The 142,641-nt window shown below is 50.8% G+C and overlaps 3 protein-coding genes across 3 annotated transcripts; 2 read left to right on the top strand and 1 right to left on the bottom strand.

Annotated features, from left to right (window-relative positions):
- The first annotated feature begins 26,766 nt into the window (after window positions 1–26,766).
- Window positions 26,767–41,805, top strand: LOC135888491 (L-amino-acid oxidase-like). Its single transcript, XM_065416297.1, has 7 exons — window positions 26,767–26,797; window positions 31,548–31,771; window positions 33,952–34,058; window positions 34,907–35,108; window positions 36,799–36,852; window positions 39,881–40,011; window positions 40,918–41,805. The coding sequence occupies exons 1-7, from the start codon at window positions 26,785–26,787 to the stop codon at window positions 41,711–41,713; spliced, it is 1,527 nt and encodes a 508-aa protein (XP_065272369.1). The 5' UTR covers window positions 26,767–26,784; the 3' UTR covers window positions 41,714–41,805.
- A 34,787-nt stretch (window positions 41,806–76,592) lies between these two features.
- Window positions 76,593–93,773, top strand: LOC135888135 (C-type lectin domain family 2 member E-like). Its single transcript, XM_065415944.1, has 7 exons — window positions 76,593–76,732; window positions 82,768–82,842; window positions 83,780–83,845; window positions 86,995–87,087; window positions 90,190–90,374; window positions 91,933–92,042; window positions 93,623–93,773. The coding sequence occupies exons 2-7, from the start codon at window positions 82,806–82,808 to the stop codon at window positions 93,771–93,773; spliced, it is 642 nt and encodes a 213-aa protein (XP_065272016.1). The 5' UTR covers window positions 76,593–76,732; window positions 82,768–82,805.
- A 6,176-nt stretch (window positions 93,774–99,949) lies between these two features.
- Window positions 99,950–119,719, bottom strand: LOC135888376 (killer cell lectin-like receptor subfamily B member 1B allele C). Its single transcript, XM_065416181.1, has 6 exons — window positions 119,635–119,719; window positions 115,166–115,259; window positions 111,800–111,978; window positions 110,796–110,950; window positions 106,443–106,555; window positions 99,950–100,073 (listed from the first exon to the last, which is right to left on the bottom strand). Exons 1-6 carry the CDS (start codon window positions 119,717–119,719, stop codon window positions 99,950–99,952), a joined length of 750 nt encoding a protein of 249 aa, XP_065272253.1.
- Between the last annotated feature and the right edge of the window lie 22,922 nt (window positions 119,720–142,641).

Raw genomic sequence — 142,641 nt, 5'->3', positions numbered from 1 at the left:
TTGCAGATCCTTAGAGGGTCAGTGTGCTGCTGTCTGCACAGAGAATGGCCGACACCCTGTCTCCTGGCAACTGATGGCCTGCTTCCCCCCCCCCCCCCCCCCCGCAAGGTGCCAACTGAAGGTGTTGGAGAACAAAGAGATCAAGTGGCCTCCTGGCCCGGGAAAGAGACAAAGGACAGAGCAGGGGCTGGAGAGTTTCAGTTTGGAGCTGGCTGGGGAAATGGAGGGAGGCCCAGATGGGGCTCTGGCCTCCCTGCCCTCCAAGATGGACCTGACTGAGGGGGTCCTGTTGTCTGTACCTACAAGCTCTGCTTTAGACCGTGTTCCTGTCGTCTAATCAACTTTCTGTTTTACTGGCTGGCTGAGAGTCACGTCTGACTGTGGAGTTGGGGGGCAGGGCCCTCTGGCTGCCCCAGGACCCCGCCCGGGCGGACTCGCTGAGGGAAGCGCACGGTGGGGCAGAGGATGCTGAATGCTCCGAGGTCAGACCCAGGAAGGTCGAAGCTGTGGAAGCGTCTTGCCCTGGAGACAGTCTGCTCAGAGAGAGGAGGCTCCCCCAGAGTCCTGCCTGGCTTCGTAGGGAGCAGTTCCAGAGCATCGCCCGGGGACTCCGTGACAAAATAACAGGCGCTTGTCTCCACCTGGACAGATGCTGCAGACACAGAGTAGCTCCTAACCCTTGGTCTTTGGTAAAGCCGGGCTTGGCCTCTGCTAACCCTGCTCCTGCTGCAGGGAGAGCAGCACTGGCCGGCCTGCAGGTCACTGCCAGCCCCACAGGCTGGGGGATGGCGCAGCAGGAGCTCTGCCTGCCCCCTGCAGCCGGCGCTAGCTCAGCCCCATGGCCGCACGGGGCCCAGGGTGGCTGGTAGCTGGGGGTGGCATTTGCACAGCTCTGTTCTAGCCTGGCTGCATCTCGATGGACCAAGTGGGTTTAAACAGTTCTGTTGCATCCGTCATTCATGCATGAAAATTGTAGGAGCGCAAATGTGTCTCATTATAGACATGGGGTGTTGGTTTCTCTTACAGCGACCAATCGCTTGAGATTAGAATGTGTCTCCCCAACCACATCTCTGCACCGCATCAGTGCTTTTTCCTGTTACTCTTTTTATCTCTTCTGAACTCTTAAACACTGTAGCGGGGTGGTCACCTGCTCCTGCCTTAAAACAGCCTGGGGAGAGGGCTGTGGCAGGGAAGGAAAAGTGGGGCTGATTGGGGAAAGCAGCCTCAGCTGGGGTCCACGCCCCAATCAGGCCGAGGCTGTCTTAACGAGGGCCCAGCTGGCCCTTATAAGAGGGCTGGGGCCAGAAGCCAGACACAGTCTCTCTCTAGTGGTAGAGAGGGCTGGGCCTGGCTGCCTAGAAGCTGAGAAGGTACCTAAAGTGGAGTAGGGCTGGGGGAAGGCCAGAGGAGCTGGGGAGCTCTGGCCTGGAAACCCCCCAGGCTGCAGGCCTTGATAAAGGCCAGGGTAGGTACTGGGACTACAGAGGGTTAGCCTGGGGTAGGCGGAGGCAGCAGGTTCCAAACCTCCTTGCCTATGATGAGTGGCATTCACACTGCAGTCGGCCCCAGGGAATGAGGGCAGGTTGGTGACTGGCAGTGGCCATAGACTGAGGTGAGGTGGGGATTGGGGGTTCCCCGGGGAGGGGAACCCAGATCTGTGAGGGTACTGCCAGGGGACAGCACCCTGGCCTGAAAAGGGCACCAGGGTCTGGGAGGGACATGGGGCCAGCGGCAAGGGGGACACCGGCCTGCAGAGGGCGCTCTGGAGCTGGAAAACACTAATTCCCTGGATGACCAGCAGGAGGCGCTGCAGGGGTGAGTCCCGCCCCGTTACAAACACGTTTCCTCTCTTCGCTCCTCCTCCTTATTTCCCATTTGTTAAAAGCCATGTGACTGAATCAGTCCATAAACTCATTTATTTTCATTGTAACCTGTAACTTTAACCATATCTTCATGTCTCTGCCCCTGTCCTTAGTTTTAAAAGAGACAGACCAGCTTTGAGCTCTGGGGTGACTAGCAGAGAGCAGTGTCAGGAGATTTTAGCTCAGTGAAGAAAGATTCAAAGTGAGAATGAAATGGCTTTAGACTGGAGACAGCTAGGCGGCCTTAATTATCGCTGTTGCTAAAGCTTCTGCTACAGCCCAGCACCAAGGAGGCTATATTTTGAATATTGAAAGCCAGGACACTGTTGTGCTTACATTTTTAAGATAGTGAAATACCCCTGCAAAGATAAACAAACTTAAAAAAATACTTTTTGCTACAGCCAAAGTCTGACCCAGCAGTGCCATGTGGGCATATTTCTCAGAGTGGAGGATTATGTTCTATTGACTCAGTGTCCAAATGAATTGAGCAGAGACACGGCAAATGTGCCATTCAGTTTTCCTCTGAGCAAGACAGCAGCTCGGATCATGTCTGTGTTCATTCCACCCACCCCTTCACTCCAGACATTGCTCATCGCACTGTTGGCTCCTGCTGGACACAGAGCACATTCGACACTCGGCTGCGATAATGTCCCACATCAGTGTTTTGTAGACCCAGCGGTGAATGCAGCCTCTAGTGGGTACAACATGCTACAGCGTGGCTTGTGGTGCAGTAGCTTCCTGTCTGGTCTCACGCAGGCAGCGTGGGGGAGTGTGAGAGCAGAAGGCCAGAGGAACCTGCAGCTCTGTGCACTCAGACACAGCCTACCGGAGGCTGGTCTATTACCAGGGCATTGGGATGGGCAGGGGATAAACACAGAGACAGGAAACTGTGGACCCAGAAGCCAGCCTGGGATAGGATACATTCTGCATATAAGTTCCAGGAGGCTGGAAGGTGTGTGTGTATTTTATTCTCTTAACAGAGAAGAAGTTGGACGTTTAAATAAAAATGAAAGTCTCCACCTTTTTATCCTGTTGAAAAAATTTAAACTCACTGAAAAGTGAGCTTTCTCCATTTTCTGTCACAAAAAAACAGGGGACCCCAAAATACGTAACTGAAAGATGGAAATAATAAATAACAATACAATCAAAATTAAAATCTTCAGTTAAAATTTTCCCATGGAAAAATTGATTAAAAAAAATCAACATTGTACCATGAAAAATCTCAATTTTGATGAAACCCAATTTTTAGGGAGTGAAGAAAAATTTTCAGTTGGCACACTTTGATCATCTCCAGGTAATACCCCGCTCATGGTATTTAAATTGTCAGCTGTTTGGGGGAGGGACTGTCTGTGAACTATGTGTATGTACAGCTCCCAGCACAACGGGGCCAGGATCCTGACTTGGACTCCAATAGAGATAAGACCACAGGAACTGCCAGACTGTCTGAGTCCAGGGGCCCATCTACCCCAGTATCCCGTCTCCAGCAATGGCTAGTACCAGCCCCTCCAAAGCAAGGCATTGTTAACAGTGCATGAGGCAGCTGTGGAACAATCTCCCTGATTGAGAGATTGACGCCCCCCAGGAGTCAGAAGTCGGGGCTCATGCCCCGAAGCAAGAGGGACCGACCCCTGTCCTAACTCCTGAGGGTTTTTGACGTGTACTGTTATAACGCTGCACACTCTATGTGGCTTCCCCAGGCCTTTGAACAGCTTTCTGAGCTGTCTGTTCCTAGGATGCTGAATGGCTCCATCCCATTGTGTTGAGAGGCCTGAGTCGAGGTGCTGTTTGCTGGCTGTGATGTCCCTGCACTGGACAGTAGCAGCGGGGACCGATAGCAATCTGACCTGGCAGGAACTGGGGCTGAGACACTCCAGAGTGATGGGGGATTTGGGGAGCCCTGTTTGCGCCACCTTAAAGGGACCCGATTGTCAGAAAATGTCGTGCACCCGCCCTCTGCAAACCAGCCCCTGTCACAGCACCTTCAGCCGGGCCCAAAAAACTGTGGGCACCAAAATCACCAGTAGGTCCAAAAAACCTGGGCTGTAATTATTGTGCGGGGGCAGCCAGGAGGAGCTGGGCTGGAATAAGGCAGGGAAGGAACTAAGCTAAATATTAGTGGGGGAAAAACCTTCCTGCCCATGACATGGATCCATCCAGGGAGTGCCCAGGGCAGGGCTGGAGAGACCCACCACTCGGGACTTTGAAAACCAGGGCCCCAAAGCAGGGCAGAGCTGCCCGTGTGTCTCTGTATGCACACGATTCATCCCCTTGCAGTCACGGGGCTGCTCACACGTGTGCACGTAGGCCGCTGCTTAAGTGTTTGCTGGCTCATGGCTCAGGCTAGATCCACTCAGAATGAAATACAGGAGGGCGAACCCTGCACGGGTCCCTCAGGGGAACGGCTGCATCATGGACGTGTAGGATTTTTTCCCCTTCTGTGATTTCACTGGAGGAGTTTGCATTTGGTCACATACATGCAATGAACAGATTCACCACCAGGAGGAGAGTTCTCTGTTCATAGCCATGGAGTAGGGTGTGGGCACTTCAAACCTTTGTGTAAGGGGGTAAATCTATTTAGAGTTGGAGAGATGAGATACCTATTGTGGGGTTACCATATTAAAGGTTTTTAAAAAGAGGACACTCCATGGGGCCCTGGCCCCGCCCCTTCCCCACCCCTGCCCCAACTCCGCCCCTTCCCCAAAGTCCCCGCCCCTACTTCACCCCTTCCCCGCCCTGGCCCCGCCCCAACTCCGCCCCCTCCCCTGAGCGCCCCGCATTCCCCCTCCTCCTCCCTCCCAGCCACGTGAAACAGCTGCCCGAGCGCTACCGGCTTCACAGTTTGCCGGGCAGCCCCCAGACCTCCAGACCCTGCGCCACTGGCCGGACGCTTCCCCTCCCGGGCTCCGGCTGCGCTGGGGGGGGGGGGGGCGCAGGGTCTGGAGGTCTGGGGGCTGCCCGGCAAACCATGAAGCCGGAAGCGCTCGGGCAGCTCGGCTCTTCAGCTACACAGAGCTGAGGTGTCTGGGGGGAGCAGCAGCATCCACCCCCGCAGCGAGGAATCCGCCTGCAGCTCGCAGCCTGCCGGAGCCGCTCAGGTAAGCAGGGGACTGGGGCCGGGATGCCGGCATTTTCCCGGACATGTTCGGCTTTTTGGCAATTCCCCCCGGACGGGGATTTGAGCACCAAAAAGCCGGACATGTCCGGGAAAATCCGGATATATGGTAACCCTACCTATTGGTAACTGGTGATTTCACCATAAACACACAAAGTGATGAAAAACCATTTGCATCCATGATAACAGACATGTACAGCTAGAGGCAACGTCAGAAAAAAGGTGCTTGAGAAATGCATTAGAGTTTAATTAAGATTAAAATTGCAACATAGGGATGTTGACAGTTTGTGTTGTAACTTTTGTGTTTTCGTGTTAACTTTTTGAATCTCAACATCCAGAGTCATTCAATAGTTATTGTCTGGCCCCCCCATCTGTGAATTTCCCACAACTATGAAAATTTAAATCAATACAATTAATAAAAAATGTTTAAAACCCCCTCATTTTGCACAACTGTGAAAATGTAAATGGATGAAAATAGAAAAAAATGCTTAAAATGAACATCGATACGATCCCTCAAAATTATTTAAAAAAAAAACAATTTCTGCCAAGGCTAAATATACCTCAGTAGTTTACAGGAAAAGGCTGGACCCAAGAGCACCATCAATGGAATGGAATTGACAAATGAATGAATGCAAGACCTGCTGTGCCATCATCTCCTACTGACCAGCAGCCGAGAGCAAGCGATTTCCTCCAGCTCTGTGCAGGTGAACAGAGTGCCAAGCAGGAGGCTAAAGGGAGGAGGTGTGAAGAGGTGGGGGGGGGGCTTTTTAAGTGTGTTGCTGCAGACACACAGGAAGTCAGAGGTGCAGAGTGAGAGAGCGAGAAGATGGATTCTAGGTCACACGATATCAGCGCAGGGGCTTTGGCCAGTGTTGACTCTGGCTCAGGTTTGGCTGTCCCATGCTGACCGCAGGACTCGCAGACGCTGTATTCCAGGGACTAAGAAGTGCTGCCTTGTTGTGAACAGGCGGCCCCCTGGCACTGAAAACGCTCAGTGGGTCCATGGCTGGCTGCAGGGACCGCAGTCCCCACAGGGATCTGAACTCACCGCAGTCCCTCTGAGAGCACATGGGGAGAAACCGGGGCTGCTGGAGCCGGGAGCCCCAGTGGTGGAGCTGTGGGGCCGTGGGGTCCACCGTGGGGAAAAACTCAGCTCCAGTCCTCGGCGTGCTCCCATAACAGAGCCCTGTGGATCTGCGACGCCGTGTTCGCACTCAGGGCTTGTCTCCACTTCCAGCGCCGCACCGGTGCAGCCGCGCTGCTTAGCGCTCAGTGAAGACGCTCCCTGGGCTCAGGGCCGGCTCTAGGCACCAGCGCTCCAAGCATATGCTTGGGGCAGCACTTGCCAAGGGGCGGCACTCCAGCCCTCCACCCCACACACACACTTTGTTGTTGTTGTTGCTTGGGGCGCAAAGAGCCGGAGCCGGCCCTGAACCAAGCTGTTCCCTGTCAGCTGAGGCTTTCAGGCTGCGCTGGAACTGACGCTGCAGTTCTGGCTGCAGGCGCTAGATGGCGCTCACGGCAGCCGGAGTCGCACAGGCTGGACGGCAGTTCAGGCTGCCCGGCCGCTGGAGAGCCGGAGCGTCATCCCCGGAGCTGGGCCCGGCTGCGGCGGCGAGAGGGGCTCAGCTCCGGGGGATGATGCTCCGGCTCTCCAGCGGCCGGGCACCCTGAGCTGCAGCCCAGCCTGGGTGTGAGGAGCCGGGGAGGGAGGGAGGGAAGTGGGGCCCGGGCTGCAGGGAGGGGGGAGGGGTCCTGCTGCCGCTGCTGCTCTGAGTCTCCCCAGGGCGGCGCGGCGTTTCCCCGCCCGAGGGGGCTGTGCAGGCGCCGCCGGGCTGGGCAGGGGGGTGGATCCCGGCTCGCGCACTGACAGGGCGAGTGGCTGGGCAGCCCGAGCTGCCAGGGAGCTGCCGCCGCCCCCTCCTGCCCCCGGACCCAGCCCGCCGCGCACCTCCCCCGCCTCAGCCCTGCGCTGCCTGCCCTGGGCGGGGAGAGGCAGAGCCCGGCTCCGAGCGGGGCAGCGGGGGATACTGCCCTGCCGGGGGACCCCCGCGGCTCGGGCACCTGGGGGTCAGTGTCTGTCCTCTCGGCTCTGCCTGCACGGGGCTGGGGAAGCAGCTGTCAGCGCCTGCCCCTCTCAGCCCTTGTACCCCCCATCCCGCTCGCAGCCCCTCCACATGTACCTCCCTTCATCGCTCCTTCGCCGCACCCCTTCCCCTTCTACTCTCCCTTCACCCGCACCTCTCCCCTTGTACCCTCCCCCAGCCCTCTCCTCCCGCACCTCCCCCCTTTCCCTGCACCTCTTCTCCCGCAACCCTCCTGATACCCCCTCTCCTCCTCCACCCTCCTCCGCGAGTACATCACACCCCGCTTCTCTGCCAGTGTAGAGCCCCCAAGCGCCCCCACACCCGCTCCTCTGCCTGAACCCACTTTACTAGATCCCCATCCCTTTCAGGGTACAAGGTTGGAGGGTTAGTCCCTATGCCTTCCATGTGCATTTGGAGCACTAAAGGTGGAGTTGCGGGGAACGGGGGGGCGAGATTTATACTAAAGTGAAATAAAAATAGGAGAAACGGTTTGATCCCCACTGCAAGTGTAAACGGGGATTCCTGTGGTGAACAAGGAGGTCATGTTTGCGGGGGGGAGCCCAGGGCTAGGGCGGCAGGGGGTGCAAGTGGGTGGGGGAAGAGAGAGCCCAGGGCTGGGGCGGCAGGGGGTGCGGGTGAGGGATGGCACTGGTGTGGGGGGGGGGGGAGAGCCCAGGGCTGGGGTGGGGCGCAGCCAAAAAAAAATTTTTCTTGGGGCGGCAAAAAACCTAGAGCCGGCCCTGGTCCCTGCCCCAGCTGAGATCAGGGCCCATTGTGCCGGGCGCTGCACAGACACACAGCGAGAGACAGTCCCTGCCCCAGCTGAGATCAGGGCCCATTGTGCCGGGCGCTGCACAGACACACAGCGAGAGACAGTCCCTGCCCCAGCTGAGATCAGGGCCCCGTTGTGCCGGGCACTGCACAGACACACAGCGAGAGACAGTCCCTGCCCCAGCTGAGATCAGGGCCCCGTTGTGCCGGGCGCTGCACAGACACACAGGGAGAGACAGTCCCTGCCCCAGCTGAGATCAGGGCCCGTTGTGCCGGGCGCTGCACAGACACACAGGAAGAGACAGTCCCTGCCCCAGCTGAGATCAGGGCCCCATTGTGCCGGGCGCTGCACAGACACACAGGGAGAGACAGTCCCTGCCCCAGCTGAGATCAGGGCCCCATTGTGCTGGGCGCTGCACAGACGCACAGCGAGAGACAGTCCCTGCCCCAGCTGAGATCAGGGCCCATTGTGCCGGGCGCTGCACAGACACACAGCGAGAGACAGTCCCTGCCCCAGCTGAGATCAGGGCCCCGTTGTGCTGGGCGCTGCACAGACACACAGGGAGAGACAGTCCCTGCCCCAGCTGAGATCAGGGCCCCGTTGTGCCGGGCGCTGCACAGACACACAGCGAGAGACAGTCCCTGCCCCAGCTGAGATCAGGGCCCCGTTGTGCCGGGCACTGCACAGACACACAGGGAGAGACAGTCCCTGCCCCAGCTGAGATCAGGGCCCATTGTGCTGGGCGCTGCACAGACACACAGCGAGAGACAGTCCCTGCCCCAGCTGAGATCAGGGCCCCGTTGTGCCGGGCACTGCACAGACACACAGGGAGAGACAGTCCCTGCCCCAGCTGAGATCAGGGCCCGTTGTGCCGGGCGCTGCACAGACACACAGGAAGAGACAGTCCCTGCCCCAGCTGAGATCAGGGCCCCATTGTGCCGGGCGGTGCACAGACGCACAGCGAGAGACAGTCCCTGCCCCAGCTGAGATCAGGGCCCATTGTGCCGGGCGCTGCACAGACGCACAGCGAGAGACAGTCCCTGCCCCAGCTGAGATCAGGGCCCCATTGTGCTGGGCGCTGCACAGAAGCACAGCGAGAGACAGTCCCTGCCCCAGCTGAGATCAGGGCCCATTGTGCCGGGCGCTGCACAGACACACAGCGAGAGACAGTCCCTGCCCCAGCTGAGATCAGGGCCCCGTTGTGCCGGGCACTGCACAGACACACAGGGAGAGACAGTCCCTGCCCCAGCTGAGATCAGGGCCCATTGTGCCGGGCGCTGCACAGACACACAGCGAGAGACAGTCCCTGCCCCAGCTGAGATCAGGGCCCCGTTATGCCGGGCGCTGCACAGACACACAGCGAGAGACAGTCCCTGCCCCAGCTGAGATCAGGGCCCCGTTGTGCCGGGCGCTGCACAGACACACAGGGAGAGACAGTCCCTGCCCCAGCTGAGATCAGGGCCCCGTTGTGCCGGGCGCTGCACAGACACACAGCGAGAGACAGTCCCTGCCCCAGCTGAGATCAGGGCCCCGTTGTGCTGGGCGCTGCACAGACACACAGGGAGAGACAGTCCCTGCCCCAGCTGAGATCAGGGCCCCGTTGTGCCGGGCGCTGCACAGACACACAGCGAGAGACAGTCCCTGCCCCAGCTGAGATCAGGGCCCCGTTGTGCCGGGCACTGCACAGACACACAGGGAGAGACAGTCCCTGCCCCAGCTGAGATCAGGGCCCATTGTGCTGGGCGCTGCACAGACACACAGCGAGAGACAGTCCCTGCCCCAGCTGAGATCAGGGCCCCGTTGTGCCGGGCACTGCACAGACACACAGGGAGAGACAGTCCCTGCCCCAGCTGAGATCAGGGCCCGTTGTGCCGGGCGCTGCACAGACACACAGGAAGAGACAGTCCCTGCCCCAGCTGAGATCAGGGCCCCATTGTGCCGGGCGGTGCACAGACGCACAGCGAGAGACAGTCCCTGCCCCAGCTGAGATCAGGGCCCATTGTGCCGGGCGCTGCACAGACACACAGGGAGAGACAGTCCCTGCCCCAGCTGAGATCAGGGCCCCATTGTGCTGGGCGCTGCACAGAAGCACAGCGAGAGACAGTCCCTGCCCCAGCTGAGATCAGGGCCCATTGTGCCGGGCGCTGCACAGACACACAGCGAGAGACAGTCCCTGCCCCAGCTGAGATCAGGGCCCCGTTGTGCCGGGCACTGCACAGACACACAGGGAGAGACAGTCCCTGCCCCAGCTGAGATCAGGGCCCATTGTGCCGGGCGCTGCACAGACACACAGCGAGAGACAGTCCCTGCCCCAGCTGAGATCAGGGCCCCGTTATGCCGGGCGCTGCACAGACACACAGCGAGAGACAGTCCCTGCCCCAGCTGAGATCAGGGCCCCGTTGTGCCGGGCGCTGCACAGACACACAGGGAGAGACAGTCCCTGCCCCAGCTGAGATCAGGGCCCCGTTGTGCCGGGCGCTGCACAGACACACAGGGAGAGACAGGCCCTGCCCCAGCTGAGATCAGGGCCCCGTTGTGCCGGGCGCTGCACAGACACACAGGGAGAGACAGTCCCTGCCCCAGCTGAGATCAGGGCCCCTTTGTTTGTGAGGCTCTGACTTAGGATACGTCCACACAGCAACATCTCCGTCCCCTCCAGTGTCAAGAGACTCAGGCTCACACGGCAGGGCTAATAATAACGATGTAGCCATGTGGGTTCTGGCTCATGTCCGGGCTCTGAAACCCAGTGATGGGGGTGGGTCTTGGACCCCAGACTCCAGCCCAGTCCCAGACATCCACACTGCTATTTGTACCCCACAGCCGCAGCTTGACCCCGGTGAGCTGCTGAGGTTTTTTTGCTGTGTAGATGACCTCATAGTGTCTCAAAAGCTTTTCCTGCTCTGGGAAATGTAGAGTTTCTGGATAACAGGTGTGAGCAACGGACACATGATCAGGTGCAGCCATTAGCAGCAGCGGATACATGTCCCGAAACGAACAAGGTCTCTGTTGAGAGGCTTTTAACTGCATAGACAGGGAACAGCTGCAGCTGTTTTGCAGGTAGGGTGACCAGATGTCCTGATTTTATAGGGACAGTCCTGATATTTGGGGCTTTTTCTTATATAGGCTCCTATTACCCCCCACCCTCTGTCCCGATTTTTCACACTTGCTGTCTGGTCACCCTATTTGCAGGGATAATGTGTAACCAAACCCCCAAACTAAACAACCCTTTCCTTCCTCCAGCAAGACAAATAACTGCTGAATAGCTCCTGCCCTGCCTGTGATTGTACCAGAAACACCTGGGGCCTGGTTCTCACACACACGCCCTGCTCTTGAAGCGGGAAGGGATGGACTTTGTGCACCCTGTGTTTGCTTTGGCTCTGGCCCTAAACCCCCGACACTGGGTGCTGGGAGCAGGGCTGGTTCGGAACCAAGAGACTCCGGCGCTGCAGCCATGGGGCGAGCTGGGGCTAGTTGCTGCGGGGGCAGGCAGAGCTCCTGAGACGTTATCACCCCGCCTGTGCCGCCAATGGTGAAGTGTGAGCCGGCCAGTGCTGCTCTCCCTCCAATGGGAGCCGAGTCACCCGAGACCAAGTTTGACATTTCCAAAGGCCTCGTCCCTCAGCTGCTGTTTGTCCGTCTGCAGGAGCTGGGCAGGGGCTGGAATTTCCGTTCGCAGGAAGTGTCGGGTTTTGAAGTTGACATTCCTTCGAAACGGGAACAAAACGGCCGAATTCGGACTCTCCCGCCAAAGAAGTGTCTAAAATTTGGCTTTCAGTCGATCGTTTCGATTTCAACTTTTAAATTTTCTATTGAGATGCATAACGTAACGTAAACTCAAATTCAACATGAAGAGTTTCACCCTTCTCAAAGCCAATCGCTTTGAGTTTTTCTAAATGAACTTGCATCAGAATTGGCCCGTTCCCGCAGAACATTTTGATTTTGTCCGACCAGCATTTTCCAGTGAAAAACCGCTCCATGGGGAAATTTTCAACCAGCTCTGCTTAATAGCTCTTGTGCATGTGCAAAGTGCGTTGTGCTGCGAATGGGAACAGACTCCCATGGGCACAAAACAGCATCTCCTTTGTTGTGTTTTAGTTTTGCACTTCTTCAATGTTTCTTGTAGATCCTGTTCCCAGAACTCACAATCCATTCATCTATATGTAGAAATATCTTCAGCCACCCCTACTTCGTGCAAGGCCAGGCTGGTTAGCAAACATCTGAAACCACCAGTAGGATGACCAGGTTTTGTTGTTTTTTTTGTGACACCTCCAGCTCAGTCTCCAGATAACAACCTACTTCTGCAAACTGCTTTCCCTGACCACGCTAGGAGGTCACCTCATGGTTTTCAAGCACCAGGCCAGTGTCTTAACTCCAAATCCTGCTCTCCTGAGTGCAGAGCAATGGGTGTATTTCATCTCAGCGCTATAATGGGACTGTCTGGCCTTGGTTCTCTTCCGTGCCATTGGCCGTGGCTGTCGCTTCACACACGCTCAGAGCAGGGGGGTGTCACTGCAGTGATGACGTCAGACTGTGACTGGGAGATGTAAGATCCAGCCTTGGCCACAGTTACTCTACTGCCGGCTGGGAGACAGAACCCGGCTCTTCCTCGGTGCTCCTGAGGTATCAGCCTTTGCTCCAGAGACAGCCCTGCCCTGGTGGTGCTGGGGGATGTGATCAGCTCCTCCTCAAAGCTGGTTTTGTTGCTGTGTTTGCATATGAACAGGACCGGGGATTTTGCACACAGGGGAGGCCTGGCGTCCCTAGGGCAGGGTAATGTTGCAATAACTGTGCAGATGTTTCTCCATTGTGAAGCTGGACTCTCCGGCCCAGCTGCAGGGTTCGTTCTAGGTCTCAGGTCATTTGAAATGTTCTAGGTCTCAAGTCATTTGAAATTTTTTGTTAGTTAAGTTTGCAATGGCCCTTGACAAACTAGCAAACAATGGGCCAGGTCATCAGCAGGTGTAAATTGGCCTACTGTCCATTGACACCAATGGAGCTACGGCCGATCGACACGAAGTGGGGATCTGGCCTGGGGCTGGCTTGAGATCTGGACCAAGGGAGGGTAGAAAAGAACATTCGCTGTCCCTGCGGCTTTGCCCACACTAGGAAATGTGCACAGGCCAGATAACGTGTCTGAGCAAGGCAGGCAGTTGCATCTGTCACCATCAACGGGTGAATTTTCCAGAACAAGCAAAGCATCTAGTGAGAGGATCTTAGCTGAACAGACGGAAAACAAGGGCAGCTGGTTGCACAGATACAATGATTAACTCCCCATGATTAACATCGCTTGTCACAGTCTCCCCTCCATCAGAGGAAGCACATGGGGCCTGGCTCTCAGTCACACAGTCCCTGTGGTTGGGAATCAACATGGTGCATTCAATCAATAAGGCAGGTTCAACAAATGAAGAGGCTGCCCCTGTGCTCCCCGTGTTCTGGGTCTCTGCAGGGCCCTGTCCAGCCCTCGGCAGAATTTAGAGCAGCCTCAGGGCTGTTCTAATTTACATTCTGCTCCCCATGGGCCCTGGGCAGCATGGGCTAGCCATAGGGCAGTGTGCTCTGGACACCTCCCCAATCCACCCCCTATGCGGGGGGCTGGGAGCAGGGTGTTTGCAAGTTCTTTACAACAGCTCCACACCAGCCACGGAGATCCCTTGCATAGGGGCTTTCCAGGGGGCTGTTTGTATCCATTTTAAGGTGCGTTTACACTTCCAGAGAAGCACAAAGTGACCTGATTGTGATGGAGAATCAGGCCTGAGAGACACCTGTGCACAGAGAGCGAGGGGAGATTCTGCTTTGGGAACGTCTGAGTCTCACTTTGCACAAGTGTAAGTGACTTCGACAAGGTGCAGGGCAGACAGACCCCATGTGTCAGCACGAACGATCCAGCTACCCTGGCAGGGGCTGGTGGGCTGAGAAAGGCTCTGCAGTAACCAAAGCCTCAGGTTTCCACAGGTTCTTAGAATGCGTTCAAACCCCCTGGGCTAGCGAAAATTCTCGCTGCCCTAACATGGGGGATGTGGTTCTGCACAGATCCAGGGTGAAGGACACACGGGGGAAGGTTGGTCTTGTGATTGAGCCAACGGGCTGGGGATCAGGAGATCGCATTTCAATTCATGGCTCTGCCACTGAGTCCTTGGATGACCGGGGGCAAGACTGTGTGCCTCAGTTTCCCCAGCTGTAAAATGGGAACAAGGCTCCTTCCTTTGTCTGTCTTTTCTGCGTCAGCGAAGCTCTTCAGGGCAGTGTCTGTTCCTGTCTACGCATAACAATACTCTAGCTTATGCCAGGAGACCCAGCGAATGGGGGGGGCTCAATGGAGTGTGTTCCATACCCCGACATTCCCCCTGCATCAGCGGCGGAAGGAGCAGGCTGTTGTCATAGTAACCCAGCGCCTCCAGCCTTATACCACCAGGGCAATTATCCACAGGCCGTTTCCAGCCAGAATCTGGATCCTTTGTGCCACCCGAGTGGAGCGACAGGGATGACGGATCCTAACCGAGAATCCAGCGCAGCATCTCCACACCCATGGACGTCCCACATGCTCTGAGAGCTCAGCTGGGGAGGGAACAGCCCTCAGGTTCCAGGTGGTGGTTCGCTGCCCACAGTGAGTGGTCACTCCGCTTCTGTCCTGAGCAATGAGAGAGCTGGGGGGCAGCGCCCCCAAACAGGGACCCCCGAATTGTTACGTGTAGCTGAGAACAGGGATAGCTGCTCTACAAGCTCCTAGACCTGCTCTCTAGAGGTTTCCACAACCACATGTGTACCAGTGAGTAGAAAGGTTTTGAAATTGATGGATTAAAAGGGACAAATTTGGGGGCACATTTTTCAACCTGCTCCGATGTAAACCTTACAACGGAAGGTAGATTTCTAACATAAACCTTATAAAGCACAGGAGGCAGAACAAGGTTCAGGACATTGACACTGAGCTAGTGTAAAACATTCCAGGGCTTTCACGCCTCCCTTGCTAATAATGGACGTCTGTTTTGTATCTGACGTTGATCTAACTGAGAATGGAAAGCACTTGACATCCTTGCTCCCAGCAGCGCTCTGACATAAGACAGAAACCACAGCAGGTAACTGCACCGATATATTCAGTTTCACGCTGTGAATATCGGGCAAGGTGTCAAATTTGAATCCACTCAAGAGGAATGACCTTCGGTACCACGGGACATCCCCTGACTCAGAACTGTGTCTGGGATCATTTAGGAGTCTAAGGGCAGGTCTACACCAGAAGCCAGGGCCGGCTCCAGGCACCAGCAAAACAGGCAGGTGCTTGGGACGGCACATTTCTAGGGGCGGCACTCTGGCACTGGCCATCATAGGCGCTGACTCCGGGGCATGGGGGAAAAGTGCCCCCACCGCCCCAGCTCGCCGCCCCAGCTCGCCTCCGCTCCACCTGCTCCCCTGAGCGCGCCGCCGCCACTCCGCTTCTCCCCCCTCCCTCCCAGGCTTGCCGCTCTCAGGGGAGGCGGCGGTGGTGGAGCGGAGGTGAGCTGGAGCGGGGAGCGGTTCCTCTACCCCCCATTACTTCCTGTGCCCCCCCAGCTCACCTCCGTTCCGCCTGCTCCCCTGAACGCGCTGCTGCTCCGCTTCTCCGCTCTCCCTCGCCTGAGAGGGAAGGGGGAGAAGCGGAGCGGCGGCACGCCCGGGGGAGCAGGCGGAGCGGAGGTGATCTAGGGCGGGAGGTCACGGGGGGTCCACAGGAAGGAATGGCGGGGGGGGAATGCAGCACGCCCGGGGGAGGAGGCGGGGCTGGGGATTTGGGGAAGGGGTTTGGAAGGGGTGGAGTTGGGGCGGGGCCGGGGGCAGGGGAGCACGAAAAAAAGGGGGGGGCGCCCCAAATTTTTTTACTTGGGGCAGCAAAATTCCTAGAGCCAGCCCTGCCAGAAGCTCTCCCACCGACATAGCACTGTCCACACCAGTGGCGTAACTTATGTCATTCAAGGGGACCCAGTTGGTCCCACCCCAGAGCAATGTACATTATACCGAAGTCAGTGGTAGTTAGACAAGGTCTCTGTGACAGAGTTGACGATGGGACAGTTCTAAAAAATCTTCATTGAGTTATTTGACCTACACTGGTACATTTCACACCCAGGTCTTTATTACGTGCCATTAACCTACTCCCGTGCTCGGAACTTTTCCGTGTTTGAAGAGATGGGATACCATAGCAATAGTATATTTATTACTATTGTTGCCCCTTTGGCCTGAGCCGTTTGCCCGTATTCAGGGCCTTGCAGGGTTGTTTCCATTAGAATGAGAAATTGGTGACATGAGTCAGGTCTATTCTTGGTGTAATCCCATGGATTTCAGAAGAACACAACAGAAACAAACAACCAGAGGCCTCGTACTTGCTCAGAAATCCCTAAGTCTGCGCCTCCATTGAGCTCTGTGCCCAAAAAGCTCAGTCTCTCTGCTCCCTCTCAGGGCCATGCTCACAATTGCTTCCCCTGGCTTCCTGCCTCTCACGCACACAGACTGCAAACCAGTCTCCTAGCCCCTGCATTTGCAATCAGGGAAACTCCTTGGCTCACGTGACTTAGTTGTGCCCTGCCATGTGCCTTGGATGGTCCCTCCATTGTTCCCAGCTGCCTTTACTACAGAACAGGGGTTTTCTGGCTTCTTCCATTGAGTCTGACGGATTGTGCTTAGCCACCCATGGACTCTGACGAGGTCTGCGACTGTCTTAGGAGCAAAGACTCACTTGATGGCATCCATCAGCATCTCCCACCCAGCATAGCAGTATATTTCTGCAGTGTCTAGCACAATGGGTCCAACCTTGAGGCTTTTAGATGCTTTCTTTAGTATTAATTATAATGATTTCCCTGTGGAAGGCTTTAAAGAAGAGTTGGGAATGTCCCATCTGGCTCTCCGAGGGTTTTTTCATTCATTAGGGTCATGGGGTAGTCAAATGCATTTTTCTTTGTGTAAACTGAGACCGGGCCGGGCTAGGGTGACCAGACAGCAAATGTGAAAAATCGGGACGGGGATGGGGGGTAATAGGCACCTATATAAGACAAAGCCCCAAATATCAGGACTGTCCCTATAAAATCGGGACATCTGGTCACCCTAGGCCGGGTTGAACTGAAGTCCCAGGGGTCTGGAGGCCTCAGCAGTTACCACAGAGAGGAATTACTCCATGGTTTATTGCCAAATCACATTGGCAGGGGAAGCTCCTCAACTGAAGAGGTGGTTGCGTTAGTTCTAAATCCAGACATTTCATAACTCAGGAGTCATGGCAGAGCAGAGCTGGTCAACATTTTTCATTGCAAGACAGATGTTTCTGTGAGAAAATTTCACCTTTGACAAGATTTTGGGGGAATTTCATCAGAAACCAAAAATGTTTCCATTTTCAGCAACCAAACTCCTTTTTTTCCCCCAAAGTTATAAAGCAACTGAAAATTTTCAACCAATCCGGTGAAAATTCTCAGTAACACCAAAAAATTTTGGCCAAAAATTTCATCTGGGTGCACCAGCCAATCCTCACAGGGGTGTTTATGAGTATAAATAGATTCATGATTGTGAGGTGCTCAGATACTATGGTGACGAGGCCATATAATGAGACTGGGGACATCTTTGTTAATGTGGATCAGGAGGGATTCATTTATTAACAAGCTGCTCTGGGATCTGCATAAACAACAGAGGCTCCATTCCAGAAAATGAACTCACAGAGTTCTTAGTCCTTCCATTGCTAGAAATGACCAGAATGTGTTGTCACAGAAATGTGTCCTCTCCACCCAGTCGAAGGTTATCAGCCTATTTTCCCAGGGCCCTGCCCCTTGTGCAGTCATTGACACTAGTGCAAGGCGAGTATCCAGCGTTGGGATTTGGAAGCATTTTGCACTAGTGCAAATGACCACACACTGGTGTAAATCAGGCCCCACCCACTCCTGCAGAGATCAGACTGCAGCCCGGCTGGCTCTGGCTTTCTCATCACTGAATGGGGAACATTGCCAATCTCTGGCAACTCTTAATCAGTACCACTAGATATGGTTCATTTCTGGGCAGGATGCTGAGGACAATCAGTGCATTAATGGGCAGCTGTGACATTTATTTTCCATGCATCAGTAGCGTGACAGCGTGACAGTATTACAGTGCCAATAACTAGCTATTACATAAAGGGGTGTAAACACAGCTCACAATGAAATGCATTCATGGAGAAGAACAACAGGAATGACCTGAGGCTGGGAAAACCTGACTTACAGTGAGAGACTAAATAACAGACCTGGGGGCAATTATCTGACTGCATTGTGTATTCCAAACAAAACACAGTTTCGGGACTGCCAAAACTCTTCATGAATTCACCAAATCGTTTAGGCCAAACAATAAAATTGGGAGCTAGATTCTCCAGGGGACTTAGGTGTCAGTTACTGGGTCACTGGAGGAGGCGGGGGTGTCAGGGCCCCCACTGATACACAGTGGTTGGGGCACTCACCCGGCACGTGGGAGGTGTGGGTCTATAAGTCTCTACAGAAGAAGAAGGATTCTGAGAGCAGACAGCTCTTTACTCTCAGAGTCGCAGACAAAGGGCAAACGAGATTCAGCGGCGGGACATTGCAGCGAAACAAATTCAAACAGGAATTAAAGCCCACAATTTTATCAGGGTGGGTGATTAACCATTGGAGCAGCTTCCCCCAGGACGAGGTGGATTCTCCATCACTTGGAGTCCTTGCACCAAGGCCGGATTGGTCTTTCTAGAAAACACAGTCTGGTTCAAGCATGTCACGGGCCTGATGGCTGAGTCACTTGGTGAGATGCTTTGGTCTGTGTGATGCAGGTCAGGCTAGATGAGCAATACTGGTCCCTTCGACCTTTAAAATCTATGAATCTATAAAATCTATGAACTTATGAAAGTACAACCCTGTATAGTCAGTTAGTCAGTCTTCATCTTTCATATGGCTTCTTTATATAATTAGTCAGTTTCCCAGTTTTGTGTGGGTCTTTCACACAGTGGCAGGGAGCCTGGGCTGTGTGTCTGTCCCAGGCTATCGAGGGAACAGCTGGATTTGCACGTGGGTGGGAGGGGCGAGGGCTCCGCCCACTCACCTGGTTGCTGTCTGTGAACAGGAGCCTGGGTGGCTCTCAGCACTGCAGGGCGTGAACAGCTGCCGAGCAGTGACGTACAAATGGTGCCGAGAGAAACTCTCTGGACTGGCTACTCTGGTGTGCCAGCGTCTGCTCCATGCAGCTGAGAAGGGAAAACGAGGCCACGGCAGCTTTGCTCTTGGGACCAGACTGGGGGCAGGGGGCTGTGTCGACCTCCAGCGTAATTCCAGCAGCCTCAGGGCTGTTGTAACGGCACCGCTCTGCAATGGACCCCCGAGGGGCCCATCCTGTGGCTGGGGATGGCTGAAGTGTAGGATACTCCAGCTCTGCCCCTCCCACCTCTCTGTGATCCCCCCGAGTCTCAGCCTGCCCCAGCCTGGGTTCCTCTGAGGCCGAGCAGGCGGAAGCAGGCTCAGAGGTTCTGCTCCCACACCCCACCCGGAGATGCAGCCAGCTGCGTGGGTGTCTCCAGCCGGAAGATATTCCAGCATTGCACCGTTCACACCAGGAGACCCTGAACAAATTTCCCCCCAGCAGCTCTGTCACACAGCGCCACAATCAGCAGCTGTTCTGGTTGTGTGGCCCATCGGTCAGTGTGTTGTGTCCCCCGCAGTGCCCAATCCACTGAGACTGTAAGCCATCACCGCCCCTGCTTCTAAAACCAGGCTCTAGCTCAAGCTGTAACTCGTTATGCTGTCAGCTGGGAAAGTCCCTGGTTCAAATCTGGGTATCTCCTAACACCTGTCTTGAGGCCTGTTTCACTGTGTGGGGAGGTCCCTCCCTGTGGAGTGATACTGGTGGGGGAGTGAGAGGAGAAGCCAAGCCTGACATGCTGGTGCTCTCCTCTGGCTGAGGGGCCACACAAAAGACATACCAGGAAGATGGGTTGAGTACGGGGAGGGGGGTGTCAGTGGAACAGCCAATTACATGGAAAAGTGGCAGATTTAAACCCGGTAGAAGGCACTGCTTTAATCACACAATTAGCCAGCCGAACTCACTGCCACCAGAGACTATTGAGGGCAAGAGCTTGGCAGGATTCAAAATAGGAGGAGGCATTTCTGTGGATAATGGAGCACCCAGAGGTGTAATAGTAAAGATTCTGAAAGACACCCAAGGGTTTTCAAAGAGCTATAAGCCCTCCTGCTTTCAGGGCATACGAACATAATGGCCATACTGGCTCAGACCAAAGGTCCATCTACCCAGTGTCCTGTCTTCTGACAGTGGCCAATGCCAGGTGCCGCAGAGGGAATGAACAGAACAGGGAATCATCAAGTGATCAATCAATCCATCCAGGGCAGAAGACAACCTCTAACTATTGGGGGTCAGGAGGGAACTTGCACCTCAGTGCAGGGGATTACGTGTTCTCTAGTCCATCCCTGACAGGTGTGGGTCTAACCTGCTCTTAAAACCCACCAGTGATGGAGATCCCACAGCCTGCCTCGGTAATTTGTTCTGGTGCTTCCCCACCTTGATAGTTAGGAAGTTTTTCCTAACGTCCAACATAAACCTCCTTTGCTGCAATTGAAGCCCTTTGCTTCTTGTCCTGTCCTCAGTGGTTAAAGAGAACCTCCTCCTCCTCCTCTTTATACCAACCTTTAAATGCTTGAAGAATGTGGGGACATGTGAAAAGGTTGTTACAAGGAGGAGGGAGAAAAATTGTTCTCCTTAACCTCTGAGGACAGGACAAGAAGCAATGGACTTAAATTGCAGCAAGGGAGGTTTAGGTTGGACATTAGGAAAAACTTCCTAACTGTCAGGGTGGTTACGCACTGGAATAAATTGGCTAGGGAGGTTGTGGAATCTCCATCATTGGAGATTTTTAACGGCACGTTAGACAAACACCTGTCAGGGAGTTATAGATGGTGCTAGTCCTGCCATGAGTGCAGGGGACTGGACTTGATGATCCCTTCCAGTTCTATGAGTCTATAATTCTATGTGTCAGGTTTTCTAGACCTTTCATCATTTTTATGGTTCTCCTCTGGACTTTCTCCAATTTGTCCACATCTTTCCCGAAGTGTGGTGCTAAGAACTAGGCACCACACTCCAGCTGTGGCCTCATCAGTGCTGAGTAGTGTGGAAGAATTATTTCTTGTGTGTTGACTATAACACACCTGCTACTAAATCCCAAAGATGTAGACGTACCCCAGATCTGATCCAGTCCGACAACTGCTAGCATCCTTTAAAAAACAGGCTTGTACTGGACAGCTCATTACTGTCTTAAATTAGAACAAACCCCCCATGTTTCCACCTTCCAGGTCGAATGAGAGTTTCTTCTTCATTGCTTCCCTTGCTGCTTTTGGAGCTCTCTGAGTGCACAGCAATATCATACTATGGTTTATTTCAGGCAGCGTCTTTTATATAAACCAGGCACCCTCTCATCAGGGGGTTGAAATGCCCTGTCTGCTGGAGGTACTCATGTGGCTCTACAGGGCATATTTACATGCTGTAGCATCTCATCTTTCGTTTAAAAATAAAAAGTAAGTGTCTAGCCATCACAGCTGCAAAGGAACTCTTCTAAATGTGACCCACATGTAACCGATATAGTAACATATGCCTGAGTCTGCAGAGAGCCTGAGCCAATCTCTCCAAGGAGGGGGGGGGGACTTCCTTGCATGTCACTGAGGTGTACAGAGAATCCAGAACAATGAATCAGAGAGGTGTGAACGCTCCACCCCTGTTAATTTCAAGAAGTGTTAACTCTTAAGTGTAATGGTGACACATTGAATGCCAGCATTAACCATTTCTTTGCTGATCCTTTTAGCAGACTGGAAAAGGATGAGAGAAAGGAAGACGCAAGCGTGAGGAAACATGTTTTTGAAGAGATGAACATGCAGAGATGGAGCGATAACAACACATCTTAGAAAAATCTACCATCTATTTATCTGTCTTAGTGTTCACCATGGCAGCTATCACTATCTCAAATAAAGCTGGTTGGAAAAATGTATTATTTTCCCCCGCGAAAATGTTGACATTTTATCAAAAGACTGAAAATCTTTCAGCATCTGTCGATAAAAACTCAACAGACACTGTCTGTGAAAAATTTCAGTTAATCAAATACCCAATTTTCCATCAATTAGCAGTTTGGATGGGAATTTTTTGACTCATTCTACTCTTGATTTCGAGATCTTAGATACTGTATTATCGAATGAGCATGCTCACTGCTTCTCCAGTGCGGACATCCTGTTCCCTTTATCGATGGATCAACTCCGTGTTTTATCAGTACCAGGAAGAGAAGATGTTAATATCAGCCATTATCAGAATCAGTAGCAAACAGTAGCTTCTTTTTTAAAGTGAAGTTAAAGTTCTTTAAAGCCAGGCCGCACAGAAACCATGTGGGAGGGGCACCCCAATTCTTTGTGTGCTCCCCGAATTCCACACCATGTCCCCAGGAGTGGAGAACCTCACTGGCTCAGACCAAATCCCTGGGCTTCTCTCCACAGCTTTCGAGGGGGGAGAGATTAGCCTCAGAAATACGCGCTGGGCTCAGACATGGCACCATTGACTAGATCTGGGCAGAGACAAACCCTCGATGGATACAAGGAACCATTCAGGGGCCCCCATGTGGAGTCCCCCAGCCCTCCCCCCCAGCCGCAGCACAATGTACTGAGTCCCCAACACTGCTATATGCACAGTACCAACTAATCTAACCTGATTACGAGTCCAAACAGCCTCCCCACCTCCTCACCAGCTCCCGGCTTTTAGGGCTAGATCCGCAAAGGCACTGAAGTACTGTAATGCTCAGGTTATAACCTTTAGCCCAGTGGCTCGGTGTGACGTTGCACTCTGTATGATTTTATGAAAATATGCTGATGAGTGTGAATATAATGTAACTAAAATATGCTTCATGCAAAAGGTCTCTTGTAAGGTATCATTACAAAGCTTATAATCTACTGAGCGTGGTCATCCTATTTGTATGAATGTACCACTCTTGTATCAGAAACTAGAAATATGAAATATAACTCTGAGGGCCTATTGTAATTATGCAAAGTGTGGGCCATTAATGGTGGTTTGGAATCTTGATGGCTCCCATTAACCAGGACAATTGACTGTGGATGGCTCCGTTTGCTTGCAGGCCTCCCTGTGAGTCAGGCTGGGAGGAATGAAGGCTTGGGGTCTTACAGTGACATGTGATCATGTCACCTGAACTGGAATCCATCTTTAACCTGGTGCTTTTCCATTGAGGAGGGTGGGAACCCAGAGGGACAAAGGATTCCCGCCTTATGCAAAAGATATATAAGTGGGTGGAACAGAACAAAGGGGGCGGCCATCATGAGGAATCCCCTAGCTACCACCTGAGCTGGAACAAGAGCTGTACCAGGGGAAAGGATTGTGCCCAGACTAGGAAGGCGTCCAATCTGAGAAAATAAACTTATTGAAACATCTCTAAGGGTGAGATTTTATCTGTATTCAGTTGTATTACTGTATTAGGTTTAGATTTGCGTGTTTTATTTTATTTTACTTGGTAATTCACTTTGTTCTGTCTGTCACGACTTGGAACCACTTAAATCCTACTTTCTGTATTTAATAAAATCACTTTTTACTTATTAATTAACTCAGAGTATGTATTAATACCTGGGGGGAGGCAAACAGCTGTGCATATCTCTCTATCAGTGTTATAGAGGGCGAACAATCTATGAGTTTACTCTGTATAAGCTTTATACAGGGTAAAATGGATTTATTTGGGTTTAGACCACATTGGGAGTTGAGCATCTGAGTGTCAAAGACAGGAACATTTCTGTTAGCTGCTTTCAGTCAAGCCTACAGCTGTTAGGGGATGTGGTTCAGTCCTGGGTCTGGGTTTGCAGCAAGCCAGCGGGTTTGGCTCAAACCAGGCAGGGCACTGAAGTCCGAAGTTGCCAGGGCAGGAAAGCAGGGGCAGAAGTAGTCTTGGCACATGAGGTGGCAGCTCCCAAGGGGGTTTCTGTGATTCAACCTGTCACACTCGGGCACTCAGTTAAGATGTGGGAGACCTGGAGTTCAATGCCCCCCGCCTGATGGGGAAGCGGGATTTGAACTTCCGACGTGAGTGCCCAGCCATGGGGCTGGGGGGATCCTGGGGCAGGGCTCTCTCTCTCTCTCCTATTGAAGCGGGTCCCCTTTGTATGAATACTGAAATAGGCATTAACGCGGGGGGGAGGGGAGTGGAACCTGGATCTCCCACCGTGTCCTGACCACCAGGCCATTGAGTCATTTTCACTCTCTCTTTCTGGCCCAATTTCCTACCAGCTCTAATGAGAACTGGAATGGAGGTATTGCTGGTAGCTGCATTGCCAAAGTTATGGGGCAATTTCTAGTTGTGCTGGGTGTTGAAATCCATTTTCTAGGCATGAGAAATCCAGCACATTGTCATCCAACTTAGGTCACCTCCTTTAAGGGCCTGGACTGAATTTTCTTAAGAGTTGCCTACAAATCTGTTCACAAGTTTGAACGTTAGAGACAGTGAAAATGAACTTGCAAAACTTGTTCACTCGTGTGTGTAAGGGTTTGACCCTCCACTCGATGGCACCAGTGTTACGTCAGCGTAATTCTTTTGGCTTCACAACCATGCCATGTTCCCTGGCTGCCCAAGAATTCTACAGCCTCTCTGACACCAGCGAAGGGTGATGGTTCTTTGCCAGGGGTGTACAACTGTTCTCCAAGGTCACAATCTTTTTTCTTTCAGTTCAACCATCAGTGTTCACTTCCTACCCAGGAAATCTCCTCTGTCTTCAGGTAGGAAAGGAAACATGATCACAATCACTGGCCCATTGCTCATGTAGAATTGTGCCAAGACATAAAGCACAGACTCTATTCACTCAGAAACAACCCTGTTCGCTGCTGAGGAGTTTGCCTTGCAGCGGTTTGTATGCCCAGTCTGGCCGGTCAGTAACACCCCTTGCTAACAGGGAGGGAGCAAAGCATCCCAGACATTTCAGCACTTTAAGATGCAGGGAAATCATACGCCATTCAGTGAAGCAACACAGAATCCCCCCAGCTCGGGACCTGGCCCCATTGACTCCAACAGAGCTCTGCTTGTCTGCCTCAGCTAGAGGGCTGGCCCAGTGACTCCAGTGGGGCTAAAACTGATCCACACCAGCTGGGGAATCTGGCCCTGTAGTGTGCAACCTTCAGTACACTGACCATGGGATGGGCTGTGCGCTCCAGCTGGGTCTCAAGGAAACCAGAGCCACAGTAATGGGGCTGCTCAAATCACACAAAAAGTAGGATTCTAGGTCACCACAGACCCATATCGTGGTACACGAACATGATACAGGTCTGTGGTGACCTAGACGCCTCCTTTCGACGTCTCCGACTCAAGGAATATTTCCAGCACACCTCTGAACAGCGCACTCACCCACAGAAACCTTCCTACCAGCACTACAAAAAGAAGGATTCTGCGCGGACTCCTCCCGAAGGTCGAAACAACAGACTGGACGTCTACACAGAGTGTGTCTGCTGACGTGCATGGGCTGAAATTGTGGAAAAGCAGCAACACTTGCCCCATAGCCTCAGCTGTGCAGAACACAACGCCATCCACAGCCGCAGAAACAACTCTGAGATTCTAATCAAAAAGGCTGACAAAGGAGGTGCTGTCGTCATCATGAATAGGTCGGAGTATGAAGGAGAGGCTGCTTGGCTGCTCTCCAACACCACATTCTACAAGCCACTACCCTCGGATCCCACAGCAGGTTACCAAAGGAAACTACAACATCTGCTCAAGAAACTCCCTGAAAAAGCACAAGAACAAATCTGCACAGACACACCCCTTAGAGCCCCGACCAGGGGTATTCTATCTGCTACCCACGATCCATAAACCTGGAAATCCTGGACGCCCCATCATCTCAGTCATTGGCACCCTGACAGCAGGGTTGTCTGGCTATGTAGACTCTCTCCTCAGGCCCTACGCTACCAGCACGCCTAGCTAAAAGTCGCAATTATTCAACAAAAAAACGTCAAAAACAGACTCCAACGAGAAACAGCAGAACTAGAATTAATCTGCAAACTGGACACTATTGAATTAGGCTTGAATAAAGACTGGGAGTGGATGAGTCATTACACTAACTAAAAGCTGTTTCCCCATGCAAATTTCCCCCCTACTGTCACACCTTCTTGTCAACTGTTTGAAATGGGCCGTCCTGATTATCACTACAAAAAATTTTTTTTTCTCCTGTTGATAATAGCCCATCTTAATCGATTGGTATGGCAACCCCCATTTTTTCATGTTCTCTGTATATATATATCTTCCTACTGTATTTTCCACAACATGCATCTGATGAAGTGAGCTTTAGCCCACAAAAGCTTATGCTCAAATACATTTATTAGTCTCCAAGGTGCCACAAGTAATCCTCGTTCTTTCTACAAATGAAATAAAATTTCAAATGTTTTGAAACCCAGGAAATACAGATTTCAACTTGTGCCTCCGAAACAAAGCACCCACTCATTGGGCCAGAGAAAGAAAACAAGCCTGAGAATGACTTCGTTGCCTAGTGGTTGAAGCATTGACGTGGGAGACCCAGCATCCAGTCCCTCTGTGCCAATGACTTCTTAATTTTTTTTCCCCACAGGGGAACAGCTTCAACAGGAGAGAGGATATGGGCTCATGAGGATATGGAGGGAATTTTGGGGTGGTTTCCAGGAAAGAAGAGGAGGCTGCCAGATTCAGCAGGGTGTGGAAGAAGACAGATGGGCCAGAGTCTACTAAGACCACAGTTCCTTTGTTCCCAGGTCCTATGTGCCTGGATGGAGCTGACTCAACTCAGAGTAACCTGCAGGCTATGAGCACATAACAGGAGGAGGTCCGATAAGACCATGTGACAGTTTCTCTAGGCACAGAGTCAGCAGTGCCTGCTAAGATATTTATCAGTAGGTCTATATAAAAGGTGGGTGTAAAATAAGAGGGTAACTGGATGACTCCACCCACCATCTGAAATGGACAGGTTCTGTGAGTGAAACTTCTCTTTGAGCTTTTTCAGGGCAATGGAATAGACTGTTCCTTTGGGCACATCTTACTGTAGCAATGAGCTTTCGTGTTTCACATCTTTCTCTCTCTCTTATAGTCTTTCTCTGTTTGTCTTTTTCTTCCTCATTTTCAATTGAGCTTCTCCCGGAATCGTCTACTCCTCTTTCAGTGTGAATGTAGGAGGAAACAACCACCAGGGTGGTATTTTCGGTTGCGCTTGGCTGCAGTGACACAGTAAATCAATTGTACTGTGGGATGCAGGTGTAGCCGCTCTGAACTTTCCGCGGCTGTGGGTGAGTGATTAGATTCAGTTAAAATGTGAAGAGAACAAATGATCTGTTCCCCAAGTGAAGGGACACCAGTGCTGTAAGTCAGTGCTGGGCATAGTTATTTCAATTCACCAGAAAAGCCTTTGAGATTTTAAATACATTTACTCAAAAATCAAAGTACTGATGCTGCTGAAGTTCTTGCAGAGGTTCTTAGGTAACCCTTGAGTTACCATGACAAGGGTGTCCCAACTGCAGGCTGTTTTTCCTCACAGTATATGTTAGATGCTCTGTTTATTTCTTGTCCAATGTCCATTTGGAAATGTGGGTGGAAGAGAAATGAAGATTTTATTATGATTATTATTTATTTATTTATTTATTATACCTTGGCTGACTGTTTTCACCTGCAACTGTTACAGTTAAATTGTACGGTGTATTTCACAGTCCTGAATTAACCTGCATTTAAAGGTCATGACCTATGAAGGAAGATTGAAAACATTGGGTTTGTTTAGTCTGGAGAAGAGAAGACTGAGAGGGGACATGACATAACAGTTTTAAAGTACATAAAAGGCTGTTACAAGGAGGAGGGAGAAAAATTGTTGTTCTTAACTGACAAGAAGCAATGGGCTTAAATTGCAGCAAGGGAGGTTTAGGTTGGACATTAGGAAAAACTTCCTAACTATCAGGGTGGTGAAGCACTGGAATAAATTGCCCAGGGAGGTTGTGGAATCTCCATCATTGGGAATTTTTAAGAGCAGGTTAGACAAACACCTGTCAGGGATGGTCTAGATGGTGCTTGTTCCTGCCATGAGTGCAGGGGACTGGACTAGACGACCTCTCGAGGTCCCTTCCAGTCCCACAAGTCTTTGATTCTATGATTGCTGTCATGTCCTTTTATTGTTGGAAGGGCTCCATGAATAGGACATGGTCTGTCCTTTCTTTGACGATAGCTGATTCAAAGCATGTTTCTGAAAAACTAAGTTAACTTTAACGCTGGTCAAAATATGTCATTTGAAGAATTTTTTTTTAGGAAAATTGACCTTAGTTCTAAACAAAAACGTTGATGGGAAATTTTTAATTTTCTTTTAAAAATACATTTTAATTAAAAACGGAGGATTGGATACATTCTGGTTTTCAGCAGCTGAAGCTGATTTGTAACAGCTAAAACAAGTCAAGAAAAATGAATGTCTAGTGACCATTTCCAACTCACATGGGCGTCCTTACGCCTCTCCCACCAGGAGATCCCTGTGGTTCCATGACCGAGGTCAGCTGGGGAAGGAGACCGAGGAGGGAGGATGTAGTGAGTTCCCTCTCTCTGCATCTGATAGAAGGTTTAAGGGGCTAAGAAGCAAACAGGATGCCCCCAAGGTGAGCCTGATGCCTGAGTGGCTGTCAGGAGCCATTGAGGGACGACAGCCTTCCAGCAAAACCCTGGCAAGGTGGGGAGAATTGAGCCAGGTCGAGACTGTGGGGTGGAGTGAAGCACCGGAGACTGAGGATAGATGTGCATGGTAGCTGGGTCCCGCCTGCAAAGGAGAGGGGTGGCCAGCTGAGGCCGAAGATGTCGTTATTTTTATAGTTCTGTTGGACTTGTTAAATCAGCAGTTCTCCGATGGGGGTCCGCAGCCCCGTTTGGGGCCACGAGCAGGTTTCAGGGCTCTGCCAAGCAGGACTGGTATTAGATTCACTGGGGCCCAGGACAGAAAGCTGAAGCCAAGTCCTGCCGCTCGGGCCCAAAACCCAAGCCCAGCTGCTTGGGGCTGAAGCCGAAGCCCAGGTAACTTAGCTGTTTGTGGCAGGGGGCCCTAGACAATTTCCCTGGGAGAGATAGCTCAGGGGTTTGAGTATCAGTGTGCTAAACCCAGGGTTGTTAGTTCAATCCTTGAGGGGGCCATTTAGGGATCTAGGGCAAAAATCTGTCTGGGGAGTGGTCCTTCTTTGAGCTTGGGGTTGGACTAGATGAGTTCCTTTCTAACCCTGATAGTCTATGATTAATTCTGGCCCTGCCTTTTATATGCAGGAAAACAGTTGTTGTGGCGTAGGTGGACTGGTGAGTTTTTATAGCATGTCAGGTGGGCCTCAGAAAGAAAAAGGGTTGAAAAGCCTTGTGCTAAAGGATTCTGTGGTCCTGGATGGGGTCAGGCATTTGACGGTGTCATGGATGGATGGTCAGGCCACTCCTACGGACAAAATAGGCCAATAAAAGACATGAGGAAAACTGAAGCACAGTTACCTCAATGTCACACACGGCCACAATTGGGTGTGGTGCACTGGTGCCAGAAACAGGAGGGACAGGAGTCCATGCCCCCCCCCCACACACACACACACTCATTTTAACAAAAGAAACATATGTGCTGTGGGAATAACATGATCATGCTACTAAATCTATTTCAGTGTCATTGCAAAAAAAATAATAAGCGTGGTGGCAATCCTCCAGTCCATGCTTCCCGGTGGCAATATCAGCCTAGCACATCTGAAGAGTAAGGAGAATGTAATAATTGTCAAGCGTATCGATGGCTTTAACCCAGTCCTTCCTGGTTTTGATTTTTGCTAACCGTTCCAACACTGTCATTAAAAATACATTCCATGGGTGTTTAGGGCTGTGGTGACCCTGTACCATTTTTGGTTTCATGGGATAGTTATTTAGAACATAAGAACAGCCATACTGAGTCAGACCAAAGGTCCATCTAGCCCAGTATCCTGTCTTCTGACAGTGGCCAATGCCAGGTGCCCCAGAGGGAATGAACATAACAGGTAATGATCAAGTGATCCATCCCTGTCGCTCATTCCCAGCTTCTGGCAAACAGACCCTAAGGACACCATCCCTGCCCATCCTGGCTAATAGCCATTAATGGACCTATCCTCCATGAATTTATCTAGTTCTTTTTTAAACCCTATTATAGTTTTGGCCTTCACAACATCCTCTGGCAAAGAGGACCACAGGTTGACTGTGTGTTGTATGACAAAATACTTCCTTTTGTTTGTTTTAAACCTGCTGCCTATTAATTTCATTTGGTGACCCCTAGTTCTTGTGTTATTAAAAGGAGTATCAGGATTTGTGACAGGATGTAGCCCTGTGTCCACACCCTCCACACTATGGTAATCATTTTTGTACCAAGTATGTTTTGTAAGGTATCAATCGAAAACTCATAATCTGATGATTAATATTGTTCTGATAACATATGTGTGGCAACATTGTCATGCAGTTATAAGATTCCACTGTATGGTGTTATTAACTCATGTCCCAAACTGAGGTTGGCAAACAGCTCTGTCTCAAACAGAGGATTGTGTGCGCTGCTTAATTTGCATTGAAGCAGTCAAGAGAGTCATCAGGCAGGAAAGGGAGATAAAGGAAACTCAAAAGGGTGAGAAAAAAGCAGCAGGGAACATCCTTCCATGTAGACCTTTCGTCTCCTGGTGGGGCTGGACACCATTAGAAACTCAATATAGGGGTTTGGTTAGGTCCAAGAGTGCTGGTGGATGCTCAGGATGGAGTTATAGCCCAGATTAATATCTCCTTTCATCTGCTTTTGCTGAGCAGAGTCACCATTGCTGTGAAATGTGGGACCTCCACGCCTTTGTCACCTTCAGTTTAGACCAGTCAGAAACTGATACTAGTGGAAAATGTGGGTGCTCACTTGGAAGGAGCTTTCCATAATAATCTTGCTTTGAAAGCTGCACTGGCCACCTGTGAACTTCCAGACAGAGTTTCAAGTGTTGATTTGAATTTTAAAGCTGTAAGGGGTTAGGGGACTGGTGGCCTCACGTACCACGTATTTCTTTGTGTGATCCTTCCGTAACTACACTCCACAGGACACAGAGCTCCTTCGTGGTCATCGAGAGAGGGAATCACAGCTTTCCATTTTGAAAAACAAAAAGCTTATCTCGAATTGTGGAAAGCAAAAGCAGAACTGAGGTTTTTTTAATGGCATAAAGCAGAGACTCTGGTTAGGTTCCTCAATTCACCTCATGACGTTAAATCTTGAAGACCTTGTTCAGTCATATTGTCCACGGTAGATGAATTTCTCCTGCACCATTCCCTCAGGTGATGGCTGGCCCCCAAAATCATCACATCCCTGTGGTATGCACAGCTCTAAGTCAATCTGTGGGGCCCAGGACCCTCAGTGGTAGACTGGGTGGTGGCCACGTGTGGTACCAGCCACTGACAGAAGGCAGGATACTGGGCTAGAGGGACCATTGGTCTGACCCAGTATGGCTTTACAGTTTATAAGAATGCATGAACTGTGAGAGGATTTGAGAACTGACTTCCCTTCTCTGGGTTATACGCTGATTGTATTGGATCGTAATAACATTCCTGGTTTGTTGATATAACCGAGCTCTGCATTTGCGGTTGTTAGCCTCTTCCTAGAGATTAGGAGTAGCATGTCAGTGATGATACTGAGCTGCATGGTCTCAGAGAGTGAGTTTGCTTCAACGTGGGTGTTTTCTTTGCATCTCTGTTCTAGTATTTCTTCAGCTCTTCCTCCTTGTAGCAGCCCTGAGCTCGGAGGGTCTCTCGCGCAAACCGAAGGAGTGGGAAAAATGCTTTATTGACTCTGACTACGAAGAACTGGTGGACATTGCCAAAAATGGGTTGGGAAAACCGTGTCGTTCAAAGAAGGTGGTGATTGTCGGGGCAGGAATCAGTGGACTCACTGCTGCCAAACTGCTGAAAGAAGCTGGTTGCCAGGTAACGATAATGCCCGAGAGGAGCCCGAGACAGGCCAGGGAGGCAGGGCTCCTCTGAAATAGTCTCACCATTCCTTTTGGATAGAGCCGGGGTGGGCAAACTTTTTGGGCCGAGGGCCACATCTGGGTGGGGAAATTGTATGCAGGGCCGGGGCAGGGGGTTGGGGTGCGGGAGGGAGTGCGGGGTGTGGGAGGGGGTGCCGTGTGCGGTGTGCAGGAAGGGGCTCAGGGCAAGGGATTGGGGCAGAGGAGGGGTGCGGAGTGTATGAGGGGGCTCAGGGAAGAGGGTTGGGGTGCAGGAGGGGTTCGGAGTGCAGGAGGGGGCTCAGGGCAGGGGTGCAAGAGGGGTGCGCACTGCAGGAGGGGGCTCAGGGCAGGGGTTTGGGGTGCAGGAGGGGTGCGGGGTGCATCAGGGGGCTCAGGGCAGGGAGTTGGGGGCGGGTGTACTAGGGGGCTCAGGGTAGGGAGTTGGGGTGCAGGAAGGGTGCGAGGTGCAGGCAGGGGGCTTAGGGCAGGGAGTTGGGGTGCAGGAGGGGTGCGAGGTGCAGGCAGGGGGCTCAAGGCGGGGGGTTGGGATGCAGGAGGAGTGCGGGGTGTACAAGTGGGCTCAGGGCATGGAGTTGGGGTGCAGAAGGGGTGTGAGGTGCAGGCAGGGGGTGGGGGGCGGGGTTCAGGAGGGGTTTGGTCTCCGGCCCGGCACTGCTTACCTAAAGCGGCTCCAGGGGGGCAGCGGCATGCACCAGAGCCAGGGCAGGCTGCCTGCCTGCCCTGGCCTCACGCTGGACCGCTCCAGGAAGCACTGTGGCCCCTGGGGAAGGGGAGGGGCGGAGGGCTCCGCATGCGCTGCCCTTGCCATGCCTCCAGGTACCTCCCCCGAAGCTCCCATTGGCCGTGGTTCCCCGTTCCCGGCCAATGGAAGCTACGGGGGGTGGTGCTTGGAGGCAAGGGCAACGCACGGAGCCCTCTGCCCCCCTTCCCGGGGGCCACTTCTGAGAGCAGTGCGGGGCCCGTGGCGCCACGGGGGGCAATCCCACAGGCCGGATCCAAAGCCCTGAGGGGCCGGATCTGGCCCGCGGGCCATAGTTTGCCCCCCGCCCCGTGATAGAGTAAACAATGCTGAAGAACAAAACGGTGTGAACTTAAGTAAACTGGGTGAATCACGAAAGAAAGAAATCTATTATTTCCAGACAACATGTTCATTGCCTTGAAGTTAAGGTTGTTAGTAAAATAGCAAAGCTGTATGAAAAATAATGCTGCAGCTAAAAAAATTCTAATCACTACCGTTTATGGAAATGGTGATTAGTTAAATCAATGTTCCAAAAGACCAGTTTGCACATTTCTGACAAAATTCTCTACCTGTGAAAACTGATATTAACGATCCCATAACAACTTTAACTTTCACTCTCACTCGTTTGTTTGTGTTTTGTTTTGTTTTTCTATAGAAAGAGCGACTGTCTTGGGCCATGGGAAAGACCAAAACCCATTATCCCTATAGATTGCCTAAACATCCTCTACTCCCCCTCCTCAGAGCCACCCAAGAACTACAGCCCCTGAGTCTGGAAAAGTCAACAGACATAGCTTGTGTATTTATAGTTGAAGTGCTTAGTTGATGTTGTTGGTCTAAAACCTCCCTCACTGAAAATCTGGCATTAATAATGAATGGAAAAATTGCTATTACTATGAAAACTTCCATACTGGAATGTGTTCCTTGAGTACCCAATGCAGGAACACAGCCCGATTCTGGACGCATGCTTGAGAATGTGCTTAACTTTAAGCCTATGCTTAAGTCTTATGAAGTTGAAATTCAAGTTGAGCAAGCTCAGTGGTTTGAGCATTGGCCTGCTAAACCCAGGGTTGTGAGTTCAATCCTTAAGGGGGCCATTTGGGGAACTGGGGTAAAAATCTGTCTGGGGATTGGTCCTGCTTTGAGCAGGGGGTTGGACTAGATGACCTCCTAAGGTCCCTTCCAACCCTGATATTCTACGATTCTATATGTGTACTTGCTTTCCTGAATCAAGGCCTGTTTGCTTACATAGCATCTGAAATTACCTTAATAAAACATTAATGTTCTTCCTTTGATGGCCATTTACAAAAGAAAGGATGCGGGAGAAATCAAGCCCTACCTACAGCTACTAGGTACCAGCCAGGGATTGAAAATCATGACCTGCGCTTTGCCCCTAGGTCGTGATTCTGGAAGCCAGTAACCGCGTGGGAGGACGTATCTTGACCTATCGAAAAGAAGATTGGTACGCGGAGCTGGGCGCCATGCGTTTGCCAAGAAACCATAGGTAATACACAGTTCGCCCTCCTTACCCTCCAACCTTGTTCAGAACCGTGGAAGCCCTGTTTCAAAGACTTTTATGATAATTCCAAGAGAAAAAAAAATCATTGAAGGCTTAAATTTGAGTAGGTTAAGATCTCTCCTTGCTTCCTTATGTGGACAAATTGCATTGCATCAAATAGTCAGTCTCTGTGCATGGACTGAGATCTCTATGGAGCTGTAACTCTTCCTGCATAGATGGGATGGGACTGGGTGGGCGGAAGTGCAGAGTGGGAGAATGACAATCTACTCCACCAGCCAAAATGCCAAATGGCATTTTTTCAAAAGTAAATTGTTTAGTGTATTTTTTTGTTTCAGTTTTAGCAAGATGTTTCATGACACATTTAACTAAAATGCTTATTATGAACATATTTATAATTGTTATTGAAATAGTTATCCACATTTTTCATCTACTGCAAAACAGGGTTGAATGTGGATTTGGTAAAATATGGATTTGGGGTCATATGACACACAAATAATGTCAACAGAGGGTCCTGTGGCACCTTTAAGACCAACAGATGTATTGGAGCATAACCTTTCGTGGGTGAATGCCCACTTCGTCAGACGTTATTTGCGTCTGACGAAGTGGACATTCACCCACGAAAGCTTATGCTCCAATACATCTGTTAGTATTAAAGGTGCCACAGGACTCTCTGTTGCTTTTTACAGATCCAGACTAACACGGCTACCCCTCTGACAAATAATGTCATTTACCTAGGTAGGATTGGGCCATTCACGCTCGGGACCATATATGAGCATATAACATTCTTTCTCATTTTGGAATTTTTCTCTTTTTACTCCTTCTCTTTTCTTTAGGATTGTGCGTGAATTTATTACCAAATTCAGACTTAAACTGAACCCATTCTATAATACTAATGACAATGCCTGGTATTTGACTAACAACGTCAGGGCAAGATCTGGAGATGTTGACCGAAACCCTGATATCTTGCAATACCCTCTGCTTCCCGCAGAGAGGGGGAAATCTGCCAGTGAACTTTATAACCAGACACTGGATAAGGTATGTGTGTTGTGGAATGGACTCATGTACTATAGGTAGGTCTTCACTTCAAAGTTAGATTTTGGTCCTAAACCCCGTCTCATCCACACACAAAACCATCTCGCTCAACTTAAGTGGTCCTTTCAACGCAGGCTAGCTGGCATGGCTTGAGGGCACAGGCGCCGGCTTCCTCCTTTCCCTAGGCGTGCTCAAACCCAGCTCAACCCCTTCCCCCAAGGTGCCACCCCTGCTCCACCACAGGCTCCACCCCCAGCCCACCTCTTCCTGCCCCCACTCCGCCCCCGCCCTCTTCTGCACCTCTTCCCACCCAGTTCCGGCCCCTCTCCCAAGCAAGCCCTGTCCCCACTTGTCCCCCTCTCCCAGCGCCTCCTGCACGCTGTGGAACAGCTGACCACAGCAGGCCGGAGGCACTGGGAGGGAGGGGGAGGAGTTGATCAGCTGGACCCGCTAGCGGGCCGGAGGTGCTGGGGTGTAGGGGGTGGCAGCTGACTGCTGATGGGTGCTAAGCACCCGCTAATATTTTCTGTGGGTGCTCCAGGTCTGGAGCACCCACGGAGTCGGTCCCTGTGGCTGAAGGTATGAGTTAGAGCTAAGGATTTGTGTTCACTTGAGCTAGTTGGCAACTCAGTGTGTGCAGGGAAGATGCAAGATAAACCCCTTGAGTTCTGATAGTCCTCCAAGGCCTTCCCACAATCCCCACCCCACCTTTCTGGGAAAGAATCATCGAGGGGCTCAGTTTACTATGGCACAGAGAACCGTGGAAAATGGCCCCCGAAGCCCTAGCAATATACACATGGGGGAATGCGTCACCGGAGAGGGCGCGGTATCTCAGCTGAGAGGAACAGACCCCTGTTCAAATCCCCACTGCTATCAGACAGAGGGAAGACTTGCACCAGAGGTTTCCCACATGCTCGGTGAGTACCCAACCCCCTGGGGAACGCTCTGAGGCTGGCGCTGTTGATTTCAAGTCACGCCTTAAACTCCTGACTCCAGGAGAGGCTTCACAGCTGAGATCCCCAAGCAGAGATAGGCCTCCAACTCTCTGGGAGGGGGGAGGGATTAGGACACACCTAGGGTGACCAGATGAGAGGAAGAAAATATGGGGACACACGGGGGCAGGGAGGAGGGGTTGCCGGCGGAGCAAAAAAAAAAAAAAAGCCAAGTGCTGCTGGCGGAGCGAAATATCGGGACAAATTGCGTCCCGACCAAAGATCAGTCGGGATGCGGGACAAACACCTAAATATTGGAACGGTCCCGATTTTATCGGGACGTCTTGTCACCCTAGACACACCCCTCGCTTTGTTCTGCGGCATGCAGGAGGCTCCTGGAGGGAGGGGGAGGAGTGGCGACGGGGCACACTCAGGGGAGGGGGCAGAAAGAGGTGGGGCAGGGGTGGGAAGAGGCGGGGCAGTGGCAGGGGCTTGGTGGAAGGGGTGGAGTGGGGGCGAGGCCTGGGGTGGGGGGGGGCGAGTACCCCCCAGCTAAAGGAGAAGTCCGTGCCTATGTCCCCATTAAAAAGATCTTGTTAACAGCTCTTTCACCTGAGCGGTCATTTCATGTCCTGCCTCCTTGGGCACATGCACTAGGATACCAGCCGTAAGTACATGATCGCAAACAGGGAGAATAACCAATCGGCAAAGGTAGAGCTGTGATTGTGACACTAGCGACTGTTTTCTTCGTTGCTCCCCAGGTGACAACAGACTGCAGAGCTTTGAAAGAGAAATACGACTCATTTTCCATCAAGGTAATTGAAGATGCCATGCCAGTATCTTGTGCCTGATTTCCTACAGCTTTCCTCCCACCAGCGAATGCAACTCCTTGTGGGACAGATTGTGCCATGTTCACACAGTCCATGGCAGGCGGTATTACATCTGAATCCTCCTACGCCTCCTGGCTATGTGGAGGAAACACGCTTGCCTCATGGGGCCGTGCATACTTTCCCCTGTGGTCCTCCGGGTTCTGCTTTGTGGAAGGGGGAGGGCAGGGCCATGGATCCACATCTTCTTTGCCTCTCCCTACCCAAGACATCGGGCTGTAGAAAGCCAACGGTCTCTGTCCTCCCATCTGCCCTGTGTTTGTGTAGTGAAGACAGGACCCTCCTCCATTCCTATGTAACCCACTTGGGATCTCTTCTTCTCACCCTGGGTCTCTGAGTGGCATCCAGCTATGTGTCCTCATCCATGGTTATTCCAATGCGATACCCTTCCTCGGTGTACCTGCCCACCACCATTATTTTTACTCCGTACGACAGTTGCTCTCAACCTTTCAGGAGTCTGATTTTCTTGCATACCCCAAGCTTCACCCCACTAAAAACCACTTGCTTACAAAATCAGACCTAAAAATCCAAAAGTGTCACAGCACATTATTACTGGGAAATTGCTGCCTCTCTCATTTTTACCCTATGCTTATAAAATGAATCGATTGGCATATAAATATTGTCCTTACAATGCAGTGTATAGTACATAGAGCAGTACACACAAGTCATTGTCTGTAGGAAATTTTAGTTTGCACTGACTTCACTGGTGCTCTTTCTGTAGCCTGCTGTAAAACTAGGCAAATATCTACATGAGTTGATGTACCCCCTTGGAGACCTCTGCGTTCCCCTGGGGATACGTGTACCCCTGGTTGAGAACCACTGCTGTAGGAGGTGTGACCTGGACCATGGCTGTTTAATCAAAGGCAATACAATCTTGCTATGGACACTCTGAATGAAATCCTGCCCCACTGAAATCAATGACAAAGTTGATTTCACTGGGCTCAGGATTTCACACGGTGACTCAAAAGGGATGAGGGATTGTGTCCTGAATGGGGTCATCAGCCTTCCTCCAGTGATTGGTTACGAGGAAGCTGACAAATCACATAGGAGGGTGGTTGATGTTTGGGATGGTGTTCCAGTCAGTCGGGACTGTAAGGCCATGTCTACACTAACACTGGGAGTTGATCTAAGTTACGCTAGTTAAGTTCCATAACTTAAGTCGACGTCAATGACATCGACTTCTATTGGGTCCATGCCACGCTATGTTGACGAGAGACACTCTCCCATCAACGTAGCTTCTGCCTCTCATTGAGGTGGAGTACTGAGCTCTCCCATTGACTTATCGCGTCTTCACCAGGCCCGCTAAATCGACGCCGGCTGCATCAATGGCAGCAATACCGATTGAGCTTGGTAGTGCAGACAAGGCCTAAGTCACTTTGTTTCTCCCGGCCTCCAGCTCGACGAAGTCTTTGTTGTGGTAGCTGGGGGGCCGCTCCCTGACACCACCAGCCTTTCAGTCACTCAAGCTCCCTCCTCTGGGCTATGCCAGTCGTAGCTTTGCCTTGCAGGCGGTTAACAGTACGTGAACCCCAGTCCCCGAGACTCATTCCCCTGTGATATCCAGTCCCTGCCGCTGGCTACTCAGAAATCCCAGCTCCTCTGCAGTGTACCTCAGTTTACCAGTTTACTTTAAACCACCACTCCTGTAAACCACATAGCCCTTGTGAGCACTTAGAACAGAACGAAAGGCTTGTTTGAGAAAGAAGAAGTATTTAACTAGAATTGAGGGAAAGTGATAGAAGCAAATGGCTAGAACATAATAGCATAAAACACAAAGCTGGGTGTCCTTTCCAATATACTAAAGTCAGCTTCCCCTGCAGAACTCAGGCTGTTGCAAAGTTGGCTGGATTCACCAGAACCAGCATCAAAATGTTCATGAAAGGCCCCTGCTCCTTAAGGCAGTGGTCCCCAAACTTTTGATGTCATGCTCCCCCTTACCCATAATGTAATCTGTCTGCACCCCCGTGGGAGCCAGGGCCGGGAGCGGGGCCAGGGGCTGAGAACTGGGGATCAGGGTGAGAGCTGTGACTGGGGCCAGGGCCAGGGGCGGAGCCACCACCAGAGCTGGGACCATGGTTGGGAGCTGAGCTGCAGCCGGGAGCTGGGCTGCGGTCAGTGGCTGAGGCCAGGGCCAGGCCATGGTTGGGGGCCGGAAGCCGAAGCCAGGGCCTCAGCTGGGGTTGGAGCTGGGCTGGAGCAGAGATGGGGCAGAGTGGGCCTGGGTGGTGCTCCTTCCCTGCCCCCAATGGGGGCTGGGCTGGGCCCCATCAAGCCCCCTGAATGTTCCTCCATGCCCTGCTAGGGGGGGCCTGCCCCACAGTTTGGGGACCACTGCCTTACGGGGTTTTCTCAGCGAATGAATCCAGAATGCCTTCCCTGACACTCTATTTATACCGAAACAGGCTTTTGCCTTGATTCATAGCCAGGGCGATCGCCTGCCTGTTATAATGGTCTTTTTTGCTAATTTGTTCTGGGATGTGGCCAGGGTAGGGAAAAGAACCTTGCATTACGTCCTGGCCGACTGGGGGAGGGGAACAGTCTGGTTTGAATGAGTTGTCACCTAGACACAGTACCCCGCTGACTAATTTTTACCCCAAGTCCACCAACCATACGTTCAGTATAAATACTTTACTCCTTAAATATTACCCATACATACATCTCGCCACGATTATGAATCTTGACAAGTTGTGAGCTGTCTGCAGATACCTCACATGTTACTCTTCATAGATAAATAGCTTGTAAGCTGTGTTTGGTGTAGTCAGTTTGTCAGGTCTGAGCTGAGAGACGTTTGCAAAGAACAGGGGACTGTTTGCCAAAGGGTCTCTGTGTCTCTATGGGCGTGACCTTTGGCTAACCCTTACGGGTACCGAATAATTCCTATGTTCATCTCTTCAGCTGCCATGTTTCAGTGTGGATGTGATATGCACTTTCTGCCCTTTCTTTCTTCCCCAACCAGGAATATTTGATTAAAGAAGGAAAATTAAGTAGAGGAGCCATTGACATGATTGGTGACGTGCTGAATATGGATGGTAGTTTCCATCTGTCTTTTCTGTACTCTCTCATGGCCGATACTGCATTCAAAGAAGGGTAAGAAGAAGAGTATCTTTAATTACTTGCTTTATATGGAGAAGAACATGTATCTATGGTAGGATCTGTCTATCTATCCAATGAGGTTGATAAGCAGATAGACGGATCTTGTCCATCTATCAGTGCGACCAGTTGCCTTCTTTCAAGTAGGCACCGATGGTCTGAAGTGTCACAGAGGGCAGGTGTTCATTACTATATTTCTCTAGCCATACAAGGCAGGGGGCACCTCCACAAGGGATGAGACGAACATTACGGAAAGTGTCTATCTCTGGCTTCTATTGGGGAGAGTTCCTGTGGAATTCAATAATTAAGCTCTGACAGAGTTGAGCGGGAGGGATAGCTCAGTGGTTTGAGCATTGACCTGCTAAACCCAGGATTGTGAGTTCAATCCTTGAGGGGGCCATTTAGGAACTGAGGTAAAAATCTGTCTGGGGATTAGTCCTGCTCAGAGCAGGATGTTGGACTAGATGATCTCTTGAGGTCTCTTCCAACCCTGATATTCTAAGAGTACCTGGAATAGTGATATTAGAGCATCACTCTGTTATACGAAGGGAACCCTTTGGTCAAATGACCCCCAATGAGGATTACTAATCCTACCCTGTCCCCAGGAGACACACCTAATTCTAAGGCAATCTTAGTAATTGTGCAAAATTCAGATCACGTAGAAGAGTGAAATTTTAACCAGAAAGCTGGTCTTACCTTTAACTACCGCAGACCTGGCACTTGCCTGTAATAAAAGGAGCCGGAATTGAAGTAGTCACTGGAGGAGGAGGGATTATATCTTCAGCTAAGCAGCTCCTTACAGAGTCGCTTTATTATTTTTGTGACATTCACTCAGAGAACTATTGACAGAAGCTGTCATTCTTCTACCGTCATCTCCTCCCCACCCCGCTGCCTTTCTTTCAGATTTGATGAGATCACGGGGGGATTCGATCAGCTCCCAGAGGCCTTCTACAAGTCTATGCATAGGGATATTCTATTTCAGTCCACAGTGGTGAAGATACTACACGACAATGAAAAAGTGAGAGTGTTTTATCACAGGCCACTCACACGGCTCCTCTCCTCAGTGACGGCCGACTACGTCCTTGTCGCAACCACAGCAAAAGCCGTACGGCTCATTAAATTTTCTCCACCTCTTTCCTCCAACAAGACCCATGCCCTGCGCTCCCTCCGCTACTCACAGGCTGTGAAGATTTTTTTGGCCTGCAGGGAAAAGTTTTGGGAGAAGGATGGAATCTATAATGGGAGATCAATCACTGATCGCCCATCCAGATTCATCTACTACCCCGGCCACAACTTCTCCAGTGGAGTGGGGGTGATCCTGGCTTCCTACACTTGGGATAACGATGCTGAATTCTTCATTCCCCTTAGTGATGAAAAGTGCGTCAATCTGGTACAGGAGGACCTGGCAGAAATCCACCAACTGCCCAAGACTTATATCCGGAACGTCTGTGATAAACATGTGATCAAGAAATGGGGCCTGGACAAATATGCGATGGGAGCATATGTTTCATTAACCCCGTATCAGTTAGTCGACTACTCCAAAGCTTTGTTTCAGAACGAAGGGAGGGTCTATTTCGCAGGAGAATACACCGCTCACCCTCACGCCTGGATCGAGACGGCTATGAAAGCTGCCATGAGAGCAACCAGGAGCATCCATGGTGCTGTCAATGCATCACCCAGTGGCAACAGAAAGAGCTGAAGGAAAATGAAATGTAATGGATTTATGAGTGTTTGGTGGAGGTACAAACCCACGGGGATTCTGACGGGGGAATTAAAAATTGCACCGCTGATCATCGAGCGTCCTTCTTGTTGTGGTTGTGCTGGTGGTAGCGCCTCGCATAGGCGCTGACTCTGTGGGTGGTCCGGGGCTGGAGAACCCACAGGGAAAAATTGGTGGGTGCTCGGCAGCTTCCCGTGGCCCTGCCCCGCCCCAGCTCACCTCCACCTCCACCTCCTCCCCTGAGTGTGCAGCCGCATCCTGCTTCTTTCCCCTCCCTCCCAGAGCTTGTGCCGCCAAACAGCTGATTGGTGCAATCCTGGGAGGGAGGGGGGAGGAGGAGGAACGCGCGCGCTTGGGGAAGAGGTGGGGCCAGGGCGGGGATTTGGGGAGGGATCCAAGGGGGCAGGGAAGGGGCAGAGTCAGGGTGGGGCTGGGGGGTGGGGCCAGGGCAGGGATTTGGGGAGGGATCCAATGGGGCAGGGAGGGGGTGGAGTCGGAGCAGGGCTGGGGCAGAATTGGGGTGGGGGGGGTGTTGTTAGGGGGCTTATTCCTTCACCCTCTCACTTCCCTGGTCCTTCACGCATGAACAGAGAGCAACAATACCCGAAGTCCAAAGGCGCAAACAATTTGATATTTTTTGGGGTGAACTTCCAGCAAGCATGATTCCAGTTTCCTTCCTTAGTGTCCCCCTTCCCAACTCTGACACCACAGAGCCTTGCCTGTGTCCCTGTTCCCATTCCCCCCCTTAACAAAACATAATCCCAATTCCCCCAGTCCCTGTTCCCATTCTCCCCCTCCACTTCCTGATTGACTGCAGACTATATAGTAAAACTTGAGTTCTGCTTAGCTGTACCTTAACCAATCATTTTACTGAAATTTAACTAACCAATCCTAACACGGTTATTTAACCAATTATATCCCACCACCTTAATTGGTTTACACCCAACAAAATTAATTATACAGCAGACAGAAACAATCACAGAACCAGACAGAGATTATACAGACAAACAATAGGGAAGTGGAGACTACAGTGATAGAACAATACAGAAATGGGGATTTTACATCCCAGCTATTGATAAGTGAGTTCTTGCCAGACAGGATGCTATCAAACTAAGTTTCCTTTTACATCTTCTAGGCTCTTCCCTTTCTCTGGAGGTGATAGGAATATCAGGACAGGATTGTATTCCTAACAGCCCAATAGCACCTTATTTCAATGTGACTAGTTTGGAATGTGAGGATGTGACTGTTCACTTCTCAGTTTATGGCTGCCTCTGCTGCTTAGCCCAAGGCCTTACTTAGCCTAAGAACCAGGCCTCAGACTGTCACAGTACGACAAGGCCCTTTCACAGACAGACAGTGATTTTGATTCTTTCTTTTATACCTCTATAACTAGCTAAGTGATAAGAATACACCTAAATTCTTAAAGTATAGGCCTTTACAGACAGGCCTGAATATCTATATCCTAACAGGGGTGCGAGCACCCACCGTCGCCCTCCACCCAGGGCCGTAGCAACAAAGAACGTGGCCCCCTCCGAACGGTGGCCCCCTCCGAACATATGTCCGGGCGGGGCCCCTTACAATGCAGAAACTGGAATGCGGTATTTATTTTGCCACTTTTAGGGGGCCCCTTCCTTGCGGGGCCCCCTCCGGTCGGAGGGTACGGAGGGCGCTCGCTACGCCTCTGCCTCCACCCCATCCAACCGCTCCCTGTCCCCTGACTGCCCCCCGGGACCCCACCCCCTATCCAACCCCCCCGCTCCCTGCCCCCTTACCATGCCTCTCAGAGCGGCAGGACTGAGTTATTGGAAAGCCTGGGAGGTGGGCGGGCGCAAGCCGCACAGCCCGGCAGGAGCAGCGGTTCAGAGCACTCCCCGCGTGGCTGTGGGGGATTGGGAACAGCAGGGGAGGGGCCAGGAGCTCGCCTCCCTGGCCGGGAGCTCAGGGGCCAGGCAGGACAGGGGCCATTCTTATGTTCCAGGTTGGTTGCGAAATCCCCACATGAATCAAAACTTTTTTCAGATGGAAAAAACTGAAAAGAGTTGAGAGGAAAAAAGTGCTACTTTCTACCACATTTTAAACTTTTTTTTTTTTTTAAATCATACATTGCCGGTTGGCATGAAACCAGACGTTTTGCTCTTGGGGCAAATCTTTCCGAATGCAGCTCTGTGCACAACACACACAACACACATTCTCAGAAAGCTGCCAGGGAGAGGACTCAAACTTGCAGTGTTTGTCTGCCACTTGTTAGACACGACATGTCAGCCACACACTTACTCTGGTGACAAGTGGCCTGCAAGCCCTATTGTGCTAGGTGCTGTACAAATTCAGAACAAAAAGACAGTCCCTGCCCCCAAACATCTACTCTTCTATCTCTAACAATGCCGGCTGCATTTCAAAGCTCTATTCATTTACATATCTTCCTAACCAGTCTCTAAAGTTCGGCCATGGGTCAGGTCGGTCTGTGAGTTAATTAACTCTTTCTGGCCCTGTCACCTGTCACCCAGATATTATATTAAACTCATAACGTCACACTGGGACAGGCACCGGAGGGGTCGGCCGCCTTCCTGGCACTTTGGCACCGGAGGGTGTCGTGCCAAGTCTCATTGAATTGCTAGGGCTGTAACCAGCCACTAGCTGGCACTGCTGGTGCATAAACTAACCCAGCCCCGCCCCAGGGGCAGTCCTGGGAGGAGCATTTTGGGAGCCTTTTCCCACTGCAGCAACCCAGAGCTCAGAAGGTGAGACAGTCTCACCAGCAGGCAGTTCCCTGCGGAGTAGATTCACCCCCGTGTCTCCGGAGCACAGAGATGGGCAGGGGACAATCTCCCACCGCTGGGGGCTCTGTGGATTTCGCTGGGTGGATTCCCCCGACCTGAGCGCTGGCTCTGAGCGCACCGGGAAATGATGCTGAAGAGGGGAAGGGAGCTGGGGCTGCAGCCGGAGCCCCTGCCCCGCACATGGGGCGTGAGTGGGCTGGACAGGAGGGAGCGCAGGTAAGGGGCAGTGCGGATTCATTGCGATAGACCAGGCGCGGCGTGAGAAACAGGGATGGGACGGTGCCGGGGCTAAGCCCCAGGGAGTCCCCGGAAACACCACATTGCTGCTGGAGAGAGTTAAATATTGTGGTGTTTAGAGCAGAGAAGACTGGGAACCAGGACTCCTGGGTTCTATCCCAACTCTGGGGTGGGGGCGGGGTCTAGTGGTTAGGACCAGCTGGGGATTGGTTCTCAGCGGGACTGAAGGATGAGAAAGAATCACACCTGACATGGGAGGAGACAGCAGAGATCATCCTGCTGCAGAGTCACCCGCCATCGCAGCAGGAACAGACACTAATGGTGACCCAGACCCAGGAGATCAAACTCCAGACGGAACACGTGACCCCCACCCTGGCTGGTACCCCCCGACAGAGCCCTTAGGGGGTTGGATTCCTTGTGCCCCTGCCGATCTCATCCTGTCAGCGCGGCCTCTTTGCAGTGAAGTGGGGTCTGGCTGGACTCATTCATTCTCCTCTTCCTCACGGGTGTGAGGCTCATGACGCGCTTTGAGATCCTCCAGTGGGAGGCGCTAGCGAAAGGCGCTGGATTATTGCAGCTGTGTTTGGATCACTCCCATAGTGCTGGGACACGGTCTGCAGACTTTGCTGGGGAGCTTTACCCAGCATGGAAAATCGCTGCCAGGGCGTAACACAGAGGGAGCGTTGGGACCTTTTGGACTGCTCCGAAGAGACAGCCTGGATCGCGTCCCCCTGGGATCCCACTGATCCGCACGTGGAGGGTCACCCCAGCCTGGATTCTCCCCTGGGCCATGCAGGAGCCGGGCTGCACAGCTGGAGCTGGGTGAGACAGTGATTGGTCGGGTCACTGGCTGGTCCAGAGAAATGAGGGGGAAATAGTTTTGGGTTGAAGGAAACGTTTCATTTCAGTTCTGGGCTTGGGGGGTTTTTTTTACTTTTTTTTTTACTGAAATAAAGCAGAAGGAAATTTCTAAAGGATTAGCTCTCGTGAGTTGAAAACGGAAGCGTTTCAGATTGAATTTTCCCGACTGGCAACTGCAGTTTTTGGCTGGTGAAAAGTTTTGCCCATCTCTAGCACAGCCTCGTCCCCACTCCAGGCCATGTAGAATTGTCTCTGTGCAAGCCGGAGTACGTGTGTATACACACACACACACTCTCTCTCTCTCTCCCAGCTTCCTGGAACTTACATGCAGAATGAATCCTATCCCAGGCTGGCTTCTGGGTCCATAGTTTCCTGTCTCCGTGTTTATCCCCTGCCCATCCCCACGGCATCCCAATGCCCTGGTAATAGATCAGCCTCCGGTAGGCTGTGTCTGAGTGCACAGAGCTGCAGGTTCCTCTGGCCTCCTGCTCTCACACTCACTCCCCTGCTCTGCCTGCCTGAGACCAGACAGGAAGCAACTTCACCACAAGCCGCACTATAGCCTGTTTTACCCGCTAGAGGCTGCAGTCACCACTGGGTCACCCAGCAGAGAACTCATAGAATCACAGAACTGGAAGGGACCTCAAGAGGTCGTCTAATCCAGCCCCCTGCACTCATGGCAGGACTAAGTATTATCTAGACCATCCCTGACAGGTGTTTGTCCAACCTGCTCCTAAAAACCTCCAATCACCGTAAATCTAGAGCAGGGAATCGGGACTCCGGGGTGGGACCTGCTCACCCGAGAGGTGCAAGTGTTACAGGCTGTGTCTCACATTAGTTTTGCACATCTGCTGAAGGCTAATATTGGTGCACATTGTTCAGTGATGGGAGAGCAGGAGAAGTAGCTGGAAAGAATTTGCCAGTATCTGGGATTGAGTGACGGGGGATGGATCACTTGATGGTTGACTGTTCTGTTCATTGCCTCTGGGGCACCTGGCATTGGCCACTGTTGGTAGACAGGATACTGGGCTAGAGGGACCTTTGGTCTGACCCAGTATGGCCGTCCTTATGTTCTTAAAGACAATTAACCAAGTGGGCCTGTTAAAGTGTTAGGGGGGGATTCTGATCTCAGTCACGCTGGGATCAATCCAGACTGAGCTCACTACAGTTAATGGAGTCAGGGCTGGATTCGGATCTCAGACCCCACTGTAAATCCAGAGCCGCCCCACAGCAGCCAGTACAGCTACATCAGTGTAAACGCAATGTGAGGTCAGACCCCTTCTCAAATACTTTAAGGTACACTGTCCACTTAGCTATGTTCTGCTACATCCCCCTGCTACATTACACTGCTTAGAAAACTCCTTGACAGGGCTATAATTGGCCAGCTACTGTTTAACATAACGTCATTCACTGCCTGTTTACAGAGACATGGCTGTCCTCACACAGCAGCAGGGACAGAAGTGCCAGGGGCAGAAAGTAGGGGCTGAAATGTAGCCCTTTGTCATTCACTTGGAGCATAAACAGAGTTTGTACAGCACCTAGCGCAACGGGACCCTGGTCTGCGTTTGGTGCTGCTCTGGGCTAGGCCCATAGCAATAATACAGACTAGTTAGGTTTGATTCCAGGGGAGATAGGGAGGTATTAATGCCACTGTACACGGCACTGGTCAGACCCCTCTGCCATCCTGCGAAGAGTTCCAGTCACTCGGTTTCAGAGAGATGAATTCAGAGGAGCCCTGGGGCAGAGAAGGGGATGGGGGCCCAGGGGAGACTCAAAGAGCTGGGTGGGGCTTAGCCTAGCACCACAAGGCCGAGGGGATGTAATTGTTCTGTAACTACCCCAGGGAGGGAGAAGAGCTACTGATGCTAAAGGACAACGTTGGTTGGCACCAGAACAAATGAGGAGACACTGCCCCTGAACACATCTCAGCTGGGCGTTAGCAGAAGGTTTCTACCCATCAGAGGGGTGAGACTCAAACAACCTCCTACTAGGGGCAAACGCTCTAACTAGTCTGAAGACGGCGCTTGGTCAGTTTATGGATGGGATGATACAACGGGGTTGCCCGCGATCCTGAGCTCCCTGCCAGTCCATGTCCTACTCTGTGGTGGCACAGAAGGGTGAGCGTGGGGGGTGACTGGGAAGAGTGGAAGTGGGGCAGGCCAAGAGAGGACAGGACCAGTGATACCTGGCTCTTAGGAATCACAGTGAAAGTTGTCTTAGAAATACCTGAGAGAGAGAAGGTTGGAAGGATACGAGGATGGATGGAGAGAAGGTTGATGGCTACATGGATGGATGGATAACTAGTCAGACTCTGTATATACAGATGAGTTAGGGATGGAGCAGGACGTATATAAATCACTGTCCAGGAGCTGTGGCGGAGTTCCTCCTCCTCCCCGTGCTGGGTGCTGTGCTTCTAGCTAGCGGTCGGCTGAGAATTTTACCTTCTTCTGGGGAAAAACCGGCAACTTCCAGTTTTCACTGCTCGCCTCAGGGGCTCACTACAGTTCTCGGTCCTGTCCCTTTACTTCAGGGGCTCACCACAGTCTGATTTAGCCACGCTCAGCATTGGCCAGCAGGGGAAAAGGGACCCCTAGTCTCTGTTGCCCCTCCAGATGTGGTGGGAACAAATCAGACCCTTTCCCTAATTAGTCTCCTCCCTCAAGGGGTGGTTCACTGTTCAGGTCACTCCACCCCAATGACTAATGGGGGGAAGGGAGGAGCCCAGGCCCACCCTCTACTCTGGGCTCTAGCCCAGGGACCCTGTGGATAGCAGCTGTTGGTAATTGTCTCTTCGGATACCGGCAGAGCTGCCAGGATTCCCTGGGCCACTTCCCCTTGGCCCCGACACCTCCCTCTCGCTAATGGTTGGACTCTTCCCCCGATGCCTGACGGCGTTTGTACCTCCCAGTCCTTTGGCTGCTGCAGCTTCCTCGCACAGCTCCTCCGGCAGCACAACCCCACCACACTCCTTGTGTGCTACTGAACTGACTGGGGGGGAGGCTTTGACCCACTTCCAGCCAGACCTTGCTTGGCTCCAGGTGTCCCAATCAATCCAGCTGCTTCTACTACTGTCTAGAGGGGTCTTAATTGGCTCCAGGTGTTCTAATTAGCCTGGAGCAACTGCCAGTTTGGTTTCCATGGCAACAGGGCTTTGTTTAGCCTGGGGTGAATAGACCTGTTCCTTATACTTTCCTCCAGCCCTCCGGTCCTGCCCCGTCACAGAACGTAGGGATTGCCAGGATCAGATCCAAGGTCCCCGTCGTCCGGTGTCCCGTCTCTGACAGTGGCCAGTGCCAGCTGCGCCAGAGAGATCCCGGCAGTCAGGGCCGGCTCTAACTTTTTTGCCGCCCCAAACAGCAAAAAAAAGCACCGCCCCCCCAGCGCTGCCCTGCCCTGCCGAAACACCTCCCCCACCGAGCGCCGCGACGCCGAACAGCCCCCACCCCCGCCGCGCTGCTGAAAACCCCCCACCGAGTGCCACGCTGCTGAACCCCCCGCGCGGAGTGCCGCCGAAACACCCTCCCTGAGCGCCGTGCTGCTGAACATCCCCGAGCGCTGCGCTGCCGAAACCCCCCCCCCCCCGCATGGAGGACCGCCAAACACCTGCAGCCGAGCGCCGCACTGCCGAACCCCTCCCCGCGGAGCGCTGCGCTGCCGAACACCTCCCACCGAGCGCTGCGCCACCAGAACCCCCCCCACCGAGCGCCGCGCTGCGCTGCCCCCCGCCACCCCAAGATTGGCCACCCGTTACCAGGTGCCGCCCCAAGCACGTGCTTGGTTGGCTGGTGCATGGAGCCAGCTCTGCCGGCAGTGTCAGAAGTGGGTTAATCTCTCTGGGGCAGGGATTGGCTGTTTCCTCTATGTTCATACAGCGCCTAGCGCGGTGGGATCCCGGTCCGTGACTAGGGCTCTCCCACACTGCTGCCATGCAAATGATTCCTTATTATCATTGTTCTATTAATCAGTATCTGTCCTCGTTAGGTGTCAGCCTGGTCTCGAACAGGAAGCTCCAGAATTCATTCCCCTCTGTGCTGCCTGGGAAACTCAGGCAGGAGCAGCTGGGGGTGTAGGGAGCTGCCAGGTTCCCCAGAGGATGGGAAGAGGCTGGGGAAGTGGCTGGAGGATCTGCTGAGAGCCCAGGATGGAGGGTTACACTGAACTCTGTGCACAGGGATATGCTGTGCACCCAAGGGACAGAGCACAGGCAACGGAAGCCAGGGCTGAGACACACAGAGCGCAGGGAGGGGGAGCCGTGCCCGGGGGAGACTCGGACGGAAGAGACTCGAGTTTGGGATTCTTTTATGGTTAACAAACCAGCCCCCAAGAAGAGGGGTTGTTATTGGACACCAGCCTCCATGGATGACTCCTGGGAACCAGGGATAGGGAAACTGAGGCAGGGCATTGCGAACTACCCCAGTCACAAGATGGCACTCCGGAGGCAGCCAACCTGCTTACAGGGGTTAAGGGGAAAACAACACATCCTCTGGGAAATTTCAAAATGAACATTTTTGCTTAATTTCAACTGTAATTTCCACTTGTTGCTTTTTGGTTCTTTCCCCCCTTTTGCTTCCATTTTTACTATGTAAAAAATATGGCAGAAGCTGGGCGGAACCCCACCTTAGCTCATGTTTCTACGATTCCTCCCAATGGAAACAGGATTTTTTTTTTTTAAGAAATGTAGAGGAGTTTTCCTCCAAACTTAAGAACAAAATCAACTGTCAACGTGTGAATTTTTTAAAAAAAAGTTTACAAAGTGAGAGAAGTAGCACTTTCTCGTTTTTAATTCCTCTCCTTTTCTATTTGAAAAAAAGTTTCATCTTTTGTAGCAGTCTCACAACTGTTTGGAAATATATTTTATTATCTGAAGGGGAAAGAATGTGGATGTTGAAATAAAAATCAAACGTTCCACTTTTGTAGCCAGTTGAAAAAGTTCAGCTCACCGAGAAGTGAGTTTTTCTCCACTTTCTGGCTTAAAAAGCAGCAGGACAACCTACAATATATAATTTAAAGATGGAAATAATAAAAAAGAATACAATCAAAATGAAAACATTCCTTTTAAATTCTCCCATGGAAAAGCTGGCAAAAAAATCATCAAAATCAACATTTTACCATGAAAAATCTCAATTGTGATGAAATCCCATTTTGGGGGAGGGAGGAGAAAGAATTTTTGATTGACACATTTTCATCATCTCTAGTTAATACCCCCTTCATGGTATTTATATTGTCAGCTGTTTGGGGGAGGGACCGTCTGTGAACTGTGTGTATGTAGAGCTCCCAGCACAATGGGACCAGGATCCTGACTGAGACTCCAGCACAGATAAGACCCCAGGAACTGCCAGACTGGATCAGACCAAGGGCCCATCTACCCCCGTATCCCGTCTCCAGCAATGACTTGCACCAGCCCCTCCAAAGCAAGGGGTCATTAACATTGCATGAGGCAGCTGTGGAACAATCTGCCCCCTGGAGACGACTCTCCCTGCCCCCTGGGAGTCAGAGGTTGGGGCTCATGCCGGCGCCGGAGCAGAGCTGGGGGCAGAGAGGGGCTGGGTGGTGCTCTCTCCCTGCCCCTGGTGGGGGCTTGCCCAGACCCTGAAATTACCCCCGCTCCGAATGTTTCTTCATGCACACTGTTGGGGATGCATCCCACAGTTTGGGGACCACCACCTTAAAGGGGCTTGAAATGTCAGAAAGCACCGAGCACCCACCCTCTGCAAACCAGCCCCTTTCAAAGTGCCTTCAGCTGGGCCCCCAAAAACTGGGGGGGCCAAAATCACCCGTAGCTGCAAAAAAAAAAACCTGGGCTGTAATTATTGTGTGTGGGGCAGCCAGGAGGGGCTGGGCTGGAATAAGGCAGGCAAGAAGCTAAGCTAAATATTAGTGGGGGGAAACCTTCCTGCCCATGAGCAGGGGGTTGGACTAGATGACCTCCTGAGGTCTCCTCCAACCCTGATATTCTATGATTCTATTAAATGGAGCCAGCCAGGGAGCACCCAGGGCAAGGCTGGAGAGACCCAGCACTTGGGACGTTGAAAACCATGGCCCCAAACCAGGGCAGAGATGCCTGTGTGTATCTGTATGCACACAGTTAGAATCATAGAATCATAGAATATTAGGGTTGGAAGAGACCTCAGGAGGTCATCTAGTCCAACCCCCTGCTCAAAGCAGGACCAACACCAACTAAATCATCCCAGCCAGGGCTTTGTCAAGCTGGGCCTTAAAACCTCTAAGGATGGAGATTCCACCACTTCTCTAGATAACCCATTCCAGTGCTTCACCACCCTCCTAGGGAAACAGTGTTTCCTAATATCCAACCTAGACCTCCCCCACTGCAACGTGAGACCATTGCTCCTTGTTCTGGCATCTGCCACCACTAAGAACAGCCGAGCTCCGTCCTCTTTGGAACCCCCCTTCAGGTAGTTGAAGGCTGCTGTCAAATCCCCCCTCACTCTTCTCTTCTGAAGACTAAATAAGCCCAGTTCCCTCAGCCTCTCCTCGTAAGTCCTGTGCCCCAGCCTCCTAATCATTTTTGCTGCCCTCCGCTGGACTCTCTCCAATTTGTCAACATCCCTTCTGTAGCGGGGGGACCAAAACTGGACACAGTACTCCAGATGAGGCCTCACCAATGCTGAATAGAGGGGAATAATCAGTTCTCTCGATCTGCTGGCAATGCTCCTACTAATGCAGCCCAATATGCTGTTGGCCTTCTTGCCAACAAGGGCACGCTGCTGACTCATATCCAGCTTTTTGTCCACTGTAATCCCCAGGTCCTTTTCTGCAGAACTGCTGCTTAGCCAGTCGGTTCCTAGCCTGGAGCAGTGCATGGGAGTCTTCCATCCTAAGTGCAGGACTCTGCACTTGTCCTTGTTGAACCTCATCAGATTTCTTTTGGCCCAATCTTCCAATTTGTCTAAGTCACTCTGGACCCTATCCCTACCCTCCAGCATATCTACCTCTCCCCCCAGCTTAGTGTCATCTGCAAACTTGCTGAGAGTGCAATCCATACCATCCTCCAGATCATTAATAAAGATATTGAACACAACGGGCCCCAGGACCGACCCCTGGGGCACTCCACTTGATATCGGCTGCCAACTAGACATCGAGCTGTTGATCACTACCCGTTGAGCCCGACGATCTAGCCAGCTTTCTATCCACCTTACAGTCCATTCATCCAATCCATACTTCTTTAACTTGCTGGCAAGAATACTGTGGGAGACCGAATCAAAAGCTTTGCTAAAGTCACGATATATCACATCCCCTTGCCGTCACGGGATCTGCGCACACGTGTGCACATAGGCCGCTGCTTAAGTGTTTGCTGGCTCAACGCGCAGGCTAGATCCACTCAGAATGAGATACAGGAGCGGGAACCCTGCACGGGTCCCTCAGGGGAACGGCTGCATCATGGACGTGTAGGATTTTTCCCCCCTTCTGTGATTTCACTGGAGGAGTTTGCATTTGGCCACATATGTGCAATGAACAGATTCACCACCAGGAGGCGCCCTCTCTGTTCATATCCATGGAGTAGGGTGTGGGCACTTCAAACCTTTGTGTAAGGGGGTAAATCTATTTAGAGTTGGAGAGATGAGATACCTATGTGTTGGCCGCTCGAGGGGCTCGAGGGGACATCAAAGGTCCGTCGCCCGGTGTGCTTGGCACCAATAAAGACACAGAGGGGAGAAAGCAAGCCAAGTTTATTTCAGAGCTCTGAAATGGCACTAGGAGACCAGCATGTCTCAAATCCAGTGCAACAAATACAAATAACTTTTACCTTTTATACTTCAAGCAGTCTCTGTGTAAGCCTTTGTCCTGTTACTCCCTCTTACTCCTCCCACCCCTCCCTTCTCTAGCAGTTACAGTTAGAAAAGTTCCCATACGCCTGCTTATCTTTTGGCCTTGCAAGGCCTGTTTACAGCAGTCTGCCTGCTAGAAAAGCTGACCAATACATTTCTGCTTTAGCCTGTAAGCAGTGAGCACAGAAGTAGGTGAGAGTTCACAAGATGGAGTTTGGGGGTTCAGATAGGCCCAGAGCAAGAGAGTTTCATCGACACTTTGGTCTTCCGCTCTCCCGAGTTACCTGGTAGCTATGCCTAGTGGACCCCAACAATCCCTCCTTTGAGAACACTCAGCAAACCTTTGTCAGAGTTTTCTCATACTCTAAAGACAAAATGCGATTAAGCTCCATACAATCAGGATTATCAATAAGAGGATATAAAGGAACCTCTGGGGAGGGGGAGGTACAAATCCTACCTATGAGCACTTTACAGCAAATGAGCAAAAGAACAAGAACAAAACATATCACCACACCTGTGAGCAAGATGCGAACAATGCTTCCCCCTATATCCCCTAGTTCCCCTAAACCAGGTATCCAACCCCAAAGGGAATCCAAAATAGTGGGTTCCCCTTCCTGGGCCTTCCACTGGTTAAAGGCCCGTTCTGCTGACAAGATGTGCTTGTTAATGTCCTGTGAAAACTCTGGGACATAGGTACAACACTCTTCTCCAATAAGGGCACAGACCCCGCCTCGTGAGGCTAACACATAATCTAGGGCCTGTCGGTTCTGCAAAGCCAGCAGTCGAAGCTGGTACAGATCAGAACTTATGCTTTTCTCTATGGCCAGGGTATCATTGGCAAACTGGGTGAGAAATTTAGACAGTCTTCTGTAAAGTTGGGCTAGTCGTCCCACCCCATAGGAAGGGAGGGCTATCATCCCAAACCTGTCTCCTTCACTGATGGGTTCTAAGGTAGCTCTCAAGGACCGATAGTACCTGGGACGACCTGAGGGAGCCTTGGGTAGAATGCGGAGGGGAGGAGCAAGATAGCCTTTGTAACAGCTACCATGCCAACCATTAGGAAGCCATTTGTAGGCACTAGTACCACAAACCCAAAAGGCTTCACCATAACTAGCCTTTCCATTGTTACCTTGTGAGTCCTGTAGGGCGGCTTGTGGGGAAAGGGTTACCACAAACCCAAATACCCAAAAGACAAGAAGAATTATTGACACTAAACAAGTCAAAAAATAACAAGACCAAATACATAGGCCAGGTCAGCCTTCTGTGAGAAAATAAAACCAATGCTCAGGGTTTTCGCGGGGAGTATGCTGTGACTGTTCAGAAAGATCACAACGCATTCCCAGTGACCCTCACTGTCTTTTGAATAGCAGCTTAAGTCCCAAATCGTCGTTAGCAGTCTTCTCCGCAGGCTGGACAGTCCACTGTTTAGGAGCGGGCACTGCTTTCAGTCGGGAGTGATGAATCCAGTTCTTGTGTCCTTCGACCTTTGCCGCTGTATGGGTGACAAGCAGGACAGTGTGGGGTCCCTTCCACTTCTCTTGGAGGGGCTCGTCCTTCCAGGTCCGCACGAGAACGGAGTCACCAGGCTGCAGGGAGTGGACCGGAGTATCCAGCAGAAGAGGCTGTGAATCTTTGGTGTATCTGTGAAGAGAAGAAAGAACAGCAGACAGAGAGCACATATACTGAGACAAGAAACCACACCCCACTTCCCATTCCCCTGCCAGAACTGGGGTACCATTCATAGGCCATGCCCTTCCAAACATAATCTCGAAGGGACTAAGCCCTATCCTACCCTTAGGGAGAGCACGAATGCGAAGTAACACAAGGGGTAAGGCATCAGGCCACTTAAGAGAGGCCTCCTGACAGACCTTTGAGAGGTGTCTCTTGAGCGTCTGATTTGTGCGTTCCACTACTCCACTGGCTTGTGGTCGCCAGGGTGTGTGGAGTTTCCAGGGGATTTGCAGAGCACTTGATATCTTTTGAACAATTTGAGATGTGAAGTGTGTTCCCTTATCAGATTCCATCCATTGGGGGAGGCCGAAGCGAGGAATGATTTCCTTGACAAACTTAAGAGCCACTGTTTTGGCAGTGTTGTTGCAACATGGGAAGGCTTCAGGCCATCCGCTGAATCGATCCACTAAAACAAGAAGGTACCTGTACCCTTGAGTCCTGGGAAACTCAGTAAAGTCTATTTGCCACACCAATCCTGGGCCTGGGGTAGGTTCCAGGGTGGCTGGTGGCACTGCTACTCCTGGTCGTGGGTTATTCTTTTGGCAGATTAAACATTCAGCCTGTACCTGTGATGCTAGGGGTTTAAGTCCAGAAGTTAGAAAATATTTATTCATGAGCTGGGTAAGAGCCTCTCTGCCTGCGTGTGTGGTTTGATGCAGTTTCTGCAACACCGGTCGAATCAAGCCCTTGGGCAGGAGGATTTTTCCCTCTGTGGAATAAAGCCATCCCTCCTTTTCCTGGAGACTGAGACTGTCAGCCAGGTTTCTGTCCTCTTGGGAGTACTGAGGGGCTGCAAGTTCACCCACTGATGGGATGAGGGCATGCATTTGGGCATTTTCCTCTGTTGGTGATTTCAGGGTAGCAGCTCACTTAGCTTCCCTGTCTGCTCTGGCATTGCCCCTGGTTACATCTTGATCTTCCCTTTGATGGGCTTTGCAATGCACCACTGCTACTGCTGAGGGGAGTTGTACTGCTTCTAAAAGCCGGAGAATTTGAGACCCATGCTTGACCGGAGAGCCTTGAGCTGTTAGCATTCCCCTTTGCTTCCACAAACCAGCGTGAGCATGCAATACCCCAAAAGCATACTTTGAATCAGTAAAGATATTAACCCGTTTGTCTTTTGCCAGCTCGAGGACACGGGTCAGGGCCACTAGTTCAGCAAGCTGGGCAGACGTTCCTGCCGGTAAACTCTCAGCTTCCACGGTATCATGAAGAGACACAATAGCATAACCAGCCCTCCTTTGCCCATCCACAACAGTACTACTTCCATCTGTATACCATTCCAAGTCAGCATTTGGGAGTGGCTGATCTTTTAGATCTGGGCGGCTAGAATACTGAACATCTATGATTTCTAAACAGTCATGTTCCTGCTTTTCTGTGTCTGGTAGCAGTGTAGCTGGATTAAGGGAGGGACAGATCTGTAGGGTGACTTCAGGATTCTCTAACAGCTTCACCTGGTACCGAGCAACCCGAGCCTGTGTGAGCCAAAGACCACCCTTAGTGTCCAGCAAGGCTCGGACCATATGGGGAACATACACTTGCACACTTCCTCCCAGTGTCAGTTTCTCAGCTTCCCCAAGCACTAGAGCAGTAGCTGCGACCGCCCTCAAACAGGCTGGCCATCCCTTTGAAACTTGATCCAGTTGTTTAGAAAAGTATGCCACAGGACGCTTCCAGGCACCTAATAGCTGGGTAAGCATTCCCAAAGCTACCCCTTTTCGTTCATGCACATACAGTTGGAACGGCTTAGATATATCGGGCAAGCCGAGGGCTGGAGCTTCCATTAGCTTCCTTTTCAAGCTCTTAAATGCCCTGTCCGCTTCTGGGGACCAGTGAAAGGGGTCTTGATCCGCTCCCTTAACACATTCATACAGAGGTTTAGCCCACAGTCCAAACTCTGGAATCCATATTCTGCAAAAGCCTGCCATGCCCAGGAATGCTCTAAGCCGTTTACGGTTGCTGGGGATGGGAACTTGGCAGATAGCCTCCTTTCTTTCGTTTGAGAGCTGTCTCTCTCCCTGCCTGATGTGAAATCCCAGATATTGAACCTCTGTAAGAGCAATTTGGGCTTTGCTTTGAGATACCCTGTATCCTCGCAATCCAATAAAGTTTAGGAGACTCACAGTAGCTCTGAGACAAGGGATTAAACCCACAGCAGCAATTAACAAGTCATCTACATATTGCAGCAGGAGGGCTCTGTCTGAATTATCCCACTCCTCCAAGTCTCTGGCCAAAGCCTGTCCGAAGAGAGTGGGGGAATTTTTAAATCCTTGAGCCAATACTGTCCAACAAAGCTGCTTCTTAACCCTTCTGTTGTCTTCATTATGCCTTGCAGTATTTTGCTGATCTCACAGCCGCTTGGGCACATTCAGGCCCCCCTTTCTCTTGGTTGTCAGCCAAGTCTTAGCTGTGAACACTGTCCTTGGATGAGCCTGCTAGCTGTATTTTCCTCTCAGTTAACTCATTCTGTGCTTTTTCCTCTTCTCCCTTTCTCAGCTTCTTCTAACTTCCAAAGGAACCTTCCACTCTTCACTTATACACCTTTCCTCCAACCATTAACACATACTCATTGCCATCATACACCTTTCCAGTAACATAACTTCTATACAGAGCTTTGAAGCAACAAACCAGGATGAGCACACTCACTTCTGAGGATTCCCTCTGTACAACCTCTGGAGTCCAATAGCTTTCCCTTTTAAACCTTAAATGCCTTCTCCTTAGCCTTAGCTGTAACCTGAATCCGCTCCACTTCAGACAACAGGGTTCTCATAAGTATATTACAGTCATCCCAGTCAGGCTTATGGCTAGCTAGACAACCTTCAAAGATTTCTTGTGTTCCTGGACGGGCTACCACACTCTCAGTAATCAACGGATACAATCCCACGGGGGGGGGGGTACTCTCTAAAGCCTGTGGGGGTGGAGGAGCCGAAGGGGACACCGATTCTGGCATTACAACAGTGGGAGGGTTCTGGGGTTTAGCAGCACATACTACCGAGCCTGTCGGAGTCAAATGGCACTTGAGCAAAATATCAGTCCTATTTCTTAACACCATAAACGTATACGCATAGAGATGTTCATTCCATTTACCTGTTCTCTGACAAAACAAAAGCAACTGAAGGATCGTGTTGTAATTAAGTGATCCTTCTGGTGGCCACCTTTCTTGGCACTCCAGCTGGTACTGAGGCCAATCAACTGTACAGAACCTTTTCAATTTACTTTTAATCAACTGATCAGATCCAAACACCTTCCAGTTCACCAGAATGCATTCTAAAGGTGTACACTGTACCCTGCCGGCTGTACTCTGTCCCTGCCCCATACTGAGGGAGACTCTGGGCGTCCCCAAGTCACAACAGGCAGACCTCTGGGCGTCCCCAGGTCAAGACAGATAAAGTCCCCACTGGACTGTTCCTACCTTATCCAAGGGTCCGGTTCTGCACCGTCGCCCTGTCCACGGGACCGGTTCCTCACCGTCGCCCGCAGCTGCTTCTCCACTGTCTGTGTGCGTTGCACCGTTGTGCCCTCCGGGGTCGAGCAAACCACGTCTCTGCCGAGGCCCCCGATGAAGTCACCGGTGCGCGCTGGGCGTCGGTCGTCGTCGTAATCCGTCGGCCACCAGGAGGGATCCGGGCAAGGCTAAATTTCAGCCTCGAGCCCACCCAGGGACGCCAAAACTGTTGGCCGCTCGAGGGGCTCGAGGGGACATCAAAGGTCCGTCGCCCGGTGTGCTTGGCACCAATAAAGACACCGAGGGGAGAAAGCAAGCCAAGTTTATTTCAGGGCTCTGAAATGGCACTAGGAGACCAGCATGTCTCAAATCCAGTGCAACAAATACAAATAACTTTTACCTTTTATACTTCAAGCAGTCTCTGTGTAAGCCTTTGTCCTGTTACTCCCTCTTACTCCTCCCACCCCTCCCTTCTCTAGCAGTTACAGTTAGAAAAGTTTCCATACGCCTGCTTATCTTTTGGCCTTGCAAGGCCTGTTTACAGCAGTCTGCCTGCTAGAAAAGCTGACCAATACATTTCTGCTTTAGCCTGTTAGCAGTGAGCACAGAAGTAGGTGAGAGTTCACAAGATGGAGTTTGGGGGTTCAGATAGGCCCAGAGCAAGAGAGTTTCATCGACACTTTGGTCTTCCGCTCCCCCGAGTTACCTGGTAGCTATGCCTAGTGGACCCCAACATATGGGTAACTGGTGATTTCACCATAAACACACAAAGTGATGAAAAACCATTTGCATCCCTGTTAACAGACATGCACAGCTAGGCAAAGTCATCCGAAGAAGTGGGCTGTAGCCCACGAAAGCTTATGCTCTAATAAATTTGTTAGTCTCTAAGGTGCCATAAGTACTCCTGTTCTTTTTTCAGAAAAACGGTGCTTGAGAAATGCATTAGAGTTTAATTAAGACTAAAATTGCAACATAGGGATGTTGACAGTTTGTGTTGTAACTTCTGTGTTTTCGTGTTAACTTTTTGAATCTCAACATCCAGAGTCATTCAATAGTTATTGTCTGACCCTCCCCATCTGTGAATTTCCCACAACTGTGAAAATTTAAATCAATTAATAAAAAATGTTTAAAACCCCTCATTTTGCACAACTGTGAAAATTGAAATAGATGAAAATAGAAAAAAAATGCTTAAAATGAACATTGATACGATCCCTCAAAATTATTAAAAAAAAATAAAAATCAGTTTCTGCCAAGGCTAAATATATTTCAGTAATTTACAGGAAAAGGACATGTTGAGTTTCTATGGCATTTCTTTGTTTTGCACCTTGAAAATCTTTGTTAGTATTTCAGCAACATGAAACTACAATAAGGTAAATAACTGTCACAAATATTTGCACAAGCAAATGCCACATTAGATGATACACTGGCGATTTCTATATTTGTGCTCCGTTGGTTTGTTACACAAGTCAGGGGACAGATCACATATGATCTTTATGTTTCTTTTGGAATTCTCAGTCATGGTCACACAATATATTTGAGGGTAAGAGTTTAGCAGGATTGAAGAAAGGACTGGAAATGTATATGGTGAATGAAACTATCCAGAGTTGGAGTAGTAAAGGCTGGGGGAAAAAAACCAAGAGTTTTGGAAGAGATCTAACCTCTCCTGATTCAGAGCGTACATCTCTTATATCTGCACTGCAATCGGGGGGTGTCTGCAGTATATATAGACATACTGCAGCTGGCTTTGATCCAGCTAGCTGGAAAAACCAGTAGCAGTGAAGCCCCGGCACCAGGACCTAGCCACTTGTGCACATACCCTGCATCCTGGATGTGTTTGTGCAGCTGGTATGTTTCCCTGGGGATGGTTATCCCATCACTGGCTCCTGCAGGATTTCCTGTCCCTTGCACTGAAGCAGCTGTTGGTGGCCCCTGTGGGAGACAGGTCACTGGGATAGATGGGTGTCGGGTCTGAGCCACTCTGGCAATGCCTATTTCACTCCATTTTATTTTGCTGTGGCTGGTTTTGCCGGCATAGCCTGTGTCTTCTCTGCACAAACAGGGTGGTTTACACTGAGACAGCTAAATGCAGACAGCGCTCTTGCTGTAAAACCTGAGCAGAGACGAGACACAGCTGGTTTTTACCTTGGAGTAGCCAGTTAGGTCAATCCTATCCCTTGACTAGCTGCAGTGAGGTAAAAACTACAGCTGGGAGAACGTGGGAATATTTTGTAATATTTTTATGAATGGCATATGTGCCTCAGTTTCCCAACCCCCTTTGTCTTGCTATCCACTGGGACGGGTAAAAGGGATGAGTGGCTGTCACATGTGCCAGTCTGGGCTGGACCCAAGTGCGCCATGAAGAACTGAATGGAATCGACAGAGATGAATGAATGCAAGACCCGCTGTGCCATTATCTCCTGCCAACTAGCAGCCGAGAGCAAGCGAGTTCCTCCAGCTCTGTGCAGGTGAACAGAGGGGAAAGTCCCAAGCAGGAGGCCGAAGGAATGAGGTGTGAAGACAAAGGGGTTTCTTAAGTGTGCTGCTGCAGACACACAGGAAGTCAGAGGCGCAGAGCGAGAGAGCGAGAAGATGGATTCTAGGTCACACGATATCAGCGCAGGGGCTTTGGCCAGTGTTGACTCTGGCTCAGGCTTGGCTGTCCCATGCTGACCGCAGGACTCGCAGACGCTGTATTCCAGGGGACTAAGAAGTGCTGCCTTGTTGTGAACAGGCATCGCCCCCTGGCACTGAAAACGCCCAGTGGGTCCATGGCTGGCTGAAGGGACCGCAGTCCCCACAGGGATCTGAACTCACTGCAGTCCCTCTGAGAGCACATGGGGAGAACCCAGGGCTGCTGGAGCTGGGAGCCGCAGTGGCGGAGCTGTGGGGCCGCGGGGCCCACCCTGGGGAAAAGCTCAGCTCCAGTCCTTGGCGTTCTCCCAAAGGGGCTGGAGGAAGGTCAGGGCACAACAGAGCCCTGTGGATCTGTGACGCCGTGTTCGCACTCAGGGCATGTCTACACTTCCAGCGCCGCACCGGTGCAGCTGTGCCACTTAGTGTGGATACACCACCTCCCCAAGACTGTATGTCAACAGGAGAAGCCCTCCCACTGACACACATAGTGCTGCCGACACTGGGGGCCAGGTCGGTGTCAGTACGTCGCTCAGGGGGGTGGATTTTCACATCCCTGAGTGAAGTTGTGACACCGATGTAAGTCTGTAATGTAGCCCTGGCCTTAGATTGTACAGACAGAATCAAACACAACAGCTCAGTGTGGATGTTGTCACATGAGGGTGTTTCAGCAAGAGCAGTTCAGCGAGAGCGTCATCACCTAGTAAACCCACACCGGTTTCTGCGGTTGAAAACCGAGCCCTTGTTATGAGTCATCTCTGCATGGGTGAGCTTGTGAAAACAGACAGGAATGTCGGAACAACCCCACCCTCCCCGCCCCCTCCATTGCAATGACTGGCTGAGCTCCACATCAGATCAACAGAGAAACTCACCTTGGGATTTCCACTCCGGGTCACTTTGGAGTTAAAGGGCTCCTAACACACCCTCATTTTACCAGCTGTCTCATCTTATAAAAACACCCCGTTTGGTTGGCCTGGTACTGAAGTATAAAGCTCTCCCCCCTGGGGGACGACACACGCAGAGGGGAGCTAAAGGCAGTATTACGTTTCATGAAGATAAGATCAGCTTAATTCAAGTCAGATGTAGTGAAAACCAATGTGTTTACCCTTTATATATTTTCCTGTAGAATAAAAGTCTAAAGGAAAATAATAATCACCAAAACCCCCACAAAACTCACATCGTTTTTAGAAGAAAAGTCAAGACTTTCTGTGGCGAGCCAATTCTTTCGATGAACTTTTTTGTTTAATCAAAACCCCAATTTTCTGGCAAAGCAGCTTTGGTGGAAAATGTTCAATCAGCCCAACCCTGAGCCCGGTCAAACCGCTGGTCTGTGACTGTCCCCTTCTTCAAGGACCTCATCTTTGACCCTCTTTGTGTCTGCAGGTTCCTTCCCCTCCCCATGCTCCCTTCCCCTCTGCACTCACGGAGCAACTTTCCTGCACCCGCTGCATCGACTCACCCGCCTCACACCCACCCCGGCCCCCCTCCTGTGCAGCACCCACCCTCTGCACCCCACAAACCGCCCTCCCAGGGCCAGAGTCCCAGCTGGGCACGGCAGGGGGTGGGTGCTGTGCTGGGCCCCTGGCTCTCTGCCCCAGCTTTGGGGTAGCCCAGAGTAACCGGGGAAGGGACAGTTGCTCTAACCTGCCCCAGCTGGTGACGAGGGCTCTCCCCACACCATCCTCTGCCAGGGCTGCGAGGCAGGGGGCCAAGGACAGGCTCTGAACCGCAGGGGACTCCCCTGAGTCAGGGACAGCTCCTGCAGGGGAGCTCCAGGGATGGTCGCTGCGCACTGCATGGATGGCAGGATGGTGCGGATCAGGGCCAAGAACCAGCCCCAGGGTCCTTGAAGACACTTACCGGGCTGACTCCTCCTTCCTCCAGCCTCACCCTCCCTGCTGCCCTTAGTGCTGCTGATGGTTCCCTCCATCTGCTCCCTCAGCATCTCATGGGATGGCTCCTCCTCCCACACGCTGCTGGGACCCCCCTCCACAAATCTCTCAACTCCTCACAGGGGGTGGGAGGGGAAACTGAGGCACACAGCGTGGAAGTAACTTGCCCAAGTCCACCCCGCAGGTCAGTGGCAGGGGTGTGACTAGAACCCGGCCTCTCAAGCCCCAGAGCAATGCACTAGTGCTCACCCCCTCACACAGGACAAACCCATCACCACTGATGGCTCTCGACTTTACCCCCCACTCCAGGAGGGGGCCCATGTCACCAGACTGGGAGGAGAAGCCCGGCCCTGGGGGACTCCAGGAGGTGCCTGGCCCGGATGGAGGCGCTAGCGGCTGTGGGGCGCTGGGCTGCTGGGAGGTGTGGCCGAGAGCTGTGATGGCTGCGTGGGAAAGCCAGGAGAGAAGTGATGGTTTCTGGGAGGAGCTGGGCAGAGAGGGATGGACGAGTGGACGGATGGATGGACGGGCTCTTGGGTGGGACGAGGGGAGGGGGGGCTGGGCAGGAATGGGGGCCCCTGCCTGGGTAGAGAGGAGGGGGAAAGGACGCAGGGTCTCTGGGGGGGCAGAGGGGAACGGGACAGGCTCTCTTGTCTTCTCCCAGCTCTGGAGGCCCCTCAGTCAGACCCAGACTCGGAGGCGCACAGAGCTGAGGAACTGGCTGCATTGCCCATGCACAAGGCTATGCTGGTTGCCAAGGCCTTTGCGTTAAGGCCTGTCCAAGCCTCTCCCCGCCCCGGCCCTGGGGAGCGGCCCTGTCACGTTCCCTCTCATCCAGTCCTGCCCGAGTGGGTTTGTTTCCCTCTGGCCGGGGCTGCAGAGACCTGGGGATGGGGGTGAGTTTCCTCCTGGGCTCTGGCGGTCCAGGAGTGGCTGGGATTCTGCCAAAGCACAGGTGGGGTGGGGTGTGTGTGTAACAGGTGTGTTATGAATACCCTCCCCCGCTGCTCATGTTCACATGGTCCCCCACAACTCAGCCTTCAGCCGCTGTCATCTTCCCTCCAAAACCCTCCTGCTGGCACCATCCTCCCCGCACCACACCTGCAACGCCGCCGGCTTCCTGCCGCTTCTCTGTCTGTAACACGGGAACTTTCCAGTGCTGCGGCCGATTGATGCCCGAATGTCTGCGGATGGTCTCAGCGTCAGTGGCCAGAGCCTGCTGAATATGGGGGGAACCCCAGAGTTGGAAGGGGGGAAATGTGGACACATGGGGTCTCTGCCAGCTTTTGAACACAGCCACGGCTTCCCGCAACCCTGCAACTGTCCACAGATCAAAGAGCTGGTTGAAGGCACCATTGACCCCTTCCTGCTTCTCACCCCCCTGCTCCTCCCTGCTGAGCCCCCCAGTAGAGTGTAACAGGCTGGCGCCCTCAGTGACGTGTCTCAGTGACAGCAAGAAGAAGAATGGGGAAGGAGGGAGGGTGGGGGAGGGGAAACGGGGGTGTTCACAGAGCCCCTGGCATGGGGGGGAGAGGGAATGGGGGGCACAGAGAGGCCCAGCCATTGGGGGGTGCAGAATGGAGGACCCTGGAATGGAGGAAGGGGGCGACAAAGAGCTGCTGGCGTGGGGGGCAGATGGAGCCCCTGGTATTGGAGGAGAGAGGGGCAGTGTGTGTGTGTGTGTGTGTGCGCGGGGGGGGGATACTTGGAACAGGGTTACAGGGTAGAAATGGCAAACAAGGAAATGACCCAGCAACATGGTTCCAGCCCTTGCTGTGTCTACGCTCCCTGCACCACTCAGTGAGTTCCCCTTCTTCATTCCGTGCCTCCCGCCCCCACTTCCTTTTATAACCGTTGCTGGTCGAGTCCTTCTTATGTTTCAGGAGTGGCCAGTCTCACTGACCCTCCGAGCCACATACAATAATCTTCAGTAGGTCAAGAGCCACAGGGCACTCACAACCTCCCCTGTAGGGTGGCGCTTGCTGGAGTGCAGTGGTTCTGCCCAACACCCCCTCCCCCGCCCCGGGCTAAAGCTATAAACTCCCACAGGACAGACACCCCCAGTCCCACCACCCCGCTGCAGGCCAGAGCCCTGACCCCCCCCCCCTCAACCTCCCTAGTCTGGTAGGTGGAGAATGGTGGGGTGATGGGGGCTCGGCGAGCCGCACTTTGTGTTATTTATCATAAGCCACAGTTGGGGAACTCCTGATTTCACATCAATCAGGGCCAGAAACACACGTTGCTGTGGCTAGCAGAGCGGCTCGTCACATTTCTACACACTGCAAAAATAAATATCATAAATATCTTATTTCCCCTGTGGACACCCCACAGCACGACTCCATAGCACGTATATTTGAAATCTGTTCTGAAATATAACCCCCATTATTTATCCACACGCTCCCAGCCCCACTGGTGTGAAACTGGACAGGGGAGCTATTCTGAAGTTCCACTCTGAGGCCCCGATCCTGCCAGGCCGGGCGCCCGTGCTGAGCTTTGAGCCGTGTGATGGGACGACAGACAACACACAAAGTGAAGCATACGGGGGAAGCCTTTGCAGGATCAGGGCCGTAAGTGTGAGCAGACTGAGGCCCAGAGTGAGTCAGGGACCCCCAGGGCCCAGGGCTCATTCACTGGGCACTGACCAGCCTGCACACTCAGGGCCGGATCGTGGCACCCAGCCCCAGCACTGAGTCAGGAGCGGCACACACAGCCTGGCTCCAGCAGGGAGCCTACAGACAGCGCCGTGCCTCAGAGATCCCCCAGAGCCCCCCACTGCCCCAGGGGAGGATGGCTAATCACTCACTGCACCCTTAGGTGTAGCCAACCGCCCCTCCATGCACCCAGCCAGCGCTGCTGCACGGCGCATTGGGGGGCTGACTCAAAGCCACTGAAGCCAGTGGTCAGTGTGGTGCGGATTAGGCCCTGGGGGAGTTAAGGCTCCACCCACTTCTTGTCCCTCCTTGCCCACTTACTCATAAGAACACATAAGAGCGGCCATACTGGGTCAGACCAAGGGTCCACCTAGTCCAGTGTCCTCTCTTCTGACAGTGGCCAGTGCCAGGTGCCCCAGAGGGAATGAAGAGAACAGGGAATTATCAAGTGATCCATCCCCTGTCACCAATTCCCAGCTTTTGGCAAACAGAGGCTAGGGACACCATCCCTGCCCATCCTGGCTAATAGCCATTGATGGACCTATCCTCCATGAACTTATCTAATTCTTTTTTGAACCCTGTTATAGTCTTGGCCTTCACATCCTCTGGCAAGGAGTTCCACAGGTTGACTGCGCGTTGTGTGAAAAAATACTTCCTTTTGCTTGTTTTAAACCTGCTGCCTATTAATTTAATTTGGTGACCCCTAGTTCTTGTGTTAGGACAAGGAGTAAATAACACTTCCTTATTTACTTTCTCCACATCAGTCATGATTTTATAGACCTCCATCATATCCCCACTTAGTCGTCTCTTTTTCAAGCTGAAAAGTCCCAGTCTTTTTAATCTCTCCTCATATGGAAGCTGTTCTATGCCCCTAATCATTTTTGTTTCCCTTTTCTGAACCTTTTCCAATTCCAATAGATCTTTTTAAAGATGGAGTAACCAGACCTGCATGCAGTATTTAAGATTTGGGCATACAATGGATTTATATACAGGCATTATAATATTTTCCATCTTAGGAAAGGCAGAGAAGTGTGAAGCATGAAACCCCTATTCTCCCCACCCCCCACCCCCACGCCTGGAGCCGCAACTCCTTCGTGTGGCCATATTAGGGCTAGTGACTCCCTTGCTCTGAGCGATCCTGGCAGAAAGACCAGCGTGTGCTCATGGAGTTAAAGTCTGCATCGTAACGCAGGTGCCCAAAGGGGCAGAGTTAAGGGTGCCTGGGTGAGCCTGGGGGGGAGGGAGTGGGGCAGGAATACCAGCCAGGAGGCCACAATAAAAAAAAAATTTAGTCTGCAGAAGAGCAGAATGAGGGGGATTTGATAGCTGCTTTCAACTACCTGAAAGGGGGTTCCAAAGAGGATGGATCTAGACTGTTCTCAGTGGTGGCAGATGACAGAACAAGTAGTAATGGTCTCAAGTTGCAGTGGGGGAGGTCTAGGTTGGATATTAGGAAACACTATTTCACTAGGAGGGTGGTGAAGCACTGGAATGGGTTACCTAGGGAGGTGGTGGAATATCCTTCCTTAGAGGTTTTTAAGGTCAGGCTTGACAAAGCCCTGGCTGGGATGATTTAGTTGGGAATTGGTCCTGCTTTGAGCAGGGGGTTGGACTAGATGACCTCCTGAGGTCCCTTCCAACCCTGATATTCTATGATTCTATGAACGTTAGCATTTCCTGACTTCTGGTGCCTCACTCTGCCATCTTAATGTTCACTCTGCAGAGTTTTTGTATGGAGTTGCCTAGATTTTTTTAAAGAACAATAATCATCTCCCGAAAGGCCTTGTGTTCTTTGTCCAAACAATTTGGCTAGACAACCCCACAAGGGCAAACATAGAACCAGGTTTGCGTGTACCTGCTCTGAAAGAATTATGGGGCAAATCCCATCTGGTGTAAATTGGCCACGACTCTATTGGAATCAATGGCACCAGGTGCCCAGCAGGTGTGAATGAGCCGTAGCTCCATTAATCAATGGGACCAGATCCCGGCTGGTGTGAATTCACTGTAGTTTCCTTGAAGCTGAAACATCCTGCTTTTTCATGTCGTCCGTCTAACCATTCCCGTGTTGAATAACTAGAGCTGGGCTCTCAAAGGTGGGTTCAGAGCACAATCCCCATTAGCTTTCAGTGGGAATTGGGCGTTTCACTCCCACTGGCCCCTTTGACAAACCCAGGCTACAAAATGCTGACTTGGGACATTATCGCAGCTGAGTGTCCAATGTGTTCTGTGTCCAGGAGGAGCTGACAGCCCAATGGAAGGAGAGTTCAGTGCAATGAGCAATGTCTGGAGTGAAGGGGTGGGTGGAATGAGCATAGGCATGATCTGAGCTGCTATCTTGCTCAGATGGAAAGTGAATGACACATTTGCCGTGTCTCTGCTCAATTCATTCAGACCCTGAGTCAATAGAACATAATGCTCCTCTCTGAGAAATATGCCCACGTGGCACTGCTCGGTCAGACGTTGGCTGTAGCAACAAATAATGCCCCTCTGCCATGTACATTGGCCAAACTGGACAGTCTCTACACAAAAGAATAAATGGACACAAATCGGACATCAGGAATGGTGACATACAAAAGCCAGTCGGAGAACACTTCAATCTCCCTGAACACTCAATAACAGATTTAAAAGTAGCCATCCTTCAACCAAAAAAAACAACAACAGACTTCAAAGAGAAACTGCTGAGCTACAATTCATTTGCTAATTTAACACCATTAATTTGGGCTTGAATAGGGACTGGGAGTGGCTGGCTCACTACAAAAGCAATTTTCCCTCTCCTGGTATTGACATCCTGATTGAATTGGCCTTCATCACTGGTTCTCCACTTGTTAGGGAACTCCCTTCTCTTCATGTGTCATTATATAATGCCTGCAGCTGTAATTTTCATTCCATGCATCTGAAGAAGTGGGTTTTTTACCCACGAAAGCTTCTGCCCAAATAAATCTGTTGGTCTTTAAGGTGTCACCGGACTCCTCGTTGTTGTTGTTGTTTTTTAAAGTTTGTTTATCTTTGTATGGGTATTTCACTATCTTAAAAATGTTACCACAAGAGTATCCTGGTTTTTAATATTCAAAACACAGTCTCCTTCATGCTGGGCTGTAGCAGAAGTTTTAGCAACAGTGATAATTGAGGCCACCTAGATGTCTCCAGTCTAAAGCCATTTAATTCTCACTTTGAATCTTTCTTCACTGAGCTAAAATCTCCTGACACTGACTGCTCTCTGCTAGTCACGTCCGAGCTCAAAGCTGTTCTGTCTTTTTTAGACTAAGGGGAGGGGGAGAGGGCACAGATATGGTTAAAATTACAAGTGCCATTGAAAATAAATGAGTTTATGGAGTGATTCAGTCACATGGCTTGTAACAAATGGGAAATAATAAGGAGGAAGAGAGAAGAAAGGAAACTGTACTTAAGAGTTCACAAGATATCAAAAGAGTAACAGGAAAGAACACAAGTATCAGGGGGTAGCCGTGTTAGTCTGTATCTACAAAAACAACAAGGAGTCTGGTGGCACCTTAAAGACTAACAGATTTATCTGTTAGTCTTTAAGGTGCCACCGGACTCCTTGTTGTTTTTTTAGGAAAGAACACAAGCGGTGCAGAGATATGATTAGGGTGACACATTCTAATCTCAATAAATCAGTTGCTACAGAGAAACCACAGTCCTGTATCTATAGTGAGACACATTCGGGGACTCACTATTTTCCTGATTCAGTAATGGATGTGACGTAAACACATAAACAGGCTCAGTGCATCGAGGTGCAGTCAGGCTAGAACAGAGCTGTGCAAACGCCCACCCCCAGCTACCAGCCACCCTGGGCCCCGTACGGCCATGGGGCTGAGCTAGCGCCGGCTGCAGGGGGCAGGCAGAGCTCCTGCTGCGCCATCCCCCAGCCTGTGGGGCTGGCAGTGACCTGCAGGCCGGCCAGTGCTGCTCTCCCTGCAGCAGGAGCAGAGTTAGCAGAGCCCAAGCCTGGCTTTACCAAAGACCAAGGGTTAGGAGCTGCTCTGTGTCTGCAACATCCGTCCAGGTGGGGACAGGCTCCCAGCTGCTGGCAGGAAATCCTGCCTTGTCATGCACGGAAACCTGCCCTCCTCAGGGAAAAACCAATTCCACTGTTGTTATCTGTATTTGCTTCTTTTTGTTTTGTGCACCTCACCCCTGCTGTTGCTTCAGAGGGCCACTGTCTTTATTCTTTTATTACAGCTTTCATCTGCTATTTTGTTACAAAAACAAACAAACAGAATCCAGAATCTCTCCCTATTCTTCTGATTTTGACTGCCCTGCTGCAGTCATGACTTGGTCTTTATTTGAAAACATTTAAATTTTGTAAAGAATCAAGTTACCCCTTCAGGGTTTCAGAGTAGCAGCCGTAAGGGTTAACTACCAAATCCCAAAGTCAACCAACACTGATTACCTGTGTCTGGCAAAAAGGTCTGTCAGTTTTGCAACTTTGAATTAGAGTCAAATGGATTTTTAGTGGCATTATAAACAAAACAAAACCAATTTATCTTAAACTTACAAAACAGGAGTTTTACAAACCTCACATATTCCCACAGACAGACAGATACATACACATTTTCTCTTCCTTAACATCCCTCTTACACTACTTTGTTTTTACATAGCGCTACATAGATTACATTACCTTTATACATTTGGGGCAGTTAAGTTCCAATAGAACCCCCCACCCCCTTATGTTCTTTTAATTAGATAGTCTCTTTACCTGAATTATTTACAGACATTCCTCTGGAAAAGGGCCCATTTTTCCTTTAGAATGGCTGCAAGGAAACCAAGAATTCTTTTAACAAGATCCTTTTTAACATTTTCACAAAGTTTAACTGTTTAATTCTCTCCAGCCTCTGTAGAGTTAACTTTTCACTCTCTTTCCTTAAATCACTTGTTTATTTCCCAAAATGACACCTTTATCAACTCAGATTTCACCATTTTAAGTATTGTTCCAGGGGTTCATACTTGCACTTACTCCTGACACTATGCCCTTAGGGCTTCCAACCTGTCTTTTTTTTTTTTTAGTTTCTTTATCTGTTGCTTGCCTGCTTGTCTGGGCCCGATCCTGCTTTTTCCAATGGACCGTTTTTGTGAGTGATATTGTGGCCATTTCACAATTTTGAAAGAAATGCTTAAGGAAAGGGACCAGGAAAGGTGGGGGCTAGTTGAGGAGCCCACCCTCCTTGCTGAATTGTAGAACACTACATTAGTAGAACACTAAAGAATCAGTTTCTGAGTCAGACAACGAAGGGGAACAGAACAAGGGGCATTTTATCCTTTTTACAATGAGAGGGGAATATGAAGGGAGTTGGGATCGATCCGGGGTTGTTGTTGTTGTTTTTTTTTTTTCCGGAGAACGGGGTAAAGAAGAGCGCTCGGTCTGGTGGTGGGAGAGGAGGCTTTTAATAAAGCTTTTAACTTATTATTAGAATATTTGAGAGAGGCGAGTTTTGATTTTGTCCACCTACGATTTGCCTCTTCCCACCACTGCATGAAACAATTAACCTCTCCTTTAGCCAATTTAGTTTTAGATTGGCCGAGTTTGTTTTTTTAAGACGTCCACTCGGTCTTTGTTCCAAGATGTGAACAGTGGCCACTGAGTTTTGGGATTCCCCTGAGTTAGCCTAGACCATTTTTCCAGAAATTTACAGGAGTCCGGACCCTTCCTAAAACTGAGCCGGCGTTCCTTTAGGGAACTGTCCTGACTTAGACGTCTGGTTACCCATACAGGAGGACTTTACACACACCAATCACACAAGAAGGAAATTGGGGTTTGTCAGAGCGATGCCCGGTACAACACACAAAAGGAGCCCACAGGCTACTGACTCAATCACCCTTGCTTTTACACCAAGGGTTTTACCCAAGGTGCCGTGCGGCTGCGATTGTGCAGGTTTCACTCACTCAGACCGTGGGGACAGGAACCCCTTGGTTGGCCGATCCCCGGACAGAGACGGCGCCCAGACTCAAACACTCCACAGGGAGGACGGATAGACACAGAGACAGGACAGTCCTCAGTCTGGACAAAACACAGAAATAATTACCTGACCAGATTCCTGATGTCAGATCCCGGGATCCCTACCAGAACAGAGTGGGAACCAACAGGTTCGATGACGTAGACCTCACTGTGGTCGTGCGCCCTTCCATTCAGTAGGAGGACCGCTCGGGCCAAATGCCCAGGTGCCGGCTGCCATGGTCATCCTACAATAATGGTCAGGAATCACACGGCCCCAGTGAAGACGGTTGCCATCTCGGTGGAACCTCCAAATTGTCAAAGTTAGACTCAGGACTCCTAGTTTGTCAGACCACTCTGTTTTATTAGCACAGCGCTCTGCTAATACATTCAGATAATGTGAGCCCCCATGCAAGATTCAAATGTCTTATTTATACAGATAAAAGGGTGCGAACTAAACAAAGGGACAGAGAGAGCAAAATTGTAAAATTTGCATGGGGCACAATATGCATATCCTGCTTCCTTATTAACTTTTATCGATCTAAGGCTAATGCTTCATCAATTGCCCTTAAGTGGGGCAATTCATTAAGCAGTTAATGTCTGCTTTCCTGCCACATGGATTGCAGCATTTCTCATTTCTACTTAAAGGTACATACAGCATTCTTTAATTCATTCTATTTCTTTAATATAATTCATTTCACTTTCACAGCCCCTTGGATGGTATCACAGACGGAGATAACTGTCCTTTTGGAGAAGAGAGAAGTTAGTCGAGATGGGCTGTAGCTGCTGTTGTTGCTGTTAAAGTCCGATCCCGTTTCATCCCAGGGTGGTGCTGACATTATCCGGGTCCCTCTCTCTGGCCTGGTCTGGTCAGGGCAGGATATCGCTCAGAAGTAGGACACAGAAGGTCGGGGGTCCAAGGAGACAATGGGGCAGTCAGGGCAGTCGCCATGGTGAAGGTCACTCCACTAGCCAATTTTTCTCCTCAAAGTCTCTTCCTTTAAGGCCCTCACAGGACAGTGGTGGGTGGAACAGTTGGCCCCTTGTTATTTTGTTTACCAGTTAGGCCTAGTTTCCAACACACCGACTAGGTCAGTCATTTCTGGTTCCACACTTTGTGTGGCCCAGGCATGATTTTAACCCAGTCCTTGAATTATGTCAGCAGATCTTTTTGTTTGGACTAATTCAGACTGTCTCCCTTGTTGTAGTGTTATAAACTGCTCCCCAGCACAATTTACTACGCTGGGATTGGGGATGGGGAAAGGGGTAGGGTAGAAAACTGTGCAATAATAACTAGATGTCAGTATTTGCTACTGGTGGCAAATTGTGGTGGGGAGAAGTTTGTGCCACCCTCCGAGCCCCACCTCTGCATAATCTATAGTTTTCCGTTTGCTAAGATAGACAAGAAAAAAGCCGAAACAATAAATTGCTGAAGCTTGTACAGTTTTATACGGTTGAAGATAAGATTTCCTTTCTCTGCTAAACAGACTTGAGAACTGTGTTCCCCTGTCCCCACACACACAACTAGAACGGGTTGTAAATACAACAGTCACCCAGAGAAGGACCTTGAATTGATTGAAGGTGTCTTTGAAATGCTGTTAGGCTCCACTGAAACCCCCACCCACGGGTGATAGGAAACATAAATACCTAGGGCAGGGGTAGGCAACCTATGGCACGCGTGCCGAAGGCGGCATGCGAGCTGATTTTCAGTGGCACTCACACTGCTCAGGTCCTGGCCACCGGTCCGGGGGGCTCTGCATTTTAATTTAATTTTAAATGAATCTTCTTTAACATTTTAAAAACCTTATTTATTTTACATACAACAATAGTTTAGTTCTATATTATAGACTTATAGAAAGAGACCTTCTAAAAACATTAAAATGTATGACTGGCACGCGCAATCTTAAAGTAGAGTGAATAAATGAAGACTCGGCACTCCACGTCTGAAAGGTTGCCGACCCCTGGCCTAGGGTTACCATATTTAAACATTCAAAAAAGAGGACACTCCACGGGGGGGAGGGGGACCTTCACTGTTTTAAAAATTCCTCCCAGATGGTGATTTAAGAACCAAAATGCCTAACATGTCCAGGAAAATACGGACATATGGTAACCCTACCTAAAGTTGTTTTTTAAAAAGATGGGTCTGAACTAGAAATGAGCTCCGTTTCACATGTGTGGGGCCCCGCTGCTCCCTGCCCCCCTCATTGAAGCAGGTATGCAGTGTTACTGCCCTGGGAACTGCAGTGGACGTGGGGCCGGCTGCAGACAGGGGCATGGGGCAGGGCTAGCTGGAGGCAGGAGGTGCGGGGCTGGCTGTGGGCAGGGGGTGCAGAGTTGGCTGGAGACGGGGTGCGGGGTTGGCTGGAGGTGGGGGGTGTGGGGCTGGCTGCAGGCAGGGCAGGGGCTGACAATCAGTGGCTGGTTTTATTTTCTAGCTGTTTTCTAGGGCAGGGGCTGACTGGAGGTAGGGGCTGGCTGCAGGCAGGACTGGGGGTGTGGAGCTGGCTGGAGATGAGGCGGGGGGTGCGGCAGGGGCTGGAGACAGGAGCTGGCTGCGGGCAGGGCAGGGTGTGTGGGGCTGGTGAGGGCAGGGCAGGGAGTGTGGGGCTGGTGAGGGCAGGGCAGGGGGTGCGGCAGGGGCTGGAGACAGGGGCTGGCTGCGGGCAGGGTGGCGGGTACTCATGGGGAGAGCGGCTCGGGGTTAGGATTAAAAAGCCTCCTAAAAATCCAAACTGTTTTCTACGTTAATAATCCTACTTAGCATTTACATAGCACTCTGCATGTTGAAGGCACCTGCCAAACACAAGATAGGTGTGTAAATATTACCCCACTTACAGATGGGGAAACTGAGGCAGGGAGGTGCAGTAACTTGGTCATGGTCACACAACGCATCAGTCACACAACACTGATTCCTCCAGACCCCACTGCTTCTACTCGAACCCTCCTCTCTTGAGGCCAGTCCTGACCAGGGCATGGATGTGGTCTTGCAGATCTTTTCCCATCTAACTCTATCAGGATCTGTCTCTTTACAGATGACCAGATGCCCAATCCCATTTTCTCCTGGAAGGTGGCTCCAGGGTTACAGGGATCTCAGTTTTGCTTCAGCCCAAGAACAATAAGTTGCAAAGCACTGAACAGAGAAATTGGCTGTAGCTAATACTCAGCCTAAGGCAAAGGGGGCAAACTAACATTCGTCCATGTCTGGGGTATCTGTGGCCATGGGCGCCGACTTCCCCTCTTCCCAGTGGGTGCTTGATCCTCCCCCCCCAGCCCTGCCCCGCCCTCACCCTGCACCCATTCCACCCCCTTCCCCCAAGTCCCAGCCCCTGCTCCGCCTCTTCTCCACCTCCTCCCCTGACAGTGCCGCATCCCTGCTCCTCCTCCTCCCTCTCAGAAACTCTTAAGTGCCGTCAAACAGCTGTTAGGCGGCAGGCCGGCGGGAAACGCTAGGAGGGAGGGTGAGGAGCGGGGACGTGGCACGCTGGGAGGTGGGGAGAAGGAGGTGAGGAGCTTGGCTGCCAGTGGGTGCGGAGCACCTACTAATATTTCTTCATGGGTGCTCCAGCCCCGGAGCACCCACGGAGTCGGCGCCTAGGTCTGTGGCCATGGGTGGTGGGTGAAGCATCCCCTGTGGGAGGCTAGCTCCCTGCCCCATCTCTTCTGCCCATGGCCCTGCCCACATTCCACCCCTGCTCTGCCCCAGGCTCCGCCTTTGCTCCCGCTTGGCCCCCTCCCCCCCGGCTCCCGCCACTTACCACATCCCTCCTCGCCTCCACCCCACTCCCCCGCACGCCCCTCACTGCCGGCCGCGTCCCTTCTCGCCACCCCTCCCCCACAAAGCCCCCACCGCCCCCGGGAGAGATGGGATGGGGCGAGTGGAAGGGACCTCTGGGGGGTGGAGGAGAGGGGGGACTCAGTCAGGCAGCGGCGGGTGGGGGGAGGCCTTGTGGAAGGGGCAAAGCCCAGGCAGGGCCACCACAGCCCAGGCGTCCAGCAGCGGGGCGGCCTCAGCTGCGCCAGGGGAACCTCCCCTGGCCTATTATACCCGCCACCTATGTCTGTGGCTGTCTGCCCCAAAGGCCTGTGGTTTCTGAGTCATTCTCAGGGATCAGAACGAAATTCAGCTTCACAAAGTTTCATTGCATCAGATATGAAAATGACTCTGCTCATTGGTTTCCTGGTAAGTTATTTCTCTTAAACCCAACTCAGTTTCCTCAGCCCCCACATTGCCATCGTCTGTGGTGTCTGGACTGTTTGAACTGATGGCACAGAACTGCATCTAGAAACTGCTGGGGGTGGGGGGAAATGGAGGGTTTGGCTGGTGGGAAGGGGGCAGCTGAGATTTGGGGCGGCAGGGGAGGCAGTTTGTGGATGTGGGAGAAGCGCAGGACCTGGGGGGTCGCTGCTAAAGCTCCCAGCTGTCAAAGAGCTAAGGAGGAAACATTTTTATAAATCAACATTATTAACGCCCGACATGAGATAAGTTTAAGGTGACCAGACGTCCCGATAAAATCAGGACTGTCCCGATTTCGAGCCATTTGTCCCGATATTTTGTTTCAGGCTTTTTTTTTTTTTTTTTTTTAAACACTCACCCATCTGGGTCTTCGGCGGCAATTTGGCAAACCTGGACCCGGCCCTGCGTGGCAGGCAAGGGTTTGGTTTGGCTCGGATCCTCCTCATTCTTGTTTCTGTTGCAACACCCCAGGGTGGAGCTGCGGGGCCAGTATAACCCTGCCTGGTCTATAAACAGGACTTTATCTTTAAAATGGAAACCGCTTTACCAAGCTGCTGCTGCTGCACCCTCTGTAACTCTCTCCCAGCCTCCTCAACTCCTCCCCCCCCTTCCTGTTTCCTGTGCTTTCAGACTCCGACAGCCAGCGCTCCCCGTTAATCACAAGCAGCATCTCAACACCCCAGGAGGCCAGAGCAGGCCGGGGCTGTAGCTGTACGTGCGTGGCCCAGCCCCGCAAACCCGCTGGGGCCGGATTTAACCCTTTCCTCGCTGTGTCCTGCCGGGAGCGGGGGCTGCTGCCCAGGTGAGCGGAGAGCTGCGGGCGGGGGGTTTATCCGCAGGGCACCGGTCTGGCTCCGTCCTGTCTCCCCGGCTTGGTCCCCGCGGAGCCAGTTCAGCGCCCAGCTCATTTGCCCCGCGGGTCTGTGAGGGGCTGGTTGCGGGCGGCTCCTATGGGGCGGGGGGCGCTGGGGACAGGGGCAGTGATGCCCTGGGCAGGAGGCAAAGGACAGGCTCTGAGCCACAGGGGACTCCCCTGAGCCAGGGACAGCCCCCGCAGGGGAGCTCCAGGGACGGTCGCTGCGCACTGCTTGGGTGGCAGGAGGGTGCGGATCAGGGCCAAGAACCAGCCCCAGGGTCCTTGAAGACACTTCCCGGGCTGACTCCTCCTTCCTCCAGCCTCACCCTCCGTGCTGCTGATGTCTCCCTCCGCTTCCTCCTCCTCCTCCGGCTCCATCCTCTCCTGGGTCTCCCCTGCTGGCCTTTGACCTGGGGAAAGAAGCCTGATTTTCAGCGTCCCTGGTACTCGGCTGTTTCTGCGAATTTGGCCGTTTTCAATGACTGACTGTCGTCCGCGCTGCAGGGTGCGGCTGATGCTGCAGCGTTGTTCCCGCTCACAGCGCAGCGTGTTCGTTCTGTGTGTTATTCGTAAGGCCCTGGGCTCGGTTCAGTGGCGAAGGCGCTCGGCCAGGTTCACTGTCGACACACCACAGTGCTAGCATCCCGTAGGAGTCACAAGGACACTAACACACGTATACCCGTGACAATGGTACCGGCTCAGTCAGCGCACCAGGGTCCTGTCCCCTAGATCAGTGTGTAAAGTCACCCCTCCTCTGGAGTCTCCTCTTTAGGCATCAATACAAACAAGTGACATATGACGCTCCAGACGTTTAGTTACTGCCCTTGGCCTTGTACCTTCTAGTTCCACCAAAACATCCTTATCTGTTATTCTGTCATCCCCTCCTTGTCGTACGAGGGGTCGGTGTGTTCCTGCACCATCTCTCGGGAATGTGCTGACGTGTTCTCTTGAGGGATCTGCGTGTTTTTGTACCATCCTCTCCGCTCAGGATATGCTCACTTGGTGTTAGTTAAAACATATTTTGCCAAGGTCAGGCCTACTTTGGTTCACCCTGTTAGTTATGCCAAGGGCTCCAGCCAGGCCCATGCTAATCAGAACAAAAACCATGGCCATGCTGTAGTCTAGTGCCCAGAGCACCAGAGTGGGTGACAGAAGACCTGGGTTCTAATCCTGGTTCTGCCACTAAACTGTGATGTGACTCTGAGCAAGTCCCCTCTCTGCACTGTTTCCCCTCCCGTCCTTTGTCTGGTTAGATTGTGAGCTCTTTGGGTCAGAGACTGTCTGCACAATGGGGCCCTGATCTCAGCTGGGGCAGGGACTGTCTCTCGCTGTGTGGCTGGGCAGCGCCCGGCACAACGGGGTCCTGATCTCAGCTGGGGCAGGGACTGTCTCTCCCTGTGTGTCTGTGCAGCGCCCGGAACAACGGCCCCTGATCTCAGCTGGGGCAGGGACTGTCTCTCGCTGTGTGTCTGTGCAGCGCCCGACACAACGGGGCCTGATCTCAGCTGGGGCAGGGACTGTCTCTCGCTGTGTGTCTGTGCAGCGCCCGGCACAACGGGGCCTGATCTCAGCTGGGGCAGGGACTGTCTCTCGCTGTGTGTCTGTGCAGCGCCCGGCACAACGGGGCCCTGATCTCAGCTGGGGCAGGGACTGTCTCTCCCTGTGTGTCCGTGCAGCGCCCGGCACAACGGGGCCCTGATCTCAGCTGGGGCAGGAACTGTCTCTCCCTGTGTATCTGTGCAGCGCCCGGCACAACGGGGCCCTGATCTCAGCTGGGGCAGGAACTGTCTCTCCCTGTGTGTCTGGGCAGCACCCGGCACAACGGGGTCCTGATCTCAGCTGGGGCAGGGCCTGTCTCTCGCTGTGTGTCTGTGCAGCGCCCGGCACAACGGGGCCCTGATCTCAGCTGGGGCGGGGACTGTCTCTCACTGTGTGTCTGTGCAGCGCCTGGCACAACGGGGCCCTGATCTCAGCTGGGGCGGGGACTGTCTCTCGCTGTGTGTCTGTGCAGCGCCTGGCACAACGGGGCCCTGATCTCAGCTGGGGCAGGGACTGTCTCTCGCTGTGTGTCTGTGCAGCGCCTGGCACAACGGGGCCCTGATCTCAGCTGGGGCAGGGCCTGTCTCTCGCTGTGTGTCTGTGCAGCGCCCGGCACAACGGGGCCCTGATCTCAGCTGGGGCAGGGACTGTCTCTCGCTGTGTGTCTGTGCAGCGCCCGGCACAACGGGGCCCTGATCTCAGCTGGGGCAGGAACTGTCTCTCCCTGTGTGTCTGTGCAGCGCCCGGCACAACGGGGCCCTGATCTCAGCTGGGGCAGGAACTGTCTCTCCCTGTGTGTCTGTGCAGCGCCCGGCACAACGGGGCCCTGATCTCAGCTGGGGCAGGAACTGTCTCTCGCTGTGTGTCTGTGCAGTGCCCGGCACAACGGGGTCCTGATCTCAGCTGGGGCAGGGCCTGTCTCTCGCTGTGTGTCTGTGCAGCGCCCGGCACAACGGGGTCCTGATCTCAGCTGGGGCAGGGACTGTCTCTCCCTGTGTGTCTGTGCAGCGCCCGGCACAACGGGGTCCTGATCTCAGCTGGGGCAGGGACTGTCTCTCCCTGTGTGTCTGTGCAGCGCCCAGCACAACGTGGCCCTGATCTCAGCTGGGGCAGGGACTGTCTCTCCCTGTGTGTCTGTGCAGCGCCCGGCACAACGGGGCCTGATCTCAGCTGGGGCAGGAACTGTCTCTCCCTGTGTGTCTGTGCAGCGCCCGGCACAACGGGGCCCTGATCTCAGCTGGGGTAGGGCCTGTCTCTCGCTGTGTGTCTGGGCAGCGCCCGGCACAATGGAGCTCCACTCTTGGTTGGCGCCCTGTGCCACGTCTGCAAGAGAAGTAGCTAATAATATTAACCGTAGGTGCGTTGGCACCAAGTACATGGGAGATTCTCAGAAGCTACGGTGATGAGATAGAACTTGCAGCACTAAGGGCTGGAATGAGGGAGACAGACAAGAGCCATCTGCATTCCCAGGTGTCTGTGCAAAGTCTCGCTCGCCCTGCCCAGCAGCCCGCACCACTGAAGCCGAGGTGGAAAGGAAATGCCCCGTGTCCCCTGAGTTAAAGGCCTGGTGCCAGAGGAGATCACATTCTTTAATGCCTTAAAAGTAGCCGTGTGGTTTGTGTAAGTGAAGGTTGGGAATTTGGTGGCCCAGAGACCAGTGGCTGGAGGAGGAGAATGTGCAGCGCTAGGGATGGGGACTGAAAACTCAGCAGCGCTGGCCCATTGCTCTTACTTACTAAACCCTTGTGTGGGGAACCCTGTGCACCCCGTTACATTAAGGGCCCCTTTATCAGCCAGGAGATCTCTCTATCAGTGGGGTGTGTCCCACTAAACTATTTGTTAACATAAAGACTTTCCTCGTTGTCTATGAGCTGGGTTTGAAGTGGGGACAGTTAGCACCGCAACATAGAACTTGAGGTGGCAGCAGTAGTAGGCTGTTATCCACTGTGTTAATGGACCAATAGAGGGTACAAGACCCTCCTTTTTGCAATTAATTACACTGAATGTATTGAAAAGGCAGGTTATTATCTCAGCCTGGGGGATCAGGGGTGATAATGAACAAGCAACTCAACATGAGCTCCCAGTGTGATGCCGGGGCAAAAATGGCAAACGCGATCCGTGAACGTGTAAACGGGAGCTGTGAGCAGGGGAAGGCAGGTGATTTAACCTCTGTGTACGGCACTGGTGAGGCGGATACTGGACTAGTGATTCCACTTCTTGTGTCCATGTTTTAAAAAGGATGTTGAAAAATCAGAGAGGGGCGGAGAAGATCCATGAAAATGATTGGCAGCTGGAGAAAAGGCCTCACAGTGAGAGATTGAACGAGCTCCGTCTGTTTAGTTTCTTAAACAGAAGATGGAGAGGTGTCTTGGACCTGCCCTGGGAGGAAATACCGGGTGCTAAATGGCTCTTTAAACTAACAGAGAAAGGCAGGACAAGGACCAATGGCTGCAAGCTGAAGCCAGACAAATTCAAATGAGAAATAACGCACAGGTTTTCTAACCGTGAGAGTAATTAATCCTGGGACCAAATTCCCTAGGGAAGCGCTGGATTCTCCACTACTCAATGTCTTCGGGCTAGGGCTGTTAAGCGATTAAAAAAATTAATCGCGATTAATCACACTGTTAAACAGTAATATAATACCATTTATTTAAATATTTGTGGATGATTTCTACATTTTCAAATATATTGATTTCAATTGCAACACCGAATACAAAGTGTACAGTGCTCACTTTATATTTATTTTTGATTACAAATATTTGCACTGTAAAAAACAAAAGAAATAGTATTTTTCAGTTCACCTAATACAAGTAGTCTAGTGCCATCTCTTTATCATGAAAGTTGTATTTACAAATGTAGAATTATGTACAAAAAGATAACTGCATTCAAAACTAAAACAATGTAAAACTTTAGAGCCTATAAGTCCACTCAGTCCTACTTCAGCCAATCGCTCAGACAAACAACTTTGATTGCAATTTGCAGGAGATAATGCTGCCCGCTTCTTGTTTACAATGTCACCTGAAAGTGAGAACAGGCGTTCGCATGGCACGGTTGTAGCTGGCGTCGCAAGATATTTACATGCCAGATGTGCTAAAGATTCATATGTCCCTTCATGCTTCAACCACCCTGAGGATGGATTCTGCTTGATAACGATCCGAAGCAGAGCAGACTGATGCATGTTCATTTTCATCATCGGAGTCAGATGCCACCCACAGAAGGTTGATTTTCTTTTTTGATAGTTCGGGTTCTGTAGTTTCCGCATCTGAGTGTTGCTCTTTTAAGACTTCTGAAAGCATGCTCCACACCTCGTCCCTCTGAGATTTTGGAGGCACTTCAGATTCTTAAGCCTTGGGTCAAGTGCTGTAGCTCTCTTTAGAAATCTCACATTGGTATGTCTTTTGCGTTTTGTCAAATCTGCTGTGAAAGTGTTCTTAAAACTAATGTGCTGGGTCATCATCTGCTATAACATGAAATATATGGCAGAATGAAGGTAAAACAGAACAGGAGACATACAATTCTCCCCCAAGGAGTTCAGTCACAAATTTAATTAACACATTATTTTTTTAACGAGCATCATCAGCATGGAAGCATGTCCTCTGGAATGGTGGCCGAAGCATGAAGGGGCATATGAATGTTTAGCACATCTGGCACATAAATACCTTGCCATGCAGATGCCTGTTCTCACTTTCAGGTGACATTGTAAATAAGAAACAGGCAGCATTATCTCCTGTAATTGTTAACAAACTTGTTTGAGCGATTGGCTGAACAAAAGTAGGACTGAGTGGACTTGTAGGCTCTAAAGTTTTACTTGTTTTGTTTTTGTGCGGTTATGTAAGAAAAAAAATCTACATTTGTAATTTACACTTTCATGAGAAAGAGATTGCACTACAGTACTTGTATGAGGTGAACTGAAAAATACCATTTCTTTTGTTTATCATTTTTACTGTGCAAATATCTGTAATAAAAAATAATAATATAAAGTGAGCACTGTACACTTTGTATTCTGTGTTGTAATAATAATAAATATAGTTGAAAATGTAGAAAAACATCCAAAATATGTAATACATTTCAATTGGTATTCCATTGTTTAACGGTGCGATTAATTGTGATTAATTTTTTAAAATCTTGATTATTTTTTTTAGTTAATCGCGTGAGTTAACTGCGATTAATCAACAGCCCTATTTTGGGCGTTAAAATCTATGAATCTGTGAAGGAGGGGTCGGGACTGTTGGGTATTTGAGGATATTAAGGCCGGGGGAAGCCACGACCGTGGGTCTCACATGGTGACGGATGCACTGAAAACACCTAGATGGACACAGTGAGAGGTTAGACTGGGCATTGTCTGCGGCATTTGGCACATGGTACGTTCTGATGGTTTTAAAGGAGAAGTGCATAATTAAAATAACCCACCCTGAGTGACCGTCTCTGTTCCTTCCTGGTAGGTGGAGACACAGCAGTCTCGGTGCTGATTGTCCATAAAATGGCAGAAGAGAGCGCCGAAGCGACAAGCGATACCAGTAAATAATAAATACTTTGGTCTTAATTAAAAGGGAGCCTGCAGTGTGATTGGAAGAGGGACAAAAATATGGTGGGTGGGTTTCCCCCTCTTTTTTATGAGGGATAAAGACAGGATACAAGGAGTTTTTGTTGCTCTTTGGTTCATGCTTGTTTTTTATGTTAGCAATTTGGGTCTTTTCCACCCTGAAGGACTCTATGACCAACAGGAGAACTGGTGGAGTGAAAGGCTGAAAATCTGGAATACTGTGTGTGCCCCATCTTGGAAAGGATATTGTAGAACTAGAGGGGTTCAGAGAGAGGTGACGAGAAGGATCAAGGGCCTGGGAAAACTCTCCTGTGAAGAGAGCTTGAAAAGACGGAGATTGTTACCTTGGAGAGGAGACAGGTACAAGGGACAGGATAATGGACAGGATAGAGAAGGTAGATCTGTGTCTAGCACCAGCACAAAGGGTACAGTCAATGGAGTGGAAAGGGGGGAACTTCAAAACTGATCAGAGGAAACAATTTTTCACACACTGGGTAATTAGATGGTGGAACTCGCTGCTAAGTGACATAAACCGATGATGTTAAGGCCAAGAACTTAGCAAAATTCCAAGAGGGACTGGAGATTTCTGTGGCGAACAGGAAGAGCCAGGGTTGTTATAATACTAACAAAAATGTTGGCAGAGATATTATCCTCTTACCAACCACTAGAGGGGGACATGGCACACAATTTGTCAAATGCATTACCGTGCTACCTAATCCATTTGGAGCCCCTCAGCCAGGCCAAGGGTGTGCTGTGTGGAGTGGGGATAGCAAGATTTGGGGACTGACAGTCACTTTGGGATGCGCAGGGGGAGGCATTCAAAAGACCTGGGCTTCCGACACAGAACTGGGCCCTGCACGAGGGGACTGTATGATCTGACCTTAAATGGCAGTTTCTTTTCCTTCTGGTAGGTAGAGGGGTGAATGTCTCAATGCTGATGGGTCACAGACCAGTGGAAGAAAGGACAAGAGATGTGGGTAAATAATTATATTATTTATTAGGTGTAATACCGTAGCACCTAGAGACAGCAGCTGAGCCCCATTGTGTGCTGCACAGACACACATGGAGAGACAGTCCCTGCCCCAGCTGAGATCAGACCCCCGTTGTGCCGGGCGCTGCACAGACACACAGCGAGAGACAGTCCCTGCCCCAGCTGAGATCAGGGCCCCGTTGTGCCGGGCACTGCACGGACACACAGCGAGAGACAGTCCCTGTCCCAGCTGAGATCAGGGCCCCGTTGTGCCGGGCGCTGCCCAGACACACAGGGAGAGACAGTCCCTGTCCCAGCTGAGATCAGGGCCCCGTTGTGCCGGGCGCTGCACAGACACACAGGGAGAGACAGTCCCTGCCCCAGCTGAGATCAGGGCCCCGTTGTGCCGGGCGCTGCACAGACACAAAGCGAGAGACAGGCCCTGCCCAGCTGAGATCAGGGCCCCGTATTGCCGGGCGCTGCACAGACACACAGAGAGAGACAGTTCCTGCCCCAGCTGAGATCAGGACCCCGTTGTGCTGGGCGCTGCACAGACACAAAGCGAGAGACAGGCCCTGCCCAGCTGAGATCAGGGCCCCGTTGTTCCGGGCGCTGCACAGACACACAGGGAGAGACAGGCCCTGCCCCAGCTGAGATCAGGGTCCCGTTGTGCCGGGCGCTGCACAGACACACAGGGAGACCGACAGTCTCTGCCCCAGCTGAGATCAGGGCCCCGTTGTGCCAGGCGCTGCACAGACACACGGGGAGAGACAGTCCCTGCCCCAGCTGAGATCAGGGCCCCGTTGTGCCAGGCGCTGCACAGACAGAAAGCAAGAGACGGTCCCTGCCCCAGCTGAGATCAGGGCCCCGTTGTGCCGGGCGCTGCACAGACACACAGCGAGAGACGGGCCCTGCCCCAGTTGAGATCAGGGCCCCGTTGTGCCGGGCGCTGCACAGACACACAGCGAGAGACAGTCCCTGCCCCAGCTGAGATCAGGGCCCCGTTGTGCCGGGCGCTGCACAGTCACACAGGGAGAGACAGTCCCTGCCCCAGCTGAGATCAGGGCCCCGTTGTGCCGGGCGCTGCACAGTCACACAGGGAGAGACAGGCCCTGCCCCAGCTGAGATCAGGGCCCCGTATTGCCGGGCGCTGCACAGACACACACAGAGAGACAGTTCCTGCCCCAGCTGAGATCAGGGTCCCATTGTGCCGGGCGCTGTACAGACACACAGCGAGAGACAGTCCCTGTCCCAGCTGAGATCAGGACCCCGTTGTGCCGGGCGCTGCACAGACACACAGCGAGAGACAGTCCCTGCCCCAGCTGAGATCAGGGCCCCGTTGTTCCGGGCGCTGCACAGACACACAGGGAGAGACAGGCCCTGCCCCAGCTGAGATCAGGGCCCCGTTGTGCCGGGCGCTGCACAGACACACAGGGAGAGACAGTCCCTCTCCCAGCTGAGATCAGGGCCCCGTATTGCCGGGCGCTTCACAGACACATAGGGAGAGACAGTCCCTGCCCCAGCTGAGATCAGGACCCCGTTGTGCCGGGCGCTGCACAGACACACAGCGAGAGACAGTCCGTGCCCCAGCTGAGATCAGGGCCCCGTATTGCCCTGCGCTGCACAGACACACAGGGAGAGACAGTCCCTGCCCCAGCTGAGATCTGGGCCCCGTTGTGCCAGGCGCTGCACAGACACAGAGCGAGAGAGAGTCCCTGCCCCAGCTGAGATCAGGGCCCCGTTGGGCCAGGTGCTGCACAGACACAACGAGAGACAATTCCTTAAGGTGTTTTTCCTTTAGCTCAAGTGGTAATGGCTTGTGCCTTTAAATCCAGAAATCAGGAGTTCAATTTCTACTGATGATGATTTATTCCCTTTCTAATGGCAAGTCCTGGGATATCCTGGTAGCCCCCAAATTAGGCCCAGTAACTCTGGGCAACCATGATAATCTCTCTCCCAATCAACCAGCTCATGGCGGCACGGTCCCTGATCCAGCAATCTGGAAAGTAAGAAGGTCCTTCAAAGCCAGTGACCAGAGGTCAGTGATATTTTTGAACCTGTTTGTTCTTTTAATTGAAAAACAATTTTTTTTCACCCAGAATTGTCAGAGTTGTTTGGCTTTTTCATTTTTGGTGAAAAGAAGGTGTATCTTGCTTTTTCTTTTTTATTGATCTTTTGGTGACATTTTTATTGAAAATATAATTTAAGTTGTTTGGGAAACTTGTGAACTTAAGAGCTGCCACACTGGGTCAGAGCACGGTCAGTCTAGCCCAGTCTCCTGTCTGCTACAGTGGCCACTATCAGAGCTTCGGGGGAGGGTAAAATAACTAGGTTCCAGAAAAGAACTAGATAAGGCCTTGGAGGACAGGTCCATCAATTACTATTAGCCAAGATGGTCAGGGATGCAACCCCATGCTCCTCCGGCTGCCGTGAGCGATCCATCCCTGCCTTTCGCTCCTGGCAGTCAGAGGAGCATGGGGTTGCATCCCTGACCATCTTGGCTAATGGCCATTGATGGACCTGTCCTCCAGGAACTTAGCTCATTCTATTTTGGAACCTAGTTATTTTTGGCCATCACCACATCCCATGGCAGGTGGACTATGCGCTGTATGAAAAAGTATCTTCTCTTGTTTGTATTAAACCTGCTTCCTGTTAATTTCATCAGGTGACACCTGGTGTTTGTGTTGTGGAAAGGATAAATAACACTTCTCTGTTCACTTGTTCCACACCGTTCATGGTTTTATAGACCTCTAGCCTATCCCCCCTTAGTCGTCTCTTTTCTAAGCAGAACGGCACTGATCTTTGTAGTCTCTCCTCGTATGGAAGCTGTTCCATGTCCTTGATCATCATCAACTAGATTTATCCACTCATGGAAGTGTAACTCCTTGTTGGTTGGTTGGATTGAACCTGGGACCTCTGGAGCTTAATGCATGAGCCTCTACAGCATGAGCTAAAAGCCAACTCGCTGTTAGATAAGGCTGTAGAGCAGCCTTATTAATCTCTCTCTCAGTGGTCTCGGTGCCACTAGGCGGGACAGAACACCACACCCAGAAGGTGTGTGGGTTACACTTAGCAAAACATGACCATTTTCACGTGCCAGCAGCATTTGCTATTGAAACGCCTTCGTCTCCTTTCATGTCTTTTTTTATTTTGCAGATTTCAGCCTAAAATTCATTAAAGATAAATGGATCCCAATTACCGTTACTGTCGTCATCACAGCGTTGATCATCACCGTGATTGCACTGGCGGGTGAGTGAAGGGTCATTACTAACCCAGCTGATTCTCATTCCTTGTCACTGATTCTTCATTGACTGCTGTCCTAGCCCCAAGGTCACGGTGCCCAGTTGCGTTTCCCATGGCCTCTTCTCACCCCGTCTTTGCCCTGGTCTGACTCCTCCATTGAAGCACATTCCCCTTTTCAGAGGGGAAATCTCTCTCCACACCCTTTCCCCAAAGAGGAAGGGCCCAGATTCCCAGTCCCCACAACCCACCCAGAGCCAACAGGAATGGCACTTGCTGAGCACCTCTGGGAAAATCAAGCTCTAGACAACACTCAGCTCTATAGAACCCACCCACTGACGATGTGAATAGCACTGTTATGGACAGCAGCGTTACCTAATGGGTAGAGCAGTTGCCTGGCATGCAGGAGACCTGGGTTCTCTTCCCAGCTCTGGCCTTGCTGTGTGAATGTGAGCCACTCACTTCCCCACTCCGTGCCTCAGTTTCCTCATAGGTAAAAATGGGGATAATGATACTGACCTCCCTTGTGATCTGCTGGTGAGGTCTATGGGAGACAGAGCCAGGGGCAAAAGTAAAAATAGCGACTTACTGGAACGGGGCTGGGTTGGGGCCGGCCCTGGCCCCCAGAAGGGGCGGGGCCTCGGGCAGAAGGGGCGGGGATGGGGGGGTCAGACCCAGCCCCGGCCCACCCTGTACCGGTAAGTGCCCTCCCCTGCTGGGGTAGCAGCAGCAGCTGGGGGCTCCGGCAGCAGTTTAAAGGGCCCAGGGCTCGGCCGCCGCTACCACCCCGGGCCCTTTAAACCGCTGCCGGAGCCCCCGGCTGCTGCTGCTACCCCTGGGCTCTGGCAGCAATTTAAAGGGCCTGGGGCTCCAGCCACTGCTGGGAACCCCTGGCCCTTTAAATTGCCGCCTGGGGAAGCCGGGCCTCCCCAGTATGGCGCACCGGCTCTTGCCGGTACACTGTACCGGCTTACTTTTGCCTCTGGATGGAGCCAACTCAGTGACTCCTCTCTGTCTGGGGGGCAGTGACCTAGTGATTAGATCCTTCCGCTCCCCCACGCACGTACTCTGACATCTGCCCGAGAAGCACTAGCTCTGCCGAGAATCAGGCTCTGTGTTTGCTGCCGGAACGGCCACAAGCTCTCAACCTTCCCTCGATTCAGGATCTCCAGCGCTGCCATTAAAATGCACTTGGGGCACTCACTGTCCCACAGAGACGTTACACGCATCTCAGTTGCAGTGGTCGTGCAGGCAGGATTTGCACGTTCTCTGTTGTGCGTGCACGCTCTCTGGCAAGCTCCCTTGCACGCCGTCTGTCTGTCTCTCGCACAGGAAGATCTTGGGGGCCCAGCAAACACAGCCCAGCCCCAGCTGCTTGGAGTTGTTCTGACCACAGATCCAAGCCAGCGCAGTCACTGATTGGCCACCAAGAATAGCGCAGGATCCCGATTGGCTGAGGGGGTTATTCCCAATGCTGTGTGGCTGGTGGGGTAACATCACATCGGTGCCGCCACATCCCCACCGGGCGGCTGCTATGGGGACATCCTGGGGGAGGCTGCGATGATCCCGGGGGAGTCTGGTCCCTCCCTGGGCTGGCCAAGTGTCTCTGGGGGTCATGAATAGCAGGAGACAAAGCCAAGAACACCCCGTTCCCTGCCCCCTGGGAAGCAGCCCCACTAGATCCCAGGCCTGGGTAGCGGTGTAGGGATGCAGTGGGTGGGTCTCCCTGCCTCCCACTCCCTGTGTCATCCAACACCCAGTCTCACCTTAAATTGTCGTAGGTTTGGGTGCCACCGTGTGGTCATCGCTCACAGCACGTCTCGAAAATTGTTTCCAATCCATTTATCATTGTTCCTCCTCCCTCATCCGCAGTACTGTGTGTAAATGCAACTGGGAGTCTCAGGCAGAGGATTCCATTCCCTGATCCCGGCCAGTCTCTTGTGGCTTTGGGAGCAATTTCTGAATTTCTTTTCTGTGCCAAAGCTCCTCTGTAAAAATCACAAAAAGAACAGGAGTACTTGTGGCACCTTAGAGACTAACAAATTTATTAGAGCATAAGCTTTCGTGGGCTACAACCCACTTCTTCGGATGCATATAGAATGGAACATATGCATATGCATCCGAAGAAGTGGGTTGTAGCCCACGAAAGCTTATGCTCTAATAAATTTGTTAGTCTCTAAGGTGCCACAAGTACTCCTGTTCTTTTTGCGGATACAGACTAACACGGCTACTACTCTGAAACCTGTAAAAATCACGTGACACAGAGAATCTATAGCGCTGAACGGATTCTTCCCGTTCCTGGCTGGGTGTTGCTGGCGCAGCGGAAAGGGGTATGTTGGGTTGCGTGCGCCCTGCCCCCAGGAACCGAAGAGTTCCCAGGATTCCTTAGAGAAGACACATGCTGTAGGGAGTGTGCGGTGACATCTGTCCATGCTGGAGCGAGGGGCTGGCTGCTTGGCCTCACTGGGCAAACAGACTTCACAAGGAAATGGTTACAGGGAGGAACGCGCTGGTGTTCACTCTGCTACATACCTACATACAAATAGGATGACCACACTCAGTAGATTATAAGCTTTGTAATGATACAAGAGACCTTTTGCATAAAGCATATTCCAGTTACATTATATTTACACTCATAAATGTACTTCCATATTCATAAATGTATTTCCATAAATATATGGAGTGCAACGTCACACCCAGTCTATAACTACTTACCTGGGGAACAAATATTTAACAATGGTCTCTTCAGTCTACCACGATCCAATGGCTGGAAGTTGAAGCTGGACAAACTCAGACTGGTAACAAGGCATCAGTTGTTAACAGTGAGCGTTATTCACCCTCGGAACCATTTACAAAGGGATGTGGTGGATTCTCCATCACTGACTGTTTTAAAATCACAATGGGATGATGATGTAAAAGTTCTGCTCGAGGGATTATTTTGGGGCAGTTCTAAGACCTGTGTGATGCAGGAGGTCAGACGATGATCACAAGACGACAACCCAGGCCCGAGACGTGTGGGTCTTAGTGCCCTCTCTGGCCGGGATTCCCACGCAGAGACAGACACCAGGGACAGGTCCATCTCTCACCACTGTGCTACTTGCTTATTTTCAGCCAGGAAGACTCCCTCCTGCCCACGCTGCCCGCCCCACGTCACTGCTACGTGCCCGGGCGGCTGGGTGGGATACCAAGGGAACTGCTACTACTTCTCAGAGACTGAAGGGAACTGGAGCGCCAGCCAGAGCAACTGCTCTTCCCTCAATGCCTCCCTGGCTTCCATTGATTCCCTGCCGGAGCTGGTAAGAAAGAGACACGAACCTTCATAACCACAGCTAGGGACATGGCAGAGCCTGGTGCCCCCTGAAGGCCTAAGGCAGCTCCTAGATTCAAGAAACTGAACCCCCTGCGCAGCTGGTTGTAAAATGGAAATTCAGGGGCAGGATTTGACATTTTTTAATAGAAGAAAGTTGATTTTCCCTCTAAAATTTTTCATTTCATTTTTAACTTCAAATGTCTTTTCAGTTTGGGGTTTTTTAAACTCCAACATCTCATTTTTCAAGATTTTGGGTTCCCTCCACCTTTTTTTTTTTTTTTTTGTCTTTTCCCACATCATTTTATACTGTAAAAATGGAGGAAAAGTAAAAAGCGTGGGAAAGAGGTGTGGAAACCCGCCTTTAATATATATATATATATTTCCCAAACTTTTGCCAGCAGGAAAACAGTGCAAATGTTGCTCTGAAAAAGAAAGGAACATTTTCATCTCAACAGTATATGCCTCATTTTTATATATCTATAGCTATCTAATTTAATTAACAATAAAGACAAGTGCAAAATACTTCACGTAGGAAGGAAAAATCAAATGCATGAAGGCAAAATAGGGAATACCTGGCTAGGCGGTCGTGCTGCTGAAAAGGTCTGGGGGTTACAGTGGACCACAAATTAAATACGAGTCGACAATGTGATGCAGCTGAGAAAAAGGCGAATCTCATCCTGGGGTGTATGAACAGGAGTGTTGTATGTAAGACATGGGAGGTGATTGTCCCACTCTATTTGGCACTGGTGAGGTCTTAGCTGGATAGTGTCCAGTTCTGGGTGCCTCACTTTAGGAGACGTGGACAATTTGGAGAGAGTCCAGAGGAGAGCAACAAAAGTGATCAAAGGTTGAGAGAACCTGAGCTATGAGCAAAGGTTTAAAAAACTGGGTGTGTTTAGTCTTGAGAAAAGAAGCTTGTTATCGGGTCCTCGCTCAATCTTGCAATTTGTTAAGGGCTTTTATAAAGAGAACACTGATCAGTTGTTCTCCGTGTCCACTGATGGCAGGACAAGAAGTAAAGGGCTTAATTTGCAGCAAGGGAGATGTAGGTTCGATATTAGGAAAAACTTTCTAACTCTCAGAGTAGTTAAGCTCTGGAACAGGCTTCCAAGGGGGTGTTATGGAATCCCCGTCACTGGAGGTTTTAAAGACCAGGTTGGACAAACACCTGTCAGGGATGGTTTAGGTTTATTTTGTCCTGCCTGAGCACAGGGGGCTGGATGATGATCTCTTGAGGTCCCTTCCAGCCCCATGTTCTATGATTACCCAACGTTGGGAAACAGTAAGAAAATGGGAGGAAACTCCCCAGTTATGAAATGGGGGGTGGGGTGGGGGGGAGTATCTGCGGGTTTTTTTAATATAAATTTTCCTGTGGAAAGAAATCATTTTGGATGAACCCCTTTGCCCTGTGTAGTTTGACTGGCAGGTCTTTGGGTGAGGGATCAGCTTTCTGTGTGTGCAGCACCTAGCGCATGGGGGCCCTGATCCCCGTGACGGCGGCTGTAACACAGCTAAGGATATAATGTGTGTGTTCTTACCCACAGGATTTCATGCTGCGCTATAAAGGGATCCCTTACCACTGGATTGGCCTCCATAGGGAACAAGGCGAGGGCCAGCCCTGGAAGTGGACCAACGGTACCATATTCAACAACCTGTGCGTCCTTTTTCCTCATTCGCTTTCTCCGTATTAGGGCGCAGAGAAATGCAACAAAACCCTGGGCTGGGTGGAGAACAGGGATTGGAAGCGAGACCTCAGGATCTTAAAAGCCTGATCCTCTACTGCCTGAGCGACAGAGCTAATTCTGTGGAGGTTGCACCTGTAGGAGACTTATAGACTTGGTTAATGTGGATGACACAAGTGGGACTGGTTGGAAAAATTCCAACTAAAAGTTTTCACTTATGGAAAATCTGGTTGTGTCGAAAGCAAAATTTCCTGCAGGGAAAAGGTCACTTTGGATAAGATTTTTTCATTGGGAAAATCGACTCAAATGTTTATTTTCAGTCAACCCAGACTGAAACATTTTCATTTTGGTTTGCCTGTGGGGTCCCTGCAGCACATCATGGGAATTGTAGTTCTGGGTCCTTCCGGTCCCATTTGTCCCTGGTCTTTGACCAGACAACATCTCCCATGATGCACTGTGGTGTCTCACTCATGCGTGTTCTTATGTGATATTTGGTGGAAGGAAGACACTGCAGTGCATCATGGGAGATGTAGTCCAGTTGGGAATCAGGACCTATAGGAGAGAACAGGGGTGGAAGAACCAAGAACTACAATTCCCATGATGCCTGGCATGATGATGGAATGGCCAACAGGTGATGGGTCACTTGATAATTGTCCTGTTCTATTCATTTCCTCTGAAGCACCTGACATTGGCCACTGTCGGAAGACAGGATACTGGGCTAGATGGACCATTGGTCTGACCCAGCCCGGCCGTTCTTATGAGGTTTGCTTACCCTGAGGTATTGCCTGATTTCCAGTCTAGCTGCACTAATGCGTCCAGTTCTGGTCACCTGTAGTCAAGAAAGACGCACTCAGACTGGAACAGGTGCAGCGAAGCGCAGCTAGGATGCTCACGGGAATGGAGAGTCTCTCTTATCAGAGGAGACTGAAAGAGCTTGGCTGGTTGAGCCTAGCAAGATGAGAGGGTCTCTCATTGCTCTCTGTAAATACCTCGGGGGTAGACACTGGGGCGGGAGAAGAGTTACTGAAGCTACAGGACAATGTTGGCACAAGAGCACACAGGGATAAACTGGCCAGGAATTAATTTGGGGCTGGAAATTAGCAGGTCCCTTCCTATCAGAGGAGGGAGGTTCTGAAGCAGTCACCCCGTAGGAGCAGTGGAGGCGAACCACCTAACTAGATAGAATACAGAGCCTGAGAAGTCTACGAACAGGAAGATATGCCGGGGATGCCTGCCATAGCAGGGGGCTGGACTCAGTGATCCAAGAACTCCCTTCCAGGCCTATGTTCCCTCATACACTGGAAAGACCTGCAAGAAACTTCACAACCTGTTTCCTGTTCTCTGTGACCCTGATTTTCAGGTGCTCAGTGTCCACTGTGACATTTACAGCTAGAAGTGACTAGCTCCGGGTCTAAGGGTTGATTAGTAGCAAAGCCTGGTTGAGAACCCAGTTCCCCTGCGTCGTACAGCACTGGACCACATCGCTTCTCTGTACGTGAGCAGGAACGGGAGCCGGCTGCATCTGATAACCCCACGCTCCTTCTCATTGCAGGTTTCAGGTCAGAGGGGACGGGTACTGCTCCTACCTGGATAATCGTGGGGTTAGCAGCTCCAGGTGCTACTTGGAGAGACATTTTATCTGCAACCGGCCGGACGAGTGCTCTAGAAGGAAGCCAAGCGCCGGAGGGGACACAATCACTTAAAGGGCCAATGCAGCCTCTTCAGTGGATGCAGAACTTACACATTCATCATTTCTTGCAGAGCTCCTACCTCTCCAGCCATTGCTCCCTCCAGATCCCTGCTGAAAAACCATCTTTACAACACTCACAACACTAGGGGCACGTCTTCACTACCTGCCCAGATCGGCAGGTAGAAATCAATCTATCAGGGATCGATTTATCGCGTCTAGATGAGATGTGATAAATCGATCCCCGAATCGACGCGTGTACTCCACCTTGTCAGGAGGAGTAAGCGGTGTCGACGGGGGAGCTGTGGCGGTTGATTTGCCGCTGTCCTCATGGCCAGGTAAGTCGTGTATCTTACATCGATCCCCCCCCGTAGTGTAGACCAGCCCTAACTCTAGTACACAATAACTCCATTGCCATGGTACTACTGAACAGGTGTTTTAGAGGTTTAAATCTAATATTCCCTTAATACCTGGAGTGAATAAATTATTTAGATTATGAAGAATCCCTGCTTTTATTTAAAAAAGAGCAAGTTTCTCAATCCGGAGGTGTAGCAGCTCTATTCAGAGGCTCTTCTGCATAGCCGAGCCACTCACTCTGTCTCAGAGAGTAAACCCAGCCACCCTGCAGAGAAACCTCATTTCCGCCACTTGTACCGCTCCAGTTGGGGGAGAGGGGCCGGGTGTTTCGCCGCTGAATGCTGCCAAAGACCCGGAGCGAGTGAAGGACCCGTCACCGAGTGAGTAAAAATTAAAAAGGCGCCTAAGTTAGGCGCTCTTCTAGGCGCGGGTGCGCGGCCCTTTAGGCGTGGGGCTGGAATCGGCCTAAAGCCGGCCCTGCTTTCAGTCATTACCCTGAGTTCATGGCCATAGGTGAGGATGGAGACATAGATTAAACTGTAAACCGAGAGCTTGATCCGAGAACTCAGCTCCCGCTTCACCACCACGGATCGGCACAGCAGCTGCATTACTGCCGTTGCCACCCCACTCTGTTGGTAGATCTCCCGCTCCCATTTACCATCACCAAGAAGTGTTTGGTTGACAGCTCTGCCCGTCTCTGCACCCGGGTGTCCAGAACTAATGACCTTCCTCCGAGGATCGTTACCTTGACGTGGTGGAGGGGCTTGCGTGTTCCGATGAACCCCAGGTCTATGTCGTCTGGACCCTAGTGCTCCTGGGAGGGTCACCCTAGACGAATAGGTCTGGGGGGAGGTTCCAGACTAAAAACGATCCAGCACAAGATGCTCATGAAAGCCCAAAAAATGAGCACGCGAACCTCACCTGGATTAGGAATATCGGACCCACCCCTGAAGCCAGGCCTGGGGGTGGTGTTAGGTGAGTGTCTGATGGCCAGGCAACCCATGTAACCCAGCCGGGCCTAGCCCAAAAAGGCGCCGTGGGCTCAGTACCCTCGAGGCAAAGGGTGAGGGTTGGGTGCGATGCCCGAATGGCAGCAGACGGGCTGGCCTGACACTAAAATGACAACATTAATTCGTAAATTAATTTTAGCTCATTTTAGTGGATGAGAATGTGACGGTGCACCCCATAAGACTGTATGGAAATATGCTTATGAGTGTATATATGATATAACTAGAATATGTTTTATGCTACATAAGCCATGTAACATATCTCTGTAAAGGTCATGATCTACTGAATCTATTAATCCTATTTGTATGCATGTATCTTTTGTACTTGAAGTTAGGGATATTGGCTGTATACTTGCTTGATTTCTAAGTAGCCTTAGTAAAGCATTTGGTCAGCTTCTTGAGAAAGAAATGTGCACATTAAGTGCCCAATCAAGAACCACTTAAGCCAACAATAAACTCGAAGACACCAGTCCACATCAGAACTTTCCCAGGAATGTGGCTTAGCTGGTAAGAAGCTCAGTCATGCATGGATATGTGATTTGTCCATGTGACTCCAAAACTCCATCTTGGATCTGGACTTTGCATAGAAGTGAGGAGTGGGGGTCTCCACCCACAAGAGAAAGTCTACTTAAACTCCTGGGAGACCCCTCCATTTTGTCCTCAGCTGGCTCAAGAGATAGCCTGTCCACCCCCAAGGATACCTGAAAGAAACTTGAACAAAGGACAATAACTACCGGGGGTGTGAGTGATTCCTGGACCCAGAGTAGAAGGAGGCTAGTCTGTAAAAAGAAGCTTACTGGAATTTCTCTAAGGGTGAGGTTTTTATCTGTACTCAGTTTTATTACTGTATTAGGCTTAGATTTGCGTGTTTTATTTTATTTTACTTGGTAATTCTCTTTGTTCTGTCTGTCACTACTTGGAGCCACTTAAATCCTACTTTCTGTATTGAATAAAATCACTTTTTACTTATTAATTAACCCAGAGTATGTATTAATAAGCTTTATACAGGGTAAAACGGATTTATTTGGGGGTTGGACCCCATTGGGAGTTGGACATATGAGTGTCAAAGACAGGAACACTTCTCAATTTGCTTTCAGTGAAGTCTGCAGCTTTGGGGCACATGGTTCAGACCCTAGGTCTGTGTTGGAGCAGACGGCGTGTCTGGCTCAACAAGACGGTGCTGGAGTCTCAAGCTGGCAGGGAAAGCAGGGGCAGAAGTAGTCTTGGCACATCAGTTGGCAGTTCCCAAGGGGGTTCCTGTGATCCAACCCGTCACAGAGAGCTTGGAGCTTCTACCGGGAAGGAAATGCAGAGGGGAGTGACAAAGACGGGGAAAGAGCAGAGAGGGTAGGATGGAGAAAGAAGAGAAGGAAAGGACAGGTTGCCCTAAAGGGGAGCATCCCCCAGACTGATATTGAATGGGGGACAGAAGAGCTAAGAATTCAGGCCTGGAACCTCAAAGGTTTCCTTGGAGCCTAAATACCTTTGAGGTGTTGGATCTCAATTACTAGTTTAAAGCCAGATTCCACTACTGGAATGTGATTTTATTTGGAGGGTTTTCTTAAATCTCTAGCCCCAGGAGTCATGTGATTACATGAGAAAGTTTCTAGCCTTCCTGGTTGTGGAGAAAAAAAATCGGTTTTTGTTCAATCTGAAACTGAATTTTTGTTTGATTAGTTGGAATTTCCAGCAAAGTGAAAAAAGCCATTATTTGCCCAGCGCTAGCTGGGACCTCCCCTGCCCTTTCCCTGCTGCTCAATGAGGGAGTGGGATCAAGGTTAGATGGGAAGTGGACACTAGCGTGCAAAGAACTGAGACCCTGGTCTGGCTACCCCTAAAACTTAAGTTGACCTAGATGCGGTGCTCGGGTGTGAAAAATTCACACCCCTGAGAGACGTAGTTAAGCTGACCTAAGCCCCCTTGTAGACACCGCTTGGTCAAGGAAAGAATTCGACAGTCTCGCCAGGAGCTGGATTTACAGTAGTGACAGGAAGAAAACCTTCTGTCTCGCTAGCAAGTCTCTACATCGCAGCAGGGAATCTGCAACCCTAAGTTAACCCAGTGTATCTGCTGTGCTGTGAAGCTGGGATCTCTGCCTCTGCAGGCACAGGCGGCTACTCTTTGGGCTAAAGAACCAGACATGTGAACAGCCGCTACTACAGGGGGACAGAGACCCTGAGTGTGGGATACAGACCCTTGGGATACACTTGAGAAAAGGCTGAAGAGACTGAACCAAAGTCGGGGTAAGAAGTAGCCAGTAGATCTTGGAAACCTCATTTGAAGCTGGGACTGGATGACAGGGGATGGATGACTTGATAATTGCCTTGTTCTGGTCATTCCCTCTGAAGCAATTGACACCAGCGACTGTGGGAAGACAGGACACTGGGCTACATGGATCACTGGCCTGACCCCGTATGGCTGTTCTTATGAACTTTATTTTTTGTTATATGTTTTTGAGTAGATCTGATCAAAATTGCTTTGTCAGGAACATAAGTTATCCTGCTACTGCAGTCATTGAGTGCATAGAAATTGAGCCTGGCATCTGGGCAAATGCACTGAGTTATGACATTTGGGGTCTGTAATAATGTGTATGAATTCTGTTTATAATATGGAGATATACCTATCTCATAGAACTGGAAGGAATCTTGAAAGGTCAATGAGTCCAGCCCCCTGCCTTCACAGCAGGATCAAATAGTGTCCCTGACAGATTTTTGCCCAAGCTCGCTAAATGCTCCCCCTCAAGGATTGAACTCACAACGTGGGGTTTAGCAGAGCAATGCACAAACCACTGAGCTATCTGTCCTCCCCGTAGTAACTGATTCTTGTTTTTTTTTTTTTTAAGTAGCATAGGGGAAACTCTCTCGTGGGATTTGTGGGATCTAAGGTTTTCTTAATCTACCTCACCCTCACCCAATAAAGGTGCTGTTTTGTCAGATGCTACTTGGTAGTTTGTGGACTCGTAGGGATGTGCCTGTCCTGCAGCAGTCCTTGCATTCAGAGGGGTGTGTTTATTGCCGCTGGGTGTCCCAGTGGAGGTGTGACAGCCGCTGTCGTGGCTGACACACCAGGAGTTGAGCCAGGAAATGTACAGAAGAAGACACATGAGCTGCCCTGGGCTGGAGCTGCAGGGCCAGGCTTTGTAGCGACGGGTGTAACAGACATCGATCCTCTGTGGAGCAGGCACAGGCAGCGATCTGTGACCTGCACTGACCAGTGTGTTACAGAGTCACTAATGGATCTGGGCAGAAATTTTTTGACAGGCCATTTGTCCTGTTGGGAAAATGGTGATTCCTCAAAAATCAAGACATTCTGCAGGGACGCGTCGATTTTTACAAAAGTTTGGATGGAAACTTACCTGGTGGCCTGCCCGCCTGGCTCCTCAGCAGCCCACCTGGTGGCCTTCTCAGGAGCCTGAGATGTCAGACTCCCAGGTCCTCAGCATTGTGTCAGGTGGGGAGCTGGGTCTCCCAGGGCTTCCAACCTGTTTGGAAGTTTGCCCCCAGTGGGATGCCAGGGAGCTGGAGAGGTGGGACTGGACATTTTTGCCAAATTCTTCCAAAATTGAATTTTTGTAAAACAATCCCTTCTGTGGAAAGTATCGCATAGCTGGCCATTAATTCCTATTTGGAACACACACACCCCTCTCTCTCTGTGCTGGAAATGTGGACTTTTCCATGGGAGGGAATTTCCAGTTTCCCTCCCAACTCCAATCTCTAGGGATGGGATGACTTTCAACGGGATTTTGGCACCAAACTACCTTAAACTCCTTGGAAAATTCCAGCCTAGATGCTTATTTAGTGAGATGTATGGGTGGGGGGGGGGGGGAGAGATTTGAAGAGATTTGTGGGCCCAGTTCCCATTGACTTTCTCTCCCAATTTCCTTAGAAAACCCCTCCTGAACGTTGCTAGAAGAGGGGCGCCTATTCCTAAGACTCCTAACAGCTGTCCTAGCTCCATCAACATCAATGAGTTCTCCCTCCAGTTCTTGGCTCTGGCTGGTTTACACTTAAAATGTAAGTTGAGTAGTGAGGCCTCTCAGAGGTGTGATAAATCCAACCTCCTGAGCACGGGAGCAAAGCCAGCCTAACCCCCAGTGTAGACACCACTGGGTCAATGGAAGAGTGCGTCCGTCAACCTGCACAGGGAGCTGGAGTTCCTGCACCCAGGAAAAACCCCTCCCGTTGCTGGGCTGCGTCTACACTACAGGGTTACACCAGCATCGTTATTGCAATCTCTCTGTTACTATAGGCCCTGTAGTGTCGACACACCCTCTGTTTTACACTCCTGTTGTAATCACTTAATCACTGGGCCTCAATTCCCCCATTTATTAAATGTAGATAGTAATGTTTGCTCTGTCCATTTAGGCTTTGATTTTCAGAGGCGCCATAGGGCTGGTCTACACTAACCCCCCCACTTCGGACTAAGGTACGCAAATTCAGCTACGTTAATAACGTAGCTGAATTCGAAGTACCTTAGTCCGAAGTTACCGCACTCCAGACGCGGCAGGAAGGCTCCCCCGTCGATGCTGCGTACTCCGCTCGCCGAGCTGGAGTACCAGCGTCGAAGGCGAGCACTTCCGGGATCGATCCGGGGCACTTCCGGGATCGATCCGGGATCGATTTATCGCGTCTTAACCAGACGCGATAAATCGAACTCAGAAAATCGATTGCTTACATCCGGACCCGGATGTAAGTGAAGACGTACCCTAAAAGAGTTGAATTTCACTGGGATTTGAACACGTGACCCCTTAAGGGCCTTGGAATCTAAGACTCTGATTGTAAATGTTTTGCATTCCACCTATTCAAACAGAGGTCACCAATCCAGCCGGTTAAATGAGCACAGCTTCCTTCTGGCAAATCCATATATAGTCAGTGGTGCAGATGTCAGACTGGATCTGATTCTTCTGTATTGCAGCACAGCTGTTCTCTTCAGCAGGACCGGATACCGTGAATCTAAGGAGTGAAGGAGAGTCACTGTCAGTGGGTTCAGAGGTGGAGAAGAGCAGCTTTTCTCCTTCCTTCCTGGATGATGGGGTTCCAGCCATCATCTCTCGTCTTTCCCTAGATAGGCTAATATGTAAAGCAAGTTGGTATGTTTTGGAGAGATGTACATGGTACAGAGACTTGCAGCGAAGCATTTAATGAGGGTGCTCCTTCAGAGAGGCCAACCTTTAGAACCCTGCAAAGCTTCCGCTTTTCAAACTTACATGAAAAGTTGAGTCAATTTCAAATTTCAGTTAAAAAATGGGGAAGTTTTGATGAAATTTGTGTGACATTTTTCTAGGATTGGTTTTTTGACCAACTATTGAGGTAGTTGGAACTTTCTCAGTTTTGAAACTCATCAGATTTTGAATTTTGAAATCTCAAATGTTGATAAAAAACAAGAAAAGACTTTAAAAATGGTTTTCCCTGTTTTGTAACCAGTTCCATAGGCACCGACTCCGTGGGTGCTCCAGGACTGGAGCACCTAAGGAAAAAAATAGTGGGTGCTCAGCACCCACCAGTCACCCACCAATCAGCTGTTCAGCGCCAGGTGGGAGACGCTGAGGGGAGGGGGTGGAGCACGGGCGGGAAGAGGTGGCAAGAGGGTGGAGCCATAGAGTGGGGGCAGGGCCTCGGGGCATAGGCGCTGACTCCGTGGGTGCTCCGGGGCTGGAGCACCCACAGAAGAAAATTGGTGGGTGCTCAGCACCCACCGGCGGCTCCCTGTGGCCCCTCCCCCCCACTCCAGCTCACCTCCGCCTCCTCCGCAAGCACGCCGCCACGTCCTGCTTCTCCCCTCTCCCTCCCAGTGCTTGCGCCGCGAAACAGCTGATTCATGGGGCAGGGAGGGAGGGGGGAGGAGAGGGAACGGGGCGCGCTGGGGGAAGAGGCGGGGTCGGGGCGGGGATTTGGGGAAGGGATCCAATAGGGTCAGGGAGGGGGCAGAGTTAAGTTGGGGACTTTGAGGATGGGGTTGGAATGGGGCGGGGATGGGGTGGAGTCTGGGCGGGGCCAGGGGGCGCAAAAAGGGGCGGGGGGCACGAGCGTCCACCGGCGCCGGAGAAAGTTGGCGCTTGTGGAGCAAGGGTGGAACACCCACCCAGAAAGAAGAAAGTCGGCACCTGTGACCAAGTCTGCCAAGGACTGATGAGCCTACGGCTGCCAACCCGCCAGGTGCAGCAGCACTGGAGCCAGCAAACAGAGCTGTAAACAGGGGAGTTTCTGGGGGAGTTTGCAAGGGGAGTTTCTGGGGGAGACTAAGAGAGGCAGGAAGAGGAATAGACAGGCTAGTGAAGGGAGGGGGTGGTGGTGTGCCAGTGTTCTGGTGTGTGTGTGTGTGTGTGTGTTTTCTCTTTCTCTGTGGGTGGTGGTGGTTTGGTTTGTCTTTCCCAGACTAACAGGTTTTAGGTGGGAAGGCTATGACCGATACAGAGGCAGCAGTGGAAGACACAATGAGGATGACTGGATGTGGAAGCTGCGGCATGTACATGATCCTGGAGGGGGTATCTGAAAAGAGTTTCGTCTGCATGAAGTGCCGCCTGATAGAGCTGATGGAAGAAAAGATCTGAGGATTGGAAATGCAGGTGGAAACTCTGGTTGAGTTTAGAAGGGGGTTCGAGCAGATGATGGAGCAAAGACATGAGGAGGCTGAAGGAAAAAGCAGATGGAGACAGGCCCACAGAATTCTGAGGGGAGACTGCTGGGTGAGGAAAGGACAGTGGAAGCATGTGACTAAGAGAACCAGGCAGAGGAAGAGACGGGCTAGTGAAGGAGAAATAGAGCTCAGGAACAAGTTTGCGGAGTTGGAAAATGAAGAAGGGGCACAGCAGGTGGTCGCTGAAGGTGAGACGGCAAGGAAGAAGAGAAGAGCAGTTAGTCCTATAGGAAGAGGGGAAGAGTCAATGGAGATAACAACACCAAATATGAGCCCCAGGAGGATACGGGATGGGTTGCGGAGGATTACAAGGGACAATAGAAATCGAGAGGACTTGCACCCAGAGGGAGCAGGGGATAGACCGGAGAATCGCACCGTCACCAGGAAAAGGCAGGTCTACGTGATTAGGGACTCCTTACTGAGAAGAATAGACAGGCCTGTAACTAGAGCTGATCCGGAGAACAGAAGGGTGTGCTGTCTGCCGGGTGCTAAGATACAGGATGTGGACCTGAGGCTGAAAAGGATCCTAACGGGAGCGGGAAAGAATCCGCTGATTGTCCTTCATGTGGGAACAAATGATACAGCTAGATGCTCGCTGGAACATATCAAGGGAGACTATGCCAGGCTGGGGAAGACGCTTAAGGAAATCGAGGCTCAGGTGATCTTCAGTGGGATTCTGCCTGTTCCTAGAGAAAGGCAACAAAGGTGTGACAAGATTATGGCGATCAACAGATGGCTCAGGCAGTGGTGCTATAAGGAGGGCTTTGGGATGTATGGCCACTGGGAAGCATTCATGGACAGAGGACTGTTCTCTCGGGATGGACTTCACCTGAGTAAGGAGGGAAATAGACTTCTAGGATGGAGGCTGGTGCAACTGATGAAGAGAGCTCTAAACTAGAAATTTGGGGGAGATGGTTGGGAGATGTCCAGGTAATCTCCACGCCGGAATTTAACATTGAGAAGGAAGAAAACAAAGTAAGAAAGGATACAGCCATGGGTATGAGAATGGACGTAAGGAGGAAGGGTTGTGTAGATACCAGTCTAATAGGTGACACTGGCGGTAGAATGTCTGTGCCTAATCGGGTAAAGAATGTCAGTGAAGCCAAACAGCAAAAATTAAGATGTTTGTACACCAATGCGAGGAGCCTAGGTAACAAAATGGAGGACCTAGAGCTACTGGTGCAGGAAGTGAAACCAGATACTATAGGGATAACAGAAACATGGTGGAATAGTGGTCATGACTGGAGTACAGGTATTGAAGGCTATGTGCTGTTTAGGAAAGACAGAAATAAAGGCAAAGGTGGTGGAGTAGCATTGTATATCAATGATGAGGTAGACTGTAAAGAAATAAGAAGGGATGGAATGGATAAGACAGAGTCTGTCTGGGCAAAAATCACATTGGGGAAGAAAGCTACTAGAGCCTCCCCTGGGATAGTGCTTGGGGTGTGCTACAGACCGCCGGGATCCGATTTGGATATGGATAGAGACCTCTTTGATCTTTTTAATGAAGTAAACACTAATGGGAATTGTGTGATCATGGGAGACTTTAACTTCCCAGATATAGACAGGATGACAAGTGCTAGTAATAATAATAGGGCTCAGATTTTCCTGGATGCGATAGCTGATGGATTCCTTCACTAAGCAGTTGCTGAACCAACAAGAGGGGATGCCATTTTAGATTTGGTTTTGGTGAGTAGTGAGGACCTCATAGAAGAAATGGTTGTAGGGAACAACCTTGGTTCAAGCGATCATGAGCTAATTCAGTTCAAACTAGATGGAAGGATAAACAAAATTAGATCTGGGACTAGGGTTTTTTATTTTAAAAGGGCTAACTTTAAAGAATTAAGGAAATTAGTTAGGGAAGTGGATTGGACTGAAGAACTTGTGGATCTAAAGGCGGAGGAGGCCTGGAATTACTTCAAGTCAAAGTTGCAGAAACTATCAGAAGCCTGCATCCCAAGAAAGGGGAAAAAATTCATAGGCAGGAGTTGTAGACCAAGCTGGATGAGCAACCATCTCAGAGAGGTGATTAAGAAAAAGCAGAAAGCCTACAAGGAGTCGAAGATGGGAGGGATTAGCAAGGAAAGCTACCGTATTGAGGTCAGAACATGCAGGGATAAAGTGAGAAAGGCCAAAAGCCATGTAGAGTTGGACCTTGCAAAGGGAATTAAAACCAATACTAAAAGGTTCTATAGCCATATAAATAAGAAGAAAACAAAGAGAGAAGAAGTGGGACCACTAAACACTAAGGATGGAGTGGACGTTAAGGATAATCTAGGCATGGCCCAATATCTAAACAAATACTTTGCCTCAGTCTTTAATGAGGCTAATGAGGAGCTTATGGATAATGGTAGGATGACAAATGGGAATGAGGATATGGAGGTAGATATTACCGCATCCGAGGTAGAAGCCAAACTCGAACAGCTTAATGGGACTAAATCGGGGGGCCCAGATAATCTTCATCCAAGAATATTAAAGGAACTGGCACATGAAATTGCAAGCCCATTAGCAAGAATTTTTAATGAATCAGTAAACTCAGGGGTTGTGCCGTACGACTGGAGAATTGCTAACATAGTTCCTATTTTTAAGAAAGGGGAAAAAAGTGATCCGAGTAACTACAGGCCTGTTAGTTTGACATCTGTAGTATGCAAGGCCTTGGAAAAAAATTTGAAGGAGAAAGTAGTTAAGGACATTGAGGTCAACGGTAATTGGGACAAAATACAATATGGTTTTACAAAAGATAGATTGTGCCAAACCAACCTGATCTCCTTCTTTGAGAAGGTAACAGATTTTTTAGACAAAGGAAATGCAGTGGATCTAATTTACCTCGATTTCAGTAAGGCATTTGATACGGTTCCACATGGGGGATTATTAGCTAAATTGGAAAAGACGGGGATCAATATGAAAATTGCAAGGTGGATAAGGAACTGGTTAAAGGGGAAACTACAACGGGTCATACTAAAAGGTGAACTGTCAGGCTGGAAGGAGGTTACTAATGGAGTTCCTCAGGGATCGGTTTTGGGACCAATCTTATTTAATCTTTTTATTACTAACCTTGGCACAAAAAGTGGGAATGTGCTAATAAAGTTTGCGGATGACACAAAGCTGGGAGGTATTGCTAATACAGAGAAGGACCGGGATATCATACAGGAAGATCTGGATGACCTTGTAAACTGGAGTAATAGTAATAGTATGAAATTTAATAGTGAAAAGTGCAAGGTCATGCATTTAGGGATTAATAACAAGAATTTTGGTTATAAATTGGGAACACATCAGTTGGAAGTAACAGAGGAGGAGAAGGACCTTGGAGTATTGGTTGATCACAGGATGACTATGAGCCGCCAATGTGATATGGCCGTTAAAAAAAGCTAATGCGGTCTTGGGATTCATCAGGCGGGGTATTTCCAGTAAAGATAAGCAGGTGTTAGTTCTGTTATACAAGGCACTGGTGAGACCTCATCTGGAATACTGTGTGCGGTTCTGGTCTCCCATGTTTAAGAAAGATGAATTCAAACTGGAACAGGTTCAGAGAAGGGCTCCTAGGATGATCCGAGGAATGGAAAACCTGTCTTATGAAAGGAGACTGAAAGAGCTTGGCTTGTTCAGCCGAACCAAAAGAAGGCTGAGGGGAGATATGATTGTTCTTTATAAATATATCAGAGGGATAAATATCAGGGAGGGAGAGGAATTATTCAAGCTTAGTACCAATGTGGACACAAGAACAAATGGATATAAACTGGACACTAGGAAGTTTAGACTTGAAATTAGACGAAGGTTTCTAACCATCAGAGGAGTGAAGTTCTGGAACAGCCTTCCAAGGGGAGCAGTGGGGTCAAAAGCCATATCTGGCTTCAAGACTAAGCTTGATAAGTTTATGGAGGGGATGGTATGATGGGATAGCCTAATTTTGGCAATTAATTTGATCTTTGATTATTAGCAGGTAAATATGCCCAATGGTCTGTGATGGGATGTTAGATGGGGTGGGATCTGAGTTACTACAGAGAATTCTTTCCTGGGTGCTGGCTGGTGAGTCTTGCCCACATGCTCAGGGTTTAACTGATCACCATATTTGGGATCGGGAAGGAATTTTCCTCCAGGGCAGATTGGCAGAGGCCCTAGAGGTTTTTCGCTTTCCTCTGCAATGTGGAGCACGGGTCACTTGCTGGAGGATTCTCTGCACCTGAGGTCTTTAAACCAGTTTTTGAGGACTTCAATAACTCAGGCATAGGTTAGGGATTTGTTACAGGAGTGGGTGGGTGAGATTCTGTGGCCTGCGTTGTGCAGGAGGTCAGACTAGATGATCATAATGGTCCCTTCTGACCTTAAAGTCTATGAATCTATGAATTGCCCTGGAGTCTCCAGGAATTAAAGATCAATCTTTAATTAAAGATGATGTCATGTGATGAGACCTCCAGGAATTCAGCCAACCAAAGTTGGCAACCCTAGATGAGCCCATGCAAACAGTGATTCGTTTATGTATTTGCTTAGCTTTCCTCCCTCGGGTACTGCCATTCACTCCAATGAGACTTAAAGTCAAACCCACGTGTGTTTGCAAGATTGACCTTTATACTGTAAAATTAATGGATGAAATCCTTCAAGCGTAGTTTTGCCATTGACTTTAATGGGGATTTCACCCTATATACTTATTGCAGACTGATGTCAAATACTAATCAGGAAACACTCACAGCGTTTGATTTAATGGGGAACCATCCACCCAGGTCCACTTCCTCCCTGGGGATGTGATGTTGAGTCCAATCCACACCGGAATTTGATTTCCTGTAAGATTCTGTGTGAACTCCTGTGACATGGACACGGTGTCAGAGAGAACAGAACATGGTAGAATTCTCTGGCTCCTTTGCTCACAATGCAAATGAGACCTGATCTCTAGTTTGGCTTTTGATCATTAATATCGGTGATAAATCAGGACTAGCTGAAACACCAATTGAAAGTACTGTAAACATAACTAATTTACACTACTAATTAATAACTGAGTCAGTCCTGTTCCCCTCCACCAAGATTTTGATTAATTTTGTTGAAAATTTTCAGTGAACTTCAGTGAATATTCTCAATTTTTTGGAAGGAAATTTTTTTACCATTTTTTTTTGTGCTGGCTTTTTTTTTAACACAGCTCTAATGAATAGTTAGTAACATTTCAGCTCTGGGCAAACTCTCAGCTGTTATCCAGCTACTGCACCTCTTTCCATATAGGGCATGATTCTGTACTTTGTGAACAAACCCTGTGCAACGTTGCTATACAGCTGTTACCCAGCTGCCCCACCCCAGAAGTAGCTGCATCCCAGTGATAGCTGAACAATCCCTGTCTCTAGTTTGTACTTCATCATTTTAAGACCGTAAAATGCTTTGGGATCTACTATTAATGTATTTATTTCAATATATTTAGGCTTGGAAAGCTTAGATTTTATTGGTAAATGTCGACTTCACTGTAGACACACAAACTGATGAAAAAATATTTCCATTGATGATGATAAAAATTTACAGAGAGGCAAAGTAAGAAAAATACTGGTTGAGACGTTAGAATTTGATTTAAGGATTCTTACTTTGTATATTTTGATGGTTACAAAACTTTACCTTTTTGAATCTCAACATCTACTGTCATTAAATAATTATGGTCTGACCTCCCAGCCCAGTGTCTGTCCCCGCCCCATGATTTCCCACAACTGTGGAAATGTAAAGCAATAAGAATGGATAAAAAATACTTATAACCCATAATTTTGCACCACTGAAAATTTAAATTGATAAAAAAAAATTAAAAAGTATTAAAAATAAATGGAGAATATCTGTCAAAATTCTGAAAAAAGATGAACATCTCATTTCACTGCAAAATTTTCCAGTGAAAAATAGAAAAATTGTGAATTAAAATTTTACTTTCAAAAGTTTGTTGACAGAAGCTTCTTGACCTGCTCTCATTAACAAGGACACAACTATGGTGAAATTTAGCACGTTCTTTACCAGCTCCTCCCGGTTCTGGATCACTAGCAGGTGAGATCCCCTCCGTGAGCAGTCATCACGGCCCCTGCTCCAGTACTGATTCTCTTCAGACAGCCAGTAGCACTTGTCCCTGTGCGGCACCCAGTGCCTGGGGCAGAGTTTGCACCCGGAGCCCTCTGGAGGGGGGAAATGGAACCGTTATCAATAACGGGTCTGATCATTCTACCAGCTCTGACCAGCTTCCCCCGCAGAGCCGCACGGAGCTTCCCACTCAGTGTTTTAGTGAGACAACGTGCAGCGCCTTGGCAGAGCTGTGGGGAGCGTGGCAACATCATAACATCATTGGGTGCTCTGTGTCAGTGCTGACCCCAATACCTCCATGTGATGCCAGGGGCGCTGTACTGCAGGTTAGTGGAGCGGGGGGCTCAGGACGGGGCACTCTCTCTTCACAGCCATTACTGGCTCAATAGGGGGCGCTCTCACCTTGCAGCGCCCAGCACAACGGGGCCCTGATCTCAGCTGGGGCACGGACTGTCTCTCAGTGTGTGTCTGTGCAGTGCCCGGCACAACGGGGCCCTAATCTCAGCTGGGGCACGGACTGTCTCTCAGTGTGTGTCTGTGCAGCGCCCGGCACAATGGGGCCCTGATCTCAGCTGGGGCAGGGACTGTCTCTCGCTGTGTGTCTGTGCAGCGCCCGGCACAACAGGGCCCTGATCTCAGCTGGGGCAGGGACTGTCTCTCGCTGTGTGTCTGGGCAGCGCCCGGCACAACGGGGCCTGATCTCAGCTGGGGCAGGGACTGTCTCTCACTGTGTGTCTGTGCAGCGCCCGGCACAACGGGGCCCTGATCTCAGCTGGGGCAGCGACTGTCTCTCACTGTGTGTCTGTGTGTCTGCCCGCCCCAACTCACCTCCACCTCCACTTTCTCCCTGAGCGTGCTGTCCTCGCTTCTCCTCCCAGCGCTTGCTGCTGCGAAACAGCTGTTTTGCGGCGTAACAAGCTGTGGGAGGGAGGGAGGAGGAGCAGGATAGAGGTGCACTCAGGGGAAGAGGCAGGGCCTGGGCAGGGATTTGGGGAAGGAGTCCAATAGGGGCAGGGAGGGGGCGGAGTTAGGGCGGGGACTTTGCGGAAGGGGTTGGAATGGGGGTGGAGTTGGGGTGGGGCCGGGGGCAGGGGGCACAAGCATCCACCAGCGCCAGGAGAAGTTGGCGCCTATGACCCCAGTGATGGATTTAGAGTTAGTGGGGCCCTGTGCTCACTGGCTGTGCCCGGGGCAGAGGGTGGCTCAGAGACACACGAGCTGGGGTTACCTGCTGGGCCGGGCTGGGCCGGGTGGCACAGCTGGGATCGGAAACTGTCCAGGCAGGCGCTGCATTCTCTGCTCCCAGATCCATCGCTCCCAGGGGGTGTCGGGGTCTGTCCCTTCTTGGACACCAAGTGGGAAACTGCAAAGCATTGTTGGAGGGAGTGAGAGCGACCGGTCAAAGTTACGGGGGGTTCCTGTCGGGATCCAGGAACAACGCCCACTGCTAAAGACCTCCCCCGGCCTAAGGGGAGGATCCACAAGGTCCAGGATCTCAATTGATTACGGGGGACAACCAAAGATATAACAGGGACAGGAGTGAGGTCACAGGGCTAAACGAAGGGAACCTGATGGGGACACAGAGCAGAGGACCCTGGACAGCGCCCACTGCTCCTCGCAGGTGTCAAGGGAGCCAGCAGATGCCGCCCAGAGGAACTCTGCCCGGATGCATGAGTGGAAGGAGGATCGGAAATAGGCTCCACAATCACAGGAAACCCCTCAGCCAACCTCCACTCTCTGGTCATGTAGGTGGCCATTTTAGCCAGGGCTAAGAGGAGGTTGAGGAGGAGGTCCCACGACTTTGTGGGGCCACGGATAGGGAGTGCGTAGATACGGAGGTGAGGGGAAAAGCGAAGCCAAAAATGCAACAGGATATCTAAGAGGAGCCGGAATAGGGGCTGCAACCTGGCGCGTTCCAGATACACGTGCGCCAGAGTCTCCCTCACCTCGCAAAAGGGGCAGGTGTCCGGGACGGGGGTGAACCGCACAAAGAACACACCTGTGCTCACGGCTCCATGAAGGAGCCACCAACTGACATCCCTGGCGGGCCTTGGGACAAGGGTGATGTATAGGCTGGCCCACCGGGGCTCCTCACCCTCCAGAGGTGGACGCCGTCGCAGGCGGGGAGACCCCCTGGGAGGCTGGACACCAGGGAAGCAGCAGGACCCTTCTTAGGTCAGGTGGATTTGCTGGGGTGGGGACGGCGATGACAGGCCTCAGTCTCGCTAGGGGATGGGCGGTGTCTTGTCACTGGCTCTGGAGCAGTGGGGAGACGCGGCCGGGCAGGCGCTGCCGCTGGAACGGCCCCGCACCGGCGCCGAGCAAGAGCTCACAGAGTCTCCATGGTGGGGCAGTCCTGAGGGGACGGAATGTCGGGGGCTGGCTCCGGCGGGAAAAGCCGGTTCTGGCCGGTTTGAGCCAGGGGAATCCAGTGTCTCAACTGTAAACAAGTCAGCTTACAAAGATGGAGTCCGAGGGTCACAGTTCATATACTCCATGTTGGATTAAAACCAGTGATTCACATAACATTACCTCATAAATACATAATTAAAACAGCTAATTGAACACATTAAACAGTACCAACATTTCTTACTTATTTATACCTAACACACCTATCCCCCATATACACCCCTCGATCCAGCCATCAATCCCCATCCATCCCCCGTCTCTCTGTAGCCACCCATCCTCACACAGCCATCCTCACACACACCCAGCCCCTCTCTCCAGCTGAGCTGCGTTGGGCACACCCCAGAAGGGGGAGGGTACCGGTGGCTTTAAGCTGCCTTTGTGTCCCCCTGATCCTGGGGCTAGTGATTTAGGCTGGGATTCTCAAAGCCACCTAGGGGGGTTGGACACCCCATTATTAACAATGGGAACGGGGTGTCCAAATCCCCTAAGCAGTTTGAAAATCCCAGCCCTACCATGTAGCCTATGCACGCCCTTGGACTCTGTACCCAGGGTCCAGCCCTGCAGGGGCAGCTCCAGCAGGAAGGTATCATCCCCTTTACCAGCTTCTTGGGGTCCCGGATCACCAGCAGCTGGGAGCCCCTCGCTGAGCAGTCTGCGGGGCTCTCGCTCCACATTTCACCTCCTCTGGAGACCCAGTAGCACTTGTCCCCACGTAGCCACCAGTCGGTGGGGCAGAGTTTGCACCCAGAGCCCTCTACAGAAAGGCAGGCGTCATTAATGCTCTGAGCAATCTGGGCCTCATTCCCGGCTACTCCCATCCTGTGACTGGGACAGGAACGGGGTTAAAAGTCCCCTTTGTGCTCCCTAAAATCTGGGGCTGGGCTGGCCCAGCCTGTCTCCTGGTGTCAGTTACAGCAGCCTCGGGGCTGCTCTGCCTTATCCATTGCTCCTATATAGGCCTTGAGAAGCAGAGAACACCCATAGCGCACTGCACTCTAGCCACACTACCAATCTGACCCCCATTTTGGGGGTTGAGAACAGGGTGGGTGAGGGCCCTTACCCCAGCTCCACACCAGCCGGAGAGGGCCCCTCAGGACAGGGGAGATTCTCAGGGGCCTTTACACTGCCAGAATGGCCTAGAAAGGTCTTGGAGTAACTGGGAGGAAGGGGTGGTGTTAAGCTGGGAACAGGAGGGGAGTCTGGGACCCAGGGATCATGGGGAATGGGAGGGGACATGGGACCCAGATGCCAGGGAACGGGAGGGGGTGGGAACAAAAGACAATCTCACTAATAAGATGTGAACCCCACACACACACACACTGAAAAACAATTGGACAGCTTTGTATTACATTGTTATTAAAATCATCATGGCTGGATATTACCCTGAACAGCCACTAGATGGCACTGCCCTGTGGACAGTCCAAGTTGAGGCAGGTACATTCATAGCCTGGCACCGAGCGGGGTTGGTGGCTAGATCGGTGCAGCCAGCAGGGGGCAGCGTGTCCCTGCCCTGCAGGATCCCCATGGCCGGGGATGGCAGCTGGGTTCCCACTGGCAGTGCCCGGGGCGGAGGGCGGCTCAGAGACACACGAGCTGGGGTTACCTGCTGGGCCGGGCGGGGCCGGGTGGCACAACTGGGATCGGAAACGCTCCAGGCGGGCGCTGCATTCTGCCGTGCAGGTGTCTGCGCTCCCAGGGGGTGTCGCTGTAGCTCTGCTCCCGGCTCCTTCGCTCCCAGGGGCTGCCAGGGTCTGTCCCTTCTCAGACACCAAGTGGGATACCACAAAGCGGTGTCGGTGGGAGTGAGGGTGCCCGGTCAATGTTGTGGGAGTTGCTGGTGAAACCACCAGCCCAGAGCCCTGAGGAGACACAGGGCCTGCCCCAAAGCCTGTTCTGCCCCATCGCCACTGACTCCAATGGACTTCGGAGCAGCTCCAAAGGGCCCTGGTCTAAAAAAGTGTCTGGATTGAAAATCAGTGGGAGCTGGGTGCCTAAATCCCTTGGGCCTCTTTGCAAACCCAGCCCGTGTTTGCATCTGTATAAGTTTCCCAGTCCCCATCACCGGTGTATCAGAGCACCTCACAGTCTGTACTGGATTTATCTTCTCAACCCCCCTGTGAGGCAGGACACAGGGCTGTTATCCCCATTGTACATGTGGGGAAACTGAGGCACAGAGCTCCTCAAGGTGGTGAGGTTCCGGGGTGGGGAGAAGCCACCTGAGCCGCCCCTCTGAGGCTGCAGGTTCAATGTGCTCCAGTGAGAGGAGGGGCCGGGAGCCGCATGGGCGGAGGTGTGAGATCGCACAGGAAGCTGAGATGCTGGACTGCAGCCACGTGGGCGTCAGGTTGGCGGTCACAGCGTCCGGTGTCAGGGGCTCTCTGCTGCTGTGGAAGTTGGCTCAGTAAAAACAGGGGTCCCAGACAGCCTCCCATCCGACGCAGCCACCCTGAGGGGCACAGCCTGTCTGTTGTGGAGTTTATCTGGCCCTGTCACTTGCTGTCTCTGTCCCTCACCCATATTCCCTGTGACACAGGGGAAGCTCATGGGGACAGATTATTAAAGGGGTTTAGGCCCCTAAAGCTGCAGATAGGCCCTGAGTGGGGTTTTCAGAAGCACCTAGGCCCAGATCCTCAACAGGATTTAGATTCCTAACTCCCTTGGTGTTGGGCACCTAAATACATTTGAGAACCTAGGTCCTAGATGCCTAATTCCCATTGATTTCAATAAGCATTAGGTGCCGAAAAACAACCCGCTAGGTGCCTAGCTGCATTGTTAGGTGCCTAAACCCCTGTGGAATTTCAGCCTTAAGGGACCAGCCCAGGATCACATAGGAATCTGTGCAAGACCCAGGAACTGGTCCCAGAGCTCCTGAGTCCCAGATTAGCACCTAACCCCCTGAGGCAGCCTTCCCCTCCGAGAACCTGTGAGCTCCCACCCAGTCCCACCATCCCGCTGCGAACAGCCAGCTCTGTCTGACATGTCAGCATGGCCATGGGAACAAGGTATTCAGGGGGAAAATCCCCAGCCATATTTCTCCATTTATCAACCAGCTACATTTTTCTAATATTACATTCTGATGACATTTGCACTGAAATAGCCAACGTTGATGAAAAGTTACGGGGGGACGGGGACGCTAGGATAATTTCTCCCTGCCCCAGATTTTCTAGCAAGTGGCAATGTTTCAGTTTTTGAAATTTCAACAATGGCTCTGAAACCCCCAGCCCCTGGTACTGGTCAGTCCAGTGCCCAGCATGATTAATGGAAAGGCAGAGTGAGTTAATGGGTAGGAAATCGGGATTCAAATCTTAGCTGTACCACAGATCTGCTGTACGATCTTGGCCAAGTAATTTCACCTCTTTTGCTTTAACTGTTGTGCCTATTTAGATTGTGAGCTCTGGGTGTGTGTGTGGGGGGGGGGAGACTGTCTCTCCCTGTGTGTCTGTGCAGCGCCCGGCACAACGGGGCCCTGATCTCAGCTGGGGCAGGGTCTGTCTCTCGCTGTGTGTCTGTGCAGAGCTGCGGTGGAAGACTAAAGTTAGGATTTTTAGACTACTTTAGTAACCTGCCCCCTGAGCCGTACACCCCTTGGTGGGGAGGAGAAATCCGGGGAGCAGCAGCAGCCTGAGCCCTGCATGACGAGGACGCCTGCCAGCAGTGATCATCAGCCCCTCTGCAAGTCCAGAGCCATCTCTGAACGGGAGGATCCGGTGTGGAGCTGTGAGTCACCATCCTTCCGTTAGCTAGTCATGGAGATGGTTCGGGACACCCCCCCCCCCCCCCCCGAGAACTGGGCCCTCAAGCCAGCGGGTCGGGGTTTGGGGATTTTATAACCTGCTGCCTATTAAACCCGTGGTGGGACTGACGGCCTCATCCCACGTGTGAGTCCTTTGGGCTGCACTGAGCCCAGTCAGCCAAGTTGCTAACTGAGGCACAGATTATATCATGGTCACAGGTCATCAAGGGCCCCTACAAGTATGTGTGCCAACGGGACACTAATTTGACCTTTGCTAGATCAGGTCACGTGACTGGGGAAATTCATGGGTATTATCAGCGTGGGCACCGGTGACCCTTGGAATAGTGTTTTACCCTTTTTGTTATATGTATCTCCTGTTTAATATAATTACTGTGTGGAATATATTGTATGTGTTTGTGCTATTTCTTGGGAGTCTCCAACTAACTGGCAAGTAAGTGGGGGTTACCCTGTGGTTAGAATTTTCCTCCCAAGCTGCCCTGGTGACCATGCCTGGCAGAAGCGAGGGGGGTTGGAGGCATACACCAAATAAATTCATATGGGAAGAAAATAAAAATGTTATACACTGGGGAGCGGAAAGCGGGATCCAGAAGAACCCAGGCCCGTTCCTCAAAACCTGTCAGGGGACTGGTGCTAAAGAAGGTAACCGGGGGGATTGGAGTGCTACCTATATAGCAAAATCCTAATTTTCCTTTTTAAAAAACACATTTGGACGAGAAATTCTCAATCAGTGCTAGTATTAGAGTTGGCTGAAATTTTTTTCTAATTTTAAAATGTCAATGTAATTTTGAAATTTGAAACAAAAAAAGAGGAAAAATATTGGTGAAACTTTCACATAATTCTCCCCACTACCTCCCATTTTTCAACCAACTTGTGGAGCTTTTTAAATTTTGAACTTTCAAAATTTAGGGGGTCTTTTGAATTTTGAAAAGAGGGTGACAAGTTTTTATTTTCTTTTTTAAATCTATCAGTAAAATGTTCCCCTTATCTTTAACCAGTTCTAGTGTATGCCTGGATCTATCTAGTTATCCATCCATCCCGATGCACACCCAGCTATCTAATTTTCTCTCTATGTTACAGTCAATCTCTTTGGAACATCAAAGAAATCTACCAGCTAGTGGGAGGGGCTCCACAATGGAATTCTGGAGGGACGGGACAATCCATGCTATACACGGATGGACTTGCACAAATAAACCCAGCGCTGCCAGCTGCTTACCCCAAATCCCCAGCGCTATCACTGCAATCACCAGGACAATATTCCCAATCCATCCGACCCACAGCGCTGTCCGATGCCACCGGGGACTCTGGGGACCTGTAAGAGCCAACGTCTGGTGAACAACAATCAGAACCTGGTGTATGAAATACTGTTTCAAAGAAAAACACAGCCCTGATCTTACAGTGTGGGTAGAATCCTATGCCTGTATGGAGTTCATTACAGGATTGGGGCCTATACGCTCACCTGTTCATCTTGTTTTCCTTTGTAGGCCAGTCTGGGATGACTGGAGAACTGCCTGACATTTTATGTAAAGTCAATGGGGTGAAATTTTGGCCATTTTCTTGAAAATGGGAATTTTTATGAAAATATAGATATTTTCTCGATATTTTAAATTTCCTGCATTTTTAAATGAAAACTCCCCCCCCTCCTTTTTTTTTATTGCTCACCATATTTGTTTGTTGTTTTTCAGGTTCTTTTTCTGTTTGATTGCATTATTCTTAATTATTGTCTATTGTGTTCGTTATGTATTTGCATACCTTGGCTGTAACATGCACACCAACGGAAAGTCCGGGGTTAAATAATGTCACAAATTGGCAAGGTAGCAGCTGCATGGACCAGCTTAAACAAGATTTGGTCATTGCAAATCTACATTTGTAAAGACCAAACTATGAATGTTCAACTCAAATGTTATTTCCACCCTAATGTATAGATGTGAAAGCTGGAAATCCACCAAAGGCGTAGACAGATGTCTAAATACCTTGGACATAAAATGCCTTAGAAAATTACTAGACATTAAATGGAATGAATTAATAACAAATGCCAAGATTCGTCAGAGTCCAACATCACCTGCTCTCTAAAGTTATCCAGGACAGAAGTTGGAAAGATCTGGGATGCGTTTTCTTTGGCCACTGATGGAAGACAGGATATTGGGCTAGATGGACCATTGGTCTGACCCAGTATGGCCGTTCTTATGTTAAGAATGAAATGGAGCATTGGCCATTGGGCAGCTGGAAGAACATGCAAAAGGGGCCTAGCAAAGAATCCCTCCATCGAGCAGTCCCCAGAGAGAGAGAGAACTTACAGAACATAACAACACAGAAGACAGGAAAAGAGCGTCCCAGGTTAGCCAGGAGTGGTGGAGCCTGGGTCGTCCCCTGAGCAACCTACAATGGCCTGGGCAAGATTCAGCATCACTATTATTATTTTGCTTTCCCAGATTTGATTTTCTCAAAGGTTCCCATTTGCAACATTTTTGGCTGGAAACTTTTTCCCATTTGTAAACATCTTTGGTTCGGTGCTTTCTCTTTCCATTTTCAAGGTTTAATTACTATGTTGCATGGCCGAGCTTGATTGGTCAGCTGAGTCACATGACATTATTGCTTCAGACTGAACATCTTTCAATCTTGAAGACATAGAATCACAGACCTGTAGGGCTGGAAGGGACCTCAAGAGGTCATGTAGCCCCCCTCCCCCCTCCCTCACCCCGCACTGAGCCAGGACCGTATTTACCCCTAGACCATCCTTGACTGGTGTTTGTTTAACCTATTCTTAAAAACCTCCAATGCCCGAGTTTCCACAACCTCCCTAGCTAACCTGGTTCAGTGCTTAACTACCCTTAGAGTTAGAACGTTTTTCCTAAAATCTAACCTAAATCTCCCCTGCTGCAAAGTAAGCTGATTACTGTTTATTGTACCTTCAGTGGCCATGGAGAGCAACTGATCAACACCCTCTTTAGAACAACCTTTTTCATACTGGAAGACTGGTCTCATGTCCCCCCTCAGCCGTCTCTCCTCTAGACTAAACATGTCCAGTTCTTTCAACCTCTCCTCATCCATCATGTTTTCTAAACCTCGTCTAAACATTTCTCTGTCTTGAAATCAAAACATTTCAAAATGATGATGTTCGAAAACAAAAAAAAAATGGTGATTAAAAAGATTCCATGGAAAATGTCCAAGAACAAGAATACCAGCCCTTGTCACAAACCGATTGAACTAACCACAGTTTAACTACGAGCTACTCAGAGATTCCCAGGCCGGAAGGGACCATTCTGTCCTCCTGTATTACACACACCAGAGAGCGTCCTCAGAATAATTCGGAGAGTAGATCTTATAGAAAAACACCCAGGGTTGATTTAAAACTTGTCAGTGATGGTGAATCCACCACGACCCTTGGTAAATTGTTCCAATGATTAATTCCTCTCCCTGTTAAAAATTTACACTTTATTTCCAGTCTGAATTTGTCTAGTTTCAACTTCCAGCCATTGGATTGTGTTGGAACCTTTCTCTGCTAGATTGAAGAGCTTGTTATTCAATATTTCTTCCTCATGTATATACTTATAGACTGTCAAGTCACCCCTTAACCCTCTCTTTGTTAAATAGATTGAGCTCCTTGAGTCTAACACTACAAGACAGGTTTTCTGATCCTTTAATCATTCTCATGGCTCTTCTCTGACCCCTCTCCAATTTAGCAACATCCTTCCTGAATTGTGGGCACTGGAACTGGACACGTGATTCCAGCAGCGGTCGCAGCAGGGCCAAATTCAGAGCTAAAATAACCTCTCGGCTCCTACTCGAGATCCCCGTTTATGCATCCCAGGGTCGCATTAGCCCTTTAGGCCACAGCGTCACACTAGGAGCTCATGTACAGCTGATTATCCCCCATGACCCCCGAATCTCTTTCAGAGTCCCTGCTCCCCAAGACAGAGTGCCCCCTCCCCCACATCCTGTAAGTGTGGCCTGCATGCTTTGTTCCTGTTGGACTCAGTCATGTCAATTAGGGCCCATTTCAGCAAAACATCCTTATCCAGCAAAGAACTTGGATGTGGGTTTAACTTTAACAGTGTGCACCAGTCCCATTGACCGTAATGGGGCTTAAGGAAGTGGTTAAAGAGAGGCACGTGCGTTAAGTTCTTTGCTGAATTCTAATCAAAGCCAGCGTCTGTAGGTGAAAATCTCTGGCCTGGGTTGTGCGGGAGGTCAGACTTGACGATCAGAACGACACTTACAGACATGTAACGTGTATGAATCACAGACACCTAGCAAGAGACATGCCCTGCCCTGAAGAAACTGGGTGCACGGGATGAAATTCACCCCTGTGTAGAGAACCAGCACAAAGGCTAGACACCTCTCTAGTCCTATTTTGCAGGTTACAAGTAGGGCACTGGCCTTTGCGCTGGGCCCTCTGCAGACATGTGCATTTCCCCCACCGAGGTTGGGAGGCAGGGAGAGGAAACAATAGCTTAAATATAGCTGCTGTGAAGTCAGAGATGCCCAGAGTGAGGTTAGAACCGTAGACTTGAAGGGTTTCTTAAAAAGCGAGTTAATGCCGCGCATTGCAGAGATTCTGTGCAGCAGGGGAAGTGCAACACTGGGGCTTGTGATTCTGGGCTTCTCCAAAACAGCCCCAGGTGTCAATTAGGGCAGCCCTGGGGTTGCTCTAATTTATGGACAGTCCGGGGCAACTCGGATTATCTGGAGCAGCAGAAATTCTCCTTACTGCTCCCTCACCCACCCCTGCTGGAAACCGTTCTCTGCTAGGTTTTTTTTTTTTGGGGGGGGGGGGGGGAGGGATGAGGGGAAGCAGTGTAGCTTATGGCCGCCCTATGCTGTACCTGCACTGGGTGAAATTCTCCTCTGATCACTTGCAGCAAAATCCTACCCCCGTGTGCTGCCGGTGTGGAGTACAGGGGCCGAGGCAGGCTGGGTGCTGAGCTGTGTACTGACAACTGGCTCCAGCTGGGGGGGGCTGAGCCCTTGATCTAAATAAGGACCCACCATGTCCAGATTCCCAGTGCAGGGGCTTACCCCGGACGCCAGCCGTCCCCGCCCAGCCAGCGCTCCTCAGCTCTCTAGTAGCAGCTCCGTGGACCGTTACAGAGGACGCCCGGCGGCAGCATTACAGTTGCACGTACCGGCTTTCCCCGGAAGGACGTGTCAATTACAGTAGCACCCTGAGATGCTGGGTGAGATCAGGGCCCTGTTGGGCTGGGGGCTGCAGGAGCATGTAGCCAGAGACAGCTCCCGCTGTCTCAATAGCACTAGAGTTAATGTAGTGCCTAGACCTCATCCCCACTCCAGGGACATGTCAGCAGTTCACATTATTCTTGCCAATGTCCTAGTAGCCCGAGTCCATCATGCAACCATCTAGAACGCCACAAGCCCCCAGCTAGAACTTGGTGGGTTGTAATTGGAGAAGTACCATCTAATGCACCATCCAGACTGGTGAGTGGGTGCATGGACTTCCCCTTTCCACCCCAGGCTTCTGCACCGAGAGCCCTGCACACAGAAGTGAGCTGCTACAGAGAGCTGATCAAATGTGTTGCAGCCACCTCCCCAAAAGCCAGAGGGTTTCCCCTGGCACAGACCTGCTCTGAGGCAGCCATTGAAAGCAAGGGGCTCCCCAGCAAAATCCATCTTTGGGTTTACAACGACACCCCCCCCCCCACCCCTCTGGGGAAATAAAAGGCACTTACTGTGGGGCTGAGCTGAAAGGGGCGCCCTGGAGACAGGAAACCCAGAGTCGAGGTTCAGATCGGCATAGACTATCTCCACAGCCATGATGTGAGCAGCTGATAAGAGCACCTGGCAGGGCAGCCTGCCGCTGGGTATATGAATGTAATTGATCTCAATCCAACATCAGGAAGTGCCGCCTCTGAGAGCTGAATTCCACTCCTCTCACATGTGACTGTGAGGGTCCTGTCACAGCCAGGGCTGACTAGGTCCTGCAGCCTTAAACCAATGCAACTGGCCTTGAAATGTGGAGACTGGGGCAGTGTTGGGGCCAGGGACTTCAGATGCACCGTAGCGTTCAGGTACCTATTGTAGGGTATAGGCACAGGGGCTAAACTATTGGGCTGGGAATTAAAATTCCTGGCTTTGTTCTAATCTCAGTTCTGACCTGCTGTGTGAATTTGCACAGGTCACTTCTTTCCCCTGTACTTCAGTTTCCCCACCTGTTTCGTATATATTTCAATTGTGAACCCTTTGCCACATGGACTCCCTGTGTGTCTGTGCAGCACCCGGGGCCCTGATCTCAGCTGGGGATCAACTCCCATTGAAACCAGGTGCCTAAATACCTCTGAAGGTCTGTCTCTAAGTGACTTTCCAAGGTTACACACCAAGTTAGCGGCAGAACTTCGTAACCAGATCTCCTGGGTCCCATTTCAGTGAATTAACCAGGAGACATCTTCAGTTCTCTTTTTAACACCACGTGAGGACATTGGTTCAGCCTGGGAATGATTTACCCAGTGCCGCTGGTGTGCCTGGCATTGTGCTGGTGAAAGGTTTTCTGTGATGTAGCATTCGAACGGATCAATATCACTAACATGGTTCACAGAGTTGGGCAGAGGGTCTAAGGGAAGAACAAACTAGCCAGACTGGTTATTGACTGAAGTCTTGGGTGATCTATTTTGCAAATGTGGTTTGAGCACACATCGGAAAATATTACTGTCATACCACAACCGGCCAGCCGAGAAAGGTGTTGTGTGACAGTGGTTAACAAGTATTAACAGGTCTCTCAGGCCGGATCCCCACCTGCTGTGAATTCTCCCCCCCCCCCCCCCCGCCCTCCTAGCTCTATTGGAATCAATAGTGCCAGAGAGCCCCTGCCAGTTCAAAGTAGATTTTTTGTTCCAATGTGCAATGTAATGCACATTGGGGAAAATAATCCCAACTACACAGACACAATGATGGGGTCTAAATTGGCTGTTACTACCCAAGAAAGAGATTTTGGAATCACTGTGGAGTGTTCTCTGAAAACCCCCAGGGGTTGTAGGGACCTGCCGGCCACTTCCAGGTGCGGCGCAGGACCAGGGCAGGCAGGGAGCCTGCCTTAGCCCTGCTGTGCCGCCACCCAAGGTAAGTGCTGCCTGGCCGGAGTCCGAACCCCTCACCCCATCCCCAACCCCCTTCCCCAGTTCTGAGCCCCCAACCGGAGCCAGCACCCCAAACCCGCTCCCACACCCAACCTCCTGCCCCACCCCTGAGCCCCCTCCAGCATCCAAACTCCCTCCCAGAGCTTGCACCCCACACCCCCTCCTGCTGTTACCAGCTTTCCCTGTTGCTTTGGGGTACGCTCATTTATTAGGGTTACTCTTCTGGGGGGCCGGGGTTCTGTACTTCTATCAATGCACTACTTGTGTCACTTGTGTTCTCATACGGAGCTCGACTTCTCCCTGCTGGAAGTCCCTCCCAGTGAAGCTATCCTGCAGGTTCCCTAGGGCTGGGGTCTTCCAGTCCCAGAATCTCTCTCTCTCTCTCTCTCTCTCTCTCTCACACACACACACACACACTCTCTCTCTCTCTCTCTCTCTCTCTCTCTCTCTCTCTCTCTCTAACAGGACCGGGTTAATCAGCACTCCCAAGATGACCCCTTATATGTCCCTGGACTCAGTAGGTTGGGTCAAGCAGCACCTCCAAGCTGTCTCCCTCATATGTCCCAGGTTCAGCATGTCCCAATCCCCACTTTCACGTTACAATTGTTCTGGTAGTAACCCACTTGATGAGCAAACCCCACAGGATTTTGGGGCACTGCAGGGACCTTTAGCTTAGGTACGAGGAGCGTTGCTGCAAAGCAAATGAGGAAACCAAAAAACACCCACAAGGAGGAGAGAGAGAGAGAGAAGCAATCAGCTTAACCATGAACATTATTTATTGCCAGGTAATAATCATAGGGGAGCCAAACAAACAAAACAGTTATCATATTAAATCTAACTTAAAATTGACTATAAAAGTCCAGTTTAGAAAACTATAACTGATCACACAAGTCAGGGTCAGGAGGCTATACTGAGAGAGAGAGAGAGAGAGAGAGAGTTGGGTTCTCACCACTCCGTGAAGCTTGAATCGATCAGGGTTCCCAGGTGGTGGTGGTAGCTGAGGGTCTGGAGTGCTGGAGACAGGCAGAGCCCCCAGCATGATCAGTCAGGAGAAGATGAAGTCCAATGGAACTGATGCAGATTTTGGATCCAGGTATCAGAACACTTACTTGAGCATGGGTAGGGGTTTTTGTAGAGAAACAGCAATGGTTCAAGGGAGACACTAGATTTGTTTGTGTAAACAAGGGAGAATACCAAAGTTTGTTTTGTTCAAGCTAGACATGGGAGCTGATCATTCCTGGCTATGGGTCGTGTTCCTTCGAGGGAGCTCACAATGCAATTAGGGAGCTTCACTATTTTGGATACCAATAAAAGATTTATTACTAGAATTGGTCTGATAACTGCTGAGCTGGGGGTGTGCAGGCGTGGGTTCATTAACATCTGGAGCAGAGATCCCCCCATGATGCAGTGCTTCCCTGCTTTTCTCGTCCCAGAGTTCCATGCGGTTCTTGCCTTGGAATCTCTGTTCTCCATTCTGTATGCTACTGGAGATGCCTCCTTGTCCCATCTTCGAGGGAAATGAGGCTAGGGGAGTTTCCTTAATCCTATCACCCTTGTCCGGAGGGGTTTAGGTGTGTCTCCTGTGATGGTACTTCCCATAAGGCTTTATGGAAATATGCTTAGAATGTGTTTTATGCTACATATGCCATGTAACATATTTCCTTAAAGGTTATGATCTACTGAATGTATTAATCCTATTTGCATGCATGTATCATTTTTGTATTTGATGTTATGAATGTTGGCTGTGTACTGGCTTGGTTTCTAAATAACCTTAGTAGAGCATTTGGTCAGTTCCTGGAGAAAGGAATGTTGAAATTAAGTACCTAATCAAGAAACACTTAAAGGACAATGGATCTTGGAATGCTCCAATCCACATAAGAAGATACCATGTGGACAACGGCTTCTGCCTGTAAAGACTGTGAGTCATGCATGGACATGTGACTTGCCCAGGTGACTCCAGAACTCCATCTTGGAGCTGCACTTTGCATAGGAGTGAGGAGGGGGGTCTCCACCCACAAGAGAAAGTTTATTTAAACCCGTGAGAGACCCCTCCATTTTGTCTTCAGCTGGCTAAAGAGAGGAGCCATCATGAAGAACCCCCTAGCTACCACCTGAGCTGGAACAAGAGCTGTACCAGGGGAAAGAATTGTGCCCAGGCCTGGAAGGTGTCCAGTCTGAGAAAAAACTTACTGAAGCATCTCTGAGGGTGAGATTATCTGTATTCAGTTTGATTAGACATAGATTTGCGCATTTTATTTTATTTTGCTTGGTGACTTACTTTGTTCTGTTGTTACTACTTGGAACCACTTAAATCCTACTTTCTGTATTTAATAAAATCACTTTTTACTTATTAATTAACTCAGAATATGTATTAATACCTGGGTGAGCAATCAACTGTGCATATCTCTCTATCAGTGTTATAGAGGGTGAACAATTTGAGTTTACCGTGTATAAGCTTTATGCAGGATAAAACAGATTTATTTGGATTTAGACCCCATTGGGAGTTGGGCATCTGAGTGTTAAAAACAGGAACACTTCTGTGAGCTGTTTTCAGGTAAACCTGCAGCTTGGGGCAAGTGATTCAGACCCTGGGTCTGTGTTGGAGCAGACAGGACTGTCTGGCTCGGCGAGACAGGGTGCTGGGGTCCTGAGCGGGCAGGGAAGGCAGGGGCAGAAGTGGTCTTGGCACATCGGATGGCAGCACCCAGGAGGGTTTCTGTGATCTAACCCGTCACAACTTTAACATGAGCTATACGTAAAAAATCATTACCCAGGAGCAGGTCGACTAGGAGGTGTTCCATTACCCCCACAGTCAAAACACTTTCCAAACCTTCCCACACCGCATGGATTTTAGCTAGTGGTATGAGGAATCTGCTTTCACCCACCCTCACAATCTCTGCCATTTGGCCAGGCAACATACTGGCCTTTGGGACCACACTCTGCTTAACCACAGAGATCTGGGCCCCTGTATCTCTCTGCCCCAAGTACTCCCTGCCATTAATTGGAACAGCCTTAACATGCTCCATATCTGGTTCTGCAGAGGCTAACCTCACAGAACCAATATGACAGGTTCCAATTGCCTGGGGGGGTTCTGTGTTGAGGCAGCAGAACTAACATGAGCTGCTGGTTGCTTCCTCCTGGCACAGGACATTTATTCCTCAGGTGATTGGTGGAATTACACTGATGGCACCTTTTGGGCTCTTCTGCTTGTACAGGAGATTTGGGATGAGGGTTAGAGGAATGTTTTTGGGTAAGAGAATGTTTAGGATCCCAACCCCCTTCTCTCTTCCCAGGAGCAAAATGGGATCCTCCCTTCCCACCAGTTTTGAACCCCTCTTTCTGGGGCCTGCCCTCAATAGATGCCTGATTCTGTTCGAAGGCATCAGCTAAAAAAGCCACCTCGTCCACAGACTTTACATCTTTGTCCCAGAGACACTGCTTCACATCAGTCTTACATATGCCTAGGCAATGCTCTTGAGCAACAAGATCCAACGTTCCCTCAAAACTTGCCACCTCCTTACCCTTCACCCATTTTCCCAACAAATCTTTCATTTTGTTTACATATTCCCCACTACTCATCCCAATATCCCTCTTCAGATTCCTAAATTTAACTCTATATGTTTTAGGGGTAATCTGAAAACTTCGCAAAAGAGTATCTTTAAATTTAAAATACTCTAAATCATCTTCAATAGGCATTCCACTGAATACATTTCGAGTTTCGCAATCAGGGTAGGAACTCTCTTATCATCAGGGATTTCATGTATTAGACAGCCTTTCGAAGGTAGTCAGATATTCAGCAATATCATCCTCTTCACCGTATGCAGGACATACGTGTTCCCACTTGTGGATTTTTGGGGCAATGGGAGTCGTTGGGGTTCTAGTTCTGCTTCTCTAGCAGGTCCAGTTGGTGTTTTTGCTCTCTTTCTCTTTCTTCCCACTCTCTTACTCTTTCTCTTTCTTCTCTCTCTTTCTCTTTCTCTTCCATAGCCCTTCTGTGTGCAACCTCCTCTTCTTTAAGCCTCATTTCTGCCTGCCACATTGGAAACTCCTGGTCCTTTGCCTTCTCTGCAGCTTCCAGTCTGGCCAGCTCTAGTTTTGTAGCTGCCTCACTGGTTGTCATTTTTCTGCTTTCTTGTGCTTATTTCCCTCACCCAAAATAAGCAAACAGAAAATAACAAGTCTGTGATCCTCTCCTGACTGTTCTTAGCCACTGCACTTAAGACTCACTTAAAATCACAAATATCAGGGCTTAAAGTGTGAACTCCACTTGGAGTAACAAGCCGCACAGAACTGCTGGGATTGCTCTCCCCCGGCGATAAAGCGTGACTACACGGCCCACATCACAACGCTGCCGGGGCCGCGCTGTAACATGGGCAGTGTAGACATACCCAAAGGTCAGTCCTTATTCTGTTAGCTTCTTGCTGACTGGTGGAAGAAAGTGACTCTCAAGGTGTGTCTACACTGCACAGTGAGCCCAGCTGTGACCCAGCTTAGAGCCCTTCCGTCCACACACAGATCAGTCTGACTCCGGTCAGGAAGCACTTAGGACCCGGGTCCGAGGACCTGGCTAGGGTCATGGGTCTGAGCCTGCGTCCTGGTGTGACTCCGGTCTCAGCCCTGTCATTTTGCAGTGTGGACGCAACTCAAGCCGCAGACCCGTCAGAAGGTCTGTGAGGTGCAGTGGGGACCATTAGCATGTCCGGGAGACCCAGGGCAGCTATTGTAAGCCCAGGTTTGCAGTGCAGTGTGGATGGTCATGCATGTGGGCTCAGACACCAGTGTCCACAAACCCAGGTCCCACAGAACTGGGTTTACAATGCAGTGTGGACGGACCCTTAGTGATTCGTTGGCACCATCACAGGGCAGATGTAATTGCCAGTGGGTTGGTGATGAGGCCAGTGGAGGGTGGGGGGGGGGGGGGGGGATTCTAATCCAGTGGCATTTTATACCCCACTAGGCAGGTGGCAGCGATGGTCCGAGGTGCCGGGCAGGGGAGAATCCGAATCTCTGTATGAGCACAGGAGACTCTTACCGGGGAAACTGCTGCATTTTCTGTCTCCCGCATTCCTACCCTTGTAGCAGTTCTATGACACACAATGGGACTATCGGGCAATTGCCAGCGGGCTGAGGTAGCCGTTACCTCCCCGCCCCCCTGCCGATTATCCCACAGCTCTGCTAATACCCGAGAGGAGCTGTGAGAGGAGGGGCTGGTTGTTTAGCTGCCTTTTATTGATTCATTGATGTAGCTCAGGGGTCGGCAACCTTTCAGAAGTGGTGTGCCGAGTCTTCATTTATGCACTCTAATTTAAGGCTTTGCGTGCCAGTCATACAGTTTAACGTTTTTAGAAGGTCTCTTTCTATAGGTCTATAATATCGAACTAAACTATTGTTGTATGTAAAGTAAACAAGGTTTTTAAAATGTTTAAGAAGCTTCATTTAAAATTAAATTAAAATGCAGAGCCCCCTGGAGCGGTGGCCAGGACCCGGGCAGTGTGAGTGCCACTGAAAATCCGCTCGCATGCTGCCTTCGACACGTGTGCCATAGGTTGCCTACCCCTGATGTAGCTGTTTATTGCCTGATTGCAATGACATTTCATTTCCACTAGGGGGCAGATGTCATTTTACAACAGCTCTCCCAGAAGCCATAGCTGAACCACTCCCCTGACTTGAAAAGGCAGCAAATTCCAATCTGAAGAAAGGGAATACGTTTCCACACAAGGCACAGCTGGCCTGTGGAACTCACTGCCACAAGATCTCCTTGGTCAATCTTCTTTTCTAAATCCTGCCAACCTCTTGGCATTTATAGAGATAATGGGACCCTCCAGAGTTACCGTCACTATTACACCATAACCTGGAGTGGGAAGGGCTCTAAGTGGCAAAGTACAAGCCCCAACTTCTAACCAATGGGGGTGAGGGAAGAATCTCTCCCTGGGGCAGGTTATTCCATCACTGTCCAGTACAGGGTTGTCCTGCCCCTCCCGCTGAAGCAGCTGGTGCTGGCTGCTGTTGGAGTCGCTCCCTTCAGATCTGCTCAACTGGCAGCTCTGCTGCTGTCACAGGGCTCAGCTGGGAATGTCTGTGTCTGCTGCTCTCCCAGTCTCTGTCCTGCCAGGGGTGCAGGGACTTCCTGGGGCATCCCCCAAGGGCAGAAAGCGGGAACTGCCCCCCCCCCTATGAAAGTTCAGGCTCTCAGATTGAAGCATAACGACTACTTGTAAACTACTTGCATAAGGGGAAGTTAATTCATTCCTGCCAGTTCAGGTGTGGCTGAAACAACTATAAACCAGTGCTACCCAGACTGCGGCTTGCGAGCCACATGTGGTTCTTTAATGTCTCTGCTGCGGTTCTTTACAGAACATGCTATTAAACCACTGGGTGGTTTAATTATTAACCAGTCAGGAAGCTTTTACTGTGTTAATAACCAATTAAGTTATTAACTTATTTGCCATGAGAATAATATATATATATATATACACACTAAATATTTCCCATCAGACTGTTTGAATATGGACAGTACTTTAGTAAATGAAACAATGAATTCACACGACTGTGGCTCTTTTGGGGAATGTTGATCGCTAATTTTGGCTCCTGAACCACAGAGGTCTGAGTATCACTGGTATAAACAGACATAAGTAAACAGAGCCGGGGGTCTGGCCCCACTGACTCCAGCTGAGCTACGGTGGATTCACACCAGCTGGGGTTTAGGTCAGAGACACCAATGGAGCTACAGCTGTGTGGAAGCAGAAAAAGGAACTGTCAGAAAAGAACTGCAATGCATGACAGTTTGTTAGCAAGAGTCAGGCTAACTGTAGGCCTGATAACGCGAGATTTGTAGAAGCGAGGATTGTGTGAGGCGGGTGAGAAAGTACTGTGTGAGGAGTTATTGTGACCTTGTATAGATAAGGTGTAGAAGACCTTGTGTAGATAAGGTATAGAAAATATTGCATGTTGGTAGGAGTCAAAACAATTAAGGAAGTAAAATACCAAGATGACATATGTATAACAAGATGCAGCTGTCCCTCATTATTTTTGTAATGAAAGGTATAAATGCTTGTTGTAATTAGGTACCAGGGAGAGACCTGCTTGGCTCTCTCCCTCTGCACACTGTGAGAGTGAATAAAGCTTCTGACTTGCTGCACCCAAACAAAAGAGTGAGAACTCAGTTTTTCTCCGACAATTTGGGGGCTCGTCCGGGATGGCAATGCCCTCAGAGGCACCGGCAGTTACTACGGATCGTTCCCCTTCGAACCCCATGGCGCCACAATAGAGGTAAGAGACCTTTTGAAATCTCTATTGGGGTGTCGGAGGAGGACTGTCCGTGGAGCCGTCTGTCCCTGTTGGGCTCACGCCATCCGAACTTATTGACTGTGCAGCAAGGTCAGATGCTGAGCGGCGTAGGGGAAGTGTTTGCCGCCCCCTGTATGCATATGCAAGGTGCATAGGTTTGCACCTGTGTTGAGGGGTTGTTACCGCCTCAGCAGGAAGGGTTTTTACCGCCTCATAGTCCGGACAGAGGGGTTGTTTACCGCCTCAAGAGGGGTTGTTTACCGCCTCAAGTGATGCATCAAGGTACTTGGGAATAGTACCTGAGGTACTTGGGATAGTACCTGGAGAAGGCCTTGCTGTGTGTGTGGTGTTGTGTGAAGTGTGTGTGTGTGTGTACACCAGTGTGAATTGAGTGAATTGAGAGTTACCGGAAGACGCCCAGAGTACTCTGCGAAGTCGTTTGGCTCGTGACCAGAACTACTCTAACGCAAGCCCGGTAACTAGAGGATCTTTTAGGAGATCCGACCCACGGTACGCTAACTCGGCCTGGCATCGTCCGGCGAGGAGGCTGCCTGGGTCTAGGAGTGTGTGAACCCATCTTCCCTCCCCTTTTCCTCTCCGTGTGAGCCACTGACAGTCTGACCATCTCACTGGATGCAACAGAGTAAGCGGCGCCGTCTCTCTGAGATTAGCCGACGCTCTTTGCTGAAGGGAGGTGTAGGAGGTCATGGCTATCCTCGTTAGTCTCTCCTGTGTGAGTACCCTGTAGGGAGAGATCCTTAGTTTATATGCCGCTAGCGCGGACAGGGCATCCTCCTCCCTGTGTGTGTGATTGGAAAATGGGTGGGGGACAGTCTAAGGATTCCCTCTCACCCCCTAAGGGTACCCCAGCTTATTTTATGTACGTACATTATGGTCCATCAACCTGCAGGTATTTAGAGAATTGGAATCATTACACGCGTGAAAATTCATCTAAACAATGCCCACTAGAAGGTACCTTCAATCTAGATAAGATCATACATCTCAGAGGAGCTTTTAATCACCAAAAAAGAAAGCCTCTGACACACAATGGGAGCAATTTGTCTATTGAGGAAAGGAACGGGTTAATTTGAAATTCAGTTTGGTCCAGAGATAAAGAGAAAGTTAATCTGCGTTCAAGGTCAAGAATCAATGCAGACCAGGCTAAGTACAAAGAAAAACTACTTTCGGCCCCAGCTGGCTGTGAAAAAATATAGACATAGTCAAACCAAAGGCAATACAAGTTACAGTGCTGAGATTACATTTGCAAAGCTTAACTGTCCAGTGAGATCCAACAGTCTGCCTTTGCGACCCTGGAGCCGGCGTGGTTTGGGGACGCTGAAGAAGCCACAGGCAGCCGGCCTGGACTGGAATCACTGAAAAGACGCCCCAGGAGACTTCAGGGTGTAAAAGAACTGCCCTCCCAAAAGAGGAAGCAAGTTGGAGATTGCACAGCACCTTCTCTCAACGTTATACACAGACGTGGCCAGTCTGGACATACGTGTGTGAGTATGAAAGTGTGCCTACTCTCAGCAGCAGTAAATCTGAGAACCGGAGAGGGATTTAGCATTCCTCTCTCCACCCCGGTTGACCGGGAAGGGTGTCAGGTGGATCTACCCCAGTCGTAGCAGGACTGGGCAATAGAGAAGTTGGAGTAATAGGAAGAGTTGTGTACTTGATAACTAGAATTGAGCAATTAAGAGCATAGATCATGAACCAGGCAGCAACTCAAACCTATGCCCAGGGCAAGTTGCAAGCCTTGAGACAGGACTTCCAGGCAGAAAAGGAAGCACTGGCTAAGCAAGTACCGGTCCTTCAGGGACTTGTCAGAATTTAACCATTTGTGTTTGCATATGCTGTAACAGCAGTGTGTTTGCCACAAGAGAAAATTGAATAGTTAAACGCCAATGGGCCATGCGTTTTGCCCAAGTGGCAAGCCTCACGAGGGAGGACTCGGGTAGCCTTGTGAGTAAGAATGTTTAAGAGAAGAGACCAGGAAGGGTGGGGGCTAGTTGAGAAGCCCACCCTCCTATCTAAATTGGTAGTGAAAAAGCCGGTGCCCATGGAAGGGACGGTTCAGCGAGAAAAGCAGGATTGGGCCCAAGCGGGCAGGCAATAGATAGAGAGATTGGAAAACAGGTTGGAAACTTTGAGGGCACAGTGGAAGGAAAAGAGTAAGTAATTATAAGCAGGGGGATTTCAAATCCCCAGGACAATAATTGGAATGGTAAAATCTGAGTTGATTGGGTGTAGTTTTGAGAGACAAGCAAGTGATTTAAGAAAAGAGAGTGAAAAGTTAACTCTGTAGTTGCTAGAGGGAATCAAGCAGTGAAACTTGGTAGGAATGTCTGTAAGTAATTCAGGCAAGAGGTTATTTAAGTGGAATTATTCGACTATGAATAAGTTAGTCAAATGTGCTGAAAAACACTCCTGCTGTATACAATCTGTGTTTTATAAGTTTGAGATGAATTGGTATTGTTTAAAGTTGCAAAAACCGAAAATACTTTTGCCAGACACAGGAAACTAGTGTTGTTTAATATGGTGTTTAGCATTTAATCCTTAAGGTGACTTAATGCTTTACAAGATTTAAAATGTTTTAACTAAAGACCAAAGGTTGTGGCTGCAGCAGGGTAGTCAAAAGCCAGGAGAATAAAAGATTTGAATTTGTTTTTGGGTAACAAAATAGCAGATAAAAGATCTGGTAAAAAGATAGAGAAGGACAGTGCCCCTGGCTCTGTGTGGTCGAGCTGTCACTTTACTAGGGGTGCATGGAGATTTTGTAAGCACAAAAGAAACAGTTACACCTTGTGTAGAAATGGATGTGGCTAGTGTTGTGGAAATTGAATTGTGGAGAGGATGTGCATTTTCCCCAGAACATGTGCAGTGTATATTGTAGCAGAGGTAAAAGAAATGCAAACCTACCAATATAGGTTGTGTTTGAAAGCAGGAGCTAGAAGTAAAAGGCAATCAAAAGTCTGGGAAAGTTAATTGTGTCCCTTTTAAAGTAAGAATCTTTAAGCTGTGGATAGCTTTGGATCTGGAAGCAAGCCAGAAAGCATCTGTATTAATGCAATTTTCTAACTAATAAGGTAGAAGCCACTAAAACCTGGGCTGCCTATGAAACAAATACAAGGAAATATGGGGTAATTCCTCTGTTTTGTCTAAAATCAACAAGAGTATGTGTATATAAAGGAAATATTTTAAGCAATGACTGACTACCCAGAAGGGGTAGACCTCTGTTCTTTTGTCTTTCAGATCATCAGAGAAAACGGATGCCAGCTGAACAGCATTCAATGTACCATGCATTTACTGGTACAATAGGAATTATTTTTGTGTTCTTTGTCCTGTCTTGTGGTGTTTGTCTTGTGGCCAGAATTGTTGGGTTTAATAATTTCATAAGACAGTCTAGTTCAAAATTAAATAGAAGGGTTAAATCAAAAAGCAGATACTTGTTTTATTCAACTTGGAATACAAAAAGTGTTTGGATAAATCAGGAAAATGTGATATACTAAAGTCTAATATATTTGCTTAAGTAAGAAAAAGAAACTTCATTGGCCAGATTTTTAATTGAAAAAAATGGTTGTTAAAATTTGCATACCAACAGTCTTTGGAAGCAAGGACATGGAAGGTTAACCCACTCCCCATATTGCCCATGGGATCCTTCTGGCTACCTCAGATTTCTAGCCAGAGGGCTGGGGAGGGAGGAAAGCTATTGGACACCTGAGGTTGTACCGAGTGAACTCCTCAAAAGTGGGTGTGCTTGTCCTGGTTTGTTGCTCCAAAGCTCTGTAATAAAGTTATTTTACTGGAAGGGTGTACATGGCATACATTGAATAATAAGACTAATGTACTGTATAATGGCAATGTGTATGTGTTCATTGTTGGGAAAAGGTGTATGAGTGAAGAGTGGAAGTTTCCTTTGTAGGTTAAAAGAAGCCAAGAAGGGGAGAAGGAAAAAGAACAGAATGAGTTAACTGAGGAAAAAATAGCTAGCAAGCTCAGTCCAAAGATAAGACGTTGGCCCCATCCAAGGATACTACCCACAGCTAAGACTTGGCTGACAGCCAAGAAAAGGGGGGGCCTGAATGTGCCCAACAACTATGATATCTGCAAAACACTGCCAGGCATTAATGAAATGTGTTAGGTTTCTTTTCTCACAGATAAAAGAAGTGCTACCCAAAGACCCTAGCAGCCCTGCCATTCATTGAAACAAGGAGACTGAGTCTATGTAAAGTCCATCAACGAAAGACTGCTTTGGCTCCATGCTGGAAAGGCCCTTTCCAAGTCCTGTTAACCACCAACACCGCTGTAAAGTGCCAAGGACTGCCCACCTGGAACCATGCTTCTTACTGCAAAAAGACCCCTCCACCTGGAGAGGATTCTCCAGCTGCTGATCAGCCTATTTCTCCTGCTAGCTCTGCTGTGCCTCCTGGACAGCAGGGAAGGAGGACAAGGTGAAGTGCTAGTAACCTCTCCTTTGTCCACTGACAGATCTACAATGCCTTTGAATTCTTTTACATGAATCACACCAGTACAGGGTGAAGTGCTAGTAACCTCTCCCCTGCACTATGGTGAATCACAACTGCTTTTGAAGAAGAAAAGAAGAAACACTCGCTCTGCTGAAACCACCAAAGTCCAGGAATTCCTGACTACAAAAGACATTAAGAACTGGCCCTGGTGGAGAAGACGGAGCATCGTTTATTGGCAAGGAGGGAACTGTGGGGACCGTTCCTGGGAATGCGGGGTCCAGTGGTGGGGTGGATTCTTTCCAGGATCAGGACTTTGTGCTTATGGACAGGTACCTTCAGGGTGCACTGCCCTTCCTAATTGGCTTTCAGAAGATGAATATCAAAACCGCCTTGCCACCACTAGGACTACACCCACTAGTCCCTTGACCCCTGCCACCACCACTGTAACTTACCCAGATACAAACCGTACTGTATATTCCAATGAAACCCAGTGGCCAAGGCTTTCACATCTTAGTGATTTACTGAAATTTTGTTCAGAGAAATTATTCTTTAAAGTTCAGGATAATGTATATGAGCAAACAATTGAATGGAAAACAAATGGATCAGTAGAGATAGAAATACATGATATCACTACCAGCGAACCCCAAGAACTAATAATTGCAATTGATGGGTTCTATAGTGAAGTAGATATGATGGTTGTTCCTGGAACTTGTACTGTGTTAAATGAGAGAGGCCCTTATTGTTATTTGGTCACCCAATTAGTGAATAATCAGACAAATACCCAAATTGTTCACAGGGGGCTGCCATTAGATTAGCACAACAGAGGGCTTGGGTTATTTCCTCTAGAAAGAAGAGAGACTTGACCGGATCCCTGTGGGATGGGGCCAATAGTGCAGCAGCAGTGTGGAATATTTTTAAGAACCAGGAACATGATGAGAAATTGGGCCAACTAGAGAAGGCCATTGGCCTTGTTTCTGGAGCACAACTAACCCAGGTACAGGCTGGAGTTGGTGAGTTACATGTTATTTCCGCCCTTAGTTCTATGACCCAGAAGTTGCTAAGAGAGATGGTACTGAATATCACTGAGGCTGGGAAGGCATTGCAGTGGGATCTAGCATGTTCAGAGACTCAGGATTTCCTGAATGACCAGCTGATGTCCATTCGGAATGATCTAGAACATCAGGCTTGGCCCACTGCCCTTACAGACACATCAGGAGTACCATCTGATCTGTGGCCATGGAGACTTACTTGGAAACTTTCTGGATGGAAGTGCGGACGTTCTCAGTGCTCCTTCCAAGCATATGGACCGGTAAAGGGGGTGTGGGCTCCTACATACCGTATCCTGCCGGGTCCATGGGGAGGATGCATGTGGGATTGGATAATTCAACGAGACATCTGGGAAATTAGACCATCTGATATGCCCAATCGATTTTTAGTCAGTGCTCCTGGGATTACACCTCACATTTGGATGGGGTTAGGAAGTCAGTGGACATTTTGGCCATTAGAACCCCACAGCTTCAGTGTAACCGTAAACTGGAGCCAGGAGAAGTTGTCACTGTTTATGACTACGTTTGCTGGGAGGGTAGGGGACAAGGAACTACCCTGACAGGACACTTACTTTTTCAAGCTAACGATACCTGTGTGTATGTTAATGACACCACATTACAAGACATACATTTTAATCTCACTACCACTGCAGGCAATCATATTATTTACTGGCCTGCAGATAGAGCTTTCCAAGTAGCCCTTAGGTTCCAGATACCCTTTAATTGGACTAGTTTAGTACCTGATAGATTTCAGAATTTGTTTTCACTGTTACCAGAGATTCAGAAAATCTCTGAAGTACAAGGGCAAATTCACATGCTTCAAAATATATATCAAGTTGAAAAGTATGCCTTTCAGACTGCTTATAGAGTATCCACTTTATGTACTAAGTATAACGTATTGTGCTTTGTGACTAAGACTGTACAACAACCCCATTATAGTATTGCTATGGGAATGTTATTGCTTGTATTGTTATTAGTTATCTTAGGATTATGTTGTTGTTGTTGTAAAAGACGTAATAATAGTAATACCTTTCATGTTCATGCTAATCATGCATTGTCATTACATCCAATCAGAACCCCTAAGACTGAAGCATCTGATGTAGAATCTGAAGTCCAGGACTTGATGCAAATAGAGGTTTGAGAATGTTTGTTGTACTAGAAGTACAAAAGGGGGGGTTGTGGAAGCAGAAAAAGAACTGTCAGAAAAGAACTGCAATGCATGACAGTTTGTTAGCAAGAGTCAGGCTAACTGTAGCCCTGATAACGCGAGATTTGTAGAAGCGAGGATTGTGTGAGGCGGATGAGAAAGTACTGTGTGAGAAGTTATTGTGACCTTGTATAGATAAGGTGTAGAAGACCTTGTGTAGATAAGGTATAGGAAATATTGTATGTTGGCAAGAGTCAAAACAATTAAGAAATAAGATATCAAGATGGCTTATGTATAACAAAATGCAGCTGTCCCTCATTATTTTCTGTAATGAAAGGTATAAATGCTTGTTGTAATTAGGTATCAGTGAGAGAGACCTGCTTGGCTCTCTCCCTCTGCACAATTGTGAGAGTTAATAAAGCTTCTGACTTGCTGTACCCAAACAAAAAGTGAGAACTCAGTTTTTCTCCGACAAGAGGAAAAAAAAAGCTGCTGGCACGGAGATATTTATAACCCAGGTGATCTCCCCCCCCCAGCCCCACCTGCCGCCCCCCCCCCCCCATGCCTCTCCCGAGTGTCTCCCGGCCCCGACTTGCTCCCCCCGCCCCCTTCCCCAGCACCGAGCAGAGAGTCCCAGTCTTTCCCCTGCAGCAACTGCTGCCGCAGGGTCCTAGTCCCCCCATCTCGACTGCCAGGGCCTGCCCTTCCCCCTCAGACCCTTTCATTTTCCAATGGGACCCTCCAGCAGCACCCCCTCCCGCCCGCAGTCACGGCTCCTGCCCCATGCTGGGCAAGGAGGCAGCCCCATCCCTCACCCCCAGTGAGGCTACAGTCAGGGGCAACAGCAGGGGAGGAGGCACACGCAGCGCCCCACCATGGGGGAGGCGAGGGAGATTCCTGGACCTGAGAGGGGCCCTAGGAGCACATGCAGTGACAGTGGTGGGGGTAAGTGTGCTGCTGGGGGGGCGGGAAAGGGGAGCTCCTCCCCCAGAACTTGCTGCTGCCGGCAGGGAAAGGGCTGGGGGGAGTCCTCCTCTCTGGCCCCTGTCCCGGAGCAGCCTGCCTGCACCCCAAACTCATCCCCAGCCCTGCCCCACCCCAGAGCCCACACCCCCAGCCAGAGCTTTCACCCCCCACACCGCACCCTCAACCCTCTGCCTGAGCCCTGAGCCCCTCCAGCACCCCAAACACCTTATCCCCAGTCCCAGCCAGAGCCCTCACCCCCCACACTCCTACTCTCACCCTGAGCCCCTCCAGCATCCCAAACACCTTATCCTCAGCAGGGCCGGCTCCAGGCACCAAGCACCCAAGCACGTGATTGGGGCGGCACCTGGTAAGGGGCGGCGGGAGGAGCGCGGCTCGGCATTCCACGGGGGGGGCGCTCCGGCGCCGCTCGGCGGGGGGGGGCAGCGCTCGGCGGGGGCGGGCTCCGGGGGGGCGGGCTCCAGCGGCGCGGCGCTCGGCGGGGGGGCAGCGCGGGGCTCGCGCTGGGGGGGGTTCCGGCGGCCTCGGCACGGGGGGGCGGGCTCCGGCGCGCGGCGCTCGACGGGGGGGGGGGCGGCGCGGGCGCGGCGCTGGAATGGGGGTTCCGGCGGCGCTCGGCAGTGGGCGGGGACGGGCTCCAGCGGCGCGGCACTCGGCGGGGGGGGCAGCGCGGGGGGGGGCAGCGCTCTGGGGGGGGGTTCTGGCGGCGCTCGGCTGGGGGGGGGGGGGCTCCGGCGCGCGGCGCTCGGCGGGGGGGCAGCGCAGGGGGGGTTCCAGCGGCGCTCGGCGCGGGGGCGGCACGGCGCTCGGCTGGGAGGGGGGGCGGCGCGGGCGCTCGGCTGGGAGGGGGCTCGGGGGCGGCGCTTTTTTTTGCTGCTTGGGGCAGCAAAAAAGCTAGAGCCGGCCCTGATTCTCAGTCCCAGCCCTCACCCCCTACACCCTGACCCTCTGCCCCAGCCCTGAGCCCCTCCCACACTCCAAACCTCCTGTTCCCAGTCCGAGACAGAGCCCTCACCCCCACACCCCAACCCTCTGCCCCAGCCCTGAGCCCCTCCCACACTCCAAACCTCCCCTTCCCAGCCCCAGACAGAGCCCTCACCCCCACACCCCAACCCTCTGCCCCAGCCCTGAGCCCCTCCCACACTCCAAACCTCCCCTTCCCAGCCCCAGACAGAGCCCTCACCCCCACACCCCAACCCTCTGCCCCAGCCCTGAGCCCCTCCCACACTCCAAACCTCCCCTTCCCAGCCCCAGACAGAGCCCTCACCCCCACACCCCAACCCTCTGCCCCAGCCCTGAGCCCCTCCCACACTCCAAACCTCCCCTTCCCAGCCCCAGACAGAGCCCTCACCCCCACACCCCAACCCTCTGCCCCAGCCCTGAGCCCCTCCCACACTCCAAACCTCCCCTTCCCAGCCCCAGACAGAGCCCTCGCCCCCCACACCCTAACCCTCTGCCCCAGCCCTGAGCCCCTCCCGCACCCCAAACCTCCCATTCCCAGCCCCAGCCAGAGCTCTCACCCCTACTCTGCCCCAGCCCTGAGCCCCTCCCACACTCCAAACCCCTCATCTGCAGCCACAACCCACAGCCCTCATCCCTGCACCCATCCCTCTGCACCCCTCCCATCCCCAAACTCCCTCCCAGAACCTGCACCCCCTCCCTCCGCACCCCCTCCCATCCCCAAACTCCCTCCCAGAGCCTGCACCCCAATCCCCTGCCCCAGCCTAGGGCCTGCACCCCACACCTCCTCCCTCACCCAAACTCTCTCCCAGAGCCTTGGGCGGGGTTCTGGGCACCACCAAAATTTCTACAAACCTGCCACCCCTGATCCTGCCCTGCAAACCTGAACTCCCAGCATTCTCAGGACACATGCTGATCCCTAGTGGACGCTGCTGATATCCAGCCCCTCCCTCCTCTCTTCACCTGTGAGTCCCTCTCGGGATTGGAACTGGACTGGAACCAAAGACCATCTTGGCAGCAACATTACCAGCCCAAGCAGTCAAAAATCATGAGTTGACCCCCCCAAAATCACAGGCTCTACCACCGCCGCTTCATTCATTCTTCGGCAGCAGTTCGGCGGCAGGCCCTTCCCTCCGAGAGGGACTGAGGGACCCGCCGCCGAAGAGCCGGCCCTGGGGGAGGGCGCAATTTTATATTCTTGCCTCGGGCGCAAAAATACCTAGTTACGGCTCTGGGCTGTTATCCTCTATATGAGACAGGCACACTGTAACCGATGCTAACCCAGTGTGGCCCTCTGGTTCCCTCTAGTGGCTGAACCGCAGAGAGGTTGATAAATCGGCTACAGGAGTTGGCGTTACACAGACGGCTCCTTTAGCTCAGGCATTACAGGTGGATGCTCTCCACAGAGCTGAGCAGAGAACCCAGGAGTTCTGGCTCTCAGCCCCCCACCTGCTCTAACCCACCAGCCCCCACTGCCCTCCCAGAGCTGGAGAGAGAACCCAGGAGTCCTGGCTCCCAGCCCCCCCTGCTCTAACCCACCAGCCCCCACTCCCCTCCCAGAGCCGGGGAGAGAACCCAGGAGTCCTGGACCCCAGCCCCCGACCTGCTCTAACCCACCAGCCCCCACTGCCCTCCCAGAGCTGGAGAGAGAACCCAGGAGTCCTGGACCCCAGCCCCCCACCTGCTCTAACCCACCAGCCCCCACTTCCCTCCCAGAGCTGGAGAGAGAACCCAGGAGTCCTGGACCCCAGCCCCCCACCTGCTCTAACCCACCAGCCCCCACTGCCCTCCCAGAGCTGGAGAGAGAACCCAGGAGTTCTGGCCCCAAGCCCCCTTGCTCTAACCACTAGACCCCACTCCCCACCCAGAGCTGGAGAGAGAACCCAGGAGTCCTGGACCCCAGTCCCCTTGCTCTAACCACTAGACTCCACTCCCCGCGCAGAGCTGGGGATGGAGCTTGGGTATTCTGCATGCGTATCCAGTGCCCTATCTCCATCACGTTCCCACTCATAGGCCTGGTCTACACTAACCCCCAAATTCGAACTAAGGTACGCAACTTCAGCTACGTGAATAACGTAGCTGAAGTCGACATACCTTAGTTCGAACTTACCGCGGTTCAGACGCGGTCCACACGCGGCAGGCAGGCTCCCCGTCGACTCCGCGGTACTCCTCTCGCCGAGCTGCAGTACCGCAGTCGACGGCGAGCGCTTCCGGGATCGATTTATCGCGTCCAGACCAGACGCGATAAATCGAACACGGAAGTTCGATTGCCAGCTGTCGAACTACCGCGGTAGTGTAGACCTGGCTGTAGTCCCACAGTCCTACCACCTTGCTCTCTTCTATCTCACACACCGGTCCCTGTCTGCTCCCCCTTCTAGGTGCTGGCGTTTGCCCTCACACCCACTGTTCTGTGTCCAGTGGGGGCTCCTTGCGCGTCCCACTTCACCTGCCCGCCACCCTGGACCTTTACAAGATGCACAATTCCACGCCGACATGGGACCACGTCTACACCTTCATCAACGGGACGTCACACCAGCTGCTGCGTTCCTTCCAAGGGCGGGTCTCCGTGTCCGGGGGTGACTTCACGGTGCAGGGCGTACGCAGCAGGGACGGGGGAGTCTACATGTTCCAAGATCTGGATGTGACGTGCCTGGCCTGGCTCCATCTGACGGTGCTGGGTAAATTCAGCTCAGCATCATTGTTTGCTCGGAGGGTTTGGTGAGGGGTGGGGGAATTTTCCAGCTCAGTCAGGGGAGAGCAATCCAACGCACGCCCCTGAATGAAAACGTAAAACAGTCCCCACCTAGTCATCCCGAAACTTCTGTGAGGGCCAAAGGCCGCACTGCCCCATCTCGCGATGCTACCAGAGCAAACTGTCGATGCCTCAAAACTTTTCAGAGAAATGTATCAATGGACAACAGTGATCAGGAAGAGGGGGGCCTCGGTCCGAGATAGAATTTCTGGGAGAAGGGGCAAGAACTCAGACTAGCCAATAGGGCTGGAGGTCAGGGCATGCACCATGAGATGCAAATTAACTTTTTCTGTAAAAGAACCCTCTCCCTCCCCTCAGTAGCCAGCCTTGGAACAAACTTCCTTCCTCTCTCTGTTTGCAGAGCCTGTGGATTGGAGATGGTACCTGCTCCTTCTCATTCCAGTTTCGCTGGTTCTAGCCCTTGTGGGCTGGAAGCTAAAGGATTCGTGTCGGCGAGGATAGCCATGGGTGACCAAGAAGATGGAGACAGAAGGCTGTGGATGTGATCAGAGATCCCCCAAAATCAGCCTGTCGCTGTTTGTGTGTGTTTGGGAGACAGAGAGGTCTCCCCACAACTCCCTTAATTATCCACACAGCTGAAGGCTGGTCTCCGTAGGAGTTCTACCTGGGTAACACACGCAGTGGTGAAACCACAGCTGTGTGTGCATAGTCACACACTTCCGGTAGCGCTGGTGCAAGCTGCCTCATCTCTGAGCCACGCCTCCGTGCATGGCGCATTGCATTGTGGGTAGCTAACTCAGGTGCTCCATGGCCCACTGAATTCTGGGTAAATTTTGCACTAGATTGTGGGATAGTTCCAAGAAGCCAGGGGAAGTTGCCTCCGCGCTGTATCCCAGAATTCACCGAGGTCATTTTTGCACTGCATTGTGGGACACTTCTCAGAGGCCTGGAGCACCTGTGAGAAGAGGGATCAAAGGATCACAGGTTCCCCCTGCCCACCTTCCCCATATCCCAGAATTCACTTGGTGTGCATGCCACTTCCAAACTGATCTGTGAACATGGAGCTCCAGGTCCTACTGAAACAGTAAACCAGTGCTGGCATAGGGGGTGTGGTGGTGGTGGTGGTCTCTGGAGTCATGCAAGCCAAAATACCCCTTGGGATGTTGACTCTGAGCCCTAATGATGATACTTGGGGTTGGTAAACTTCATTTGAGAGGGAGGCTGACCTTGTGGTTACAGGACTGTAGTCTATCCCCAGCTGTGCCATAGCCTCCCCATGTAACCATGGGTAGTCACCACATTGCTCAGTGCCTCAGTTTCCCCCTCTGTAAAATGAGGATAATAAGCCTTTTGTGTATTTAGATTATAAGTCTTGCAGGATCAAAACTGTCAGTAAAGTTTTATGGCACCTGGTACAATGACTGATCTTGGTTGGCGTGACCGTAATATAAATAATAAGGGAGAACATTGTCATCACAGAAGATACAAATTGCCCCTAAATGGGGCCTGGCCACCCCGCTGCCCTGCTCAGATCAGCTTGTGGGTGCAGAGTGTGACGTTGCACTCCATATGATTTTATGAAAATATGCTAATGAGTATGACTATAATGTAACTGGAATATGCTTCATGCAAAAGGTCTCTTGTAAGGTATCATTACAAATCTTATAATCTACTGAGTGTGGTCATCCTCTTTGTATGAAGGTATCATTCTTGTATCTTAAACTAGAGATATGAAATATAACTCTGAGGTCCTATTGTAATTATGCAAAGTGTGGGCCATTAATGGTGGCTTGGAATCCTGATAGCTCCCTTCAAGCAGGACAATTGACTGTGGATGGCTCTGTTTACTTGCAGGCCTTCCTGTGAGTCAGGCCGGAAAGAATGAAGGCTTGGGGTCTCACAGGACATGTGACCATGTCACCTGGTACTGGAATCCATCTTAAACCTGGGGCTTTTCATTTAGAAGGAGGGGTGGGGACCCAGAGAGACAAAAGATTCCCGCCTTGTGCCAAAGGTATATAAGGCAATGGAACAGAACAAAGGGGGCTGCCAGTCATGAGAAACCCCCTAGCTACCACCTGAGCTGGAACAAGGACTGTACCGGGGAAAGGATTGGGCCCAGACTAGGAAGGAGTCTAGTCTGTGAAAGAAGCTTATTGGAACATCTCTGAGGGTGAGATTTTATCTGTATTCAGTTTCCTAATGTATTAGGCTTAGACTTGCATGTTTTTGTTTTATTTTGCTTGGTATCTTACTTTGTTCTGTCTGTTATTACTTGGAACCACTTAAATCCTACTTTTAATACTTAATAAAATCACTTTTGCTTATTATTGAATCCAGAGTTAGTGACTAATTCCTGGGGGAGCAAACAGTTGTGCATATCTCCCTATCAGTGTTATAGAGGGTGAACAGTTTATGAGTTTACCCTGTAGAAGCTTTATACAGAGTAAAACAGATTTATTGGGGGTTTCGATCCCATTGGGAACTGGGTATCTGGGTGCTGGAGACAGGAATACCTGCTAAGTGTCTTTCAGTTAAAGCCTGCAGCTTTGGGGGCCGTGGTTCAGACCTGGGTCTGTGTTGCAGCAGGCTGGCGTGTCTGGCTCAACAGGGCAGGGTACTGGAGTCCCAAGTTGGCAGGGAAAATGGGCTCAGAGAAAGTCTCAGCACATCAGGTGGCAGTCCCAAGGGGGTTTCTGTGAACCAACCCGTCACACAAAGCACTTCAAAGAATGTGGCTGCAACAAGTATTTATTTTGCACTGAGGAGTAAAGAAAAGTCTGTGTCATAAAGTCATTAAGACCAACTATTGAAATTCAGTGCCACTTATTTATACAGTACGGTCATACACAATCTTGCTTGATGTATACTGCCCGGGCTGCAGACAGCACAAGCGCTGAGAATAAAGGAAATTCCATTTGAGAGCTCCTCTACTAAGGATCAGATGAATGCTTGCTGCCAGTGGGTTAAAGAAAACAAACACACTTCCCGTTATGAACATAG

The sequence above is a fragment of the Emys orbicularis genome, chromosome 13 (genome assembly GCF_028017835.1).
Source record: "Emys orbicularis isolate rEmyOrb1 chromosome 13, rEmyOrb1.hap1, whole genome shotgun sequence".
Lineage (NCBI taxonomy): Eukaryota > Metazoa > Chordata > Testudines > Emydidae > Emys > Emys orbicularis.
Note: the sequence above shows the minus strand (reverse complement) of the source record. Positions and strands in the feature narration are given on the sequence as shown.

Coding starts and splice junctions, on each gene's coding strand:
- LOC135888491 (XM_065416297.1), top strand. Junction 34,059..34,906: donor CGTTTGCCAAGAAACCATAG/GTAATACACAGT, acceptor TCTTTTCTTTAG/GATTGTGCGTGAATTTATTA. Junction 40,012..40,917: donor GATACTGCATTCAAAGAAGG/GTAAGAAGAAGA, acceptor CCTTTCTTTCAG/ATTTGATGAGATCACGGGGG.
- LOC135888135 (XM_065415944.1), top strand. CDS start 82,806: ATGGCAGAAGAGAGCGCCGAAGCGACAAGCGATACCA. Junction 83,846..86,994: donor AGAAAGGACAAGAGATGTGG/GTAAATAATTAT, acceptor TTTATTTTGCAG/ATTTCAGCCTAAAATTCATT. Junction 90,375..91,932: donor TTGATTCCCTGCCGGAGCTG/GTAAGAAAGAGA, acceptor TCTTACCCACAG/GATTTCATGCTGCGCTATAA.
- LOC135888376 (XM_065416181.1), bottom strand. CDS start 119,719: ATGGCTGTGGAGATAGTCTATGCCGATCTGAACCTCGACTCTGGGTTT. Junction 115,260..119,634: donor CCTTTCAGCTCAGCCCCACA/GTAAGTGCCTTT, acceptor TGGCTCTTACAG/GTCCCCAGAGTCCCCGGTGG. Junction 110,951..111,799: donor GGCCCCGCCCGGCCCAGCAG/GTAACCCCAGCT, acceptor GCCTTTCTGTAG/AGGGCTCTGGGTGCAAACTC.